The following is a 124,987-nucleotide window of genomic DNA, read 5'->3' on the forward strand; positions in this document are numbered from 1 at the left end:
AGGGAGGCAACAGCCTGTGAAAAATGCCTGTGAAATCCAGTCACCTGATAACCATCAGGTGAAGCAAAACGTAGCTTGGCTTACCTGCCTTTGGGTTGAGTACCAGGGCTGCTTTCCACCGCTGACCCTCACCCAGCAGTCACTCAGCTCCCCTGCAGCGAACTGATGCTGCTGCGCAGTGCTCAGCTCCCAGTGGTGCTGCGGCTCTCCTGCCTTCACCACCTCCTCATGAGCCAAGCTGGCGTCTCCTCATCCGTGGAAAAAAGGTCTCTTCTCCCAGCTGAGGTGGCTGAGATACCCATCGAGGCCCCATCTGGAGTACTCTGTCCAGTTCTGGGCTCCCCAGTTCAGGAAGATGAGAAGCTGCTGGAGAGAGTCCAGCGGAGGGCTACGAGGATGGTGAGGGGACTGGAACATCTCTCCTACGAGGAGAGGCTGAGGGAGCTGGGCTTCTTCAGCCTGAAGAAGAGAAGGCGGAGAGGGGACCTAACAAATGCTTATAAATATCTCAAGGGTGGGTGTCAGGAGGATGGGGCCAGACTCTTTACAGTGGTGCCCAGAGACAGGACAAGGGGCAATGGGCACAAACTGAAGCAGAGGAAGTTCCAGCTGAACATGAGGAAGAACTTCTTCCCTCTGAGGGCGATGGAACACTGGAACAGGCTGCCCAGGGAGGTTGTGGAGTCTCCTTCTCTGGAGATATTCAAGACCTGCCTGGACAAGGTCCTGTGCAGCCTGCTGTAGGTGACCCTGCTTCGGCAGGGGGGTTGGACTAGATGACCCACAGAGGTCCCTTCCGACCCCTACCATTCTGTGAATCTGTGATAATGGGGCAGTGGGGAGAGAGCACCCCAATCTTGCTTTGTGCTTAGATGTGAGGTCTCTCAGCAGTGCTGTAGTGTTATCTTTAGTAGCATGCAAGGATGGGGGAAGCCAAAAAACTTTAAAAATATCTGTCTACACGCCATGCGATGTCAGCTTGCTGCTCTTCGGGAACAGCTGCTGCGGAAAGCCATCCATCCCAGGCAGCCGCTCTCACAGCTCAGGCATGAGCCTGGAGGATGCGAAATCACTGGAGGGAATAGTACGTAATGAACCAGCACCCTTCCCATTCAACTTTCTCAGCAGTCAGTGGTTTTACGGGAATTTCTTCTTCTTCTTCCTCCGTGTTCCTGTTGACTTGCCTCTTGATGATGGTACGGCTTCAGTCGGTGTGACCTGCAGACAGATGAAAAGCCATGAACAAGCCCTTGCCTTGCCACGGGGAGGTGGGGTACGAGGGGCTCTGGTGTGGTTACTGATGTGGGATGGTTCAAGTCTTGTGGGTGCTCACGCTTCGCCTGAAGGGCTGAATCCTCTGTGAGGCTGATCACAGCTTTCCCAAGTCACATCTTGCTGAGAGTTCAAATGATCCCCCCGAAACTGTAAACGTCCCCAAATCTCCATCCCCACCCACCCACGAGAGCCAAAGCGAGCGCTGGTGGCAGGAGCTGCTGGTGTGCTGGCCCTGTCACTGGTGGCATGAGGATGCTCTCTCCAGGCACGAGTGGAAAAGCAATCACAAATTTCCAATGTGCTGGGAGGCTATTGTGCCGCTCCAGACCATGCATCTTCATTACTGTGTAATGGCACAGTCTGCTTAATTAGCCTACCTGCTCAGCAGCAGGAAGGGGATGGCATTCCCAAGCCTTGTACGTCGCCCTTCCCGATCTGAGAGGGGCAGGGGCTCTGCAAAGCCTGCAGACACGGAAGCTGACAGGGAGCACACCAGGCAGTATCCCACTCTGTCCCATGGCAGGATGATATTTCTGCTTTCCCTTCACCTGCAGGCAACAGCAAGCCTTGCCTCCCCCCTCTGCCAGCCCCCCTCGCTTGCCCTCTTCCTCCTCTTTCATGGGGAGCCTTGTCCCGTTAGAAAACCCCTATGCACCCATTCCCAGCATGACAGGGCATTTGAGCTCCTCCTCAGAGCCAGAGGACATCAACTCCTCAGCAGGGCCACCACAGAGGGGAGGAGGCTGCTCTGGATACGGACCCACAGCACCCACGGATGACCCCCACCAGCCCACAGACCTGGCTGGTGCAGGCAGGGGGCTTGGGGCAAGCACCGCGTGCAGGCAGGGCAAGGAGGGCAGCGCAGCAGCCCTGCTCCCAGCCCAGCACGCAGATCTCTCTGCACAGTGCTGGTCTTGATTTGCCATCGCATCTACCTGATTCTACTGGTCAGATAACGTAGACTCACCTTGCCTCTGCCTGGGATTTGTTCCAGGTGCAGCAGAGATGGGCAGAGGAGGAACCCCATCCCATCCCATCCCATCCCATCCCATCCCATCCCATCCCATCCCATCCCATCCCATCGAAGCCAGGGTTCTCCCCTGCTGCTTTCTATCGCAGGTGATCCCCTTCTAGCACAGAGAACCCAGCACCTGAATTGGCAATTGCAAATTACTGCTGACCTCCATCAGCTGGGACTTCATCCCCAGCAGCTGCCAGCTGTGGGGCTTAGGTTACATAGGGACCTGAAGGCCCTGTCTCAGATAAAGGGGACAGTTTGGGGGTTGTTTTAGTGCTGGGGGCAAGTTGCCAGCCTGCCTAGCATGCTGTTGTCCTGGGGACCTCAGAAGAGACATCCCAGCACCCAAAAGCAGATAAGTTGTGCTGTAGTAAGTGCGGGTGGGGGAGAAAAGTTGTAGACAAAAAATACTGCTTCTCATGTTTATTCCTGTTTATTTGTGTTTATTATAGACTAAACCCTAAAGTTTTAGATGCTTATGTTCCTGCTTTAAATGTTTCTTTGTGGAAGATCTGGGATCAAAGCTGTTGTGTGAAAGCTCCTCCTGCAGCATGTTCTACCTCCCAAACATGCCTGGGGGTTGTTGATTCTGCAGCGGAAACCGAAGCGCAAGCAGATTATGGGGCTTGGCAGTAAAATGAAGAAGCAAGGCCTAAGGTTTTAAACCTGCTCCTGCCATGGGGCAGCTGGCATGCAGCTCCATGCCTGGCATGTGGGGAGCAGAAGGGTTTGTCTGGGCAGCCGTCGGGAGGGAGGGAGGGAGAAGGGCGTGATGGGATGCTTTGTGGCTCGCCAGGAAACCATTTCAGGCAGATCTAAAGAGTAATAATTTTCTGCCTGCGAGAGGGGCTAAAAATAATTGCTCAGAAAACAGCCTTTAGGGCTGGATGGGAGGTTTCTTCACGTGCCAAACCACCCACAGGAATACAGTGCGACTGGAGAAGCGTTTGAAGAGGGTTTGGCAGCGCTCCCGAGTGAGGGGCGTGTGAGAAGCTGCATACCTGGATCCACATTTCTGGGTGGCTGAACTTGGGAAGCCATCGGTTCATCTGCACTGATGACCTGGCCCAGCTTGTTCACAGAATCACAGAATGGTCGGGGTTGGAAGGGACCTCTGTGGGTCATCTAGTCCAACCCTCCTGCCGAAGCAGGGTCACCTACAGCAGGTTGCACAGGACCTTGTCCAGGCAGGTCTTGAATATCTCCAGAGAAGGAGACTTCACAACCTCCCTGGGCAGCCTGTTCCAGAGCTCCATCGCCCTCAGAGTGAGGAAGTTCTTCCTCATGTTCAGCTGGAACTTCCTCTGCTTCAGTTTGTGCCCATTGCCCCTTGTCCTGTCTCTGGGCACCAACGAAAAGAGTCTGGCCCCATCCTCCTGACACCTACCCTTGAGATATTTATAAGCATTTATAAGGTGCCCTCTCATGTGGCTGTGCAAACTCCCCATGGCGTTCTGTTCTCTGGAGGCTTCTTTCTTTCTTCCCCTCTGCCCCCCTGTAAACTGGTGAAAGACCAGCTTCCATCATAGTGGTCTGAATGGCAAAGGGTAGGTGAGGGGTCCCAGATGGGATTTTGGTGTGAAAAATCATCTGCACCAGTGCTTTCGCCTGTCCTCTTTGTCTCCCATCTCTGGACAGATTGTGTGGGGAAAGTATGGCTGTGCCTTCCTGTCGTGAATTACACAGCACTTGTGTAGATCAGAGGCTATTCCTGCGGCGTTCACCTCAAAAGATCCTCTTACCAGTTTGAGCCTTTGGAGACAAGGAGTCATGTTTTGTCATGTGATGATGGCCGTGTCCCCTCCACTGGTGAAGTTTTCATTCACTAGGCTTGCACGCAGCTCCTAGGCACTGTTTGTGGGTGATGGTTTTCAGCCACTTTTGGAATACCAACAACTGTCAGATGCTTCTGGCATTGTGCAGAATGAAACCCCCCCCTTCTTGCCCAGCCCTCAAGGAGAGAAAAGGGAGCAGCAGTTTGTCTTTTATTCAAATATCACAATGGCAACGCTCACTGGTGCAGTGGGCGATACTTGTGAGCCTCCCTTCCTCACGGGGGGACAAGGGCAAACAAGAGTTGTTTTGGTGGGAGATGCTGGCTGGGTTACTTATTCCCTTTCCTTGAGGCTGTTTGGGACCGTGGTGTGGGAAGTTGCTATGGATTTGAGGATAATGGACTTCGAAAGCCCCGGTGCTGAGGTAAGTCACCTCCTGACCGGGCGGGTGATGAAACGAGCTACCCCAGAGCCTGCTCGGGGAGGCTGTGATCAAACATTGACTCACCCGCTGTGCCCAGGGTGCCTCTGCTGTGCCCTCCACTACAGACAAGTGCAGGGCTCCGGGCGACCCCGCATCTTTTCTTAGCAGCAGTAATAGCAAAACAAGCTTTCCCCCCACAAGTCTTGTCTGGGCAAGAACCAGAGCCTTTCCTCATCTGCCTTGCTCGCCGGCTTCTGGCATCTTCCCACCTTTCTCACAAGTGAGCCGTGCGGGCTTGTTTTTCAGAAAACACTGGCGTTTTGTAATTTTTTTGGCAAGGGAGACAAATTCTTTACATCAGTCTGAACTTTGCAATTGTTTAAGCAATTTACAGCCATGTCCCTTGGCGGGGTCATTTGTCCAAACCTGAATAGCTGCTGGGTTGGGGAATAGCCGTCGCTGCTCTCGCCTCCACCCAGGTGCTGGCTGCCTGCAGGTGAAGCGAGTTGAGCCTGGCTTCACCCCGTTAGCTTAACGAGTCAATGAACCCCGTATCTCTCCTGGCTTCTGGGGTGACCTTTAAAACAAAGTCCCGTCTCCCTGGCCTGCCAGTCCCCCAGGAGCAGACAGCAGCAGGAGCCGTGCATCCGTCCCTCACCTGCAGCAGCGGGGCAAACGGAGACCCCGGCCCTGCCATCCCAGGGAGTGACAAGATTGCACGGTGGCCTGTCCCCAGAGGCCCTGGAACAGTCGCTGTTGTGCTCTAGAAAGCTGCTTTGGAGATGGCAACAGACTTCTTGCAGGGTGCTTGCAGGAGGGACAGGCTTCTGCCAGAGCTGGGACCCAAGCATCTCTCTCTCTGGTCCCAGGCCAAGCCCAATTTCCTCAAAGTCTTGTGACCCTCCTGGTCTCACCCAGCAGCCTGTAAAAACTGGAGGACATGTCTTTTATCCCATCCTCCAGGCCAGAAACAACAACTCTGCCAAGTGCATGCAGATACTTGGGATGGGGCTTTTTGAGAGGTAGGGTGAGGGACCAGGTGAAACATCTGCGAGATGAAAATAGCGTTAGCTAGCAGAGAGGAGTTCCCTAGCTATAGATACAGAAATAATTGCTAATGTCATTGAGCACTGTGATTCCTTCCTAGAGGTCAGGCAGCTTTAGGAACGATGAAGTGTCCTGCTGTTTCACCCCAGACAGAGCTGCCTCAGCTCAACGGCATCTTTCAGAGCACACAGGCAAGACTCCTGTTTGTTGGTGGTTTATAGCTAGTGGAGCCCTGATGGGAATGACTCCTGGACTTAAGAGGGAACTGCGTGAAGCTAGAGGCCTGTGCCGGGTGGTGAGCCCCGCAGCTTTCATGGTGCAATACCTCACTGGCTGGCGAGAGACGTGTTTGCTGGGTTGGCAGCCCCTGCGCATCCCAGCCCCACTGCAGAGCCTGGTTTGAGGGTTATGCTCGGTGAAAGAGTGGAAAGTGAAAGAGTGGCTGATTTGCATGCCAAGGGGATGTTAGGTTTCGTTTCCCTGCACCAGCTGCCAAGAGATGCACCGAAGGTATTTTTAGGAAGCCCTTCTCAGACGCCTCTGCTTTCACGTGTACAAATACACACAGATGTGCATCTCCTGCCCGCCACAACAGCGAGCACCCCAGCAGCCTGGGCTGTGTGAAACGTGGAGTCAGGCCTCTTGCTTTCTGTCAGGGAAAGCCCAGATTTCTGCTTTGCACCATGTCAGGAAGCACTGCTCCTCTGTCCCAACACGGGCAGGGCAGGGGGGAAACAAACCCAAAGTCCGCAAAACCCTCCCCGCTGGCCAACCCTGCTCACTATTCGTCTCCTTTTGGGTTCGTGAAGCAGCATGGTGGCGGCAGCATCTCTGCAGATGCCTCTTTGGGACTGTGTGCCATCTGCAGTCTTACACGTTTTTAGGTTTCCCGCTTGGAGCGGCACAAAAGCAGAGGTACCCCTTCGTTACAGAGGTGCTAAAACACGGTGGAAACTGCATGAGCCCTTTTATTCCCTGGAAGAGCCCGCGAGACACCTGTGATGGGCATGGATGAGTGTGGGAGGTGTTGCTGGCTCTCGTGGGACAGCAGTGGCAGTGCTAGGGAGCGCGCAGAGCTACCCACGCTGCCGGCAGAGGTATCGGAGCCTCCGGTGTGACTCGGGGCTGTGGAAACAGCCCAAACTGCTGGCTGGGTGTGAGCTCAGGCTGCGCTGTGTCTTGCTGGGGCAAGAAGGAAACAACATGAACATTCACCTCACTGAAACCCCCAGGAAAAGTCCCGGATTTTTTTTTCTAGCAAAACCGAAACCCCAATACGCAGAGCGCAACTCCAGCCTGGCGCGTTGCCCAGTGATGTGTTTGTGAGCCTTGAGCTAGCAGGAGAGCCCCACTGCCCCAGAGCATCCCCCCATGCGGGCGAGCTGTCCTGCCAGACAGCCTTCCTGCAGCCTCTGGACCACGGACACGTACCTGCAGCACCTGACTCCAGACCTCCAGCCTCCCATGTGCCAGGACCAAAACAAAGGATGCTCTGCTCTTGCATGTAGCAAGTTGGGGTTTCTGTTCCAGGCCTGATGGGGCTGGTGACTCGTGGTCCTGCTTTGATCACTGGGGCTGGATTAGCAGCACCAGGCTAGTCATTCTCACTTGTCCTTTGTGCCTCATTTACTATTTTATTGTCTGAACTTAGGCTTTCTCTATATTTCCTCCTCTTTTCTCCATCTGGAGTCCCACAAAGCCCTTTGCCCCGTCTTCCTGCCTTGGCTTTGCCTTGACAAACCTTGTTTACTCCTTTCCATCCAGTTTGACTCTTTCACATCATGCCCTGGATCATTCTAGTCAAAATCCAGTTTGTGGGCTTCTAGAAACCCTTCTAGGAAAAGAACAAGGGAGCTGGGCATGCATCTGTCCACCTCCAGCCCCACACAGGGACATGCAGGCACCACCCCACAGACAGTCCTGTCAGGGAGCGTGGGGTGGTGTATGGGGTGAGGTGTTGGCAGGGCTTTTGGGGAGGCTGAGGCTGGTTTGCTCACATGGGGTTTACTCGCAAGCATCACCAGGCTTCCTCTGCTGAGGGCAAATTGCTACTTTTGCTCCCATCTCTCCCCCCGCCACCTCCTCTATGGCAGCAGTGGTAAAATGAGCTGCTGTCTTGTCCTTCAAATTTTCCTGTGCCTAATTGTATGGCAAAAACAAGGTGTGATGTGATTTGGAAGAGGAATCAGACTGCTGCTTCAGTTCCTCTGGCCTCCCGGAGAAGGAAAACTCACATGGTTTGAAGAGGAGGCAAAAAAAAGAAAAACACAAAGGTAAATGCAGTGATGGACCTGGGTGCCTGGTGCCCACAGAGACAGCAGCAAGAGCCAGGCCATGCTGTCCCCTCTCTACAGGACCAAAGCTTCCAGATGTTGGGCCATGAGCCCTATCAGTGGTTGAGGCAAGGAGCATGGAGGTGGCAGCTCAGGCCATCATTGAGACCCCGGGGCTTGCAGGGAATGTGCTTTCTACCTCAAATGTACCCATGTTTGAGGTCCTCTATAGTGACCAGAACTGATACTCTTGCAGTAACCCAGGAAGGCTGTTGCCCTTGATCTGCAGCAGTCAATGGTCAGCTGCAGATGATGAATGAGCTGTTCAAGAGATCAACTGTGCCATTTGGTGACAGGCCAGAGCATTATTTAGTGTTTATGCATGGAAAGTTCAGTCCTGCAGAAGGTGGCACATGACTGGCATAACCGAAAGTGCAGGGACAGCCAGACCCGAGCAGCCGGGCTGTTGGCTCTGTCTGCAGGAAGACTTTCTCCGAGGGCAGCTGGCAGAGCTCGGACAGCTTGTGCTTCCCGAAGGGCTGGATCAGAAGCGGCAAGATACTGGATCTGCAAACATGATACGGGGGAGCAAAGGCCCTTCTGAGCTGAATAAAGCTGTGAGAGAAGCCAGATACTCATGTTACCGCAAGGTTTAGCAAGCTCATGTTTCTGGAGCCCTTATTTCATAAACCACGTGCTGCCCTGCCTGAGCAGTAAATTCAGAACGTACCAGCCACTTGAAAGCAAGACCCACCTATGTTATTGCTGCTACTATGATTATGCTCCATAGTTACTAGCCACATGTAGCTCTGCAGCAGCGGAACTTGGAGATACTGCAAAAGAGGAGAGGCACGTTTTGCAGCTGGGGAAGCCGAAGCAGGCAGGAAGGCTGGTGCTCAAGGGTCACAACACTCTCCTCTCCCACTTCTCTGTCCTCTGCTCTGATGGCCCTCGCTGCTGGCTGCCACTCTGAAGCAGGAGCAGCTGTCGCCCCTCATGGGAGCAGGAGAGTGGGGCAGTGTGTCGATGCTGCTTAATTAACAGAACTGTCTGAGTTTCTTTGCTGGTATTGAAATATATTCTTCACATGGGTGTGCTCTCTGTGGTGCGAAATGGTCAATGCAGCTATTTTTTACATATGTTTTCCTGACTGGTTTTCTGTTTTCTGTGCATCTGCTCCTCGCCTGATCTTGCTGGGTAGCCCGGAGTGAGGATGAAGTAAGAAAAGGGAAAATGCTGCAGTTTTCCATCTGGGCAGCTGACTGGAGGCTTTTTCAAAACATTAAGTGCCACCTGAAACATTGATCTTTTTGTAGTGTTTACGCTGAGCTCCCCCCATCCCCCCTCCAAAGCATCATCTTAAATCACTGCTCTTTTGAAAGTGAAGGCCAAGCTGCGGTGGCTGGCAGCAGGCACAGTAACTGGTGCGAACCTCCCTCCAGAGCCCCTGCAGTCCCTCTGCTTGGCCAGCTTTCTCCTTGCTCTTCTCCATCAGCTACTGCCCAGGGAGGTTGTGGAGTCTCCTTCTCTGGAGATCTTCAAGACCCGCCTAGACAAGGTCCTGTGCAGCCTGCTCTGGGTGACCCTGCTTCAGCAGGAGGTTGGACTGAGTGACCCACAGAGGTCCCTTCCAACCCCAACCATTCTGTGACTCTGTGCTGCACAGAGGGGTGGAGGTGGGGGGGAGCTGGATGTAGCCCGCTTGTTGTTACCCCCTTGCTCAGAGCCACTCTTCAGTGTGACGACTTGCTCTCGGCCAAAGGAAGAGCTGTGCCTTTACGCCCATGGGTGATGTGTGCTGGCGTGGTGGGAACTGGGCTTGTGTCGGGGCAGAGGTGCCACCTTTCAAAGCCCTTGAGCTGCTGCTGGTGGGAAAAAGGCACCCTGGGAGGGAGGCCATGCTACCGCTGTCAGAGCAGAACGGCAAAACCCAGATGGCCCTTATCCCTCCTTCTCTCTTTCTATCTCCTTCTGAGGGTCTTTGATTTCTTGGGAGCAAGCAGTACATGACATTTCTTCCACGCGACGGCCCTGATGCATTTTGTGGCTGGCAGACCTGGACACCTTATACATGTGAGCAAACCTACCTGTCTGCTCACCCTGGGCAAACGTTTTCCTCGCAGGCTGCCTTCAGGCATGGGGCATCCCCGGGTTCCCTCCGTAGCTGATGGAGAGACATTCCTCCTGAACATGATTCCTGCTCAAATTCATGCTTTAGCTGATTTTTTTTTTCTCTCTTCACAATTACAATCTTTAATAATAATGACTAAAAATAATCTCCAGCGAGAATGATTAAATAATTGCCTTGGTCTCAGAGGCTAAATTCAGCCTCCATGTATTCAGGAGGTGCCCTTCAGTAATTTGGTCCCAGTGAAGTGCTGGTGGGAAGACCTTGCAGCAGAGGCTGTGGCACAGAGCAGAGCCATTTGGCTCTTGCTGGTACGAGGTGGCAGAGATGCTGACGTGCAGATAAACCCATGTGGCAAGGAAGGACCAAGAAGCTGGAGGTGGAGATTGGTTGTGTGGCAGTACATAACTCAGAAAATTGTTTGTGGAGTGCAGGGATGATTTGTTTTTTAGGCAGCAGTGATGATACCTGGAGGGAAAGTGCTGGGCTCTTCCCTGCAGATGTGTCACTATCTGACATCCAATGGAGAAGCTATTTCTTTGCCCAGTCTGTATTGCCCTCCTGGCTCAGACTTCAGACTTAATTCAGAGATAGTGGGAAACCTAGACAAAAGCTGAGAGGCTCCTTAGCATAACCTCCATCTTGGGTGAGCTCAGAGATGGACTTTTTCCCCTTCCCCTGCCTTTTAGGGCTTTTTTGCACTCTCTGTGGGCAGCACAGCAGCGTGCTTGAGTTGCATTCTTAGCTGTGCACAGAGTCTGGTTGTTCCCTTAAGACAAAAGGACAAAGAAACTGGAGTTCCTCAGCCACAGACCATATACAGTGTGTGTCAGACTCAGCTTTTCCCTTGCTGGTATTTCGAGTACTGGGTGTGGGCTCGTTCACAAGCCAAAGCTTCAGTCTAGGCTTTGGTCCTGGAGGTCTTCAGCAGTTTAACTTCTTGCTGCCTTGGAGGACGGAATAAAATCCTATCCTCCGAGGGCCATGCTGTGCAGAGGTCCTCATATTTGGTGTGTAAAGACAGCATGGTAGCACATTTCTAAACTCGAGGAAAGAGTCTGGAAAGCACAAAGGCTTGGCTCGACTCTGATCCCACCAGAGTCAGGAGCAAAACTCCAGCTGACCTTCCTGGAAATGGTGTTAGGCCAATGCCCAGCAGTTTTGAAAAAATCCCACCCTTTTAAAGCAATCTTCACCGCGGGCATTTCTGGTCATCATAGAAAGTCCATTGATCCTTTTCAGCCTTAGAATGGTAAGCAACATGTGGTCCCTATGGTCATGGGATCGCTTGAGGCTGGTGGGCTTACATGCTCATCTCCACGCAGCATGGCAAGAGCTCGCTCTGGATGCCGCATGGCTGGTGGGGCTGAACGGGTTCTGCACAGAGCCGCTGCTGAGGCCCTGCATGACTGAAAGAGCATGGAGAGCTTGTTGTACGGCCAATATCTTCCCAATAAGCACCAGGCTCTCATGGCAGTGGGTTGCCCTGTGCTGCTGTTCAGCATGCCTGCTTTCATGTGGGATGGGGATGCTCTGAAGGTGGCCTTCCACGTGGCATTTCTGTTGGTAGCAAACCAACCCAACAACACAATGTCTAGAGCAGGAAGGAGGAATGGGGAAACGCTGCCTCTTTGAAAGGATGGTAAAGCTTTATTTAATCCGAAATTATTAATATTCCCCTGCTGCTGTAGCTCCTCCGGGGCTATTTCTCCCTGCTTTGATTTTCATTCAGCGTGTTTTTAATGAACTTTTTGTATATCTGCTGACCATATGAGAAAGGCACCTCTGCAATATATAATAAGCAGGCAAGTGAGAGAGGGGAGAGGAGGAGGATGGAGAGATAGGAGCACAGATGCCTTTTCAGCATACACCGGGTGGCTGGCTCCGCTGGAGAGGACCGGCTGGCCGGTAGTGCCGGGGAGCTGGCGAAAGGCTTGCCGCACGGCGCACTGCAACAGGCAGGCAGTTGGGAGGATGGCAGGCATTTCGGCGTGTCCCAGCTGACATCTGGTGCAGGGAAAGAGTGGGAGGGGAGGAGGGAAAAAGGCAGCCTGATTTCTCAGAGTTAGCTGCCAGCTTCTTCTTCTTCGCCTTCGCTGCCTTGCCAGCTCCTAGCATTCAAAGTCGTGAGGCAGCCCGTCCTTTGCCTGAAACTACGAGATGTTTTTATGCTATAAAAACATCCTAATCTCCTCAGCAAAAAAAGCAACAGTGAATTCCTGGCTCTTTCTGGGGCGGGGGTAGGGGCATGTTTTCACACGCTGCTCTGCAAGCAAGAGGGCCAGAAACATAGGGGTGATGAGCAAGAGGTGACACTCTGCCAGAGCAGTCGTAGGGACAGAGCTCCTGCTGCCGGGATGCTGCCTGCCAGCTGGGGACGCAGCACAGATTTCAGGCAGTACGTGTTGCATCGCTGTCCAGATCCTCCACGTTTCTTTTGGGTTTCTTGGGTTTGGACGGCCCCAACCAAAAAGTTGACATAGTAAAACTCCTAGGTCACGTATAGGTGTGCTCCAGGCTGGGCTGGGCGGGAGAAACGTGGCCTTGCTTCCGTGCTAGTAACACCAACACCAGTTCTGACTGGGTTGTGGGGTGGTTTTGTATTAAAATTTCTCCTTGCTCTCAATGAAAGACAAAGAGAAGAGAATTGGGGTTTTCATGTGTTGGGCCTACCTACACCATTGCATTTTGTTTCTTAGCAGTAAATACTGTGCTTGGTCAACTATTCCTGCCCGCCACCGCCTCCTCCTCATCTTCTGTTTCTAGCACCTGCCAGCTCAGCCAAAATCTGTCAGCAGAAGCCCAAGTGCAGTTCCTGACCCACCAGCCCACCCGAAACATCCTAGCCATCCCAGCTGGCTTTCCTCGACCTTCACCCACGGCGTACCAGAGCAGATAAAACTCTTTCCGTTGATGACAGGGCAGCTATGTCTATATGTGGCATCTGTGCGCTCCTTAAAATTCTTAAGGAAAAAAAAATACGTGCAGGCTACTGAGAGAAGAGGGGTTTCTTGGCAAATCCAGGAACGGTCCAACATTGCAACACTTCCAATGTGGAAAAGGCATCAATGCTCAAATTTGTGCCCCCACCACAGGGTCGTTAACAGTGTCTGCCATTACATTTTCCCACTCCCTGCCAGCAGAGACAAAGCAAGAGGGCTCTCAGCTCTCACGGGCAGTCTGGGTCCCACCTGCACCTCATAATTTGTTGATGTTACAGCTGTTTATCCGTGGGTTTTGTTCCTCTTCACCTTCTTCAACGTGTGCTGTATTTTAGCAGATGTATGTGCTTGTTACAGACCGCGTTTGCAGACCGAACTGAGCTGCAGACGATGTAACAGATATTTTACGCAGGTGCTCATACCGCTGGAGTATAAGGCAGCTTTTGAGAGGAGGGACACCAAGAATATCTTGGTGAAAAACCTGTTTTGTAAAAGATTTGCAGCCACCTGTAAGAAAATTAGCGGTAGCCTTACTCTTCTCATTGATTTCTGGGCTGAAATACAGACAGTAAAGATATGGTTCAAGGGACCTTGATGTTTGTAGTTATTGGCTACATACTGAAAAACAAGCCTATCTGGTCATTCATTAACCTGAAGGAAGCAAACCAAATAGAAGATTGTTCATTTAAGAGGCAGTTTATGCTCACCGAGTTGAAACAAATGCCTTCATTTCATTTTGTGAAGTAATTTTCTAAGCAATCTAGTTTCATCCTTAGCCCTGGTAGTCATGATATGCTGACAAATATTTTGCCACAGCCCAGGTAATGGCAATAGCTTTTCCATAAAACCCCAGCTGGTCTTCTGGGAATCTTGTTTTGTGAAGAGATGACAGTCGAGGGAAATGTGCTTCCCTAAACCCTTTTCCCAGTTTTAGCTTGGTTGGAAACCATCACTGGAGAAAAGAAATTTGTTCATCAGTTTTTAAGAATCCCTGCAGACACATGAGCTTGTGGGATAATTCAGTTTAATGTGGCTGCACCCACCAGAGCTACCTATTGCTATTCTCGTCAGACCTTTGGGATGTCGGTAAAGATTTGGCATTTGTTAAATCCGTGTGTAACTCCTGCGCTGAAGAAGGTCTTGGAGTGCTGAAGCACTTGAGCACGTTCGTTGACCCAAGTCTTAGTAGTCAAAATACATGAGGCTGTGTTTAACATCAGGGTGGGCTCCAGGTAAAATTTATTTCTAAAATCTGATTAGAGACTTTCAGAAACCCACAGTCCCTGTCTGTGGGGAGGCCGCTGCAGTTCTCTTGTTTTCGGTGTGATCACAGGCATCCTTAAAGGTAACTAGTGCTCAAGTGCTGTGTTGGATCAGGGCTCAGGAAAATGCAGAAGCAAGAACATTTTTACTACTGAAGACCTGTTGCAAGAGTGTTACAGGGAAGATGCTTACACTGCACAATAGGTGTTGTACAAAGCTCATGGGTACGGTAAGGAAAGTGTTAGTTCTTGCAGTCCAGACACCAGCATCACCTAAGGGGTAGTGGCCTTGTCACAGGCAGTCTGTTGAATAGGGATTGTATAATAGCAGAGCTTTCTCATAGATTGCACTTCTCTGTCTTTTAAGAGATTGAATGTGGGCAACTTTTGACAGAGGAAAGCAGAAGAGAAAGGGTTGGATCTGGTATCAGCAGCATTTCACTGTGTAAATTTTAATTTACTTGATTCTGAGAAACTACCAGTGTTTTAACTGTTGCCTAGAGGCTGGCAAAGATGGTGCTTGTGCCGGAGGGGATTGTGGGATCCCTGTCTTACTTTTTTTAATGAAGAAAAATTAAAAAATAAGAAAGTCCCTAGGTATTTCTTAAGTTTGTACTGATATGAACAGCAGCCGAAGACAAACGTCTTGGCCCCTTCCTGACATCTGTGGTGATGAGTCACCTACAGAACGGACCAGCCCCATGTGAGCTAACTCCGCACAGGCAGCCAGGTTACTGGTAACCACTGGGAGCCAGCCAGGATGGGTTCCATGGAATGGCATGGGGAAGGGAGGTAACACAGGCAGCGAGGCTTGGGGTCCTCGCTGAGGACCCCCTCCTGCATGGCTCAGCTCAGGCTGTGCATCCCCCAGGCTCTTCCCCCAGCCTTCCCCTTCGGTCCCGTTAGCTGCAACCATCGAGTCTCCTGCCCCTGCATTTCCCGACACCCAGCAAACGGAGAGCAGAGGACGATGACTCCATCAGGGTAGCAGAGATCTATTCTGGGGAAGCGGGTCAGATTTATGAGCACGAGTGTGTTGATTCCCTGCGTGTGTCTGCCATGGCAAAACCCACGGATGGGCTGACATTTCAGTGCATCCTGTTTACACTGCAGCCCAGACAGTGGGAGAAGTATTTTTAAACAAAAATGCAGATCGCATTGTAATCCTCTGTTAAGGAAACAGACATTTCTGCCACAATGCAAAAACAACCATTTGCTCAAGATTTAGGATTCCTTTTCCTTAAGCTATCTGTAAAACTTCAGCTCTGACTTTTTCCCTCCTCTTTCACAGATTTCCTCACTGTGGTCCACTGATACATCCGGTGGAGAAATGTTTGCCAGAGGTAACAGTTTCACATTTTTGAATTTTATAGCATGCCAGGAATTATCTTTCTGAGCATTTCTTGTTTTGAAATTTCAGGTGTGTCTATCTGAATTAACTGCTGCTTGCTTGCACAGCGAGCAAAGCTTGTATTTTGACAACATCTTTACACTGAAAGAGGGGAAAAAAAAAAAACACCACAGGCTAAGAATGACCCTGGTTGCTAAAAATACTGCAGACAGAAATAGAGAATTCACCGCAGTGTTTTGCAGGCTCACGTGTGCTTTGGGTTTATTATAGGATTAGAGCTGCCAAACTACGCCGAAGGCTGAGGTTGAGTTTCCATTATAAGTCTGGTTTTTGGCTTCTCCCCAAAACTGCGAAAGACTTCATAGATGCTGCAAAATCCATAGGTAGGCAGCCTTTAGGATGAAGGGGTGGGTGTATGAGAATTGCTCTGCTTTCTGTAGCTCAATGGTGAAGCAGGTGCCTGGAGCAGCCTGGCTATGGGGAGCATCGCGTCCGGGTGTGTGCCTTCCCGGTGGCCACTGGACCGGGCACCAACTGCTGCCAGCCACCTCGGCTGGGAAGAGCTTGCTGTCACAGGAGCAAGGGATGGGTTTTGCCCACCCCATGCTACACCCCTTGCTGTGCAGAACCATGATGGGAGAACAACTCATCTGAAAACTGAGCTTGGTCCTACCAAAGCTTTTTGTACTACCTCTGTCCTCTTAATGCTGGTGAAGAGGACCAAGTGGCAGGTAGGCCAAAAGATCCTGTTGTAGAAGACACTTAATTGGAAACAGAAGTCAATGACAGCATTAGCATTTAATCAAAAGCATATAGCGAAAAAATCCCCAACCTGTTCCTGCCTCTTCATGTGACAGAAAGTTGAATTAGTAAAAGTTTCAAGACTGCTTCCAAGCAGGCATCCCCTCGGGGTACTGTGTTGGGCTGACGCTGCCTCATCATCCTTCCCGTTTTCCCTTTTTTTCTTTAATGTGGTTTGATTCTTCAACACGCAGAATACATTGTTTTGCAAGAGTTTAATCTATAAAAAGCAACAAGTATGCTGAAGCCTTGCCTCAGCTGGGAACAGCTCTGCCACTTCGAGTTATCAAACTCTGTTTGCAGAGCGTGTGCCAGGAAGGGAAGCAGCGATACCTGAGGGGACTAACCCAGATAATTTGAACAGCGCCGTCTCTTTTGCGACTAGCAATGAAAAATAGCTGCTGCGGGTCATTACTGTAAAGACCTGAGCGGGCAGACGGGGGCCATCAGCTTTCCCAGTGCTAAAACTGGACAGAGAGGCCAGCTCCTCATCCTCGCTTGCACCATCATGTCTCTTGGTCAGACTACATCTGCAATGCACGAGGGATTCGAAACACCTTGCAGCTGGCGGTAACGATAATAAGGCTAATAAAAAGACTGGTTGCTTGTGAAATGATCATCTGTTCCAAAATAGTCCTTATTAATAGCACAGGGATGGTGGTGGCCATCTGGGGCCTCAGCTATGCAAACTGATGCAAGAGTTTGTTTTGCTTTGCTCTGCGGCTGACGGGGAGCCACGGCTGCTGCTGGTTTTGTCCTAGGTCAAGTGGGTGCTAAAATTGGGAAATGTTTCCTTGGTGTAATTTATTTCCAGTCAAAACATCTATTTGTTGCTCTACATATTTCACAACATGGCCACAAAAACCATGAAGGAGAATGTTGATCCCTTGAGTAACATGGGTGACGCCAGTAGATTTACCCCCATGACAAACCTGGCCTGCTTGATTTCTTAATGGCATTTCAGAGCTAATTAAAACTCTCCCATGCAGATAAGCAAGAAGAAAAAAAAAAAGGAAAGAAAAATCCCCCAAGCCTCCCCCAAAGGTCAAGTGACGCCACAAGCTGTGATGGATGTGTCCACTTGTCACCTTGGGCACAAGGCTATCCAGAGGCGTGACATTTCCCCGGTAAAGTCAGCAGCAGCTCCCCGGTCTGTAACGCAGCGTGCAATTTGCCTGCCTCTGCTTTGTCCTTCTCTCATTTCCAGTTTAAGGATGTGATGGTCTGTAGCGATCCCCATCCCTGTACCAACGAACCTCGTGGGGTGCGGAGAGCCGCAGGACCACCCCTGTGAGACCTGTTCATTCCCTGCGTGTGTCTGCCATGGCAAAACCATGGGAGGTTTTGTAACTAAAACCTCTGGGAGGTGGGGGGGCCAAGGGACCAGCTGCTGGGAGAGGGCAGATCTGTGCCTGCAGTTTAACTGTGCACTCAGGCACCGTTACCTGCCAGCAGTGCGTGTTAGCGACAGGACGGAGCCAGGGCCGCTGCCTTTGCGCTCGACTCTCGTTTTCCTCCAGCACAGAGATGCAAGCCCGAGAGCTTGGGGCTGTGCCTCCTCGCCTCCGGCTTGCCCTGTGGTTCGGAGCAGTCGTGTGTCGGGATGTGGGATGTGCTGGCATGGTGCCTTGCTGTAAGCAACCCAGGTACCTGGAGAGGAAACCAAACTGGAAGCCGCCTCCACGTGCACATCAAAACTGGTCTGGCCCCATCTGGGGTGGCCCAGACCAATTGGTCCTAGCGTCAGGGACACAGTCTGGGGGACCAGACCTGACCTCATCTGAAATAAAACCTCTGAACCGCTTATAGCGCGAGGGCACCAGCTGCTTTGGTCCATTGATCCGTTCCTGTCGTGCTGAATTACTTGCTAATTATAGCTGGGAGGCAGACCTTTCCCCCGCTGCCCTGCTGAGCTATGCCAGTCCTCCCAGTGAGCCACCGGTAAGGGTTACCAGTATCTGTTACCATCAAGTGCCCGGACTTCATCCTAGTGCACAGCTGGCTCCGGCTGCATGATGCCGGCAAGGGTCAGTTATGTTTAAAGCTTGCCAAGTTTCAGTTTTAGAAGCGAGGACTGAAGCTCTGTAGCCCTCCTACGCTCACTGCTGCCCCCGAGATGCGGCTGTGGGGGTGCCCAAAGAGATTCACGGGAAGCGATGGCAGCAGGGGAGACCACTGGTGCAGGAGGGGTGGAGGGGGGGAATTCAACGGCCGGCGAGTCAGGTGTGAGCAAACCCAGAGCTGTTTCACTGCCGCCCTGCTCTGCACTCTCGGTGACTGTTTGGGAGATGTTAGGAAGAGGCGCAAGTTATAGCTGAAGTCAAAGCTGCCTGCCGGTTATAGACATGTGCTTTCTCTTTAGTTCTCCCACACAGGTTGATCTGTCTTTTTTATTAAAAAACAGGGAAGACATTTTTAAAGTTATAATAATTGGAAAAATAAAATAGAACTATTCCTTTTGTTGTTGGGTTTGGGGGTATATTTGGCTCACCCGTATTTTTGGCTTGGCTTAGAAAGTCTGTGCTTGTCTGGTCTGCTTCGTTGGCCTTTCTGAGACTATCTGCTTGGTACACAGGGGGAAGAATGAATAGCAAGGTGTAGCTTTGCCTAGGGTTTCTGAACCAGCTGCAAGAGCCTGTGCTTTGACCAGACCAGTGAGAGGCAGGTTAGCTGCTGTGGCAAGCTGGCAGGAGGCAATATCTTTATTCTCCCTTTCTTCTGCGGCTGCTGCCTCTGCCACAGGTGTAGGGAGCTGCTTTTGGGCACACAACATCCCTGAGGGGTTGCATGGGAAGAGCTACAAGAGGTGATACTGGAGCCTAGACAGGGATGAAGGGGATGAGAGAAATTGGGGAATGAAGTAGGTGCAGTGAAAAGCAAGGAGATGTGTGTGTACAGAAATGGGGACCTTGGAGCTGCATACCATGCTATTAAGAAGAGGCTAATGGGGGTGCTAAGCAGACAGATATATGCAGAGAACTATATATACACACACCTACAGATGCACAGAGATAAATATGCCTCTGAAGACTTTATAAACAATACAAGCAAAAATGTATCTATATACACGCACATCATCTAGCAACAAATGACTTTGAAATAGGTACTTGTCAGTGCTCATATCACTACTGATCTATAAATCCAGGAAAACAGATCCGTTATTATCTAAACAGCCTATTCTTTTGACCCTGTATAATGTTTTCAAAAATTGGGAGACAAAATGTAATGTAGGTAAGTGAAGCAAATGGCACAGGAACAGGGATGAATAGCACCCTACGGGGCGCGTGCTGGAGGAAACTCTGCTCTTGCAACTCTATCTCTGGACGCTCTGACGATGAGATCTGTAATTGAATTGAACACTTTGTGAGAGAAGGACCTATTTGGGACATTAGCTGGGCACTTTAGTCTTCCTCGCCGCAGTCTGCTCTCTGGCAGCACACCTTGTTCGCCTGAGCTTCCCCAGGGATTACAGAAATTTAATAAAACAACAACAAAAGCAAAAAGCTCTGAAGTGCTAGCGCACTTTTTGGATACTCTCTGGTGCTTGCTGACAAGGAATTATATTAGAAAAAAAGGTGAAACAGGGGGCCCCAGTACTGGTGTGGGGCACGTATTCTGCAGAGATCCATGCAGCAGCGGCGAAGGCATCTCTCACAGGGGGACAAGTTGCACTGGAGCAAGCATCCATTTGTAATCCAAGAACAGCAAACTGAGTGTGATTTGAGTCCTTTTCACAGGATCCGAGAGAACTCCCAAGCCAGTACTAAATTACCACTTAAAAATTCAAAGGTTTATTATTTATTGTGTGTGTCACAGTAGGATGTCGGAACTGTGCCAAGGCCCTCAGCTAGCAGAAGAAAAAGATGGCTTATAATATCCAAGATCGTATGTAGGGGTAAAAACTTATCAGTATATATGCAATGTCACCTGAATAGAGCCACGAACCCCCAGAGAAGTTTAATCCCAGTGTGGGCAGAGTAAGACGCTATAGGTAACGGGAATTTTTTCTGTAAGTTTTCCACACATCCAGCGTTCTGGGCTATGGAAATAATGTGCCCCGGGGGACTGGGGCTTTTGGCTTTGACCAAATGGTTTCGCAGCGGTGCCTGAAGCAGGGGCTGGGGCTCGGGGCGTGCACTAGGCTTCCCCACAGAGGGAGAACCTTGTGCCGGGGCACAGGTATCATCTGCAGTGGAGTGTGCACTACAATTTGAATTGGGTTTGCTTTTTCATTTCTTTACAAAGAAATACTCTGAGGGCTTTTTCTTTTTTTTGTTTTTGTTACAAACCTGGGTTCTGATCCTATACCCACTTCCACGGAGAAGGATTCCCGTGCTTGGCTGATGCCTTTATCTCTTTACCAGCTGCAGGCAGCAGCACAACATTGAAATTAGACTGGAAATCACAGGGTAGTCTTGACCCAGCATCTGCCTATTTGTCACTGAGATAATATGGAAGCATTTCAATTAAATATGAAATCCTCCTGGTCTCTTTAATCTAGTAGCTTAAGACTCTTTTAATATATATATTATTATTTTTACTTTTTTAATGCCTGTCCAAAACAATTAGTCTCCCCTGTTTTTGCTTTTTGGCCATGGGTCAGCATTTCCCTTCTGGCTCGAGAAAGGCTGATGAGACATCAAAAGCTGGGCTGCAGCCAGGTAGTCGGGTCACCGAGGCAAAATTCAATCAAATAACTTTTTGGTCAGTGTCACTCTGGCCCAAACAGCCCCCAGAGCCACAGCTGCCTGGCAGCTCTTGTCCCCCTGATACGCTCATGTCTCATCTGCACACAGTTTTAGCATCCATTTAACCATTTACATCTTGCTTGCGTGGGTTTCGGTGATGGTCTTGCCTTGCTCTGGATGCGTGGGTGGCTGGCAGCAGGCATGGTCCCCATTCGGGGCTGCGCTGCCCCATCTCTGCTGTAGATCATGGCTCTCAGCTGATCCGTCTCGTGGGCTACCTACCCATCCCTTGAGCCCTTCTGGACTGACGGGGTCTGTACCAAGACCCCAAGAAGTGACGTCACTTGACGAGGCTTTGCGTGAAGGACTGCTGCTTTTTCTTTGTTTTAAACCTGCCACCCTCACCTAACATCCTGGAAAAAGCAGCACGAGGGCTGCATGGCTCACATGCCTCCACAGATTTCAAAGTGATGCTTTCTTCTGCTTTTGCTCTCCAGGCTGGCCCTGTCAGGAAAATTAGCTTCTCCTGCTAGCACCCAATCTGGAGCCAAAGCTGAAAGATGAGACAGGTCAATTTTCCGCTGAGTGCATCTTAATATTTCATTGCCAGCATTGCACAAACCGTGGTTCCCCTGCATTATAAGAGGGTGCAAGAAGGATGCAGACAGCAGAAACAAGCATTGTTAATTTACGTCTCAGGAGTATTGTTTGTCAAATACAACTGTAGTAATTGCTCTCTTTCCATTTCTAAAATGTGTCAGCAATAAACTGAAAATATAATAGGATACGCATATTTGGTAAGCTCTTTCCAAGGTTTTGTATCAGTCCTGCTGCTGGATTCAATTACAGACGATTTGAATTTTTCATGCACCATCTTACTTCTTAAAAACGTCTCCTTTCAAAATAAAAAATCCCAAAATAATTTGTGAAAGCACTCAAGGTGTTTTAAGTTTTCTTCTAAAATTTTTATGTAGTGTGAAATTCAAATTTTTTGGTAAGTGGAAAATATTCTTCTTGTTGGATTAAAACATCTCCAGTATTTCTGGTTAAATGGGTATGTACTGAGACAGAGCAAAATGGAATTAATTTCTTAACATCCATCTCCTCTGGTGCATTGGAATAACATAGCCGGTCGGTATCCAGCTGCTCTGCCCATCGCAGCTTGAGCACTATCCAGGCAGGTACTTTCCCAAATTAATTCTCAAAGGTCCCAGTGGTGAAGAGAGAAAACCAGAAGCCCATGCTTAAAGGACAGCTTTTCTAAGGCCTGAGGATCTTTCACTTGCAAAAAGGTGGCTGCTGGGATTCCCCAAAGCATTACAACTTCTACTGAAATAGTCAGTGCCACTGGGAATTGCGCGCTGGGCCCTGTGGCTGTTTCTCTCAATCCCCTGAGTGTGGCTTGGAGGACACCAGAAACATTACGGTCTACCTAACCTTCTGATTTTCCTCCTTAGTCAGGCTTGGAGTGAAGTTTCTTTCCTACAAGCTGTTGTTTTAAACAAAGGAAGCAGTGATTGCTCATCCTTGATTGTAGTGAAAATGAACAGTGCTAATTATCTCTCTCGCACCTCCTTCCTATTTTTGTCTGCTGCTGCTGAACGCAGCGGAGAAGTCGCGCATCAGATGGAATTCTGCTCTGTGGTGGATTTCTCTGCTAAAACCTCTCCTGCGCAGTGAGGGGATTAATAGCAAGTGAAGTTATTAGCTGTAAATCCAAGTCTCCAGGCTGCCTCCGTTTCGGTACGTGATTCAATGTTCTTTCTCCCTGCTCGGTAATTTCTGACTAGTGCCACCCCACCCATCGCTGATCCTCTTTTCTAACGGGCTGTCGGTCAAGCCAGATCAGACCAGCGACCTACATGACGGGGAAGGCAGCGAGGGTGTTTGTACGCTGCACTCACCGGGTCTGTGTCAGGGCATCCCTCCAGCTGTGGGCACGCAGCGTAGCTGGCTTTATCGCTTGCCTTAGCAGCCCTTCCATGCCTGGTCACCACCGCATGTGCCCCATGGAGGTTGTGCTGCTGTGAGAACATGTGCTTCGAGTCAAACATCTTTCTGCTTTACCTGTTTCCTATCACTAGAAGGTTATATTTTTAAAGGTCACGCAGGCACAGAGTGAAACACGAGCATCCTGCCTGCTGCGGCTCTGGGCTGCTGCTGGAGAGCTGTAATTTCTCTCTGGGAAAGGCAGGGAGAGAGGTGGGCTGGGGAAGGGCTGCAAACTTCCCTGCCAGAAGCACAACTGCTTGGGAGAGAAAATGCAAGAAGAAGAGCAGACAAATAACAGAGCAGCATTGAAAAATATAACCGTCCTGCAGAGACGGTCGCTTCTTGTCCAGCCTTCATTTGCAGATTAATATTACTAGTGCCTCCCTGATGTGATATTTACGTTTCCTACAGCACTCCCTGTTCATATGCCACGCATTTCTTTACCGTTTATCTTTGCAGATGTGGACACAGAGGCATTAAAAGGTGAAATGCCTATGCTAAGGTCATGGAGCAGATGTAGGAATTGGGAACAGAAAGCGGTTCCTCTGATGCTTTCTCCTTTGAAGCAGGACAAGGCAATGAATTTTGACCAAGGCCCTCCAGATGGTCTTAGCGGGGCCAGCACGGCAGCTCCAGCTCTGTTAGATGCTTCACGCTTCCATTGTGCAGCTTTCTGAGATGCTGAGAGAAGGGAAGAGTAAGGACGGTCCTGTGGTTACAAAAAGGATCATCACATGCATCTGGAAAATACAACTTTGGGACAAACGTTGCAGGGCTTACCGGCCCCTCTCGAGTCTCATGCTGGGCAGGACCTGGGGCCCCATGCAGTATGTGGGGGTTCTGGGTGTGGGATGCATCCAGCACGCACCAAATACTCCAGTGGGCAGATTCGGAGTGATTTTTGTTGAGATTTCAGCCTGGTAACAGCAGCAGTGTGCCACGTCTCAGGCTTGGTCCTTGAACTTACTCTCCAGTAATTTAGAAAGGTCCCTGCTTCAAGGAGCTAAAGGTTTCTGGTGAGATCTTTTTGCTGCCGAAGTCCAGGGAGGAGCACCCCATCAGCCCAAATGGGGTAATCTCTGACAGCCGTTGTGGGCTAAGGATGAGGAGCAGGATTCGGGTTTTCTAGGGTGGAAAGAGAGCTGTTACGGGGTGAGCAGGCTTAATTAAAAACAAAAAAATAAAATAAGCGTTTTTATGTCTATTTTACAAGATCTTTGAAGAATTGAAGATTCCAAACAAAAAACAAAACAACAAGGAAAATCAAAACTAATATTCAAGGAGTTAGTAAACCTTGGATAAAAATGAGAAAGGTCTTTGGTTTTCCTTCAAAAAAAACACAGATGAGCGTAGGGTGGGAAAAATGACCATGCCCTAAGGGGAAGGAACCCTAATGCCTGTCCCCCTGCAGCCCTGGGCAGCGCCGGACCCATGACCAGAGGAATCACAGAATAGCAGGGGTTGGAAGGGACCTCTGTGGGTCATCTAGTCCAACCCTCCTGCCGAAGCAGGGTCACCTACAGCAGGCTGCACAGGACCTTGTCCAGGCGGGTCTTGAATATCTCCAGAGAAGGAGACTCCACAACCTCCCTGGGCAGCCTGTTCCAGGGCTCCGTCACCCTCAGAGGGAAGAAGTTCCTCCTCATGTTCAGACGGAACTTCCTGTGCTTCAGTTTGTGCCCACTGCCCCTTGTCCTGTCACTGGGCACCACTGAAAAGAGCTTGGCCCCATCCTCCTGACACCCACCCTTCAGATATTTGTAAGCATTTATTAGGTCCCCTCGCAGCCTTCTCTTCTTCAGGCTGAACAAGCCCAGTTCCCTCAACCTCTCCTCGTAGGGGAGATGCTCCAGTCCCCTCACCATCCTTGTAGCCCTGCGCTGGACTCTGTCCAGTAGCTCTTCATCTTTCTTGAACTGGGGAGCCCAGAACTGGACACAGTACTCCAGATGAGGCCTCACTAGGGCAGTGTAGAGGGGAAGGAGAACCTCCCTCGTCCTGCTGGCCACACTCTTCTTGATGCACCCCAGGATCCCATTGGCTTTCTTGGCAGCCAGGGCACACTGCTGGCTCATGGTTAACCTGTCGTCCACCAGTACGCCCAGGTCCCTCTCCGCAGAGCTGCTCTCCAGCAGGTCCACCCCAAGCCTGTCCTGGTGCATGAGGTTGTTCCTCCCCAGGTGCAGGACCCTGCACTTGCCTTTGTTGAACCTCATCAGGTTCCTCTCTGCCCAGCTTTCCAGCCTATCCAGGTCACGCTGAATGGCAGCACAGCCTTCTGGTGAAGAAGGCTGAGCCTTCTTCCTCCCGTTTCATCCCAAGAGGAAGGGAAAGGCACCCCAGCACTGGGGTGGTCTGGGATGCCTTTATGGCCAGCTGAACGATGAAATACACCTTGGTTTTTGCAACTAGAAAATTACTGTTAGACTTCACGCGGCTGACCCCCTGGATAAAATCTCTTGTGTATGCAGCTGCTGCTACTTCAGCTCCAGGGGAGTTTTGTCGCTTTACACGAGCAATCAGTTAGTCTTGAAGCGTGTATTTATTGTGCTCTTTTGTCCCACACCTCTATGATCCAAATCTTTTCAGCCACTCATATTCCATAAGCCTTGCACTTTCTTCTTTGACCTTATTTAGTATGTTTCTCACGCTTCGTCTTCAGAGGGAAGTGATGTGCGTACTTCTGTAGGTATCTTCGTAGGCTTACTTTGGTATGTAATTGAGACTGTTTTTTTCCAGTCTGTGTTGTTTTGGAAGGGAGTTAAGGTAAACCATAACTGGGATGCTTGAAAACACATAGTTTAAGTATTCTTCCACTGTTACACCAGTATAACTTCTATCCCTAAAATGAAATATATAAGTGGCAAAACTTTCCTGGGGAGCCGAGCCTCTGGTGTGTTCCTCCCTGAGGCTGCTCTTCAGTTTGTTGGGTTTTTTAATTCAAAGCTGACACATGAACGTTTCGGGCCACCAGTGAAACTACGGTGAAAAGAAGAAGAACATGGAGAAACGCTGTTATCAGACTGATCTTTCCTGGCAGAGACTCTGGGTGACAGAGGCTGGAAGGACTGACCCCGTGGCTTTCACCAGCTAACCTCAATGGCTTGAAACTAGATTTTTTGGCGCAGGTTATGGGCATAAACTTGCGCACAGGGAAGCCAGCTGATACTTTTCGGCCCTTTGACAGGAAAGCAGCATCCAGGCATCTCATTAAGCACAGGGATATTTTTGTGTGGTTTCTGTCAGTTGTAAGGGAATTTGTAAAATCTAGTTCATGGATGCATGAGGCGGTACTCAGGAGATTAAAAGCCCCCAAAACCAGAGTGGCTTTCTTGCCCACTTGTGACCACAAACATGTGCAAAGGGGAGCAGGGAGCGAGATGAAAAACACACCCCTGCAGCTAGGGGATGGTCCTGCAGCAACTGCCTCATAATGTTGATATCAATGACGTAATTACTTTCCCCCCTTCTTATCTGGCTGCTGTAGTTGTACGACAGGACCAGCGTCTGCCTTGAGGGGTCACTTGATGGGGCTTCATAGAAAATGGACCACAAAGACATCAGTGGAGTAGGGCTTTCCACCTTTTGGCATGTCTCTGAGTCTGGTTCTTGGACATGCAGCAGGGTGAGATGCATGGCTGGAAATCTTAACCTGCCTGTATCTCTGGGCTGTCTTTGATCCCTTCATCCCGCACCGTGAGGTGAAGGTCTGCAGGCTGAACAGCCTGAGTCTTAAAATCAGCTGCACTTCCATGGTTTGTACATTCGGTTCCCTTTAAAACAGTGTAAACCCTAGAGAGTTCTCAAAAAAGGAGAATCTGCCAGACTGGGCAAAGCCAGAAAAGATTTATAATGCAGGGATTTTTTAAATTTCCCTTTGTTCCAATGTCAAACATCTTCCCTTCCAGACACTTTCACAGGACTACCAGTGCCAAACGACAGGAATAAGAGCACCAGGGGAATAACCGGCAGTGGTCTGAGTCCTCCTTCACCTTACAAATGCTGAGCTTAAGAAGTGGTGTCTTTCCATCACAGGCCTCCTGGGTCTTCCAGTCAGGCTTAGAAACTCGTGTAAAGCTCCAATAAGAATGCAGGTCTGGAAGTTATAAAGCAAGCTGTGGAAAAACGAGACTGAGGTGGAAGCTACCCAGCTTTCTATATTCGGAAATCAGGGTATGTGCACTTCCACAGCTGTAAGTAATTATATTCTAAGGGAAAAAGAGACCTAATCGGTTCCAGCCTGCCTGTGGCTGCACTGTGCCTTCGAATGGCCAGGGTACATATCACAGAGGCTCCAACATTTCATTTAAAACCCGGAGGCCAGCTGGAAATTGCCAGGAGTTACCAATAATGTACAGCTGCTTGCTGCCAGATGTGTCCACTGTCCCCCCAGTGAGTCACTGTTGGGAAATCTCCATTTGCCTCTGGAGCAGGGACAGCGCTCACCGCTGCCGTGGTTCTGTGCTGAGCCCATCCTCACATCTCCAGTTCATGAACTTTCGAACAACTTCAGTGTTTGGTCTCCCTCTCAGCAGACAAGTTTTCAGTTCCCGCTTTGACCTGCCGTACCCTAAAAGTTCAGGAGGCAAAATGCTAACCAGAAAAGGAGAAATGTGTATTTTTGAGGGATGTCAATCTGGCAGGTTGAGGTCCTGTTAGCGGGCTCAGGTCTGTGGTGACCTCGTAACACCTACCATGCCTCAGATGACCATGAGCACTGGGATGCCAAACAGCGTTAGGAGCCCAAGACCTCTGAGGAGCCAAACCCTAGCTACAAAGGAGTAGCTCTTGGGTAGAGGGGGAAATAAATTTTAAAATCCCATCTAGCAGACCACCAGCTGCAAAAAAGTCAGCACTGACTTTTATAACTCCCCATTTAAAAAAAAAAAAAATCTTTTAAAATGTGACAAATTGTATTGTAGGATCCACGTGATGAAAACAACCTGTCCGGTGCACTCAAAAGCTGGAAGCACACCCACGCACAGCAACACCCTCCTCTCCCGCTTTCGTGCTCTCCTGCCTCCCCGCTCCCACAGTGAGTGATGGACAGTGTCGGTCCACGGGTAACGCAGGGCTTTATTCACTGTGAAGCAAGCATTTCTAGCATTGAGGACATTAAAGTGAGCTCAAAATGAGCTCACCCCGGGTCTCGTGCGGGGGGATGCTGCACCCTCAGCCTCCTTTGCTAATGCTGTTTGCACTTTACGGACTGTGTTATCCGTACAGAGCCACAGCTGACTCAAAGGCTGACAGCCACAGGTCATCCTTTTGCTCAGAGCTTATTAACATAAAAATCTGGGGCCAGTCGTGATCAGTGCTGGAGAGAGATGTGATAATGGATCATCCTGGCCCTGTCCCATTCTTCAGATCCCTGACGAGCTCCCAAAGTGACCACTCAGAACCTGTAGCTGTGGGCAGGTTTGCTTTTTGGACTTCCCGTAGGAGCTGCTGGGCATTGTGCCCATGTAGAAGGAAGGCAGCTGTGGTCCTGCTCCATCCCCAGGGATGGAGCAGCGTTGGGAGCCCCTGGGCCAAGCACCAGGCTATGGGCAGCTGCAGGAGGACACATTTAGCCATCAGAGCACCATGGGTCATTAGAAAAGCATTAGAAAAGCTAATAGGACTTCAATAATAATGAAGAGAAAATGTATGGCTTTAAAATTAAAAGGTATGCTTTTATGCAAGGAAAGGACTTTTTACAAGGGCATGTAGTGATAGGACAAGGAGTAATGGCTTTGAACTAAAAGAAGGTAGATTTAGATGAGATGATAGAAGACAGGTTATTTTCTATGAGCGTGGTAAGGCACAGGAACAGGTTGCCCGGAGGAGCTGTAACTGCCCCCTCCCTGGAGGTGTTCAAGACCAGGCTGGATGAGGCTTTGAGCAACCTGGTCTGATGGAAGATGTCTCTGCTCTCATGACAGAGGAGTTGGAACTAGACGATTTTAAGGTCCCTTCCAATCCAAACCATTCTGTGATTCTATGAAAAGGGTAAGCCCTGTGGAAATCAGCTCCGTGAAAAGGGAGATATTTAGGACAGTCAGTGTTGGGAGGGCACCTGGAGAGGAGAATTTCCTGCCTGCCTAATGAAACTTTATATATTGCCATCCACCCAGGTAGACCCATATTTCAGGGTTGCATCAGAGACTGTACAGATCTCCCTTTTAACTTCACTCCAATTTCTTTCATCGGACATATAAGGCTCTAATGAAATATATTTTGGAGAAAAAGATCTCTGGCATGGCATAACTGAAGCAAAATGACTTCAATTTTTTATGTCCTATGTTTCTAAAAATATAAATGACTAATAGGAGTCATAAAATATTCACAAAATCAGTAAGCCACGTTTACAGATAATGCTGAACTACCTCCAAAGAAATTCTTAAATGGGAATTTAATGGACATCTTTGAACAGAACAAGCAGGTTTCTTCTCATCTTCAGTCCTCCAAGGAGAAGCTTTAGGGAAGTGCTAAAGCCCATCATCATAGCCTCACCAAAAGCCACCACACAGTCCTGAGTGGTGTGTGACGCCATGGCCATGGAGCATCTCTGGTGACAGGGCTGTCTGCCTGCTTAGCGGGTGATGTACCACACTGCTGGTTTTGGTAGATTGCAAATTTCCCCCTATCCAGGAATGTAAAATATAATTTTTCTTTTCCGCACTAGTGGATGAGAGGGTCTTTGTGCCAGGGTACCACCAGAGGCTAGATCGTGGCTTTGGGAGAGAGAAGCAGCTCCGAGGTCCCTCTCCATCCCTGAGCAGGTTGTCCAGCCCTGGGGTTGGTGTGAGATGGGAAGGGCTGCGTTTCTGCGGGGTCCCCGCCAAAGGGTGCCAAGCAGAGGGATGCGTGCGGCTGGCTCCCATGAAGCAAGTTCCATTTCAGAGCAGAAAGCATTCACCTGGACTGGAAAAACCCTGGATCTGGCATCCAGTTCTGTCCCTGACCAGCTGTGTAGCTTTAAGCAAGTGGTTTCACTTCCCCATAACTCAGTTTTCCCACCTGCAAAACCCATCTGAGTTTTGCAGCCCCCGGTGGGGGGTGCAGAACTGCCCAGAAGTCACCTGTGAATTGGGAGCAGGTAAGCACCCAGCACTGCCCTGACTCAGGACACAGTGGGGAAGCAGGCTGGCCCGGGAATGCAAATGTTGCTGGGGAATAGTCTCAGGAAGACTGATTAAAAAACAACAGAAAAGAAAGGAGCAAGACACAAACAGTGACAGTATGGTTTCACCACCTAAATCCTGATGCTGAAAGCAGATATTTAGGAACATGGGGCTTTACAAACTGCTCAAAATGCTTTTTGAAGAGGATTGCAAATCTATCTAGCTTTCAAAATATTGTCTTACGGTTTCTGTGGTGGCCCGTTCATCTAGAAAGAAAGCGTGCTCTAGCCAGAGAACAGATGATGTTCCAGGGATGAAATAACCTTCCTTTTTCACTTCTGAGAGCCAATACCTGTTCTCCACAAGGCACAGGTTATTAGGATTTTATTAGACTGTTTCTCTTTCCCTACTTGGCTTCTAATTTCATAATCATTTTTATATTGTTTGCTTCATAGGCTGAGTAACATTTTCCCCTGAATTCTTTTCTCCATGTTTACTTTTTTACTCTGCACCTAGAAGTGCGTGAATCTGAGCCAAACTTTCCAGTCCTTCATACCTGGGGGGATCTGAAGTGAAGTCAGACAAGTTCACTCATTCCTACAGGATAATCCTGCTGCTCTACAACATTGCTGGACATACTGCAGATGCTACAGGCTGCTATGGAGAGGATGCACATTTGCAGGACTGAAAAGAGCAGCGGAGAATTATTAAATAGAGGTTGTCCAAGCAGGGGATAATTAGCAGTAATCCTGCTGCTGGGGGATGTGTGCTTTAGCCATCCCCTCTCTGGGAAGGATGCCATGTTGAACTTCTCTGATTTCCTTGCAGTAAATCTGGAAACTTGCTGTAGCAAACCAGTCAGCCGGGCCTCAGTGGTTGTCACACCGCTGCATGCCAAGGTCATTCGGAAAGTCACCGGTGGCAGATGGCGAAAAGCAGCTCTCCCTGCTGCTGCCACTGAAGCTCGATTCTCTTCTTCATGCTGGGCCTCAGTGCTGGCCACCAAGCATGAAGGAAAATCTGCAATCTAAGTTGATGTTTGTGGTTTCAGAACATGAAGAATAATTTTCTTTCCTGTTGCCAAGGCAAAACTGAAGGCGAGGAACTGAACGGCACTGACTCCCTCCAGCCAAGGACAGTAGCAGGCACTTGCCCTTGATGTTCCTTCGCAAGGTAAGCCGTCCCCATTCCTGACGCTGGGTGTTAACTCCTGAAAACGTGGTGTCAAAGGACAGTCTCAATATGCTAACAAGGTCCAGTCCTTCCCTTAGAAAGTACATAGCACTGAGGAAAGCTTCATATTGCACCCGAAGCAATGCAGCAATAAGACACGTGCACTGGCTGGAGCAGACGTAGATGCTGGATGCAAATGCACAGAGTGAGGGCTGAGGCTGTCTCAGAGGGTCCTGGCAGTTTCTGAATACTCGCTTACAGAGGCGTTGCCATCTCCTTTCAGACATCCCTCCTGGTGGCCCAGCCTGCTTAAGCTAGGCTCAGCAGAATCCACCATCTCCCCTTCCTCTTCTTGGTTACGCTTCCTCCACTCCTTCTCAGTAGGGCTGGTAACACTGCTTGTGAGGACACGGGTTGCTTGTTCATAAAATGTTCTTATTCACTCTTGGGAGCTGGAGAGGTCTCCTGATCATTTTTTTTTTCCAACAATTTTTCCTTATCTTTTCCTCTTCTTCTTCTTCCTCCACCCCTTTGGATCTGGAGTGTTTATGAGAGGTAAGGCAGTCGCCATTTAGTAAATCAGAAAGCCTTGATGGGCCAACAAAATGCACTTTGTTCCTATCTGGGAGACATCAGTGAGATCAGATAGGAAGTTTCCCCTTCTTGCACAGTTCCTAAAACATCCCGGCTTCTCTGAGAAGGGCCGTGCTGATGAACAAGATAAACACATGGACGTTTTGAGAAACCCAAGCAAAATTCACAGGTCCTTACAGGCAGCTAGTCTGGGTGAAGCCAGAGCTATTTTATCTGTTTTGGAGCTGATCCACAGACCCTGCTGCTCTATCTGCTCTGGTGCCTTGCCCTTCACAGGTTAAATCTTGGCACCTGGCAGTTGTGGTGGGCTCAGGCACGCACGGAGGTCGCTGGAGCTCGCCAAAGGGTAACTTAAGAGACGCAGACTTGAACATTGACCAGAGGAAGGATGGTGGCTGCCGTTTGGTTGAAAAAGCAAGATGCTGGCACTGCAGCTCCACACTGTTGCTCTGACGAGGTGTAAGTGGGAGTGTCAGGAGGAGGAATGTAGAACTCTTCTCCATGTAAGGAAAGCTCCTCAAGCTCTGAAATGCTGTTCTGTGTCAAGCAGTGGAAGGATTAATCATTTTAGCTTTACAATTGAGCTAAGGTACAATTCTAAACCACTTTGGCCCAACATATCCTGGCTGAGGAAATTGGATCAATGAAGTTTAGTCTGAGACTTACTTTTCAAAACAGGAGGAGCTGTATTTAAACACACCCCTACCCCTTCCAAGTACCAGGATAAAGTCGCCTTTCTTCAGCCCGAATCTGTTCTTGGATCCGTCAGTGAAAGGAGACCCCTTAGCAAATGAACTGGATGACACTCAGCCTTTGGAGATGATCCAGCTTGCCAGTGAAGGAGAACAAATGACACCATCTCGAGCCAGGGAACGCTGAGGGTGACAGAAAAACATCCTGTTGTGGATGACAACTCTGTTTTCATAGCCAAGCCAAAGCCTTGGTGTTACAGGAGAGGACAGTCGAGACATCATGATGAACCCAAAGCGAAGAAGAGCTCTGGGCCTTCTCACTCAGGGGCACTACTGTGGTTGTACCTCTGATCGCATCGAATCCATGCAGACGGCAGGCTATGTTCAACCTCAAACGCAGAGCAGTCCACGTTGTCTGTTCATCTCACCCAGTAAATGCAAGCCCCAAGCAGAAGAAATCTGGTTCCACCCAGAAACTCCAGACTTAGGTGAATATTTTGAGCCATTCATACCTCTGAAGGGAAGACATGTACACGTGGCATCTACATTTCTGCTTGCAACTTCCATTGCTACAGTAAAGAGCATCAAAAGCTGGTGTGTAGTTCAAAGCATTTGCTTTGACGCCATTTTGAGTCTTCACAGATTTGGGCTTTAAAGTATCTTAGTTTTCAGTAATCAGTCACACCATGTTTGCAGATTTTATTAACTTGAATAAAAGAAGATAAATCTTATTTAGCTTTCATACTGTACCCTCCGTGCAAATGCCAGTCGATCTGTGTTTGAAAACAATCAAAACATACAAAAAAGAAAGGAATATACGTATTTTTAGCTCTGATTCAATGCACAGCAGCAAGCCCTCCATATATCTGAGCTAGGAGGGAAGGGTGATGCAGCATCAGGGAGGAACAAGCCTTGGAGAAAAGAGAAAAAAAAAAAAGAAAAGAAGAGAAGAGAAGAGGAACTTCTTAAGCTATTATTGCCGCTGCAGTCATCTTATCTTCAACAGAATACAAGAAACAACTGAATTACAGTGAAATAATTACCAGGCTAATGAGGGCAGACAGGCAATTGCAATATTCCCAGAGTTTTCTTCCTTCCCTTTCCTGAAAATACTTAAAACAATTGGTAAACATAGTGAGTTATTTATAAATGCAGACAGACTATACAACCCAAAACAGAGCAGCTAAGCAGGGAGAACAGAAACAATTATTTGCCTGGGATTTAGAGTCATTTAAAGCAAAAGCTTCCCTTAAGGAAATGTCACTGTATACCCCCAGACCTAACTTCACAGCTTGCTGTTAAACACCCAAGCTGCTTTAAAAATCTACTTGGAGATGCTGAATCTATAGTTTTAACTCCTAATGAGGTGTTAAGTGGCTCGGTAATTTATTTTCTTCCCAGGGGCTAACCATCACGTCAGAAGGGAAAGGGCAGCTACCAGCCCTGACATTTCAGTGATCCCCGTCAGGACTGGAAGAATTATTATTGTCTTGTTCACCACAGGGCAATGAGGTCTTCTGGTGTCAACAGCACAGTGGGATTTTTTTTTTTCACTTCTTCATATTATAGCAGTCTCTTGTTACTCCTAATCAGGGCTAAACACTGCAGGAAGGATGACAAAGAAGTAGTCTGTTCTCGGGGAAGCCTGTCCGGCAATCTCAGCAAGGTAAGGAGCTCCTACTGAAAGGTAACACTGTGCCAGCTTGTTAGGTGCTATGGGGAAAACATTTCCTAGTGACATGGGATGCTAGCTACTTGCTGCCTTTTTTAAGTACCAGGTTTTCTAACTTAGCACAGGCCATCCCTAATCAACATGGGTTTTAAGCCTCAGCTGTCAGCTGCTTTTGGGCAGAGCCTCTGAGAGCAAAGCTGGGAATGGTTTACAAGGGCTCTTTTACCACAGACCAGGCTGAAGTCAGGAGGAGGTAAATATTTCATTTTGTTTTGGTTGTCTTCTGCCTAGGTAGGTGCTGCTTTGCTGAGACATACTCCAGTGTGCCAAACAGCACAGTTTGTAGCATTGTGTGGCTGCAGACCTCTAGCTTAATTTCTTTGCCAGAGCTGCCCATTGTTTGAGATGAGGCTGGGTGTTAATTGTTTCCTTGAGGCGGGCAATACAAGAAGTCAGTCTATCTGGAAGGCGCGAAGCACTATGAAAAAGTTACTGCTAAAGCATACTAATGATGATCAAGCACAGGCTAGTTCTTGTTCTTTTGGTGTTTTTCTTGGCTCAATGAAGATGAGCTGTGGGGGCTGTCATGTATGTTCTTCTTTGGTGATAAAGGAGTCACCACACCCCATCATGCTGACGCCTAATGCCCCACGTGCTCTGAGGAGTGTGGTTGTGTTTGGTCATGTTTGCAGGTGGGATTGTACAGGGGAATGTGGCAGGAGCTTGCTGAAAGGTGAATATTTAGGTCAGAAATATGTTCTGGCTTTTTTCTGCCTCCCCTTTCTTTTTTTTTTCTTCTCTTGCTTCCTCCCTGTTACTCATGTCTGCTATGTATAACTGATTTCTAGGAAACTGCCAGCATGACACCCCACTACAGTTCTTGAGTCTTACAATGAGGTAGCTTTGGTGGGACTGGTCTTAGCTTCAGAGAAAGCAGAATGCAGCCTCCTGGTTTCCCCGGCTTAGGTAGGCTTTCTCCATGCTGTGCTGTTTGGCAGAGCCCTGTTTTTCATCCTCCCATACAACAAAGTCCCTGACTCGGTGAAGATAACATCACAGTAAAGGCTTGTCATACCTGTTGTTCAATTATGTCAGTCTGTAAAAACAGCTCCAAGTGAACAAAAATAGCTTTGACAGCATGAATTATAGTGCTCTGTTTTATGACTAATTTCAGTGCCTTGATGTGATAACTTAGATGCTGTCACAGTTAAGACTATACAATGCCTTGGTAACAGATATGAAACTCGGAGTTAGGCCTGTCTTGGCCCTCTGTCTCTGTGTGTTTCTGAAATGGACTTTGCCAAATGTCTTTTCCGCCCTGCAGTCTAAGCTTGGAGGAGATCTAACATTTTCCCTTCTCTATCATCGTGACCATTTAAAAACTACTATGTATTGATTTCAATCAATCTGTCCCCCAGTTGTCACTACCTTTTGTGGCTGCAGGGCAGACCATCTCTCCCAGAGGACAGTGCCAACCACTGTTGCCTGTGTTGCTTGGTTTACAGGAGCTGGGACTTTCACCAGCATACTTTAACTCCATAGGTCACATTGCTGAGCTCATGCAGCCTCTTAAAAGGCAGGCAGAGAGAGACATCTGAAGAGGGCTTTTTCCAGCAAAAGAAACACAAGCATGCATGCAGGACCACTAAGCAAGAAAAGCAAATGGGGCTATGCACATGCTGCAAGACGAGAAGCTGCTTGAAAGCTTTATTGCATAGAGAGTGATGTCTTATCTCAGACAGGTCTTCCAACTTTTTCAGCTGTGCTGCATGATCTTGAGTGACTTCATGGACAGTGGTACAGGGAGGGGAGGCTGGTGTATGGAGGGCCTCCTCTTTGTGTTGTGCAAAAAAAAATGACTACTGCCACAGAACTAGACCGAAGTTCTTGTTTGGACCATTGCACCTTGCGCTCTGCAGTATGGTTAGATGTGAGCAGCACACTGCATGAACATAGCTGAGGACGTTGGCATTCACTTGGTTGCTCGCCTACTTAGTCATGGGGTTATAGGGTGCCAGCTTCCAGGGGCATGTTCCTTTTTTTAATTGCCTCTGCGTTACTCACTTGTACTCTGACATTTATCGCACTGCAGGAGACCATTTTCCAGTGATTGTGCTCCATTCTGCTGCACGTCACCTCATCTAAAATTAAGCTCCAAAATAAAATAAATATTCTCCTATCTGTTGAGCATTAAGCATTGAATAGGGGTTTTAGGTGAAGAGTTAGATGCTACAATTCACTCTGACATAGCGAAGGATAAAAAGGACAATAGGAAGCCTCTGTATAGCTAAGCTTTTTATCTAAGAAGCCTTACAGTATATAGTTTTATCTTGTTAATATGTTAATCTAAGAGTCAGGTGGCCAAGATTTCACAGTTCAGAAATACAAACATCATGAGCAATGATTCAAATGCAATGTGTGTCCATGCCAAAAGCTATTTCAGTACAATAATGTTTCATTTTCATGTCAATACAGAAATTCCAGTCTATGGATATTGCCTTGGAAAACTGGGAGGCTGGCAGGAAAGAGTGCTGATGGGCAAAAACATTTGCTTTGACTCGTGCAGGATAAATGCAGTGTCTGGATGATGTTTCTTAAAACAAACGGCTCTCCCCTTTTTCTCTCCTGCCTGGCTTGACTTTACAGGATTGTCCGTATACAGGATGTGTGATGGCGTAGTTCCAGGGACAAGGGGAAAGCCTGGGGCAGATTAGGCTCTGTGATTTCAGGCATTGCACTTTATTCTCTAGCTTTTCAGTTGTAAAAAGACATTAGTGGCACTTCCTGGTGTAACAAAGATGGAAGGATTTCTGTGATGTTCCTGAGGTGCTTTGATTAGAGAAACTGGAGAGAGGACCCCAGCAGGTGACTTCCAACCCCACAATGGTGGCTGTTCATTTCTTAGACCCGCTCCTTTTAGTGTGTCGGAGAAGGTACCTCTGAGTATTTTGTTCTGTGACCGAGGACCATTGGGCATTTCCAGGGAAATACCTCCACTTGTATTCTCCCAAAGGATTTCCTCCCTGCATGTCCTGTCCTGGAAGTACAGGAGACACATGGAGTAGGTCTGAGCCTTGCTGTTAGGAGAAAGGAGAGGAGATTAAATGTTTTGTGTGAAGCTGTATTAACTCCTCTGGCCATTTTCAGAGATCCATCATCCCTCACTTCTTCCACCTTAGCCCCCTGGCCACTGTCTTGCTCACCCCGATCTACAAGAAATCCTTCCTGGGGCTTTCTGTACGGTCAAAAGACTCATCAAAGCCATACAGCCCTTTGTTCCACTCAGAAAAACATTTATTCCCAAATCTTCCAGGCAGTTTAGTTTTATTGTTATCCATTACTGTCAAATAATTTCTTAAATGAAGAGATAGAAAACCTGCAATCTCTCTAGCAGAGAGACACTGAGACATCTCTGTTCTTCCAAGGCTTGGGGGCTCATTACAGAAGGCAGTAGGCTGGGCACAGAAGTGAAAAGACAAAGGTCTGAGTGTTTAATGTCTTCATTAAAAATGAATGTATTTTATGAATGTTCTCTTCTATGTGTAATTTCACTTTGCTATGAAATCCCAAGTTCTTAGCAACGTGATCCTGTTGGAGTAGCATTCCCCCAGCAACACAAAGGCTTTCACTGGACCTTCTAGGACTACACTGATTTCTGGTGTCTTGCAGACTGAACTCAGTACAGCTTATACTTTGCAGGAATCCCCACCTGGATTTCAGGGGATAATAAGAATAAAAAAAAAGTCCTCAAAAGAGCCTAGCAAAAGACTCCATCTGGCCTTTATGTAGGAGATAACCAGGACCACAGTCTTCTGTACAGCTGCTGGTTGGACAAATCACATGATTAGAAGAACTACAGCATAGGACTCCTTCCATTAGCAGGGACTGTATATGTATGCAGCTTCTGTATTCTCTCAGCTGGAAGCAGTGACTATGTGTGCAGTCTGTTCTCAGTCTGACACATCACCGGTCTCCTGAAGGTCCAAGTTTCTGAGCTACGTGGCTCAAGAAACAAGAAGCTGAACGTGAGCAGCAGCTCTCTGGACTTGCTCCTCATCGGGCAGACACAGCATGAGAGGCTACACCAGCCCCGAGTTCATCTACCCCCTGTAAAAGACTGCTGCTCAGGCGAGTACTGAGGTTAAGTGGGGCATGGCTCATTGTCCTGAGACCTCAGAAAAGCATGTTCTGTTTTATCCTAATCATGATTTTCATTATCAAGCAACATTCCAGGGAATGAGGTTAATTGGAAGCAGTAGTTAAATTTGATTAGCTTCAACTAGTTTAGAAAGCTGGAGGCGAGGACACTTTAAGATTAAACACACTGAATTTTGATTTACAGTATGGCATAAGCAAGAAAAACGGAGATGGTTATTCACTGGGTATCCAAATCAGGCATTTAAACTTGTGTGTGGTTCATCTGTCTCTATTTTGAGCTCAGATTTATTTTTTTTTTTCCCCTCAGTCCCTTCCTGACATTTTTAAGCATTAAATGTTAATGTAATTAAATGCTAATTTGACTGCAGCCTCTAACAAACACAGCATGCATTTCTTTCACACTCGGAAAGCTTCACGGGAGTGTGGGAGTTTACTTCTTCAGTTTCTTAAAGTTTTGGAACCGCTCTTTCCAGAAGTGATGCCAGGAACCAGTACATGTGTTCCCAGCCTGTGATGTGACCATGAAAGTGCAGAAGAGTGTAGCTATGGAATAAACTGTGGATATTTTAAATCTAAAAACCTGGCCAGAGTGATAGATCGTATCATGTGCGTTGATCCCTGATCCCTGGGCTATTCTATTAATGCAATTAATCATAATCTCATTATTTATTATAGATGTTACCAAATATAATAACCGCCGCCTAGCACAAACTTTTTCATCCAGTATTGAGCAGAATCTTAATGCGACTTTCGTATTTGATGTCTGTCTTCTGAGGGATGGCAGATCCTATCTACTGTGGGAGATGGAGGTCCATTTGTGTCACTTCTCTTCTGGTAGAGGTAATTGTCCCTTTCTGTGCCAATGTAGTATATCACACAATGACTATACACACATCTGTGTTCGGTCCTTAAGAGAAGTAAGTTAAGGGACAATATTCCTGTTGTCAATTATGGTAATTTTTACAAAGTGGTTGGCTGAAGTTAAACTCTACTATAATTGCTAGGCCTCCTAAGCACACACATCCCCTTTGCATGCTAATCATAGCAATAAAAAACCCTCAAATTTTTTAGTAAGGAAATGCGCTATTGTTTCGATTTGCTGCAATTAAAGCTTGCTCTTTGCATTAGAAAATCAAATTCCATTTACAAGATGAATAATTCCCTTGAGTTCTCTTCGCTTCCATTGTTCTGATTAAACTTCCTATTTGGCAAAAAAAGTCCACCAGTTTTTTGTCTCTTAAAATTAACCCCGTGTAACATGCAGAGTGACAGCGAATGAAACCTCTGTGATGTTGCTGGTTGAAGGCTGCCTTGTTTCTCCTTCCTCAGAGAAGGCACCTCTGCTTGACTAGGAAGTCTCTCGGCTGGACCTTTTCAACAGAGCTTTGGCTCAGGACTTGTGGCTTTACTTGTACAGTATTAACAAACCACTATCTCCTTTCCTGTACCATCAGAAAACAAGTCTTAATTATTTGAGATCAGATGGCTGAGGATTTTTTGCCTGTTTTTTTGATCCACTTTAGATCACATATATTCTTTAACTGTCAGAAATAACATACCGCTGTAAGTTACTTCATCAGCTTAAAATGGGATAATTATCCCTGCAGATCTGCCAAGAATGGAGAAAAAACCTACCAGTCCCATACTATCCATCCACTGTTCCCTTCCTCTCCCTCTCACAGCCGTGCTGTCTGCAGCTCACCAAATTCTCCCCCAGCTCCTATTTACCAAGGCAACGGGTACAGTTGAGTTTTAAATCTCTTCCAAGGATGACAATTCCTCAGCTTCCCTGGACCCCTGTCCCAGGGCTTGCACCACTCTCATGGAGATACTTGGGATGGGGAAGATTGCTCAGAATTTTCAGCTGAAATTGAACACATTTAAGGATTTTATTAATATTACATTGGTTTTAATAATAGACTTAATGATAATAACTACACCATGATTAGGAGTGACAGATTTTCTCCTTTTGCATCCAGAAATGAGAGCCCCTCTCTAATCTCAGCAAACCTAGAACTGACTTTGAATCTTAACACAGCCTTAACGTTTCAGAGGCATGGGGAAGGGTCTCTTGGCTGCCAGTGAGAACAAAAAACCCACAGCAGTGGGCTGGCAGAGCCTTCTGAGCAGGGCTGTGAAGAGGTGATAAAACTAAGGCAACTGGCTGCCGAGAGAAACTTCCTCGCCCAGCTCAGCCTTTGCTGCTTCTCCTCTGCCTCTGCCAGCTCCAAGTCATAAACAGCTCTAAAGAGCAGGAGTGGATGCCAAGAGGAAGCAAAATAGGTGGCACAGAAGGTGAGAAGTGAAGAAAATAGCATCTCCTGGATAATTTGCTCCTAGATCTTAAATGCCTCTCGGTGGCCCTGACTATGAGCCTCTTGTGATGCCCTCCTATGAGTCAGAGAGCTGTCAAGTGAAGCCACAGGCAACAGAGGCATGGAGAGTGTTGGGTATCTCATCTGTGGACAGCCACTGTGCTTCATCCAAAGACGGACATAAGTGAGTATTAAATATCTCACCCTACAAAGTGACACAGTGTACTGAGGTGAACCTCTTCTCAGCTGGTTCCTGTAACAGTGTAGATCAGTCATATTACAGATTTTTAAAGCCTTTTTGAAATAAATCCTTAAAAGCTTGGGGTTTGTTTTGGTTTGTTTTTAACAGTGAGCTTGGAACAACTGTTTGGCATCACAAATGTCTGAAACTTTTAACAAGGGGGCTTTTTCTAATGAAGGAAATTTTGTTGGGATATTCCATTTTTCTAAGATTTTTTTTTTTTTTTTTTTTTTTTTTAAAGCTGAGTTCAACATTTAAAATCAAGAATATAGTTGACTTTTTATTGAATGTTCCAGTTCTGGAAAACAAAACTACTTGGTGTAATATTTTTGAACATTTTGGTTTAAAAGCATGAGTTAGAAAATGTGCTGAGAACTTCCCAGAGCATGGGAAAGAGACCTATTTTGACCTTTCTATAATGGGGTGTTTTTTTTTGTTGTTTGGTTGGGTTTTTTTTCCTTTTTTGGTTGGGTGTTTTCCCCCACTTGATTTAAGGCAACACCAATTCTTGTCTTGCCTTTTTCTTTTCATGCACCATTCCTGGCCTGATCTTCTGGGAGTCTCTAACCCTTCCTGCAATCCAAGGGGAAAAATGCCTCCGGCACGGCTGAGGGACTTGCAAACACCTCAGACAACTTGTCGCTGAGTATTTACTTTGGCTTCTGATCCTGGAGTAAGTTGGTGGAATGTTTCTGCTGGCCAGTGCACCCCACTTTACACCTGCCAGAGCCTCTGCCCGGCGAAACCAAATGAAATGCAGAGCTTAACGAAGGAGCAAATGCAGTGGCTTCCCTGATTCGACCGATTTCTTCTCTAACAATGTTTCTTTCATGATTTGTTCTTGCGATACAGAGTCACCATTGTGCCTTCAACAATTACCAGATTAAATTCAAAGGGAATCTGCAAATTTGTGTCACCCTATCTAAAAGCAGTGAGGACAAAAGAATAGAGATGGAGCAAAACTCCTTCCCCGTTTCTTTTCAAACCACCGCAGAGACAGTGAGAACCCTCGAGTATTTGTCTTTGGCAGAATTAGCCCTTTCAGAACCAGATGGTATCAAGATCAATTGATATGAATGCAATTTAGGGTCCCTGCCAACTGTTAGTGTGCATGGCTGCCTATCTCAGATGCACCCTGTGAAGGCCACATGCTGATACCAGTCCTCATGTTGGGCAATCCCCTACTGTCCCACTAGTTGTAATCACACTGGAGAAAGTTGGGTTTGACGAGAGCAGTGCAGATGGCAGATCCTCACGCACAGCATGCAACAGCAGGCTCGGGTCCCACCTACTGATGTGATAGCAAATCTCTATATTGAAGTTCTCTGAAATAATTGGATACCATACCAAGTTCTCCTTTAACCTGCCTTCTGAAACCCTACTGTCCTATGCTATTAGGAGTAATGCCTGAAAGCAGTGAAATGAAATGGAAAAAGCTGCAGGGGAAAAACAAAATATAGTGTGAGTGATGTCTTGGTTTGCTGAAAATCAGTCTCCCCATCCCTGTGCAGCATGAAGGTGATAGTGCACCTAATAGCAACTACTTGCTTAGTTTGGGTAACTCATACCTGGCAAATCTAATGGTCTGAGAGGTCAGCTGTGGGCAGCTTCACAACATTGCCCAGGACTGTTGGATGTCAGGCAGGCCAAGGGAATCAGCACATCGAATGGAGGTACCTGACACCCTGAAGCCCAAGGCAGGAAGGTCACCATGCAGGCGGCCCTATATTAAGTGTGGAGCAATTTCACGTCCAGTTTGGGATGGCAGTATGGTACACATATACAGAAGGAGCAGTGTTTGTCTTCCCGGAGGTGTGTGACTGCCACAGCTCACATGTGTGTGCACATAAGAAACAGTCAGATTCAGTAACTGGCACCACTGAGATGGGGCCTTAGTCAGCTTAGGCGAGCCATTCATCCAACCATTTGTCTGAGCTTGTTGTCCCCGCTGAATGTCCCATCTTCCTTCTGTCCTGTCTTAGGAGTCATGCTGGTGAGATACCATCATCCCAGCGTCACTTTGTAGGTGGCAGGACAGGGACTCCCGGCACCTTGCAGGTCAGGACACAAGAACGTCTCCTGAGTCATAGGAGGAGCACCCTGTGTCCCGTAATTGCCTGCCACTGTGTGGGTTAAAGGCAGACATGCTCCATGACTAACATGGGAAGAATGTGACTCGTGTACTGGCTGGCAAGGGGGTGTGTGTGTGACATGGCTATCTGCAGCGTGAAATCAGAATTAATCAACTGCGTGCTTCTGGACACTTGGGAGAAGGATTAAAAACTGATTTCAGGATACTTGGTGAGACTGGTTTTGCAGCAGAAGGTGCTGAGAGCCGTTCCTGAACCACAGTAAAGTCTGAGAATCCATAACAGGAAAACCAGGAGTCACACAATGTTCAGAACAGTGTTTGCATAGAAATTACAGCCAACCAGTATCTGCTGTGCTGTTTTCATGTCGAGTCATGCTAACAAATATACAGGTGAATAGGAATGAACGTCCTGAGGTGCGTGGGGAGCTCGTGTTGTTGACATAACACAGAAGCTCATGTAAGGTGGTGACAGCGATTTTTCCTCATGGCTCTTCAAACTTTGGGAATGCCTCTCCAAAGCATATGACGCTGGGCTAGAATGAGGTTTGGAGCTGTGGACGTGGCCTCGGCCATAACGTCACATATAGAACCACTCTGACATCTTATGTAATTGAAGCCCTTATTTAGGAAGCAAACTCCTCACCCCAGGCTACGCAAGCTTTATGCCTGTCCAGCAGTACTTCATAGTCCCCGTGATTCCAATTAGGCCATTTATCACAGTATGTATTACTTGGCATAAGCAAGGACTAGGATCTAGGCTTAAAACAGGAAGCACTTCAGGGCTGTGGGTTTTGTTTTGGGGCAACTGTTTGGATTTTGCAACTTGTATAGCATCTGGCAGTAATTCATCAATACTTTGGTATGGTGGTTCTAAGCATCATGTTCTTGACAGTAATTGTGTCATTGCATAGCTATTTTCCTAATCATGTTGTTAGGATTCATGAGATCAGCTAGAAACAGCCTTTGGTCTCTACCTAATGGGCCACCCTGCTGACTCCTGTTATGTTGTTGAGATTTTCCTGCCCCCTCTGTGGCTAGGTTATTGCTCACTTTGAATGGATGCTGTGGATTTCTCCTCCCTAGGTCTCCACCAGAACTCATCTTCTCAGTTTTGGAACACCCCTCTGATCTGTGAAGGCTGTTTTGAATTTTGATCTAACCCACCAAAGTCCTTGCAGGCCTTCTGACTCGGTGCCACCCACAAGCTTTGCAAGCATACTCTCTTCCACCCTCTCTGTCATTAATTTTTTCTGTTCTATCCCTCAAGCCAGTTGCCCTGTCGAAGAAAAAAGCGAGTTTGGTAAAGCCACTCTGGTGGGTTTTTTGAACACCTAATTGTCTTCCAAGCACTTAAAATCCATGTTTGTGCCAGGGTCTTTCCAGGGATCAAAGCTAGATTTAACGGGTCCTTCATTTTCTGTTTTAAAGATCTGGGTGGTGTTCATCTCCAGGTGCTCAGGGACTTGCTTGTCCTCCAGTGGTCCAGTATCACTCAGATGCTCTGCTGCCAGTTCCCGCAGATGCTGCTGACCTGAGTTCACCTGTCTCCTCAAGCAGCCATCCTACAGGACCTGGTTCTAGATGAAGACCTCTATATGGTCCTGCTTCCCTACCTTCTTTATGCTCCCATTTGAACAAACCTGACTCTCAAATGGAGAACCACATGAGTCAACTCCATCAACAGCGCAGGTCTACCTGCTCGTGTAAACCAGCAGAGCACCCTTTTTGAATCATTCAGGGCATCCTTCCTCTGTCTTTAGGGGAAATGGATCAAACCTTCACAGAAGATGTGATGATCAGGCAGCTAGGTGTCACTTGTCAGGGAGGTTCCTCAGAGAAGTTCAAAGTCTGCTGGGAGTGGCTGAGGTCATGAAATAATTTTAATTGTTGGCACAGGGCTTGAAATGTGAGGGACAGATTTTCTCAAGAGAGTAGTGCAGAGTTGCTCATTTACACAAGATGCTATGTTTTGTGTGAAAAGTCTTAAACAATGCATTTACTGTTTCATAAATCAGTGATTTGATCCTCAGCAGAGCTATGGCTTTATACTGAGGCTCTGTCCTCTGCAGATCTCCTCTGAGAATTTGGGACTAAAGGAAAATTTCACTCTACTGTGTGGTTTATTTTCTTCTTAACAAACAGAAGTTTACAGATGAAGAGGCAGAGACAGGAAACAAATGAATCTTAGCACAAGTAAACAACACAAAGTCTTGACTGACCTCTCCTTATGTTTGAGAAAATCAGGAGAACGAATAGTCCAGGTTTTCTCTCTCTAAATAATTTCAGGGTCTGAAGTACAACAGTTCATGTGAATGAGAAGCAGAGACTAAGCTCTTAAGTTTTTATACCAAAAGAACCCAAAAGCAAGACCCCCCAAACAGCAGAACTTAAAAGTAGTATTTAAGTCCTGGCAGAATTGCATTGGCTGCTACAGTAACTGCAGAATCACTCTGAGTTAAAAAGCTGTCTGTAGGAGTTCACTAATTAAAGTTCATGAAACTCTTTGAAAAGTCAAAAGTAAACATGAAATGGTTTTTTTTTAACATTTCTTTAAAATTTGTTAACAAGAAAATTAATTATGTTTTAACTCTTCATGAAGTAGAAGATAATCTAGTAACTACAATAAGGTATAAATGACAAATAATGTTAAATAATAATTTATTCAGTGAAACAACATAACGATCAGGAGGTATGCCTCAATATTTATCGTTATTTCTGGCACTAAACATTAACAAGTTATGCTGCTTTTGAAATGCAAATGTTTCGAAAGGAGCAGTGAAACAGACTGCCCATGAATTCTGTGGTTCACTACAAATTAGTGAGCTGACCTGCTTGCGTTTTAAATCCCTGTCTGTCACCAAGAGGCACCTCCTAAAGACATTTGAAGGGTAAGAGGTCTATACGAGAGGCGACGTTTGAGAGGCTGGCTGTCCATCTGTTGATAACCGAAGAGCTGTGTGAAGTGCTGAACATCACACTGAACATCCCTTCCCAGCCTGCCGGCTGACCTTCCCTCTCCTCTTGCTTGGTTCTCGAGGTGTCTAAAAATCTCGTTGCCCATACCTTTTTCACAAAAATCCACTTGATGCTTGCTTCTGAGTGGAACCACTGAAAGCTTGTCCTGAGTGAGAGCTTAGACACCCAGCTCGCAAGTCACAACTTCTGACTTTCTCCCCTGCCAAAATCACAAAGTAGCGATTCAGGGGCATTTTTACAAGGGTCTCGCCAGACCGGGCCTCAAAGAAAACCTTAGCTGTGACAGAGGTCTGGTGCATCCCATGCCTCTCATTTGGGAAGTTCAGGAGATGCCAGCATTGGAGGCCCTGAGCTGGCAAGCTTCTTTAAGCACGGCCTTGGTGACTCTGCTTGGGCTGAAGGAAGAACTAGGTTTTTTAATTCCTTTCTGGCCCTGCGACCCAAGGGATATCTGAGTAATTAACAGTATCACCTCAGATGTAGAGGACGGGAATTAAATTCCTCTGCTGTCAAAGGAAACTGGAAACCACATCTAAAGCTCTGCCAGAGAATGTTCTCTCTAGCACGGGGTCCTCTCACTTCCCTCCAGGATGAGCCATCCCACCACACACTGGCGAGAGAAAGCGGTGGGCCAGCTGTTGGGATCTTCTGTGGGAGGGAGAGGTCTGGGTTTCAGACCCAACACCAACCAAAAAAGAAGCCCTAATCAAGGTATAAGGATGAGTCACTGCTGCTCGCCCTTCTGACTGTATTTCTCTGTAGGATTTGACACTCGTAACTTGGCAACCCAGCACCGGTGACATCACTTAATCTTTTTGCAACAAGTTTGGCAGCCATATAAAATGCCTGACAGGAAAAAGAGCTCACACCATAGACACTGGATTCCTAAGAAAAAACTCATGTGAAGGTGGTGTTCTCTGCTATTCTGCTTGTCATCCCCTCCCCAGGGATTTTACTAGCATGCAGGCTAATTTCAAGTAAATTTGATAGAGACGATAAATGTCTCAAAAAATACAGAGTTCCTATCGGTGCCACAAAAATTGATGGCAACGTAGAACAGAGACATCCAAATTAGTGACCCCACTGAGAGACTAACGGATACTTGGCTTTATTATTATATATCAGAAAATCAACAGAGGAAAGAGCCATCAGAAATTAGACTTTGTAAGTCCGACCGCTCATGAAATTGCTAGTTCCTACTTGTTATTACTTGATTTCGTAAAAACACTGCCTGTCTTCTGCCTCGGGCACCTGTTACAAGTGTTACTGAAGATGTCCTCTCAGAAGGAAAACAATTATTTTAATAGCTCCTTTAAATAAAAATGCAGCCACTGCAGTTAATCAGCTGCCTTTTCAAGTCCTTGCCTGTTAAGAGCCCAGCGCGGCAGGTCTGAAAACATAGTCCCTAGGAGGGTGGCTGCTCCTCAGCACCAAGCCCCCAGCTCCCAAAGGCTGCGTTAAAAAAAAAATAAGGAAAAGGTGCTGCTATCACATGGTGAGCTGGTAGGAATTGTGACTTCAAAGGCACACTGAAGGCAAACTCTGTGGTATTCTGTGAGCAACACCTCCTGGCTCCTTCTCGCCCTCATCGTGGAACAGAGTTTATTTGTTTAGAGCCTCTGAAACGTAGATGATGCATTTTGGGAAACGTGAAAAATATGAAGACCATCTCAAAATGCTGAGAAGTTATGCCTTTAAAATGTAGTGGCCTCTAGGCTGATTCTTTGTCTGACTTAAGTCATAAGACATTGCTCAGCAATATCTGCATCCATCCCGTTGTCATGGGCTCAAGCAGTTCCATATCTTCCTTAAACGTTGCATTTAAAAGCTTTAAGTGTTGGAGAACCTCCTTCCTATGGAAAAAGTTTAGCTTTCTGCTTTGAACTAGTCCTGGAGGGAAGAAGAGTTTGAGACCTCCAGAGCAAGTCCAACTCAACAAGTGGCTGCTGGGCGGTGATAAAACCGTTGTTCCCTAGCTGCTTGCTTCAGAATGCTATCCAGCGAGACACGAAAACACTCTGCGTGACAGGCGACGGCTGCTCCTGAGGGCCTTTGGCAGGTGCCCTCCCCTCTCCTCTCGCTGCCGAAGCCTGCCCGGCCCTGCAACGTCCTTCCACTGGCTCACACCCCCAAAGCAGCAAAACTCTGTTTTGCTGAAAGGTTTTTAAGCCAGGCCTGGCAGGCAGCCAGCCGCTCGGTAGGCAGCGAGCTGCGGATCCTGAGGAATAAGCCACCCACGGCGTCTCGGAGCCCTCGAACCTGTCGGGGCTGACGGAGGTTGAGGAATCCTGGATTTGTGGCCGCTTGCCAACCCAGGTGCCGAGCAGCCCGGGCAGGCTACCCGCCGGGGAGCGCCCACCAGCAGACCGCGATCCGTCACTGCTTGAATAAACTTAAACGCACTGAGTTTGGGATTGGATCGAAGATAAAATCTAGTCTCTGCCTCGGTTTCACAAGATTTATTTTCTGTTGCTTACACTGGCTGTCAATAATTTCGCCATTGTTTTTTCAATCATTTACTGACTGCACCCCGTTTTTAGCTCTCTCATGTTAACAGATTGCCTAACACTGATGTCAAGCTAGTCAGCTCTTTTTTTTTTTCTAACCTTTTACAATATAAACCAAACCTGTACCTTTTCACATCTTTTGGCACTTGCCAAAAAATACCAAGACATGCCAAAAGTTGACTCAGAGGTCAGCAAGCTCCCTGTAACTGTCATTTCTGTAGCGTTGACAAAAAAATAAGGGTAAGGGGCTAATGGCGTGACAACCCCACTTCTCTCCCCTGTACCACTCATTAGCACGGGTCATATTCTGGATTATTAGGTGATGGGACACTCACTGTGTCCCTCTGAGTTCCGCTCCCTCAGCTGCATCCAGCCTGGCAAATTATCTTGGTGCTGCAGATTCAAAAAATGTTGAGTAGCTGCTGACAACAGAAAGTGCTGGACGAGAGGGACATCTGCTATTTTCTTTCCGGAGACACTCCTGCCTTCTCTCTGAAACACGGAAAACCTAGCGCTGCCTGCAACATAGATGATGCTTCAGATGGATTTCGGTGCTTTTCAGCTTCAAAACTCATTTAATGAGCCTGGATCGATTCAAAACAACCTGCTGCAGAAAGCAGAAGAGCATGTTCTCCACTGAGATAACAGCTTGTGGAGCCGTCGCTGTGATAATATTGCCTCGCAAAGGATACTCGTTTCGATGGTTAATTGTTTCCAGCTCTGCGCTGGTGTCGTCCCAGCAGGATTAAGCCCGGCGCGACTCCTGCTGCATCGGCCGCTGTTACCGCAGCGCACAGAGCGCTTTCCGGCAGACGTGGAAGCATTTAATCACCTAAGTGAGCGCTTTCTCCGCTCCGACAGCCAGCAGAGAGCCAATACCCTGATGCAGCCAGTGCCCATTCCCGTAATGACAGTTTGCTCAGGCAAACGGAAGAGAAATGTGTGGTCCGCAGCAGAATACCTAGCGCAAATGTTAACGCAGCAGTGGCCCTGCGCGGTCTGCAAGCCCGGCGCAGCCCTCACTCCCTTACGCGCGCTGCATTCCCCTTCCTTCTCCAAGCAGCCGAACGAATTCAACCTTTTTATTCTTGCACCCAAATAATTTCCATTAACTTGCCCTGAAAAATACATGTACGAGCCTCTATTACAAGCTGTTTAATTTTCATTAGAGGGCTGACCAAGAGTCTTGGTGTTGAAAATATAGGTGGGTTCTGTCTGGCCAAAGGAAATACAAGCATATGGTCAGAACGACGATTTTGGTGCAGAACGGTGGCACTCGGTCTTGGGGAAAGGCTCGGGCAAGTGGTAGACCGGGGCCGTGGGTTGAGGGCAGAGCTGGTGCCCAGATCCAACAAAGCATTGTTCTGCGGGGAGTTTGTCGGTCAAGCGCTCTTGTGATTGCTTAAGATGTGAAGAAAAAGAAAAAAAAAAAAAAGAAAAGCAGACTTCACCCAGCTGTATGAAGCATGAAAACAATGTGAGGTGGATTGAGAATTGGCTGAATGGCAGAACTCAGAGGGTTGTCACCAGCAGCGCTGAGTCTAGTTGGAGGCTGGTAACTAGTGGTGTCCCCCAGGGGTCAGTACTGGGCCCAGTCTTGTTCAACTTCTACGTGAATGGCATGGACGAAGAGTTAGAGTGTACCCTCAGCAAGTTTGCTGATGACACCAAACTGGGAGGTGTGGTGGATACACCGGCAGGCTGTGCTGCCATTCAGCGTGACCTGGACAGGCTGGAGAGTTGGCCGCAGAGGAACCTGATGAAGTTCAGCAAGGGCAAGCGCAGGGTCCTGCACCTGGGGAGGAACAACCCCATGCACCAGTGCAGGCTTGGGGTGGACCTGCTGAAGAGCAGCTCTGCGGAGAGGGACCTGGGTGTGCTGGTGGATGACAAGCTGACCATGAGCCAGCAGTGTGCCCTGGCTGCCAAGAAAGCCAATGGGACCCTGGGGTGGATTAAGAGGAGTGTGGCCAGCAGGTCGAGGGAGGTTCTCCTTCCCCTCTACACTGCCCTAGTGAGGCCTCATCTGGAGTACTGCGTCCAGTTCTGGGCTCCCCAGTTCAAGAAAGATGAAGAGCTACTGGAGAGAGTCCAGCGCAGGGCTACGAGGATGATGAGGGGACTGGAGCATCTCTCCTATGAGGAAAGGCTGAGGGAACTGGGCTTGTTCAGCCTGAAGAAGAGAAGCCTGAGAGGGGACCTTATAAATGCCTACAAATATCTTAAGGGTGGGTGTCAGGAGGACAGGGCCAAGCTCTTTTCAGTGGTGCCCAGCGACAGGACAAGGGGCATTGGGCACAAACTGAAGCAGAGGAAGTTCCGTCTGAACATGAGGAAGAATTTCTTCCCTCTGAGGGTGACGGAGCCCTGGCACAGGCTGCCCAGGGAGGCTGTGGAGTCTCCTTCTCTGGAGATATTCAAGACCCGCCTGGACAAGGCCCTGTGCAGCTTGCTGTAGGTGACCCTGCTTCGGCAGGGGGGTTGGACTGGGTGACCCACAGAGGTCCCTTCCAACCCCAACATTCTGTGATTCTGTGATTCTACGATCCTGCCTTGAGCCGACCCAGAGCCACGGATCCCCCCCTGCCCGGTCCCGGTGGGCGGGCGCGGCGCGGGTGACGCCCCGGGGGCGGGCGGCCCCGCCCCTCCCGGCCGAGGGGGCGGGAGCTCCCGCCGCGCTGCTACTACCGGCGGCGGGGCAGGGGCAGCGGCAGCGGAGCCGGCGGCGGGAGCGGAGCGGAGAGGGGTGGCGGCGGCGCCTCACCGGAGGAGCAGGAGCAGGACGAGGAGGGGGGACGGGGGGTCGAGCCGAGGGCAGTCACCGGCCGGGTTCCCCCCCCCGCGGGGGTCGATGAGTGTCGGGCGGGCAGCGCCCCCCGCCCGCTCCCCCGGCCCGGCCCGGCGGCGGTGAGATGGGGGGGAGCCTGGGCTGCCACCGCTCCATCCCCCGCGACCCGGCGGACCTGGGCCAGCGCGGCCGCAAGTTCAGCGCGGCGTGCAACTTCGGCAGCATCCTGGTCAACCAGGAGAGGCTCAACATCAACGCGGCCACCGAGGAGGAGCTGATGACCCTGCCCGGCGTCACCCGGCCAGTGGCCCGGAGCATCGTGGAGTACCGGGAGTACATCGGCGGCTTCAAGAAGGTGGAGGACCTGGCGCTGGTGAGCGGGGTGGGGGCGGCCAAGCTGGAGCAGGTGAAGTTCGAGATCTGCGTGAGCGGCAAGGGCGGCTCAGCGCAGCACTCGCCCAGCTCCCTGCGCAAGGACCCGGCCTCCGAGCACCACCTCTCCGCCACCAAGATCAACATCAACACCGCCACCCCGGCCCAGCTCATGAGCATCCGCGGCATCACCGAGAAGATCGCCAATGGCATCGTCGACTACCGTAAAGAGCACGGGCCCTTCAAAAGCATCGAGGACCTGGTGAGGATGGACTGCATCAATTCCTCCTTTCTGGACAAAATCAGGCACCAGATTTTCGCGGAGCGGTCCCGACCCCCTTCAACGAACACCAACGGTGGCCTCAACTTTACGGCCAAGCCTCACCCCAGCCCCACGTCCCTCAGCCTCCAGAGCGAGGACTTAGACTTTCCTCCTGGGGGTCCGACCCAGATGATATCCACTCGCCCCTCTGTGGAGATGTTCGGGGGGCTGAGAGACGGCAGGCCCGCACTGAGGGTGGCTACCTGGAACCTGCAAGGCTGCTCCGTGGAGAAGGCCAACAACCCGGGCGTGCGGGAGGTGGTGTGCATGACGCTGCTGGAGAACAGGTAAGAGCCAGGCGCCTGGCCTGCGGGCCCAGCTCCAGGCGGGGTCACAGAATCACAGCATGGTCGGGGTTGGAAGGGACCTCTGTGGGTCATCTAGTCCAACCCACCTGCCGAAGCAGGGACACCTACAGCAGGCTGCACCGGACCTTGTCCAGGTGGGTCTTGAATATCTCCAGAGAAGGAGACTCCACAACCTCCCTGGGCAGCCTGTGCCAGGGCTCCGTCACCCTCAAAGGGAAGAAGTTCTTCCTCATGTTCAGACAGAACTTCCTCTGCTTCAGTTTGTGCCCGTTGCCCCTTAAAGGTTAATGCCTTCGGTGTTTGGGCACTCTGCAGTCCCGTTGTGATCCTCGTGGGACTGGCTCCTTCCTGGGGTTGTTAAGTGTTTCTTGCCTCTTGTGTGGAACCCTGGTTGAGTCTGAATGCTGGGACTGTGGTGGTTGTCCCCTGATGAAGCCTCTGTAGTCCTTGAAAGGTGGTGGACCTCCTGGGGAGGTATGTGTGCATTTACACACATCTGTGCAGGGAAGGCTGAGCCTTCATGGCTGGTCATGTTAGGCCTGTTAATGGTTGGCCAAAGGATGTTTCTCTGTCGAGAGGCTTTTGAGCAAGTCACAGAGGTCTATCTGTCCTGCCAGAAGCTGCGGGGGGAATAGCAGGGGAAGGGCTGCTCTGTATATACCCTGTTTCTTGCCGTGTTTCCCAGAGCATCTTGCTACCACTTTAGGAAGCAGGATGCAGCGCTGCACTCTCCTCTGTCTGAGCTGCCGGTCCGAGACCTTCCAGTGCCTCCTCTCCAGAAAGTCTGGTTTGGGTGGTGACCTCCTCAACCTCAGCGTTAGGGCTGCGAGGCTGCTCGCCCTCGGATCTGCTCCTCGAATCGAAATGTTCGAGAGCACAGTCAGGACGGCTTGGGCTGTGTAACCGGCGTGGAATGCGGTGGCTCGTCCTGCGAGGGTGACACAGCTCCTTAACGAGCGGTCACGGGGCAGCCGCTGAGCTGGAGGGACCGCTCATCCTTGGGGCTGCGAGGCGTGGGGTGGCTGTGCCACCCCTGCGCCTGATTTCACGGAGCTGCTGGGCACGCAGCAAGGTGCCGTTGTGGTACAGCCAGGTGGGGTGGTGCTTCTGGTGTTAGTGGCTGAGAGATGGGGGGGTTTTGGGGGTGGTTTTTTTTTGTTTGTTTTTTTTTTTTTGAGTAAGGTAATTGAGCAGCAGTGCTGGGGGTGTCTCTCTTGCTAAACTTTCTGCTTGATACACAATTGTCAGAGTGCAATAAGGATTTTGAAATAGGTGTCACCCTTTCCTCTCCGCATGTGAAATCTGTTCCAGCTGGTCTGGCATTTAGTTTACGGCATTGGGAAACTAACTTTTTTCCTCTGGCTTTGATTCAAACTCCCAGCTGGAAATGAATAGGGTCAGGGGACTCTTGGGCTTCTGCAAAAGCGATGTTGTGTGGAGGGGAAGTGCTGATGAACCATTATCTCCGGTAGCGCCGAGAGCTCTGTCCTTTTCCAGTAATATGCTGAATAATGGCTCTTGTCTGTGCGGTTGCGGAGGTCAGGCACGCGAGAAAGACGGTGCCAGTGATGCGGTGTCCTGTGCTGCCGTACGGTATCTGTGGTCGGGGAGATCTCTGCTGTGCACTGCTTGGTAGCCTGATGCTCCCGCATGGGAAACATCTGTCATCTCGCAGCCATCGCTGTTCGATAGCTGAAATGGAGATGATAGCCCAGTGGGGGTGTCCAGGTGTTGCGCCGATGTCTTCAGCCTAACACCTTTCAGTATTCCTCCTCTGCTCTGCTAGGGCAGGTATCCCATCCTTTCCCCTTGGCCACCGCTTTTGTTCCTTTGCCAGCAGTTGTGCTGGCTGGAGCAGACCTTAGGATGAGGTCTGGTGGGGCTGGGCGTTGGGGTGAGGGGCAGAGGTGGACAGACCTGCTGAGGAAAGAAACATCTCTAAGAATCACAGTCTCGGGATTATTCTAATAATCCAGTTTTGGAAGAAAAGGGACTTTGGTGATGTATTGTAATTTATTTACCTCTCTCTATATGTGTACACACACAAACATAAATATATATATATATATTTATTTTTTTTTAAGGACCTCATCCAGTACAGTGTCAACTGTCTGTCACTTCTGCATCTTCAGCATTTTTTGGAGGGAGGGGAGGAGCCCCAAACAGTCCACCTGTTAAAAAAGTTACACGGAGAAGGTGACTTATAAAATAAGCCTGCGTTAAACCCAGCTCACCACTGTGTATGCAGAGCGTGGCCCTAGCAGTTTGTTTTGGTTTTTGCTCTTAACCTCCATGGTGCTTTGTTTCTGTCCGGCTTAGCCAACAGGTACTCGGTTGTACTGGGTGGTGTGAAAGGTCTCTCTGACACCTTGAAGTTTAAAACGAGCCCGATATAAGTACTTGTTTTTGTTCTGTTTTATTGCACGTAGATGTGCCATCAATCGATCACATAGGGAGAGGGCGATGCAATTGTTTTCTGTACTTGATCCCATTTGTGATAACTGGGAAGAAATGAGAGTAATGTGCGTCCACAGACAAGCCTGCGAAAATTGCCTGGGAAAATAAATGTGGGAACATTAAAAATCAACACAGTGCAGGAAAATGGTATATGTTGGGAAAAGCCGTACTCAGCACCTCTGCGAGAAATTTCCCCTTGCTTGGCTGGCGTTGCTGAGGTCAGTGGATCTCTGCAGCTGTAAAACAGCCTCGGGAGAGGCCAGAAACTGCCTGCTTTCTGTGTGTCAACTCTGTGGTCTCCCTCCCGGCTCTGGTTGTGTAACCTGGGGACTGATAAAAAGCCTTGCAAACTAATCTTTGCCCGGATAAATCAACTTTAGTTGATAACCAGCTGGAGAAATTAAATCTTTCGCTTCTGCAACCAAGAACACACCGCTGTACAGGGCTCACCAGCGCTCCAGCCTCCCGAAACCGGTGAGGTGTGTTTTCAAGGTGCTCTGCGTGCTCAGCGGATGTCCCACACGTGTTGCTGAAGTCTCCAGCTATGACCCAAGCTGTTGCCCGGTGGATCTGAAGACCGTTTAGTCCAACAGCATGGCTTGCAAGAGCATCTGCTTGCTCATGTCCTTTGTGCATAGCTGCCTTCACGTAGGCAAGCGTGCTCCTGCACAGTGGTCCCTCGTAGTCCAGAGTGATCTCAGGAGCTGGAGTACTGCTTTCTAAGTCCAGGAATAAAGCACAGTAAGTCGGGAATGTATGAAAACTGGGTAAAGCGCAGTAAAGAATCTTAATCTGATATCTTGGGGACTTTCATGCCAAATGAAATGCTGGTTTGGGTTTTATTTGGGTTTTGTTTTGTGTGTTTTTTTCATGACCAGTTCACAGCAAGTAGCTTTGAGACCCCTTGGGCATTAACAATGGGGAAGATTATTGCTTGTTTCCAGGTGAGGCTAGAGGATGAAGGTCCTCCTGCCTTCCAGCCTTGCATAGCTTTTGCACCGAGGGAACAGTTGTGCTGGGAGGAAAAAGGGCAGTGCCTTCTTTCAAAACAAACAAAAAGTAAGAAAACTTTGTCATATGGAGTAATGTGCTGAAGGGGGTAGGGGAAAAAAAATGTCAAAACCTCCACATTCATGCCCAGAATTGCTAGATTTCTTAAGAGCAGCAAAAGGAATGTATACCAAATTGATAAGCATGACTACTACTGCTAAGCTATTTTGAAATCCATCGCTGCAGTACAAAAATAATGAAATACAGCAAGGTCCTCACCCTCTTGCTCATATTACAAGGCTCTATGTTTATCATGGTGTTTGGAGTGGAGGAACGAGGTCTTTTCATTCAGAGGGCTAGGAGGTAATTTTAGAAGAGATTAACATGATGAACGTGGAGGCGAGCGTGACACGTAATTGGATTAAAGTATCAAATGTAGGGTGAATTTGCCCAAACCTGCAATGTTTCTTGCAGATGTGGTTCAGCGGATCTGGGATTTGTTGACAGGGGGTCAGAGCTGGCCTGTCTCTGGGTATGCAGGTCGTCCCCTGCAGCTGTCCTCCATGTCTTCCCCATTCTTGGGGGGATGAAGAAACCAGCAGCTTCTTCTCGACCAAAAAAAAAAATAAAATGTCGGCTTAGGGTAGCATGATCGAAAGGGCGAGCAAGTTCAGGTCAAAGGCAGCAAGTATTTTCATGAGGAGGACAAGTAGCCCCAGCAGAGAGGCTTCCTCTGGCCGAGGTTGATGGAGGTACCCCAGAGCTGTCCCAGGTGCATAGGGAAGGGCACTCTTTCGACCCCTCATCCAAACCGGTCTCAGGCCTGTCCCTCCTGACCGTAAACCGAGCTCATGACTCCCACGACACCCCAGCACCGCTCTCTCTGGCTGTTATGTGCTGGGGTGCCCACATCAAGAAGCATGGTGCAGGTGTGTGCGACACCAACCGATAACACTGAATGTGCTAAGGGTGTGTCCTCCAGTTTAACTGCTTGCTTGTAAGGTTGCTGGTCTCCAAGGGCAATGATCGGTTCTGCACCTTTCCCAGCATGGAGGTTTTCATTATGCTTTACAATAGTGAGCGATAACTTTGTGAAGAACTCTCCCCCTGGAAGCACGCTTTGCAGCTGAGTAAATGAAATTTGATAGAGGGTCCAAAAGCCAGAACTTGCGTGCTCTCAAACAAATAAAAAAAAAAAAGGGGGTGGGGGTGGGGAAGAAGGGGTGTGTGGCAGGATGATGGTGGGGTACCAAGGCTGAGGCTGAGGGCTATGGAGCCCAGATCTGTTTTCTTCTAGATCGCAAGCAGTTCAGGATGCTCTTTGCTGTTTGCTTTGGTCAACTTCTTGGTGTGGTTACACCTGCTAGATGCAAAAGGCATAAGCAATAAAGCCTTAACAGCTGTTGCAAAACTCACAGAACCATAGAAGAGCCCAGGTTGTAACGGACCTCAAAAGATCCAACCTTTGGTGGGAAAGGGAGCCTAGGTGAGATTGTCTAGTGACCTGTCCAGTTGCACCTTGAAAACCTCCAGCAATTGGGGCTCTTCTGCATCCCTGGGGAGGCTGTTCCAGTGATTGACTGTTGTGATTGTAAAAAGACTTTCTTACGTGTCTGTAGAGTAACAAATACAAGTACCAATACAAGATTTGTACTTAGCACTGATAATTTCTTTTTTTTTTTCCCCCCTTCTTGGCTTGGTTTCTTGGACAGCAAGGCTTACCCTTTAGGAACATGTCAGCCCCTCTTCCTCCCCCAGCTTTGTAACCGGTTAGCTGTTTTCACTTTGGTTTGACAGAAGCGTAGAGGTCTCTCAAAGGTAAGAAGTTAACCTCAATTTCCATGGCTCGGAGACCCAAATCGGTGTTCCTGCTGGGGGAAGGGTGCATAAACCTCAGCCCAAAGTTGCCTCCTGGGAGGCAGCAGGTGGACAGGCAGTCCCTGGGTAACCTTCACTGTGCCACCGTACTCGGAAGCTCACCTTCCTATTCCTACCTACCCCGGGTAAGTGTCCCAGGGGAGCGGTCACCCTAAGCGCATCCTCTTGTCATCTAAAAAAAAGGCAAGCTGCTGAGCCACCCTCCGGAGGAGCCTGTTTTTATTAAAAGATGAGGAAAAAGCCACCTCGTTCAGGTCCCTGCACTAGGCGCTGGAGCCTGGAGAACTGCTTTCCCATCGCTCCCCTACATTAAATAAGAGGGTGGGGCGGTTCGTTTTCCTCTCTGATCTCCTAGTCTGGACTGAGAGGTGGGGTCATTACAAGGGGCAGTGATTTACTCCTGGGGCTTGATGCTTTGTTTGGGAAGGGGTGCGGTGTGGTACCTTGCCTGCTGCCTTGTAGCCGCGGTTCCCAGCAGGATAACGGAAAAGGATTGCAGCCCCCCAAACGGACATTGCAGTAGTGTATCATAGTAGTAGTCATGGTTGTACTTACATGCTTCAGAGGCTCAGCATCAGCTTGTATTTGTTATTTCTACTCTGTCGCTTCAGCTCTCGGTGGCTGGGCAAAGCCCCGAGGTGTGTCTGTTTTATGTCTCTTTTTTTATACAGCCACTTGGTTTTTCTCCATCGGGTTAATACTAGGCTGGAGCCTTGCCAAGAATAATTCCCCTGCAAGAAAAGATCAGGAAAGAGGGCCTGGCTCCAGTAACCTGACCGTGCTAATAAGTCTTAAACGGCAAAAGAACAAATACACCCTCTTCTCCTTATGTAATAGGGAGGAAATCCTGCCTTCTGCAACTTCAGGAAAAACTTGAGAAAAAATGAATTGTTAGATGCTATCTTCTATGTGCACTCTACAAAGGGATTTTTATGAGCCATAGAAATGCAGTAAAACCACCGTTAATTTGCACTTTCTAATACCTCTGAGGATGAAAAAATTATGGAAGAGCTGTTGTGTTTGTGGGTTTTTTTTTGGTTTGGCTTTTTTGTTGTTTTTTTGGGGTTTTTTCTGACCTCCACCTACATGAGATCAACGATATTTTACTTGCTGGAGACTAGTGGGAAACGGAGACTGCCTTCTGGATACCATCTGCCAGGGGAGAGCAGTAAGATCTTCTCAGGTCAGACCCTGAGTAACAGCGTTTTGGAGTGAAATGAAACTCCACCGGTGTGCTCCTGTTCAGGATTTTGCCGTTCGTTTGCCTGGGTCAAATCACATGAAGGCTGCGGAGCTCAGTGCTGAAAAGCACAACCATCTCCCTGCAGGTTAGGGCTTCTCTGCAGCGCTGCTCCCATCTCAGGTAGGGATCCCAGCCCCTTTTCAGGGCTGCTGCTGGGGGAACAGGTGATGTCAATTAATCAAATTAATTAAATTCCGTTTCCAAACCTCTGCTTCATTTGAATGCAGTACTGAGACCCTCTACATGAGCATCGCCTGCTCTTCCCATCGGAGGTGGGTTGCTTGCTCAAGATACTTTGCAGCTCTGGAGTCTTTGCGGGACAGAGCAAAAGCAGTGGGTGGACTTACAGCAAGATTATGAAGGGTGTGCATCATCCCTGTGTCCAGACCCTGGGAGAAGGCATCCGGAGCCACGCGCTCCACAGAAGATCTCGGAAGTGGATGCACTGAGCTGTCTGACTCTGCTTGTTCTCTGTCAACAGCTTTCCTCCTTGGGACGTAACACAGGAATGAAGGACAGCCCCTTGAAATCACCCCTGAGTAGCCTTCGCAAGGATTTTTCTCTTTTAAAGGGAGATCTGGGTATCTTGTTGACTTTGAACAGCTGCTGCTATGTTCCTTGAACATCCGAGAGGCTGCATCTAACCAGCCGTTTTCATCTGCTTTGAAGTTAAGAATGTGACTGGAAAAAATGGTATAGTTAAAGGCTAGTTTATCCACACAAAATAAACCTTATTTTTCTCCTTTTTAAAACTATAATCATACCCTGCAACTGTGACTTGTGCCATACAGCCTGACTAAAATGGAACAGATCAGTGGGGAAAGCGTTTGTTCATATATTATTTTTTTTCTCCCAACATGTGTACTTGATACATCTGGCAGCACTAAATGGCTGCGTAGTTTCAATCCATGCCTGCTGGGCTAGCCTGCACATTCGTGTCGTGTCACTGGGTTCGTGTTGCAGATCGCAGGTATTTCGGTGAACGGGAGCTGCCAGCTGACTCCTGCGGGTCCTGCGGGGTTTGCTGTGTTCCACGTGGCAAAGATGAGGTGGGCTGGCTGATTGATGGCAATAAATTAGCAAATTAGTAAGCAATGCTTTATTGCCCGCTCCAGAATCACAAGCAGAGGCCACAAGGCTGTAACCTCATCCTGCTAGACTTCTCGGAAAGCTTGTGCCATGCGACTGTGGCAGACAGACGAGGTACCTATGTGTGGGGCTCCATCCTGGAAACAGAAAGCTTTAATGCTCTGTGACTATTCTGTGGTTTGAGAGCTCACAGCACAGCTGCAGGGAGGGTGGTTTTCTAGCCTTGGCTTGAAAAAGAGTGACAGGACCGTTACTGAAGGCAAAAGATGTTGCTGATGCTGCTGTTCTTACCAGGAAAGAAAGACCAAGAGGCTACAAACATGGGAATTAAATTCTCCGAGTTCCTGAGGTGCGAGCAGAAACTCCGTCGGTGCCCCTTCACCAGAGGAAAACGCTGTCTCTGCACCCGAGTGCTGGGCTGGCTGACTATGAGCATGGGTCTTCAGCTGTGTTACACAGGGATGTTTGAAAGAGAATCTGGTTTTACATATTTAGCTGCCGCTGTCTTAATGGAGTTGGGCTTCAGCGTGTTCCCTACAGCTGTGTTGCTGGGAGGACCCTGCTTCTTCAGTCTCTAATTAGCCTTTCTCCGGGAGTCTTGCCCAAACAATGATTTCAAGGCTTGGCCAGATGAGCAGAGAGAAGTTGACAGGACACAGATTACAGTGTGCGTGTAACTTATTTTGAAGTTGCATTGTTCTTCAGTGCAATGCAGGTGTACGCTGACAGATGGAGGCACAGTGTCCTCACTGAAATAATTGCAGTACGCCGCAGTAATTTCTCAGCACTATTATACGGTGCGGTGATGGAGGCAAGAACCGTGGCACGTTATTAATAACAGTGCTTAAAATTAGGAACTCGGTAGCTTCTTCATTTCCATTTTTTTTTTTAATTTATTATTTTACATGAGGGACTTTGCTTTGTTTGAATAATAGCTGGCAATCCCCACCGATTTATCGGAGAATAAAAGCGCCTGGTGTCTTTGCTGTGGGGAGGGTGAGACCTACCCAAGACGAAGTCTCCAGCGTTGGAGGTGGGGATGTGCTTTCCACCAGGCTTTGGTCTGCTCCCCTCCCTCGTCTCAGGCCTGGGTGATTCACGGCAGGTTCTGAAATGCTCTATAAGGTGCCGAGAGCAAGGTGGGCATCGTCAACAGCAAATGAGCAGTGAAGGGAATCCGTAGCATTGGTAAAAATGACGTTTTCTGTCAAGAAACCATTTCACGTCACGCTCGGCATAGGCAGCATACCCACGACCCGGTCAAGCCGTGTGGCATTTTCAAATGGTAGGAGTGTTTTAAATTGCTCGGTCGCCGTCGGGGAGGCTCAGCGCCGCTGACCTCCTTTCCATCCCCGCTTCGGGGGGGGTTTGTGCAGGCGGGAGTCCGGTGTTGGCGCTGGGCTGTTATTCTCAGTGCCTGTGGTGAAATTGTTTGAGGCTGGTGAGTCAGAAAAATACATTTACCCTGCTTGCGCCCCGCCTGTGTGCCTGTTCCAGAAGTTGAACCGTGTATAAAAAATACAATTTAAAAAAAAAAAAATCCTTGTGGAAGAAGACGTTTGGGATCATATTGTCGTCTACGCTAAGGGTGGGCAGGAATAGCAGGGTTAGGAAGCGCGCTGTGTTTGCAGTGGGATAAATGCAGCCAGCCTGGGCAGAGGGGGCTGGAGTCCCTCCGTGCAGGCTGTCTGTCTGTCCGTCTGTCCCATCTCCCAGTCTGTCACGGGGCGGGGGGGGGGGGGAAGCACGGTAATGCCCTGCTGCTCTTTGTGGGGAACATCCCACGGGGCAAGGCTATTCCTGGGTGCAGCTGGTGCCCTGTGTCTACAGATACGGATGAGGAGGAGGAATTGGAAAATTTCCTTTTCCTTCTGCGTGGCTATTTTTTACTGTGTTTTTATAGGCGTTTCAGGTAACGTGCTTGAGCTCCCGCGCAAATTTAGCCACCACAGCTGTCCAAGCCCTTCGCAGCTGAGCGGGTTTTTCATGGGTTACTGAACAGCAGATTGATCAGCGAGGCTTTTGCAGCCTTCCTGCCCCAAATCCCTCGTGCTCGTGACGCGCTGCCAGTCCTGTGAAACCGCCGTGCCCTCTGCTTAACAAGGGGGGGGGGAAAAGCGTAAACCTCTGGCGGCTGCGGCATGAAGCGGCTGTTGCTTTTGCTTCGCAGACTTATCCTTCGACTCCGTTGTATTTATAGCTGCGTTTTCCCCCCTCTGCTTCCTTGTCGCTCCGTCCGTCGCTGGCTGCCGAGGGCTTGCTCCAGCCTTGCTCGGGGTAATTGCCGGTCAGTGTCCTCCCTCCCTCCCTCGCCTGGCGCGGAGGTGATCCAGCTCTCTGCCGAGCTGGAGGCAGCGTGCTGCTGGGTGTGCGCTAGGCGCTAACTCAGACTTTCTCTTGGATTTCTGTATTTATTCCGTTTGAGCAAGTAATACCAAGTGTGGTTCTAGCTCGATGCCGCTGAATTGCAGGGTGTCGTGGCAGAAGTGGCTCTGATTTGGCACTGAAAAATGAACTGTAAAATAGGCAAGTTTGTTGCTTTTATGCCTGTAAAGTCAGTTCTGTAGGTTTGCTGTTGTAGAATAGAAGAAGATTCCCTTACTCCTCTTTTTTTCTCCTTTGAAGCAGACAAGAATATGGCAAAGTGTGAACCCCTCTCCAGGAGGATGGAGCTTGGAAGGGCCCATATTATTTGACTTAAAACAGTATGCATTTTCAACAAGGCAGCAATTTTCCAGCAGCAATACCATCTCAAGCTAACGTAAGCAGAGATGGCTCTTCCGCTGGAGGCAATGGTGAGGTCCACCTGCACGAGGACCACCTTAGGGAAGTTTTTGAGTTGTTCTTCTCTCGTGGCGTCTGGGGCCAGCGGTGGTGAGCCACAAGCCAGCACCACAACACGCGGAAGAGGAAGCACACTGTGTCTGCAAGACATCACCACCATGTATAAAACAGCAGAGCCGCTGCTGTATTAAGTGTTAAAATAAATGTCGTTGGCAGGAAAATGCCACAGTGGTACCCGACTACCCTTTGCAACCTTTACACTGACCAGCCCAAGTTTACCTATGATTTTGGCAGCAATGGTAGGTGCAATTTTTGGCTATCTAGCTGTATCTTCCTGCTAGTCCTTTGTGCAGCTCCTTCCCTTATCTCTAGCTGTGTTTACCTTCCCCTTTCATAACCGATGGCGACTGCGCTACCAGGGCTGCCTGCTGTCGGCTGCACTGGCCGCCCTCCCGAAAACACGGCGTTGAGCAGCGAGCATCACATGGCCTGGCTGAGGGTGAAGGGGTTGGTACCGCTGGCAGACAGCTCAGCCTTACTTCCAACACATCGCAGGGGGATGTCTTGGTAAAGACTATCCTTTGGTTGCCAAAAACCTCCCAAAGTTTCTGTTTTTAGTTGCTTCTGAGTTCTCTGGTGCAAAGTAGCACTGCAGAAAAGGAAACCATGGCTGAAAGGACAAGATAAAGGTTCAGGGATTGAACAGTCCTCAGTCAGCAGCTCGTGGATTTAATAGATATTTGGACAATCTCCATGCAGAGCTGTTGGCAGTAAAAATTCTGGAAACTTTGCCTGTAGGTGAAGGTTGTGCTGCACAAGCAAAAGCCACCTCTAAGCATGTGGTGTTTCCCATTTCCTTTTTGAACTGAGACTGCTTGGACCTGGCTGTGGTTTGACTTGCTTCTCCTCCTGTTTTTGACTTCTTTTGTGCATGTGTGTAGAGTTTTTTTGAGGAGCTGTGTGCAAGGATGATGGCGGCCCTCTATATTGCACATCTGCGCGCCCAAACTTGGCAAAAAGAAAGTGAAAGTAAGAAGATGGGCTGATTCCTGCATATTGATTGTCTGTAAATGCAGAGGAAATTGCCTTCTAAAAGCTGCCTCTGTCTTTGACCTGACCTTCAAAGCTTGCTCTTGGAACCCGACCGTGACCCCCTTCCTTGTCCCCTCTCCAGTCCTACTGAACCTAAAGCTTTCTGCTGACTTTGCTTGGCTTTTAAAATGTCTTGACACACCTCGGGCGCTTCCAGCTGTTGCAAGTGCGTTTTGATCTAGCCTTTGCTATCGCATCATGAGGGCTGAATGGTGTCATCTCCCACCTACAAGGCTAAGGACTTCAGTTTCCTTGGATCATCTGTGATATTTCCCCCAAAGTCATTCTAACACTGTCTTCTCGCTCCAAAATGTGCTGAAGCCTCTTGCCAGGCAGTTTGAAAATCAGTGCCTTTTAAGATATGTCAAGTTTCAGGCAAAGCCTGCTTGAAAACTGCAGCCTTGCCTTTTATTTCAAGGGGTGTTATGAGTTCTTGCAAATAGAGGAGGCTCCTGTACCATTGCTTAAAACGAAAAAAGGGTTTATGTTTTTGATTTCTATTCCTCGGAGGTACTTAAAGCTCTGCGGGAAAATACCTTGCTAACGTCCTGATGTGTTGGATGTGGAATTATTTTTAACTCGCAAGAGCAGTTGTTTAAAAGGAGTTTGTGTGTGCGTTAGGAGCGTAGCAGCACAAGTGCTCAGCGTTTTTTTTCCTATCTTCAGCTGAGCCTATCTGATTATGCTGTACGGGCGCATGCTGCACTGACAGTTTACAATTCCTCTTCCATATGCATCTTATCTTCCTAAAGATAGTGTCTGGAGACGTCGGCTCTGTGGGGAGAGATTGATGAATTTATATCAGAATAATCTTTCTGTCTAGCAGCTCTTCAACACCGCACGCTGTTCAGAATATCTCTTAAAAATAGAAAGCACTGGAGGAATATCCGCTTTGGCACAGCGGTGGTGTTTGTTTTCAGTGCCTAGGTCCGGCTTGGTTTGGCTGTACCCTGCTATTTGTAGGAGAAAGTCCAAGCTGTCCATGCAAGACTCCCTGTGCCCCATTTTTTAAAGTACTTATTGGTATATTCTGGGGGGTGGTTTGGAGTCTACAGCCAGATCAGCACCAAATGTGGGTACTCTCTTAGTACACAAGTGTGTTTTTCGCTAGGAATGTTAAGTATGATGTCTGAAAACTTCAGTTCTTTGGGAACAGAGATTTGCCAGATGACTCTACTGTCATTCTGGGGTTTGGGGGAAGAAATTTTTATATTCCTGCTTATGAGATCTTCCCAGGGTCATTATAACCTAAAGACATGATCAAACGTTGTCAGTAAACTTTGCACATGTATTTATCTGCTGCAGGGCAATTTCATGTTATCGGGGAGCAAGGGTCGTACAACAGCTTGAATCCACCGTCCAAGGAAAGCACAGAGATTGTTGCTTCCATTTTAGAGATTGTTGCTCCCATTTTTATTATTCCCAGCACCTGGCTCAAGTTTCACCTCCCAGGTCTGCTCCTCAGAACTGGGGTACTCCTGGAAACGCTGCCAAATCCCGAAGTTTGTTCCCATTGAGTTGGCATGCAGCATTCTGCCTCCTGCTCCCTGGGGGTGCCCGCGTTGCCACCTTCACCATTTCTCTGCCGATTTTGGGGGGGTTATCTCCTGTTCAAGCCGGAGAAGATCTGTGGCAGAGAGGAGGAAAGCATGGCATCACAGTGGCTGGCAGGGCATCAGGGCGAACCGATGGGGAACATCTTCGTGAGCATCCACGCGATCCTGTTTCGTGCCCTGCAGGTGGTTTCTTAAGAGCTGCTTTATCGGCCTTGGAGCTTGTTAGGAAACATGCGAGTCGGGTATAAAGCTGCACCAGGCATAATTTTGCGCCGCTGTGTGCAGCCCATCAAACACGATCTCCTCCTGTCACCCCTTTCTAACGTAGGATTGCACTTCAGCTCCAGTATTTGGAGGGCTCTGGGTCTGGACAAGCAGACTTTCTCGTTCCCACAGATGATCTGCATCTCTAAGGCTGTTTTGTGTTGAAGCCTCTGACCTAAATAAGGTTAAGGATCTGGACTACACAATTAGCACCCAGTGCCAGAAAAAAGGAAGCTGAGCTCGGGCCACCGTTCCCGGCTTTGCCAGGGCCAGTCTGCGCGCGGGGCTCTGCAGTCCTCTTGCATCCTTATGCTTTAAAGGCCATTCTTATGTCCAGACGTCTCCGAGCCTGGCACGCAGGGCTCCTCTGTGACTGGGAAGCTTTCAAATCTCCTTCCTGCGTGTCATTGTGCAGCTGGAAGCTGGGATTGCTTCCAGCTCGCTGAAGACACTCCGACATTGTTCCCTCCTAATCCCCTCCTCCTCGCAGAGTGTGGTTTTTCGGGAGCCTAGCATGTTCCCTTGCTGGCTTTCCATGCGGGAAGGCGAGCGGCGGTTCATGGGAATAACGTAACCCCGAATGAGCGATGAGCCAAGGCGGAGGGCGGCGATGTGGCGTGACCGTGGTACGAGCGCTCGGCTCCGCCGTCGCTAGCGAGGATGCTTGGCTGGCCGGGCTGGCTCATGGCCGCGCTCCCTTTATCTGCTTGCTGGCCCGCCGTCCAGAAGCACAAATGTCCGGCGCGGTGGGGCTCCGGGGCTTCGGCAGGAGGAAGCGATGCCTCCCTCTCGACCCCGCTTGCAGTCGCTTGCGGGGCGATTTGCTGCTGGTTTGCTGTTTCCTTCTATGTGCGAGTAGCCAGGGGAAATAAAAGCAGGTTAATGGGACAGGGAGGAAGGTGCCTTCTACTAAACCAGCCTTTTTTCTTCCCAAACCCAGGTACAAGGAGAGAGAGAAGAAGGTAGTGAATATATAGATACATTCAACTGTCTCTACAAGGACATCTTTCAGTGCAGGGATTTGGCCTTGGGGGTCTGGATTGCATCTTTTTTCAGATGGCAGCCTTCAAGGTGCTGCTCCAGGTGACTTTGCGCGGCTCTGGAGGCATTCACAGGCCTAAGGAGGCAAAGCAAATAAAGGACGAAAAGAAAATCTATTCCAGCTAAGTTATTTCACCTTTTCCTGCCTTCTAGCAGGTCAGGAGCTCAGGTGAAGTGAGGACTTCTCCTGGTACGCCTGGCTGTGCTGCTTTTTGCTTCGCTGCCCCTTCTAGTGTTGTTAGCCGTGGATGTTTGGAGTGCGAAAGGAGTTGATTTGAGGAGCAGGAAGCTGGGGTAGGATTAAAGCTGTGGTCTGAGGCGCGCAGAGGTGTGCCAGAGGAGCTCATATGCACGGTTTGAAAGCTCGGTTTTTCTTCAGGGTGTCTCCTCCTAATTACAGGAACCTGTACACAGCTTTACCCACGAGCACCAGCCAGCTTGACTGCAATCTCTAAATCGATGGTGTATAGACGTAGGAGTCCCTAACCTTTGAGTATCGCCTGCTCTGAACGTTCAAAAATCATGAAGATAGTCTTTAAAAAAATAACAGGATTAACTCAGAGCTACACTTAGAAATTTTGCAGACTGTTGCAGTCCATAATCTCAAATCTTTTGCATTCATCCCACACAGCTGTGGAAGAGGCTGCGTTCTGCCCAGGAGAAGCTAAATAGGGAGGTGGGTAGGATGCTTCAGAGCCAGGTCCCACGTCCACCGGCCCTTGATACGCAAGATCGGCCGCTGTCTGCCGTGAGCTTTGGGGCACGTCCTGGTACGGTTCGAAGGGCCCGACATTCAGAGACGTGTTGCCGCACCTCCTCCGGCTAACCCACATCCCTTTCGGCTCTCGCATCCTGTAGACATGATGGGTGTTTCCCTTCTTGAACGAGCTTTTTGGAGCGTTATTGTGTTTCGAGATGGGGGTGGGGGAGAGAGGAAAGCAAAAGCCCGACACCCTGGCTCTGCTGGCTTAGGAAATGAGATGGTTTCTGTGTCACGTGAGAGATCTCTTCAGCACGGAGCTGGCAGTGAGGTGGTTCGTGGCAGTGTTGACTAATTTGTGATAGCAGTGTTTTACTGCCGGGGGGTTTCGATCCCAACAAAGTGTTGGCTCACCCTGTGGTGTTACCAAACTCCCTTTGCACGCCATCTTTGCATCTGCGCAGGCACGCGTCAGCCCTGCTTACTCATCAGCAGAGGTTGTCCCCCCGGCGCTGGCTTTCCTGCTGTGTATTAGGGCAACGTGCGTTTATTTGGGTGTTTTACGATTGAGCAGAAATCCCACTGTCGTTACTGTGTGCGTGCATGGATAGCGGTTTCTTACAAGGCTATGAAAAAGCTGAGCTGTCTTTGTCTTTCACAAATTAGCAGCTGGTACCCAGTGACTTGGGTTTCTTTGCCTAGGCAGAAGTTGTGCTCTTTGCTGCTAACGGCCTGCGTGTGCCTGCTCCTCCTGCGTGGTCTGCCTGGCTTCGGCTGGTGGGAGGGCCGGAGGTTGTGTAGGGATCCTGGAGGTTTCGTAGGGATCCTCACTCTGCTCTTTGGGGCTATGGGAAGAGAGGACCCTGCCACCCAGCCCAGGGCCCTCCTTTTGCAGCGAAGGGACAAGCATCTCTGCTGAGGATCTGCTCCAGTGATTGTTCAGCCTCTTCTTCTGTCCATCCCGACTATTAAATTCTGCTTCAGCCCTAACAATAAAGTTTTTGCCTGAACTATTCATGCTTTTCTCTGAAGAGGAGAAGGAAAATTTGAAATTCTCCTTTCTGCTCCTTTCTTCTACCCTGCTTTTCTAGGAAAGCTGTCCTTAGCATTTTTCTGTGTGGTTGTGTCATGAGGTGTTACGTATGTTGCCATCTCCTCCCCGAGCTCTCCTGAAAGAGGAAGGCATGACTGCTGCCTCTTCTTGTTCGTAGCCTTTCCTCCCCGAGTGTACCGCCTTCCTCATCCTCCCGTGTCACTACGTGGTCATTTGCACGTGTGGCACTGTCCCAGGCTTGCCTGCATTGCCTCGCTGAGCATCCTATGGACTTGATAATAAGTTGGCGTTGCCCTACGGTGTCAAGCAGAGACCCATTGTAGCCCTTCGCCCCGTTAGGACTCACTTTTCCTTTCCTCGAGCTCCTTCCCCCAAGGATGGTGCTGCTTCGTGGTGACCTCCCTGAGAGTGAGATACCAAACTGCAGTTCTAAGCTGAGCTTTCTTCTTCAGGGAAGTGCTGGTGAATGCTGCCATACCTGCTTTCTCTTCATCATCTCTGACATGGCTGGTCTTTTCCTGAGTATTGAGGTTTGAGCCGTTGAGGAGGGGATGGTTTGCTTTGTCATCTTATGCATATATGCCATAGTAGAGTTACCATTTGAATAACATTGGATTGCTTAAACTAGTGAAAGATTGGTGAGCATCCAAGGGGCAGTAGGTTGGTCTGTTGTAGGACAAGGCTGCTGCCATGTTCTGGAAGGCCGAGGTGCCTGCTTGGCACCACACTGGGAGAGCAGCCAGCCCGGCCGGGGGGCATAGGCACCTTCTGAGAGGCTGCTCCACACACTCCCCTTCATCAGGGGAAGATGTGGAGGCTTTCCTTCTCGCTGGATGTCCTGGCCACTTGGACTGCGAACCGAAATCCGTCCCATCGGAGGAATTAATGTGCTGCAGTGCCTAGGAGCTTCGGTGCCCTTACGTGTGCTGCACAGCTGCACAGAATTCCCCCTGCCATCCACCTTGGCTCCGCGGAGGTGGATGGTGGGGAGGAATTGGTCGTTAGCTCAGAAAGGAGAATGGGTTTGGAGGCAGAGGCTGTGAGTTTAGTCACGGAGGAATAAACAAGAAAACAAATGAAATCACCTTTTTGATGCTTGCAAGCTGTGAAGATATGCAAGAGTTATGCCCAATTAGAAGTCCAATAAACTCTATTAACCTTTCTTACACTGCTAGGACTTGCGTAATGTCGGGAGCTTTTTCCCCCCCTCTTACGCTAGTACAGAGGCCGTGTGGTGGATGCTATTTTTCTCTTTTCTCTATAAAGCAGAAAAAGACATGTGTTTTTTTTTTGCCTAACCAAGGGAGATAAGAGAACTTCCTCTTATTAAATCCTGTGGCAATGCAATCCCAACCACATAATATCTGACTGAATTTAAGCTTGCAGAGACATCTGCCTTTGGCAATTTTTATTTTTATTAGCGAGAGAGAGAAAGACAGCGTTTCTCCTCTTTCAGCGTGAATCCTAGTAACCCCGAAGACGTCTGGCTGGATCCCTGCCCGCACAGGGTTACTCCAGTTCGGGGAGTTCACGCTGCCTGCAGCTCGCAGCAGGCTGCATCCACTCGCAGGCAAAGCACCTTAAATCTTTGCCCTACTCACGCTGCGCAGCACAAATAAGAAGATGATGAGAATCATGTGTTTAACAAAATCTCCTTTTCATGGCTCTAAAAAGATTTAATTTTTTTTTTGTTTTAAGTCCCCAACAAGCTCACAGCCTTTTCAAATTAGAAGGATTTGGGGCTTTGCTTTTAAGTTTACCTGTGTCCGCTCTAAAGAAAAACCTTTGGTGACAAAGCTGACACAGCACAGTCATGTTTATTGTCCCCTGTTATGCATCTGGTGAAGCAGATACGACAAGTCCTCCTTGCTTTAGACCTTAAACTTTGCTTTAGAGCTTAGTGGATACCAGCAGGCTGGTTAAAGAAAATTCCTCCATAGACGCAGCCCTCTGCAATTTATGTAATGGTCATTTCTATAACTTTCTGTAGGAACTGGTTACGTAGCTGTGTGCTGGCTGTGTGCCGTGACAGTTGTGGCAGTTTTCAGGTATCGTGTTTAATGGGAGCTGTCTAAAGAAATTAATGTCCGTTTCCATCCCCCCAGCCTGTGTGATTCCTTAGGTGCTCTGCTTTTGGTTTGCATTTTTATTTATGTTTTTTTTTTTTAAATAGCATATGGCCTTTTAAGACTAAAGCTGTAGCCGTTTAGTGTTTGGGGATTTATTTGACGGGCTTTGAGACAGAGGCAGCCTAAAACTGCTGCTCTTTGACCAAGTCTTGCTGAGACGAAGACCATGGCGCTTCCCATTGCTGTCCTATGCTTCTAAACTAGCACTGGTCATCCATCAGGTTTTTCTCCTGCCTCCACCATCATAGCATTATCCTCCACAAACCAGTGTTAGCGAATTGTTATCAAAGTTATAGCTAGGGACTATTTGGCCAAGTAAATAAAAAGGAGAGCGGGCTACTATAAAAATCCAAATTGCAAAGGATAAATGCAGAAGTACTGAATAATGCATTAGTGCTTCTCTTAAATCTGAAGCAGGAGCCATGTACACTGTATAATTAGCACTTACATAGTGCATATGCTTTCATGCACTGTAAAATGTCTAAATGAGGCATTAAAAAGTGAGGTGGTCTAAGAGAACAAAGTTATGGCCGCTGCGGCTCTGTCCCATCTCCCCTTTCTTAGGTCATGTTGGATGAGTGTCTTCACTTCTCTGTAGCTTCAGGCGTTTTCTCATTGCCACTTAAGAAGCACGTGTTCCTGAGATCCTCCCACTAGCTGCTTGTTACTTTTTCTCGGCACCCGGAGCTGATGCAGGTTAATCTGGGAGCTTCTTGTCTGCCAAGTAAATTGGCATTGCTTAAACGGCTGCTGAATGTGGTTTGCTGAATGGGAGTGACTGCTCAAACCACTTCATCTGCAGTTGCAAGAGAAAGCCAGACTCTGCCCTGGCTGTAGGTCTTGGGGGCAGTGCCTCTTGCCACCTTTGGAAAGCATCTGGAGGTCTTCAGGGGACAGCCTGCGAAGTCCCCAGCTTTAAAATACACAGGCAGGAGAGCTGCTGCATGGTGGGGACGTGGCGTGGGGAGAGGTCCACCGAGTGGTCGCTGGTGGTGTCTGCTCAGCGCAGCTGCCCGCCGGGGCAGACAGAGCTCTGCCACGCAGCCGTCCCAGCAGGGTGAACATGGCCGACATGGTGGCCGTGGTGCGGGCGCTGGGAGCGGGGTGCCTGGGCAGCGCTGCCATGTTTCAGCGTGGTGCTGCTCCGCCTGACGAGGTCCAGCCACGCCACGTGATTCCTTATCAGTTCTGCACACTGGGCAGATTTCTTTTTTTAATTATGCTGACAAATGCAGTGGTTGTATTTGTCATAAATAAGTGGAAAAATCACAAATTGCTCCTCTGTATAGTGCTCAGCTGCAGGGAAACATTTACTATGTCTCCTGTTGTACACAGGCTTTTTTTTCAGTCATTAACTGGAAGATGGTTAATCCACCTTTGTAACAGCACCAATTATTGCTCGTGACGTAAGCTTCTGTGTATGTACCCATACAACACTCTTGATTTGAAACTGGTCATTCCAAAATTCAAAACTTTTAGTGGTATCTTCTGTGAGATAAACTTCATATTTCTCCTCTTCTGCAGAAGAAATAGGTCATTTTAATGAGATTCCGTAACTGATGAGGTTCATTCTGATCTCAAAGTCATGAAATACTAGAACAAAAAAGTTACTGTGATAAGTGAACATAAAATAACTCAACTGTGCTATTTTCTAAGTACATATTAGAAGGGAAAATTCTATCAGAAGGGGAAAGCCTTCTGCTGTGCTTGCTTTGAGGGAGTTGTTAATAAGCCCACGCCAGAAAATGCCATGCTGGTTAGGAGCTCAGCAGAAGCTCAAATAAAGGATTAGTTGCCCCCCGCCTCCCCCATTCCTGAGGTGTGACTGACGTGACTGTGGTTTCATGGTGGCTGAGACACCCCTTCTGTAGTGTCATTTGGTCACAAGTTGAACAACGGCATGTAATCTGCCATGAAGAGCAGCTTCAATCTTGACAGCAGCTTACAGCTCAGAAAGCTTGGGAACCACCAAGTGAGACAATTATATGGACAGTGGTGGCATCCTGTTATGCAAGATGAGAGTGGAGGGAGAAAGCAGAGAAGCTGTTTGGCTTCTTTACTGTGTGACTTGCTCCATCCTCTGAAAAACCTGGCACAAGCCAGTGCTGACAGGAAAAAGAATCACAGAATAGCAGGGGTTGGAAGGGACCCCTGTGGGTCATCTAGTCCAACCCTCCTGCTGAAGCAGAGTCACCTACAGCAGGCTGCACAGGACCTTGTCCAGGCGGGTCTTGAATATCTCCAGAGAACGAGACTCCACAGCCTCCCTGGGCAGCCTGTTCCAGTGCTCCGTCACCCTCAGAGTGAAGAAATTCTTCCTCATGTTCAGACAGAACTCCCTCTGCTTCAGTTTGTGCCCATTGCCCCTTGTCCTGTCGCTGGGCACCACTGAAAAGTCTGGCCCCATCCTCCTGACACCCACCCTTGAGATATTTGTAAGTATATGTTAGGTCCCCTCTCAGGCTTCTCTTCTTCAGGCTGAACAAGCCCAGCTCCCTCAGCCTCTCCTCATAGGAGAGATGCTCCAGTCCCCTCACCATCCTCGTAGCCCTCCGCTGGACTCTCTCCAGTAGCTCTTCATCTTTCTTGAACTGGGGAGCCCAGAACTGGACGCAGTACTCCAGATGAGGCCTCACTAGGGCAGTGTAGAGGGGGAGGAGAACCTCCCTCGACCTGCTGGCCACACTGCTCCTGATGCACCCCAGAATGCCATTGGCCTTCTTGGCAGCCAGGGCACACTGCTGGCTCATGGTTAACCTGTCGTCCACCAGGACACCCAGGTCCCTCTCCGCAGAGCTGCTCTCCAGCAGGTCCACCCCAAGCCTGTCCTGGTGCATGGGGTTGTTCCTTCCCAGGTGCAGGACCCTGCACTTGCCTTTGTTGAACCTCATCAGGTTCCTCTCTGCCCAACTTTCCAGCCTCTCCAGGAAAACCTTACTTGACCCATCTGTCTGGTCAGATAAACGTATTGCTATGTCAACAAAGGCCAATGTGCTAGCACGTATTTGCTACACAGGGTACTTACTTATCCTTTGTGATGGGTAAAAAGTTACTATGCACTGTAACAGTACATAATTTGGGGGAGTGGCTGCCGTGGCAGATGGTAGCCCTCCAGAAGATCCTGGAGAAACTCAGCTGGGTCAACAGAAGCCTTATGAAGTTCATAGAATGGTAAGTCTTGGAAGGGACCTTAAAGACCATCTGGTTCCAACCCCCCCTGCCATCAGCAGGGACATCTTCCACTAGACCAGGTGGCTGAGAGCTCCATAATCCCAGCACTGCAGGTAAAATAATCCCTTGCTTTAGTACAAGTGGGCAATTGGCTGCTTTGGGATCTTCAGAGTGGGCACTAGAAGAAGCTTCCTTGCTCAGCAGCAGCGGAAGAAGTTATCTCAAGGCCATGGAGTCTTAGTGTTTTGGAGGTTTACAAGACTCAGCTGGGTGAAACCACAGCTGACCTCAGGATAGTCCTGTGTTGAGAGGGCTGTTGCATCAGATAGAAACATTGGTCAAAAGAGACTGTATTGGTGGCTCTGTGGAGCTCCTGGAGACACATACCCAGGATCTGGGTGACGAAGGATTCTGCTCTTTACCACACACAGTCTCTAGGAATTTTCTGGGATGCAGCAGAAAAAGTGAATCGTAGCAGGCTGTAGTCTGTTCTGCTGTACGTCCATGATGCATACTTTCTTTCTGAGTGGTCTGTCCCTTCTGCTTAGTATAGGTCTGCTGGAAAACTCTGCCAGCAAACAGAGCCGAGGCTGGTTTGAGACAGCAGCTGGCTGGGAGCGTGCCGACTCAGCCAGTTTTTCTGGCGTTGAGAATTGAGGAAGGATTATGTTCTCTCCCGGCTTAGAGCTGCAGCTATGTGATGCATCCCCTGGAGATCTAAGCCAAAACCTTTCCGTGTTACCCTGATGCTCAGAGCAAAAGCTGTATGAGGTTGTGGTTCTTGGCTAACCGGAGGCTTAAGCTTTGTGTAGCCTCTATCACACTTCAAAGTCATTATTAAAGTGAAAAACTAACTGGACCGATAGAAAGACTGTCTGGTCTGCTGTTTGGGTTAAAGTTACATAAATGGCATGCCAATGCCCTATACGCTAAATTCCGTATTCTGATACGGTATCATGTGATGTTGTAGATGAAACTGGGAGGATACGTTTGCAATTAGCTCTTGGGAAGGAGGCTTTTAACTTCTTACAAGACCAGTGGTTTTCTTTCTAATTTGTTCTTTCGGTGGGCTCTTGCAGATGCAGCCTCAGTATTGTCTGATTGTTGTTTTCTGACCACAATATTCTTTGCATTTCTGGGGACCTGAGAGTGTAGTATCAGCATAAACAAAACTCTTTGTGGCTTAACATCAGTTCCACTTGTGAGTAGCCTTACTCTGTTGTCTTCAGTGGCTTTGCTGACAGTTAAAGGCTCAGGTGCATGCAAGATGGAGGAGTGCCATCTTCGCTGGTATGAGAACCTCAGGGTTTCTGCCTCTGCTCCCTCTGGCCTGCTTCTTTTCACAGCTTTCCATTTTTTAACTTCACATTTTGGAATGTGCAATTGACCTCAGTTTTAGGAGAATGAATGTATGTTCATATTCCTTCAAAGCCTGGGTACCAAATTGTTCTGTTTTCTGTCGTCTTGAAGTGGGCTAGCCAAGTGACAGTTTCTAGAAAGTCTCATCTACTGTGTCTTTTTCTTCACCATATGGTATAGATGCTAGAAAGAGAATGACCTCCTTGTTGGCAGTGGATCCTGCCGCCATGCCTGTTTGTGGTGCGGTAGATGGCTGTGCTGAGTGACACGCGGAGCTCTATTGACGTGCAGGCTTGGTGGTGTTAGGCTAGGCCTGCTCTGGAGACATTTGCCAGACTAGTAATGCAGGAATGTTATCTTGTCAAATCCCCCTTTCTTTCCCCGCTCTCCTCCTGGTGACAAGGCCACAGTCACCTTGGCAAAGTCTTTTCTTTGTCCTTAGATGCCTGCCCCTTCTCTTGCAGGGCATTGCAGCATCAAGGTCTTGTCACCACCTTCCACTCTGGGAACGCAGCTGGGCTGGTTTTAACCATGCAGTGAGAAGTCCTTAAAACATACAGGCTGTCTGCTGGTACAGTTTCTGCTTTATTCTCTACCTGTTGTAATGATGTGCTTCGTTCTATCCTTTCTGTCAAAATGTCTCTGGATTTGTAAAACAATATAAGCTGCTCGTGAAAGAGCCATAGAGAGAAGTACACTTGACCAAAGCACCGCTCGTGATTTCTGTAGTGCTCCTTTTCCCTCATTGCACTGCCTCTCCTCAGAGATTTCATAGCGTCTCTGCAAGCACCTCTTGTGTACGTTCTCCTATTTTAATCCCTGGTGTTTGGCCACCTCCACCGTTCAAACAATTCCACTCTGGTGTAAAGTCTTCTGCAGAAGATGCTCATATGAAATGCACAATTGCTGTGGCGCTCTGCCAACCTCTTAGAAGTAGGAGCCAACTGCTGAGGGTCAATCTCTTTGTTAAGAGTGTACTATAAAAGACTTTGAAGTTCTGTATCCAGATTCAGCCAGGAAGCTGAATGGCATAATGGCAGGCTAAATTTTACCAGTGCTCAGATGCCACCAGCCGATTCTCCTGCCACCAAATTGCAGCTGTGCTCTTGGGGCTGTCTTTAAGGACACGAACTGGATTCCGCTGTATTGCTTTGTAGGGTTTTCAACTGGGCAAACCCATTTCTTTGAGAGGAGGATGTGCGTATATGACAAGGTAATATTGCATTAAGTTTCTGAGAATGAATTAAGGGACATGAGGAGCTTTCACATAAGAGCTTGGTAGCATATGGTTCACATACCTGATGGAGAAAGGGGGTGCAAACTATTTCAAATCGCATGTTACTGCTTCCCAAGTTCAAGTCTGTTTTGCAGGGACGCAGAGGTAAATTCTTCCAGCAGAGTCCCAGTTAATCACTTTGCATCCCAAGCCCCCATAATTTTGTTGGTAGCTTTGTTCTTTACGCGTGAACGATAGTGCGGCGATGCACCCTTTCCCAAACATGCTCATTTGGTTGAATTAAGGACTACTCAGTTTTTCCATTGCTGCAGTAGGGCAGGGTTGGATTGGAGAAGGTGCCGTTTCTGGAACTAAGAAGCTTTACCCCAGCAGGGAATGATTCAGAAAATCCGGAAAAAGAGCCAAATGCTAGAGACCACTATAACATAATGCCTATATTTGGAAGCTCTAAGTCACCTTTGATTTTTATGAGCTGCTAAATTTTTGTTTTCAGTCTTGGTCTCCTCCCTTGTTGGACAGATTTGAATAATTCATTGCAAGTTAAATAACTTGCCCATGTCCAGTTTTAATGACTCAGAAGAAATCAGTGTTGCTGCAAACACAACACTCTTTGTCAGCCTCTCTCTTCCTGCAGAATTATAAGGAAACAGGCATCCTTTGAAAAATTAAAAAAACAAAAATCCTAAGACTGTGAACATTACACAGAGCATTTTCCCTAATTTCAAAGCCACTGGACATAAGGTGAATCAGTTTGAAGGGTCACATTCCTGCTGGCTAAATATAGTAAGAAAAGCTGTATGGAAGAAGGAAAATACATTTTATCATGATATAAATTAAACTAAAAGCCAGGTCCCCCCTTTCTTTACTAAGGGCAACTGGTTTTGGTTTGCTGTCTGTCAGAAGTGAGTTGAAACAACTTGCATGTTTTTTCTGAGTAATTATAACCATCATCAGATTATTTCCCCGCCGCCCTTTGCAATAGTATTCTCTTCTGCTGCCTGAATTATGTAGTGAAGTGTTTGGCACAGGAGTAATCAGCGAAGGAGTAGGTGGAAGTGGTGACAGAGAAGCCTCCTGGGTTGGCACCCCAGGTTTTGAATGATGTTGGAAGTTAAGCTGCATTGCCTCTGACTGGACCTGGTCCCCCTTAGTAGATACACACAGACAAGATTGCTGTATTTAATATAATTTAGTATAGGTATTTGATTTTCTTTGGTTTTATTCATTAGGCTACTACTCTGTAATCGTTATGTTACTGGCAGTCTCAGGCCTTCAGTGGTTTTATCTCACGCTTTTGGGAATTTGGGGGTTATTTTCAGCTGCCTAGTCTATTTTAATCTCTCTTTTAAAATTAAAAAAAAATCAACAAATAATGAGTTAGAACAGATTGATCCTTTTGAGCCATTTGTCTAATTAACCTTTGCCTCTCAAGAATCAGCTTTAGTTCTGTTCAATCAAGTGCAATGTATCTCAGCCCTTAATAACCAGCATTTCTTCTGAGGACCTTGGAAGTCTTCCATGATACTTACTTTCCTAACTGCTGCCACTGTCTTGGCATTGCACCGGTTTTCAGAGAGAGAGGTGGAGAAGGATAGGAAAGAAGAACAAGAAGATGGCAAAAGAAAAGGCCGTGGGATGGCCAATAACTTAGCGAACAAAGCGTTCCTAGAAAGTGTGGTTAGCTCTGGGCTCTTGTCTTCAGGACTCTGCACCCCAGATTGAGATGGGATAGCAAATCTGTGTGGATATAATAATGAGTGAAAGGAGAGTATTAATATGCACATGCATGCTGCCTGCACCCAAAAGGATGCACTTCCTCTGGTTTAAAAGTTTGAGGGAATCTTCAGAAAGGGAGACCTTATGCAAGTGGAAAGGAGTAGACAATGTCCAGTCTCCTTCCCCCTTATCTGAAAAAGGAAAGAATTAGGCCAGAGACATGATTCTTTAAGTGGAGGAGGAGGTAAATAGGATGCTTCCCTGCTGCTCTTAATCTTCTGTTATGACGGAACCCCCCAGAATTCGCAGAAGGGTCCTGTCGAGGATCGGCGCCTCGCAACTCAAGAGACACCTTTTCTGGGGAGAAAAGAATGATCTTTTTTTAAGGTCGCAGAGAGTCTGGGAGTTTTGAGCAGCTACTCTTTTAACTTCACTGTGCATGGCCTGCCCTGCTTACTGACGTAGGAAATATCCATATGCACAGCAGCATGGATTTCATCCCTTTGGAAAGAGCTTGGAGTGGGTGTTCCCAAGGAGAGGAGGTCAAGAAGGCTTCCAGGTCTCATTATATGTGGGCTTTCACATGCTTTCTGCTGCTGGTTGTGGTTTGGGTCATTTTGTTAGCATGTCTTCCTCCCTCCCAGAGTGCTAGGAAGAAGTTTGCTGTTCTTGAAACCTCCATTTTTGGTTTTGCACTTGTGCATTGGGAGTACGCAATGTCCAGGGCTTATGAATCATCGTTCCGTTCCTGCAGTGATATAGCCGTGCTGAAACCACAGCATCAGTTGAACATAAATCAGGCTCTCGATGCAAAGTTCGTGGGTCCTGCAAGATGATGGCTTTGCCGCAGATATAGGAAAGAGAATAGCAAGGAGAGAACTGTGTGCGAGAGAAGATTGAGAGCGCATCCCTGGGCCCAGGGAACCGCTGAAATGGAAAAAGGAAGGAGTGAGCTATTTCAGTTGCCTACTGCCTGTTAGCTTGGGTAATGCTGCTTTTTCTCCCCTTCAGCTCTCGGTAGTAGTAAACCATCCATAATTCATGTTTTCCCCCTTTTAGTTCCATTACGGTTTCCTTTCTCCCCATGACAAATACTCCAATCACTCGTGTAATGTAATAGGAGCCGTGAATGTAAACGTCGGGGGAACAGCGTTTGTCTGGTCTGTGCTGCACCGCCAGTTTGCTTGATGGATTTCAGCTTCTCTGCTCCTTCCATTTACTCCTGGGTCCCTTCCCAGCTGCGGAGCCTTCGCCTGCCTTTTGGTTTCAAACCATTCTGCAGGCAAATCGATGATGGCTAAACATCGAAGAACAGCTGCTTTCCTCTGAACTAGGAAACAGCAAAAAAATACCCCTAAGTAAATTTAAATATATATTGTTCTATTGAGATATTAAAAAGTTTATATATAAAATTCATAATAGTTATTTAATATATAAGTATATTTTATGTATTGATAGAAATACATCCTGTACTATACTATAGATATATATAAATATAAAAATACATATATATTTTAAAGGGAATGCAGCTTCCTGGTTTTATCCTAATTTCTACTTACTGTAGATATATTTTTCCTGAGAATTTTCAAAATCATTTTGTTGTGTCATTAGCTGGCAGCTAGTCCCAAAGCAATATGGTATGGTGTTCCCATCCAAGCCTGTCAGCTTACTTCGTAAGCTCTGCGGTGACTTCCAGCAGCCGTTAAGATGTGGCAGCGGACCCGATTTTTCCTTCCATTTAAGGAGTGATTGAGAAGACGCAGATGCTTCTAGTGGAAAAGGAGCAACCGATTTTATTTCCTTGTCAGCCTTTGTAGGGGTAGATGGAGGAAGTTTATGAGGCTGAAAGTCATTAAAGCGTGCTTTTTTTTCTTTCTTCCATCTGCTTTTGTTTTTACTGGGGTTGGAGTGAACGGGGTCTTGGGGGGAAAGACAACTTTGTAAGTGGGGTATGCCAGCAAAAATGAAATGGTTTTTCATGGCATGCACAAAAAGCCCCACCCCAAATATGCACCCCCTCACTGGTTTAAGCAGCAGGATGTATATTTTTCTATGTTGGTCAATTTTTTGCTGTTATCTTTCCCTGTGCTCCATGTACTTCCCAAAGCAGCACATGGTTGCTGCCTAAGCTTCTGCCCGCACTTAAAACAATTAGAAAACAGTTAAATCACAGCCCTCAACATCAGATGTCGAGAGCTGGCTGCAGCGGGGACACGCCACAGCCCTCGCAGTGAACACGTACCCGTGACGGCCGCTTCCCCAGCCTGTAAGCGGCGATCACCCTTGTTGTTTCTCACCCTGTTGTCTGGCAAATGCCAAAGGGAAAACTGGGGCTGCGGTGTGAAGAGTGGTGAAACGGAGCGTGCCCTTTCAGCGGGAGAGCTGGGGACTGAGGTCAGGCACGGGGACGGCAGCCGGGAGCGGGCGGCTGATGGGGAGCACTCCCTTCCAGGTACCAAGGGCTGTTAGCACAGCTCAGCTGCATTTTTTGGGCTTTTTTTTCTTTCAGCTCTCATTTTTCATGCCCATCTCATAGAGCAGAACTGATTTATGAGTGAGGTCAGTTTGTGTAGATATGCAAATACAATTTTAGCATACAAATTTTAAGGGTCTTGTCCTCTTTTGTGTTAATTAACCCCAGCGTGAGTTGAAGGCACTTCTGCTATGTGCACGCATGCTCTACTCTTGGATGTGTAAGTCATCTGTAAAACTTCACCGTGGGCCGTGACATGGTTGTGGGATCTTATCTCAAGAGCAAAGGGGAAAAGTTTATGGACTGAAAGGGAGGGAGGAGGGAATGATTTAATGATGCTCAAAATAACGGTTTGGGATTGAGTGGGTTTTGCAGAGGCTATATGTAATAATGTCTGTGAGTCTAGCTGAAGCATGATTTGGTACAGCTGTATGCCGAAGGAGTGAGAAAACCAAGAAGGCAAATGGCATTTCTTCATGTCGTTAACTTTAGTCAGGCTTATGGACTGACTAATTGAAAGCATAAGGTTTTTGGAAAAAACTCAGGCCCCCAAGCGAAGATGTATAAGCTTGCGCAGCAAACTGAGACCCATACTGAGTTCCCGTTGCTGCGGAGCGACAGACCCGGGTGGGTGAAGGCTGGCTGCGAGCCACGTGCCGCACCGACCCGCGGACAGGAGCCAGGCAGCGCTGGCCGTCCGGGGAGCTCTGCTCTTCCAGGCTGGGGAGGGAGGCTGGCTGCTGGGAGGGAAAGGCACAGCGGCAGTAAATCCAGCTGTGCTGGCACGCCTGGAGGCTCACGGTGCACCAGCTGCTTGCAGGCTAACGAGGAGCCGAGAGCTGAGGCACGGACACCAGGAGTGCCGGCTTCCAGCCGGGGTCTCACTGCTCTACCTCCGCAGCTGCCCTGCATCCCAGCACCGGGGCCCTGCTGCAGGACACCGTCGTGAAGCCAAAGGTTTGCTTACATGCTTTGCTCCCTCTCTGGTCACCAAACTTCGCGCTGCATGTTTTCCTCTGCCGTCCCTTTTTCCCAGAATTACCAGGTTCTGCACTGAGTGGGAACCTCGGCTGCGTGGAGATGCAGGTCGCTGTGCTTGTCGATGCAGGGCTGTGCTCTGGGGACCTTCTCCCTTGATAGTGACAGCCAAGTGACGTGTGTCTATAGTGGCTGCAAGTCCAGTGCTGTGCAAGGGTGGTCCAGAAACTGGCTGTAATCCTAAATCCTCTCTACCCCTATCCTGGAGCACTCTTCAAGCTCGTTTTAGGGGAAGCAGCTTCTCTTCCTCAGATGAAGACTTAAGGTGCATTCTGCATGGATGGATCCTGGATCTATCTTGCGTGGCAACTTCTGTCCATCCCATCTGCCTGGCTGCGGAGCCGTAGGTTCGCTGGTTTGCAGGCAGGTGACCCTGCAGTAGTTCTTAGGAAGGCCCTGATGTCCCCTATTGCAAGAGCAGATGGGATTTTGTGGGTGATGCAAACTCAAGCCGGGGAATAAAGCTCAATGCAGATAAAACGCGATGATGGCTCATGGTGAATAGGAGTGCACCAACCAGCAAGGGACCTACCAGCAAGTTTGCAGTGTTGCAAAAGGTTGCTGACAAGGCTCAAATTATTCTTGGGTATGTAGGATTAGAGAGAGGAACTCAATGTGATGTGTTTTTAAGTAAGAAGACTTAGAGGAAAGGATTGCAGTGCTACCCCGAGGAGCAGAAATGTGCTGTAGCTATAGGTGTTCGCTCAGCACCATGACTCATCTTCTGGAAACCAAAAGGAATTCCCTTAGAGGAGAATGCCGTGCGTCACCCATAGCCAAAAAGAGAGGGACTTGTGTTTCCTTGACAGCACATCATGTTTGCATATTTTTACAGCTGGAAGGGAGTCCTTCATCCTGATCACTGCGCGTTTTCGAGCATTTTGAGTGTGCCTGGGGTGCCAGGATATTAATTTCAATAGCTTTTTTTAAATAAGTCATGTAAGCAACTGAGTCAGTATTTTTATTATGGTTTCCGATACAACCAGGGCCTTTTTCATCAAGTCGATATAGCTACTTGTGGTACAGATTTATTACCAGTATATTTTAAAGCTGGTAGATTAGAGCAGGTGCTCCAATAACCAGAAAGTTTCTTCAGAAAATATGTTTTTCTACAACTTTATTGACGAGTTAGTGTTCACATACCACAGGTGAGGATGAAAGAAATGACACCATGGTATATAAACAGAGTACAGAAGCGTTATATTGTGGACCGCAAGACCTTGGGCTTCAGCATTGGCTTTTTGGTAACTCCCTTTGCATATCTGCTTTAGTAGAGATTTTTTCTTCTGTCTCAGTTACTGAGTAGCTGTATTCCCACCTACTCTGAAGTCCTTGGTGAACACATAAACTACAAACAGCATGCGTAGTTATCAGCTGCTTTCAGTGTTTGCAGGATTGCCGATGTAGTGCCCAAACAAACAGCCTGATTTCTTTTCAAAGCGTCAAACCCCCAAAGCAGCAGCCTTGAAAGAAGCTGCATTTCCAAGACGACATTGCATGAAGTCACACATACAAATGTTGCTTGGAATTGCTGGAAGAAATAGGAGTAAATAACTGGCTATCAAGAGCAATTTTCCAGGACTGTAGTCCAATGGGCAGAGACAGCACCCGTGATGATGCTTCAAGCAAAGAAGCGTCTTGCAGCTGGCTCTATGAAGACTGATATTTGCATTTGCTGATTCCTTCCAGAAAAAATAACCTGGTGTCACCTGAGCAGAAAAAAGTAAAATACTGGGCACACGTTGATCTCTGAATTTATAGCAATAGAGGGAAGTCTTTTTCTCACTGAGAGTCAGACCAATGTTGTTGCATATCATGCAAAAACATTGAATTCGGATTTGCTTCTGGCCCTGCACATGCAGTATCTCTGCAGGACGCAAACATTTTGTATGAGTTCTTCACCTCTGAACAAGAGTGCAGCATCCCTGTAAATATAATGAGATAAAGTAAAAAGATTCCTACTCCCTGTTTTATTACTTGCTTCTGTATAAATCGGTATACTTTGTTTTAAATAAAAGTATACCAGCTGAAGGAGATCTTGTGCAGCTTTACTAGTGTAAATGGGAAGGAGGGTGGGTTTGTACAATAAGATGATGATCTCTAATGAAAACAGTACTTGCATTTGGGGCAGTCATCTTTCTTCTGCAGCTATTGAGTGTCAGATAATCCACAATTAGCGTTCTAGAAATGAATCAGTCAATTGGTAGAAGCATCAGCAGCCTTGATTGATAAATTCTACCTTTTGATGATTAAGTGATTGAAAAGTCTCTGGCTTCGAAAGGAAAAAGACAACAGTAATTTGCGTAACAAAACCCACATTGTTGTACAGCTTGCAGAAGGGAATGGCAAAATGTTAGATTTTACTACATATACACCAACTTGAAGCAGTCTTTGCAGCAGCCCAGCTGGCTGTGAGCGTCCTGGATGCCTCCACATGTGTGGTAGACTACCTCCTTCTGACCCGTCCTGTGTTTTTCTGAAGTGCCCTGCAACAGAGAAGGGTCATCCAAAACTAAGAGGTGAGCCCTGAATTCAGAGTCAAGTCTTGATTCGTGGCTGCATTGCTAATGCCCATGTTATTGGACTTTGTTCTCCAAGGTGTATCAGCCTAGGCTCCTTCTGAAGTTGGTAAACTTACGACCTGGATGAAGAGTTAGAATGTACCCTCAGCAAGTTTGCTGATGACACCAAACTGGGAGGTGTGGCAGATACACCAGAAGGCTGTGCTGCCATTCAGCGTGACCTGGATAGGCTGGAAAGCTGGGCAGAGAGGAACCTGATGAGGTTCAACAAGGGCAAGTGCAGGGTCCTGCACCTGGGGAGGAACAACCTCATGCACCAGTACAGGCTTGGGGTGGACCTGCTGGAGAGCAGCTCTGCGGAGAGGGACCTGGGTGTCCTAGTGGACGACAGGTTAACCATGAGCCAGCAGTGTGCCCTGGCTGCCAAGAAAGCCAATGGGATCCTGGGGTGCATCAAGAAGAGTGTGGCCAGCAGGACGAGGGAGGTTCTCCTTCCCCTCTACACTGCCCTGATGAGGCCTCATCTAGAGTACTGTGTCCATTTCTGGGCTCCCCAGTTCAAGAAAGATGAAGAGCTACTGGAGAGAGTCCAGCGGAGGGCTACGAGGATGGTGAGGGGACTGGAGCATCTCCCCTATGAGGAGAGGTTGAGGGAACTGGGCTTGTTCAGCCTGAAGAAGAGAAGGCTGCGAGGGGACCTTATAAATGCCTACAAATATCTGAAGGGTGGGTGTCAGGAGGATGGGGCCAAGCTCTTTTCAGTGGTGCCCAGTGACAGGACAAGGGGCAATGGGCACAAACTGAGGCACAGGAAGTTCCGTCTGAACATGAGGAAGAACTTCTTCCCTCTGAGGGTGACGGAGCACTGGAACAGGCTGCCCAGGGAGGTTGTGGAGTCTCCTTCTCTGGAGATATTCAAGACCCGCCTGGACAAGGTCCTGTGCAGCCTACTGTAGGTGACCCTGCTTCGGCAGGGGGGTTGGACTAGATGACCCACAGAGGTCCCTTCCAACCCCTACTATTCTGTGATTCTGTGATTCTGTGAAGTTCAGGGTTGGACACAACATTGCCATGTTTTTGAAAGGGAGGTGCCTTCGTTGCGTGGTGCCCATCCCACCTTTATTTTGCTTGCTGGCTGAATTGCAAGGAAAATGATGTTAAAAAGTACTTTGTGTTGGCTTTGTGCTTTCCCTCACTACCTTCCAGTTGAGCTGAATGCTTGTGTGCAGCCTAGCATGTTCATCAAACAGTAACAGAAGACCATGTGCCCCCTGCTGCTGCAGTGGTTGGGCTTTAATGGGACACCTTTTTCTTCTTGCCGATTATCCCATTGTTTGCTGAGCCATCTCCACCCTCTCTGTCTCAGTAATAATAGCCTCTACGGACTGGAAATGTATGGTCTGGGGCTATTTTGTAATTTGTTGGATATAGGCTTTTTACGATGCTTTGAAGACATCTGTAAACTAGAATCACATTAAAATGAAAGCACATTCATATTTAGGGTTTAGGCTGTGAATACTTGTGGTGGAAAGCATTGTAACGCAGTGGAAGGACAGGACTAAAGCTGTGTTTTGCCAGCTGCTGTTACAGGATGGACGTACATAATTAATGTAGAAGATGTCCGTGGACATTCGAGAATTATCCAGCATTGCTCTGAGGTTTTGAAAGGCAAATAAAACTCCTTGTAGTACATGGCAAATTATATCCTTTGGCAGACTTCTGTGTCAACTATTTGCACAGTCTTGAATATGAGCTTTTAACTCTGCCTGTCTACAGAGCCATGAGAGGCATTTAAACAATATTTATATGCATCATTTGATTCTTCCACTGCCACACGAATGTTTCTGTATCCCTGGGTAAAGGAAATTATCCTCTGGAGTCCAAGGATAATATATTAAGCGACAGGTTTTAAGACTGGCGAAGGAAGGTGAGCAGTCAGAGTTGCAGGACTAGTCTTCTCCACGGGTAGAAAGGCTGCCAGCTTTTTGGAAGCCTGACTTGGGGCAGCGTAGTGTGACAGCAGCTTCTGCCCTTGTGGGAGGACGTAAGGGACGATGCCAGGACAGGTGGGTTGAACTGCCCTGGGCAAACAAGGTCCCTCTCTGCTTGCATTGACCATATAGCGAATCTAAACACCAGATTTGATTAAGCAAATTTCTTGAGCTGAATTGTCTTAGTTATTGTATCTCATATATAATATTTTATATCCCTGGGAGTGACTGTTGTAGGACTCATAGAAACCTGTTGATACTGAAGAACAGAGCTGACTGAAAATGACAGGGAGGTTTAGAGTTGTTCTCTGTGTTTGTTGTTCAGAAGATCCTTCAATGTTAATTTAGGGTATTAAAAATGTAATGATTAATGCCGTTTCTCTGTGAGGTGAATTCGGATACGCTTGTAAGTCAGCAACCATAATATCTGTTTGGGACAACTAAATCAAAGAAAACAAAGCAACACTGGTTCTCTCTTGCTTTGGCTTATTTTATCCTGAGGGCTTTTTGTATCTATACCTCTATAGGCTCTTTCTGTAAAGGGGGAAGATAAAAAGAGAGCTTCGGTTCTGCTCTTACTTGTGTTTCTGTAATGTTTGCAGTGGAGTGATTCATTCTTTATTTTCTATCTGTTTTCTCTTACAGCATCAAGCTTTTGGCTGTGCAGGAGCTGGTCGATAGAGAAGCGCTGGAAAAGGTATTTAAAAATACATCTAATACAACTGTCATAATACATTTAAGCTCTTAAAGCCCTCTGTGTTAGTCAGGTTTCCTAACTTTCTGGAAAATCATGCAGCATAAACCAGGAAATCTTTCTAGCTACACAGTACATGAAGTCAGAGGGGTGATGTTTTGTCCAAGCTGACCACATGCTTTTGGTGTTTTCTGATTTTACAAGGGGCTTGAGGTAAGCAATGCCTCTGGTCTGCCCATATTAGCTTTCCTGAAGTTAGTTCCTTGCTAACAACTAGGATAAGCAGATGATTTGAACCGACAGTGATGAACGTCTGAAGCAGAAAGAGTGTCCGAGGGGCCCCTTTTGAGCATCCAGCTTGGGAGAATGGCAGGAGGTGCCTTGGAAGAAACGCAATTTCATTTAGCGGTGAAGGGATCGAAGCAGCTCGCTACTCAACATCAGCCCAAACACCACCAGCCGCATCTGTGGTGCATGTCAGCCCGAGCTCTTCTCCTGCGTGCCTTTAAGCCTGACCTTCCAGGGAGCTGAGGGATGCGCCATCCATCAGCCGTCCCAGGGATGTCAGGGTTGGCAAACAGCCTGCGCTTGGCTGCGTCGGGGGCACGTCCCCCTGGTCCAGCACCTGGGACCCCATCAGTTTAGCCACGGCGCCGGTGCCTCAGCAGCCTGAGATCCCACCTGCGGAGCCGCAGCAAAACCAGTAGCCACAGCAACACCAGTAGCCACAAAAGGCTGGAGGGTTTGTAGATAATAAAACACGGTGTTGCTCTTCAGCCAAGGGTATTGCAAACACAGCAGTACCCTATAGGTCGTTTCCTTCTGTGTGAAGAATCAAATGTCATATTTATTTTTTTATGATTTTGCTGGCCTGGAGTGTAGGACTGGACTCCCAGTGCCCATGCTGGGACCAGTGAGTTCACTTCACTGTCTGCACCAGCTCCTTCATCTAGAAGGCCAAGGAGCCAGCCAGGAGGCAGCATGGAAATATGAAAGACTTGGGAGGATTCAAAGAAAACATCTAGATTCAGAGCCCTGCGGGGAAGCCTGCTGCCTTATGGCAGGCGTTGGGCTGCAGCTGAGCCAAGCAGCCCCTCTGTGCCTGTGAGAGACCTGGCAAGGCTCAGGGAGGAAGGAGGAAACCTTCTCCTGCCTTGAGCACATCCCATCTGTGTGAAGGAGAAGGTGTTAAAGCCAGCCGTGGCTGCATCTGCTGGCTACTCCAGACATACTGGGTAAAATGAAATCCAGCACCAGTGGGTGCTTCAGCCTGGTGCTTTGCCACTGACTGGAGATGTGTTTCACTGAGGGCCTGTGTACAGCCCAGTGAATTCAAAGAGGGGCGTCCCTTCATTGGCTTTGGTGAACTCTGATTTTGACCCGAAGAGGTGGATTTTCTTAAAAGGCAGTGACAGAGGGCTAAGCAGGTGACGCTGTGGGTTTTCGCATGCAAAGAAGAAACGGTTCTCAACCACTCATTGTGCAAAACAGGTTAATATTTACCAATCGTTATCGTTTGCAGCAGTCAGCTTCCCTGGCACCTCACACCCTGCACACTTCTCACCCTTCTGTTGGCCCTACACCTTCCTTTGGCTGCTCGGTTTGGCAAGGGCGAGTGACCTCAGCCTGGTGGGAATGGCTGTTGGAGGCATTGTCTGGAGCTCTGCAGGAAGCTCTTTGGAAAGGCTCAGCTGCAGAAGAAAGATCTTTCTAATTTGAGCTCTCTGAATATTTGATATCTGCTTTCATACAATGCCAAGCTTAAAGAATTTAAAAGGCCAGTTTAGCCTTCTGGAAAACAACAGGGTGGGATTATGTAAGTTCAAAGAAATTTGCTGTCTTTATTTTTTAAATACAGGAGGAAAAAAAAAAAGTAGACTAGAACAAAATCCCTTGTCCTGCCTGATACAGAGTCAGGTTTTGCGAACACGTGCTGAGTTTTGTATTCGTAAATCATTATTTGTCTGCATTATATTGCAGGAATACAGAATATTACTAAATTATAATATTTTAATATTCATTGTGAGATTGATTTTTCTGGGTTTTGAAGGGAAGTTTTCTTTAAGGTATCTATGGACACGATAGCCTAAAAGTGTATTTCCTGTAGGACATTTTCTAGTCTGTCGCAAATGGTTTTGAACTTTTGCAACCTTATTATTCCTAAAATTCAGTGCTCAGCTCTGAAAGAGCTGTTGTATATTTTCAATACTTGCATGGAAACCCAGAGTGAGTAGAAGCACGCTGGTGACCAGCAGTGCGCCCTGAAAAGGCTTACAGGCACACACCAGTGTTCGTGCTGCAGGCTAGCTCCGTTAAATCAAATCATGTTGAAGTTAAGCCCATGCGTGGCGAGTCTCTTGAGAATCAGAGCCTTGAGACACTACCAGAAAATTATCTGGCACTGCAAACCACCGTTTGCCATCAACTTTCTGAAAGGGGATGATGGTCTGGGAGGCGAGGCACATCAAGCAGCAGGCTGTTGGAGCAGGCTGGGAGAATCTGCTTGAACCGTTGAGGTCTTGAGAAGATGGCAACCGCTTGCAGAAAGCTTTGCCCTGTGTAGCGGAGCACTGCTGTCCTTCAAAAGCTGTCCATCAGTTATTTACTGGTTGCTTACAGCAGAAGGGTTTAATGCTATTCTGACTGTCTTAGATACTTTATTATCTTTAAATGTTTTTCCAACCTCGGCCATTGAAAATAAATTGATTGGACCGTGCGAAGCTTTGTGTCACGCAAAGACTATCCGTTTAATTTCCTAAACCATAATGTTTTGGCACATTTGGCCAAAATGACCCTTGAAGCCAAAGATCTACCACACTTGGCTGTATTTGTGCCTGGGGTTGCTGAGACAGAAGGGATGATTGACTGGGTTTAATTACAGCTCGTCCTGGCTCGTGACAAGCTTGCCTGACCCTTAGATGCTGCTCATCAGCTGGTTGGTTTCTCAGGGGTGCCATGCAGTAAGCACTGCAGAAGCGAGGTGCTGCTTGTGGACCCCAGCACCATCCTTGCTGTCATTAAGAGGAACGGGAAAATAATAATTCATTTCAGTGAAACGGGACCGGGTCATGTAAGAGGAACAAGAGTCTTTACCTGGAGAAAATTCTGGGTCAGAGACAGGCTTGTTTGTGTTTGTGTTGGCCGTAGCCCATCAGACCCGTTCCGGCACGTATGCAACGTGAGCGGTCTCACCAGCAGCTTAAAACTGAGTGCGTACTTACCTGCATTTTGTCTTACCTTGAACCTTCAAATTGATCTGTTTGCTTCCCCCTGCCTCCCCGCTGAGCTTGCCCCAGCTGCCGCGGGATTGCATTGCTGGCGTGCCTTTGCTTCACAGAATGTTCGGGGTTGGAAGGGACCTCTGTGAGTCATCTAGTCCAACCCCCCTGCCGAAGCTGCTGCCGTTTGCCGGAGTCAGTAACGGACACAGACGGCGAGATGCCAAGGGAGGGCTTGCGGTCGAGACAGCCTCATCCCTGTAAGGGTTCAAGGCCGCTCAGGCTTTAGAAAGAAGTATCTCAGGCACGCAGGTTTGCTGGCGCTGTGTCCTGTGTGAAGCATCTCTTCCTCTTCCAGAAGCGCCGCTCTGGGAGAGACCCCCAGGGACGCTCTCGCCCCAACGTGGTTTTGAGTACTTGGTCTAATTTTGGGAAGTCTTTAATTGCAGATGAAGAATTCTACTTGGCAAGTGTTAATTGTATTTATTTGTGGAAGGGGAAAAAATAATTCTCCTGAGGAACATGGTGTTTTTACAGTTTAAAAATAAATCTGCTTAAGTAATTAGTGGATTGAACTGCCTAGCCAGGTGACATTTCACATTGGTTGCTGTTTTAGCATTTACATCCGTAGTCCTTTTTCATAGGCAACAAGTGTGCCAAAATTATTGTTCTCATTGGTGCTTGATGCCAGTAGGATGTGCAGGAAGAGTCATCCATATTGTAAGAAAAATAAAAATATTCTTTGCATTCTGTCAAATGTTCCCCCCCCTCCAATGCCTTTCAGATGTTATCGTGGGCTCTTGAGCTAATTTGTCCTGCAGAGGTAGGTTATTGAGGAAAGTTAAACAATCTGTACAACAAAGCAATATTTAGTAACCCCCTGACAGCTTTTTGTAAGGTAAGCCTGCTTTGGGAGCAAGCAACAGTAACCCATTGTTTTCCTATTTGTGTATTAATAAGCAAGTGTATCTGCTGTTACTCAGGACGAGAAAGGGCCGTCCTCTTGATACCACAGATGGAGCAGTTTGTTGGCTTCTCATCTAGGAAATGCAAATCGTGTAGCTGATCTGCAGCTTCTGAAAGTGTGAAATTCATCTGCAAAATGATGATTATTCTGCTTGAAGTTGGAAGTGATCTATCTAGACTGGCAGGAGAGATGCGCTGGGTGGGCTGAAGCATGGTGCCAGTTGGGGTGAGAATTGTGATTTTGTTCGGGGATGATGTTCTTGAAGTTGATTATAACTTGCAGCTTGAAAATCAGAATAAGTAACATAGATTTCGCTATCAAGGTCTTTCTGTGCCAGTGATGGCAAATTTGTGCACCGTGAGCTACGTCCAAGAGGTCAGTGAAAAGAAAGTGAGAAGAATAAAGCAATTATCAGTAGGCTGACATTGTCTGTATGGGGATTTTTAGCTTCACTGGAGAAGTTTTGGAGGTCACAAATCAAAAGGGATTGAAAGTCTTTCACCTGGTGTTCGGAAGTAGAGGTCCTGTAGCTGTGAAGCACGGGATGCGTTTGCTGGGCACCAGGAGAGGCAGCGGGATAGCCTCTAGCCACCTCGGTACAGGAAGGGATCGCTCCCATCTGCTGGCCAAACGTTATGTGGTCATCCACTGGGCATTTCTGCTGGTGTGGACACAAAGTGTTGGGATGATAGAATGAGAAAACTCTGATCAGCCTTCTCCTCCAGATAGAAATTTATTGGTTTTTTCTCTCTCATATGGAGAATTTTTTCACTTTCCTCAAAGAGAACATCTTTATCCTGTTGAATAAAATTGGAAGCACTGTAAGCAAGCAATCCCTAGGTTCTGTGCTCATTCTTTGACTTTTTCCACCTCCCTCAGCAGTACTAACAGCTAGAGTTGTCTCCAGTGATGTGCAATCTGTTTCCTGGGTTTCTTCACCCATAGAAAAGACCAGATGTCTATATTTGGGAGATGCTCACTAGATGCAACCCCTTCCCACCATCCAGAATTCTCATACTGTGCCTGAGGAACCAATGCGCCACAACTGGGGTGACACTGAGGAGGTGGCATGATTTTAGCAAAAGACAAGTAACCTGCCTGTCATCAATCAGCAGCAGGTTTTGTCTGAGGGAAAAAGCGATGAGTACTGCTGCCCGCTTCCACAGGGTGAGACCCAGGAGACCAGGGCGAAATGGGATGCTTGTTTCTTTCTAGCGGCATGGCTCTAATAGTGCAATTTCAGCTACAGTCAAAAACGGGTTTGCAAAATGCTGAGCTGTGCTGTGCATTCCCTGCTGTAGCCTTCTCCTTTCTACACGGCACACACAGAATTTTAACTAGAAATTTGCTTTTGTTTTCTTGATCCAGTGTACTGTTTCCTCCAGATATTATCTGAACATAAAAAGTATGACGTCAATCGAGGTTCCAGAATTTCCAGTATGAAATGCATCTGCTGGAGGTTTTTATTTATCTTTTGTCTGCTTTGGAGTAGATTGAGCCAGATCAGTGTTTAATCGTGATTAAGCCCATTGTAATCTCTGCTCTTTATAAAATCCCTCTCGGAGCAGAGCAGGTTGTTTATTTGTGAAAGGTTATCCCTAGAGCTTGTCGGTGTTTGAAAGAGAGGTGCTGTTTTCCATTTGCAGGGGTAAGCATAGGCACATTGCTTCTTGCTTGCGTGGATATAAATATGTTGGTGTGTGCATTTGCTGGGGCAGTTGCAAGTGAGCTGTAGTGTCCCTTGCCATGGAGCCGCTGGTCACCCGAGGCCGTTTGTCTGGCCCGTCCCCATTCCCTCCGTATAAGCACCAAGAGGCTGGTCAGTGCTGGTAAACGTTATTCCCTCTGTATAAGCCGGCACCGGCATGGGAGCTGGCATCGACGTCTCCTGAAGGAAGAGCAGGGAAGGGCTGTTGACACCCATTCCTGCGGGGCGAGGGTCTTCCGTTGTTGTCTGAGCTCTGCAGCTACGGAGGTTGGATCACCTGGAAAGTATCCGTTGCCCACGCAGCCAAAATATCCTGCACTAATGCTGCTGTTCAGTTTTTTTGGAGAGTGTAATCACGTGGCGGTCCCAGAGAAGGAGGGAAGAATTGTGGTTATCCTTGATCTGTGGAGGCATGGTGGAGTTGCAAGGAAATCACACGATATTGGCAGAGTCACCTAAGATGACTGACTCCAAGCAGAGTGGGGAAGCGAACCGCAGCCCCCTGAGTCCCAGACACTCTTCTAACGTCAAGACAGTCCTTCCTCTTTGATGGTATTGTTTTTTTTGTTTTAGTGCAGCAGAGATGTACCCCAGAAATGCAGTTAGTTCAGGACTGAGTCTTTGCATGCATACTTTTAAATGCTGTAATCCTACTGTACAGCGTGAGCCCCGGCTTGCTATCTTGCTTTGCTGTGGAACTATTGATTAAAAAAGATTCTAAGGCAATTGGCAATGAAAGAATTAGTTGCTGTAAATGAGTGATATTTACTGCCTGTTCTTAGAACCATCCTTTCCAGAAAGAGCTTGACCTCTTTGAAACTTCAGTACTTTTAGATGTCTTCTAGAGTCAGATCAGGAAACAGCAGTCTCGCTTTCAGAGAACAGGAAAAGGAGATGTAGACCTGGACACTGACTCACTCGAGACCTTTGATTAGTCTCTTCCAGTCCTGTTGCTGCCTCATTCTTCTGTTCCCCATCCCCAGAGAGGAGAGGCGGAATCAAGCCTCTCGCTGTACCCTTTGCCTAATTCAGCCGTGGGACGGACATCTGCATAATTCATCAGCTGAAGTAGGTCGTCCTGCCCTGTCCCTGCAAAGCCACCATGGAGTCAATGACTGACCACTCAGAGTGAAAGGAGATTATTCCAAATCATCCAACTGAGTTTATTTTAATTCTTTTTCCCCCCTTATTCCCTATTACTCACCCTTTTGGTCTCCCACACCCTTCCTGCATTTACCCCTATCTCTTTCCCTTGTCTTGCTTGCTTATCTGAGTGCAGCTAATAACTCAGGGGTGCAAAGTCTTTTTTTCAGACTTCCCCCCCTGGGGTCAAGAAATTTCAGAATGAAGGGAAATATGGCCGTTACTGTGAAGGAACCGGTTTTGGCTGAGTGGAGCTGGAAATGATGTTGAGACCCCTTCTGACAACATGGGATGCTTCTTTGGGATTATCCCATCCGCTAAATGGACTTAGGAACCCTGCAGCTGTGCAGTGTTTGCCTCTGGCCTTTCACTTCTTTTCCTCCTTTCTGTCCTCTAGGAGGCATCTAGATGGCTCGAAGTTTAAGGAGATGTATTGGTGGACCTAATGGCTCGGGCCAGCTCCGTGATGATTTCAGTAGCTCTCTGCAGGGCACCTATGACTACTTTGTCTTTCCAGGCCCCTCTGCTGCAAACTATTGTCAGGTGGTCAGCAGTATTGTAAACACAGGCTCTGATCTACTAGTATCTCTGGTGTCTTTGATCTTGGCTGGATTTTTTTTTTTCCTCTTTAGTGTCATTGCCCGTCTATTTTCTGATGACCAGTGGACTTCAATAAACAAAACACTAGAAGCCATGCTATACACACGATAGGGAGCCACGGAGAACACAGGTTGCTCCTAAAATTCTGTCCTTTGGGAGGTGCCCTCTTCTCCCCTACAGCGTGGCTGTGCCTCTCCGAGAAGCGGTGGTGTGGAGGTTGCTTCTTATACTAGCTTAGCATTCTCTTGTGAGGCATCTAGTCTTATCCCTGAACGGGAGCCAAACTTAGACATTAGTAGAATCATTCTCTACACTTCCAGAACAAGGAGAAACGGAAAAATAATGTGTTTACAAATGCTGGCATGCGTTTGTGGGTGGTAGAAGTAATACGTGTCTTTAGTCAGTCCTTGGCTTTCTTCTAGAAGATGACAGAAGGCAAAGTAAGTTCATAGAACAGCACCAGTTCTGAATAGTCGGCAATTTTGGGGAGGGGTTTGTTTAATTTCCTTTTTAATAGATTGACATAGCAGCAAGAGTGTTTTAATGTGAGCCCAAATAATTTTTTGGTAGTTTATATGGATGAAGTAATCCACATGCTCTCTATGGGGAGTCCGAGTCCATTGCATCTGTTGGAGCAGAACTTCGGTCAGGGTTGGAGCACAGTCCCGTAAACTCTGTGGAGGGTGTGCTAGTGGGTGAAGACAGAAACCCATCCATTACTCATGCAAACTTATAAATAAAGAATGTGCTATTTCAGAGAGGAATCAGTGTCAAATTGGGGCCTTTAAATTATGAGCTAGAGGTGTGAAAAAGAATGTAAGCAGAGTATGAGATTTTTTTTTAAAAAAAAGGTGAGATGACATGTCCTAATTCTAGCAGCCTGGAAGAGATTCTCCTAATAATAAGCATCCAAAAAAAAAAAAAGTGATGGAATAGGATGCAAGACAGATTAAAATAACTTTACAGGAGGTGGCACAGTGTTCTGTATGGTGGCATAATCAATGCCTGAAGGAAGAATAAATATTTGAGGTTGGCAATGGTTGTGAGTCATATTATATATTTTTCTCTTCCTTGTTTTTGTGTTCTTACCATGGGAAAGAACGCTTGCTCTAAGCAGAGATGTAAATCAGTCGGGGAAAACAGTAATACTAACATTAGAAAAGAAATGGATGGAAGTAAAATGCCCAGTGAAGAACTATTTTTGATGCAAGGCTCTGTAGAGGTGGCCAAACTGTGACCTTGTAATAATGAATGCTGTGCCTTTTTCCTTGTGTCACAGCAGTTTTCTTCATACCCTGATTTTATTCTTTCTCATACTGCACATCAGCACAGTCCTGTCTGTCTTTACCACCATGTATATGCCAGAAGGGCACAATTTTTTAAATAAATAAAAAAAACCACAAAAAAACCCAACTCACTTGCTAACACCTCTGAAAATGAGTAAATTTTTACCATGGGAATGGAGAGAGACCTAGTTACCTTATGTGCTTAAGCAGCTTTCCTTGATTAATAACATTCAAAACTGTGATTTCCCTGTTCCCTTTCGGTTGTGTTTGTTCTGCTTTTGTATGAGCACATTTTTCTCCTCTCCTCTTTTCCTCTGGCTGAAAGCAGGTAAGACTGCAGGTAAGGAGATTCAGATCATGGCAAATCGAAACAGCTCACTGGTTGGTTTGTTTGGTTTGGTTTGTGTTTAATGGGTGAACAAGAAACTATTTCTTATCACTTTCAGGTCTCATGTTTCATAGGATGGTTTTCTATTTGCTTTCCTTACTAAGGGCTAGGCTCTGATAAACTGATTTTCACCTCGTGTGGTCCCAGTAGTTACCGGGTGAGTAAGGTTGTACTCACGGTGGTATGATTTTACACCACACTGCAGAATTAGATTCCTGAGTTTCATGTTTCATGGGAAAAGATTTGGCCCAGGGTTTAAAGAAAAAAAATAAAAATAAGAGGGGATCTCAGGAAGCCACTCACTCCTGGTTGCCCGGTGCCTTGCATCTTGTCCCAGTGAGCACGCAGCTTAGGTCTCCAGACATCTGCTGCCCAGTCCAGGGCTGTGCAGAGCGGTGGCTGTAACGGGTTGAAGTGAAGTACCTGTGCTCTGAGTAAACATGCAGTAGCATACCTGGGGCTTTGATCTCGGTCTCGATTGCTGCTTGAAGCAGTAGTTGTAGTAATACACTTGTAGTAGTATTTCTAAATACTGTGTTCCCAGAGAGGTGTACTTCTGGCAGCAGAAGAGGCAGCAAAATGGAACTTGTCTTCTTCCTTTGGAAATAATGAGTTGGGGGGAAAAAAAATACTTGGAAAAGCACCTGAGTATTTACAGCAGACAACATAGTAATAGGTAATTAATTCGGTTGTGGGGTGTCTATGATTCTAGCACAGCCAACCAATTGAGCAGACTGTTTTACAACAGTGTAGGAAAACTGTGAACTCAACAGCTCATCGCTTGTAAAAGCATCTTCATGAAAAAGATAGCCTCATAGTCATGAGAGCTTCTTTTTGTTCTTGTTTCTATCACATCAGTTCCCTTAGCATGCCATTATTGCTGTTAATGATTGTACTGCCTACTTATGCAGAATAAAACGCTTGCTTGAAACGGCCTCAAGAATAATTTGCAAGGCTTTGTGACCATCCTTGACAACCTCTTCAGCCTTAATTCCTGTATTATTTTTAAATACAAAAAAAGTCCTTAAGAGTAAGAAAAGAAGTAGTCAGGAAATGCCTTCTGCAAAATGAGTCTGTCCCATGAAGTACAAGGAAAAAGCTCAGCTTGTGAAGAAAAACATGAGAAATTAAGAACCCACAAAACTTCTCCTACGTGGACGTTGGCAAATACGGATGCTGTACTCCCCAGGGAAGAGGCAGCATGAATTTCTACCAAGCGTATGTGGAGACACCTTCCCCTGAGATGGCAAACTGGCTGAAAGATGTTACATATCCCATTTTGACAATTCTTTAGTAGTAGCCCCAGCACTTAAAATGTGTTAGGGGAGTTATTGCATTGCCTCTTTCAGTTATTGTTGTTTCACTGCTCTGCACCAAAGGTTTCCGTGTCTTCCTTTTGAAGATCTATAAAAAGACACTGTTTATATAAATAACCACTTTTGCTTAGGATGAAGGTAGGGGAACATGCCAGTGGATGATCTGCATTGTTGTCCTGGGAACACTGTGCTTAAAGGCGAGCAAAGAACTGGCTTTATGGGCTACAATCTGTTTTTTTAATCATATATTCAAAGATAAAGAATGTAATTTCCTCTCGGATATTACAAAGAATTAAGCAGTTGGGTGACTGTGGCAAGCTATAATTCATCTGGGAGGGCAGTGTAGAAACTCACTGCTATATTTTTCCAAAATAAGTACTTGAAAAGGAAAGCGCATAGCTTGGGAGTGCAAGCTGAGGCTGCTACCACTCCCCAGCCGAGCCTGTAAAGCCTGACTTTAAAAAAATCTGATTTGATTCAAACAGGTTTGCATATGGAAACAAATCGTTACATACTTTTGGTAATTGAGATAATCTGAAGCTTATCAGCATAATTATTTCCCGCACATTCATGAAGTACAATGGGTGAGTAACACAGCAGCTGCAGGAGAGGGGCTCGTGTCCAGCTGGATTCACATCCACGGGCCGGTTCAAACCAGGGCCAAGCTCGTGAAGGGGCTCAGATACCTGGCGCGGGTACGATGTGGAAACGATGTGTTCACTTTAAAAAAATTTCCAGTTCTACCAGGCATCCTTTGGCTGCTGCCTAACCCCAGGGGTGCCTAAATGGCGGAGTCCTCTGATGCTTTGCTTTCACGTCCCTCAGGCACCCAGGGCAGTGCCTCTCTGCAGACCCAGAACCACCCCCCTCTGAAGCAGCCAAGAGCCAATTTGGACAACTTAGTTTCTAGCCTACGCGTAGTTGGGCTTGAAAAATGAGCCTTCCTCATCCTATCTCCTCTAAGGAGCTCAGTCCCAGAGGTTTGCTTTTTTAAATACTAAGCTTAGAAGTGGTCTTTGCAGCAAAGCTGGGAATTCAGGTTGCCACATGGCTCCCGTGCGGTGAGGCTGCAGTACGATAAATGTTTGCTCTCTGGTCCATAACGTCGTGCCTGGAGCACTCGTTTAGGAGCTGAGAATCTGGTCCCCAGGGGAAGGATATCCTTCCTCCGTGGGCGTCTGTCTGAATTACTGGGATGCTGTTTAAGAAGCAGAAGCAGCACATTTTCCAGGAAAAAATGAGTCCTGCTGGAGGTGATGAAAAAGCCGTGGGTGCCTGCCTTCAGATGGACCAGGACTTGGGACACCAATATGCACGCGCATTGCCACAGCAAATGAGCGCTGCATGCCCGTAGCGTGCAAAGGCATGTAGAAGTGATGGCTGTGCCTGGGGGTGCTGTATTGTTTCTGAAGAAAGGCACTGGTTGAGGATTTGGCTGTGCTGAAGGGCTCTCTCTTGATTTCACTGCTCGCAAGGAGTTTACAGAGCTCTTTGAAGGATGTGTTAGATAATGCTTGTGAAGAACGTGGAAGATGGCAAGGATTTACTCGGTCATCAATCTGGATGTTTTGGCTTAGCTCTAGGAACAGCAAACCAGTACTTAAAAGGATGGGAAGGTATTACCCCAGGTCTCAATGACCCGGTGCAAACAGGACACGCCAGCATGGCAGAAGGGGCAGGTGAGCTTTCCAGGAGCAATTCCATGGCTGCTACGCTTTCGGTAGATTGGTTCCTTATCTTTTTTTGCTTCATCCTGTATTTTTTCTCCTGAACATTCCAAATTTTTAGTTATTTCTTCAGCTCTAACTTCACTGTAGACTTATGTACAGTTGTGTACAAGAGGGAGAAGTAGAAAACTTTGTCCAACACAAATGTATCGATATGGCTGGGACTGAAAGTGATTCCCTGGGGTGGGTCATTCTCCTGTGAAAACACAATTATCTGTCTTTCAAACTCCCATCTTCCTGCCAAATGTTATTTGCCTGTATGTAATACCATTACTTGAACAACACAACCGATAAATATTATGGAATCTTTCATGAAGTCTTCCTAGAAGGGACCAGTTGAATGGGCATATGAAAAACATTATATCTCAACATGGAGCCACCCTGACTTGCACTTGTGTTCCTCTGAATCGAGTTTGTGAGGGCATCTTCCATGCCAGTGGATGCATCTGGTTTTTGCGTGTGTATTTTTTGGCTCCTTTTGCAATCGGTAAGGGGATATATACTCAAGGGAGAGGCAACCAAGCAATGAAGGCCTCAGACAACACTGTTGTCAGTGGGAAATGGGATCCAACGTTGAGTCTCTGTTTCAAGCTTTAGCCATAATAACGCTTCCTTCCCTGCTGTTATGTTTGGTTGTAGGAGAATCCAGATGTAACTGAAAGGCCTGATGCTCCTCTGTGTCCCCTTCCTCGGCTGCTCCTGCCAGTGGGAAGCCGGTGCGGTGCCACTGGGCTGCAGAAGCGCGCTGAGCATCCTGGCCCCACTGCGTCTGGCATCCCCCCTTGACTCACCTTGCACTCCCATGCATGGCTGCACCAGGACAACAGTCCTGAAGCCTTTGGCCTTGCCTTACCCCTGCCTCAATAGCCAGCTCAGTAAAATACAACGCCCACAAATCTCTCCAGCCCTGAACTCTGCCTCTTCCTACTCACAAACGTGATTTAAAAGAACACTCTTCTTTTTCTGGAGCATCGGTGTCAAATCAGGAAGCTTTACGTGAAAACCAAAGGTGTTGATTTCAAGTTCTCAGAAACATTTGCAACTTTTCTGCTACTGGCTTTCTAGGTCAGGCTTCATTAGGGTGCACCAACTGTAGTTGTGTCCTGTACATGGTAGATTGGATTGGGATGACAGGTATTCGAGTCTGCTTTTTCAATTAGAAATGAAAGTACAGTCCGCTCGGATGAATAAAGAGAAGAAAGGATAATGTGCATTTAATTCTAGGAACGTGATTTTTACCTTGTACAATACCCAGTGATGGAGCAGGGAAGGCATATATATATTAAAGGATGTATTAAAAAAGAGCGGTGCCAGATGGTCTCATGAAGCTACTGTCAATTGAGTTGCATTTTCTATCAGAAATAGATCATGTTTCAGGATGGGAGTTTTATCAGAGAGGGTTGGCAGGTTTCTCCTCCAGTGCCACTGCACAATTTACAATGTGTATCTTAGAGCTCTTCTGTTTACCCTTTGCTGAAGCACCACGTCCATCACTGGGAGATGCTCTGTAGCACAGAACAGCCCTTACCTTGGTGTTTTCCAGCCCATGACGTGTAGATTCCTGCAGTCCGTGAACTACTGCTACTAAGAAGTCCCTCAAAAGTAACAGGAAAGTGAGCCTCCTACCAGAAGACTTAAATTTTTCATGCACAGGTAGAGATGCCTACTTCGAGATTTATCCAGGATCCAGGACCAGTTTGAAAAAAGGTGGTGAATTTTGACCTAATATTATAGTTTAACATCTTTTTTTCCTGGTCAGGGTCTCCTTTTCAAGTATTGCCAGATCCCCCACTCTAATTCCAAGTCTCTTTCACCACAACGATGTCAAATCTTTACTAATATGACACCTCAATATAGCTGAAATGAGAAGGAATTGACAGAAGTTTCGCATGCATCTCTGGTAGTCATTAAAGCTGCTCCCTCTAGTGCCTGTTAAAAATGAAGGAACTGTATATGTGACGTTTAGAAATGGAATATTTATTCCCTAAGTCTTGTCTGTCAGTTAAGAGGAATCAAAATCACCTTTGCTTTGATGAAGTAAATTGTTGTTTACCTTAACTGCAGTGCCCTTTTGGCCTGAAAGCTTCTGTGGTAATTAACCAAAATGGGCAGTTAGTTGCCTGGAGTGCCTTTCAAAAGTTCAGGCAATGATTACTGCACCCAGATGAACCCTGCCATAACAACAGGCTCACCCTGGAAGCTCCCCCTCACTGTTGCTTCTCTCCTCACTCTCCTTGCAGCCTCTACTCTGACTCCAGGTCTGAAATGAAAATGTCTTCCCAAGAGGAATCACTGTCTGATAAGAAATGTGTAGTTTATGAAGCCCTAAGGCATTGTTTTCCTGGGTCACGTTTAGTTCCCTCAGGGTTTAGGAGCAGCGCACCCACATTTCGAGCAAAAGATGCTCACCCCAAGGGAGGTCGCTGGCTCGGTGTGGTCCCCGGTGCTGGTGCTACTGGAGGAACACTGGACAGGCAAAGATGTTCAGCACGGAGTGGTGTCATCATCTGGACAGGATGACCCTGCTGTGCCTGGTTTGGGACTGGCTGCACAAATAGCACCCCAAAAGAAAACAAAGATGAACCAGGGCATCCTGAAGAAGAGGCGGTGAGATCTGCTCGTGGGCTACCGCAGGGCGCTCACTGGCAGCTCTCCTAGCGTGCAGGGTTACTGCACTGGAAGAGATTTAACTTCATGCACACATTAGGTGCTCTTGCTGGCACTGCTCGGAGCGTCTTCGGGAGGCAGGTAGGTTTGTTAGGGAGTCTGCAACTCCTTTATGATCTCCAGCGCGTGCCAGCCCAGCATATGTTCTTCACCCTGCTCCCAAATTAGTCCAAGACCCCTTGCCTTCCCCTTTCCAGTCCCTCCTCAAATGTGCATTTCCCCAGCTTTTTCCCACTGCTCTCCATTCTTTTCTAGTGTCAGTCATAAGCTTTCTTTTGTACCTGTCTCTGCTTTCGGAGGGGCTGGGAACAGCAGACGCAGGCTCCTTATCAGGGTGGACGAAGAGCAATTACATCTTTGGATCCTCCCTTCTTGGGAAGATGACGTGTTGCTGAGGAGCAACAGGGCTTGTCCCAGTTCCTGGGGTGGTGGCCCTCACTGGCGCCTTGCACGCCAGATGGGGACAGTGGGCCGGTACCTGGCACAAGGTGGGTTGACCTCTCCAGAGCACAGGTTGCTCTTTGCCTAGAGCATGCCTGGAGCCTGGTGCTGCCACGTTCCTGCTCCCTGGAAGCACCGCCTGTCCCACAAAAACCGGCACCCAGCGGCAAGAGAGACTGCGGCAGCCCCGGCGTAATACGGAGCATCCTTGCATATGAGCCCTGATGCTGTTGGTATCAGGGTACGTGCCTGAGTTTTCACTCGGTGTGTGTAGGGTTTAATGAAGCAGCTGATTGCATTTCAGGAAACTTGCAGTCAAAAAGGCTCTGGAGAAAAAGAAAAATAGAACTTTTCTCCTTAGGAGGATTTGGGGGGGAAAAAAATGTGTTGTTCTGGTTGACTGAGATTTTAGTTTTTATTTTTCTTTACCACTTGAAGATCTGCTCCTCAAAGGGACTGGCATAGCTCTAACTTAGTTTTGCAAAGAAGGAAAGGCATTTTTTTCATTCCCAATGTGGGCTAGGAGCTTGCCTGTATATTTTTACTGTATGAGGGAAAGCATCATGTTGTTTCACGCTGGGTTTTGTGGGCAGAACAACGTGATTTGAGAAATGCCCTTCTCACTTCAGCAAAAAAACATGACCCAAGCAAGCATGTTCTCACAACTTCAACATCTGTGTGCCTGTAAGCCCTGGAAAATGGGCACAGATTAAGTCGGCTGCTGTAGGCCAAGTTCTCTGCTGCTGCAGCCGTACCCAGAGCGGGCTGGTGGCTTTTTTTCTGAACTACCCGTGTAATCTTATTTGTCATTTCTTTGTTTGAGCAAAGTTAAATCAAGGCCTTAAGAAAAATAAAAAAAAAATGGAGGAAACAAAATATTCAAAGTAGTCAACTGCAGATGCTCTTTTTAATAAAGTAATGGTTTCTGCCAGATTTATTCAGCCCTGTTGTATACTTTGTGCTGGCTGGATCTTCCAGGCAGCTGCAACCCACAGATAAGTTGAGTCTTTTGTTGGGTTTTTGCTGATTTAAGTTATTTAAATGTTAGAAAACCCATCCGCCAAATTCACTCTGTTTAAAGTCATCGGAATGACATCAAGAATAACTGTTGCTGCCGTGATTTACTGTGTTTATTAGGGTAGCACCTGGCAATCGGTTCAGAGCCGAGCTCTGTCCCCAGGCCCTGCAGACACCCTGCCTGCCTCCTCGTTTAACGAACCAGCCCAGCCCCAGCGCTGCCGGAAGGTGTATAACGGACAGTAACGCGGCGTGTTGCTGCGGCGTGGTGAGCAAACAGCCCCAGCCAACCTCTGCATTTCAGAAAACTGCTTCAAAAGGTGCGCCAAGCATTTTCGCTTTGCGTGCGCAACCGCAATGACTGTCAGCCTGCCGAGGCGAGGAAGGGTTGCTGGGTTGCGGATATCGTAGGGTCATAGAATCGTAGGTTGGGAAAGACCTCTGACATCAGCAAGTGCAACCGTCGAAGACAGCACTATCTGCGAAGTCAGCGCTTGCAGCTTCCACCTCCAGGATGCTGAACTTACAGACAAGGCAGTTAGTAAAAGAGCAGGGTGCGATTTTTATTTTTGAAACAAAAGGTAAAATAAGCACGAGAGTAGCTGTCCCATCGTTTTGCTGGTCCCCACAGAGGAAACACTTGTATGCCTGCGGTTTGTCACTGTAGCTTTTCGAACTGTGTTTGGCGCGTCCCACTGCAAAGAGTCTCTGTGGACAGGAGGTTATCGTTTGCCTTCAAAATCCTTCTTCGTTAAATTGCTGCTCGATTTGGAGGGACATTCTGGATACAAGATACTGCCTGGGGATACTCTTTCACTGGAAAAACCTCTGCGCTTCAACGCCGTTTCTGCGGTGTCAGCTACAACAAAAAGGATGCGCAGTGGAAGTGCCCGTTGCTCTTCCTCAGTGATTACTGACAGGGTGTCCGTGACCCCAGCATCCCTCATCTGCTGGGCGCTGGGGCGCAGCCTCCGTAGCTCTGACCGTCTGCTTGAGCACGTAAGGGTGCCCAAGTCGGAGGAGCCCTAACTCCAAGGCGCCAGCCGCTGAGGCAGCCTGCACCCTTCCTCGGTGTCGGAGTGGAGCCATCACCCCCCGGGAGGATTCGGCAGCTGCTCGAGGAGCCCCTCACAGGGTGGGATACGGTGCGGTCAGCATCACTGGAGGAGGCACGGAGGAAACCCCTTTCCAGTCAAACAACTAGCTTTGGAGGAGAGAAAAAAAGAGAGAAACGCTCTACTCGCGGCGTTTGCGCTGAGCCATTTTAATTTTTGTTTCTCTCCAAAAAATGTCCAGTCGGGGGTGAGTCAGCGTGGGATGTGGCCCGGACCACCTCCTTTGCGAGCCTTCAGGGAGGGCAGAGAGCACAGCCTGTGCTCCACGATGTCTCTTACCAATGCCTGGCTGCATGCTTTATTTTGCACTTTTTTAAAACCCTACAAAGCTGACCTTATTTTTTTTTTTTTCCCTCTCTTTCCTCTCTAGTTTTGTATGGAGCTGAACCAGCCGACGCTGCCAAACATCCGCAAGTGGAAGGGCCCCAGAGGATGTTGGAAGGGTGTTGTTTCCGAAAAACCCTCGGGCCAGCTACACAAGGTACATTAATCCCGAAGTCTGAACTTTGCCTTTGCTTTTTTTGCGTCCCCTCTAAAAAAGGACATGTTTTGAATCCGTTTAAGGCAAAACATTTTGCAGATCTTTTCTGGCAAGGTTTACATCGCTTTGTTTTTGAAGCCGGCTCTTCCTATAGCTTTCAATTCGACGGCGCAATTGATTTTTTGGAAGAATTGTTTTCCTCGGCCTGTGGCACGCTGCTAAGGAGGAAGGTGTGTGTGCCTTCAGGGGGAGGTGCGGCACATAAAAACAGCAGAGAGAAATATAGAAGAAAGGCTGCACATTAGGACGAGGAAAGAGTCCTTGGTTTTGCCCCCGGCAGGCTGCAATACTTCTGAATGTTTTTTGTGCCAGCCAGCTGAGCTTGTTCCCGAGCACGGCACCGGCAGGCATTCGGGAGAGCTCCCCACATCCCAGTTTGCAAGTGCAGACCCCGCGGAGGGGCCGAGCAGCCCGCCATCCTCACCGGGAAGCGGAGCTTGCCTGGCACGTTCCCCCAGGTGCTCAGCGCGGGTGTGTAAGACACGCCGCGGGCTCCGTTTGCAGTCAGCACTGTGCTGTGCCCTGCTTTCCCCCGCAGCATCTTTTGCCGTGGGACTGCGTGTGTACGTACTGCAGCGAGGTGCTCATTTAGAAGGTGATGACAGCTGCTACCCTTGACAATTTTTAAGGTATAGCTACATTGTACTGGATACCACTAACGGCGCCCAAAAGCAGTCTCACCCAAGGGAAATCTCTCTTTTTCTCCTTTAAGGGTGCTAGTGAGATTTCAGAGCAAGGTCCCCCTCGGGCTCGAGCCTGTTTTGCTGCACGAGGTCGCTCGTGTGATGCCGTTATTGCAGCATGGGTGTCGTCATGGGGTGGAAGCAGGAACCGAGACCTGTCACGTAACGAATGGCGCCTAGCAGTAGGTCGGGCTGTCTGCGTGTCTTCTGAGCACCGTCGTTATTAAAGACGTGGCTGCAGTTGTATCCCGTGATCATGCTGCTTCGAATCCACATTTCCTGAATCTGGCTTTTCCAAATCTGGCTGTAGCACTGCTCACACCTGAGGCGGCTGCCGGCCTCTGATGGTTTGGGAGGTGCAGCAACTTTTGCTGCTTTTCTGAGTAAAACCCAAGAATGGCAACTGACACGAGAGAAAAAAAAATCAAAACCAACCCAAAACCCACCACCTGAGCAGCACAAGGACTGGACTCCAGCTACCACTAGGAAGACACAGAAGGTCTGAATGTGCCCAAGGTTTAACACAATTCCCATTTAATTTTGATGCAGAGTGCAAATTCCCTTCAGGAAATTTTTATTCCTGGCTGGAGTTTTTCCTTTGGGATCTCTTGTTAGGCCAGATCATTAAAACACTGAATTTAAAAAGTTGTGCAAAGTCATTGAAGTTATTCCTTCTGCTTTTTCTTTTTTTTCTAAGAATTATTAATAATTGTCTCCATTTCTGTGTTAAATGCAGTCTTTAGTCTATTTTTTCCTGAGCTGTATTTCCAATGATAACAATGAAAGTTTTGACTATGGGCTGAGTAATTAAAAATCATCATCTGCCTCGTTTTACTGGTAAGGATGTAAGGATGAATGGTTCTCAAAATTATGGGAAAAGTCTGTGGCCAACCTAAGAATAGAAACGATATCTAATGACTCTTCCTTTTAGCTGCTGTGACAGAGATCTGGCTGTGCTGGAGAACCCTCCACTAAGCCAAAAAGTCTGCTCTAGCCCTCAGGTTAGTTAATGGGTCCATCAGGTTTGAACACCGCCCACACCAGTGCAATGCAGTGCAGAAAGGCAGCGTAACCCTGAGCATGTAGCATCTTCGGCACAAGCTGATCTCGGGACTCCCTGCGGGGTGAAAGAATGCAAAATGGCAGGTGGTGCGTCAGGCTCGTGCTTCCACACATCCCGGGCGTTTGGCCTTCAACCAAGCCATGACTTTTGACGACCATCAACTGTGAGATCTGGAGCCAGGGAACAGCAAGTGGCTGTTAACAGCAGTTTTATTTTTCCACGCTTTTTCCTATAGCAGTTCTCATAGAATCATAGAATGGTTTGGGTTGGAAGGGACGTTAAAGATCGTCTGGTTCCAACCCCCCTGCCATGAGCAGGGACATCTTCCACCAGCCCAGGTTGCTCAGACCTTAGACTTCCGACTGGCAGAATAATTTTGTCACTATTTTAAAGGTGAGTTATCTAAAGGAGCTACCAAAGGATTTTAGCCAACCTTAATACTTTCTTTCAAGGCTCACAGGAAGTCAGCAGAGCAGATAATGCTTGTTTATTGCAGCTGAAATGGCAAAAAAACTCTTCCTTGCGGTGGATTTAACTATGATTTGCCAAGAGAAGAGGCTTTGAATGATACCGAGGAAAACGGTGTCTGGGTGATGGGAGGAGAGGCTGGCAGGCTTGGAGTTAGATACCACTGCTGATGCGACTCAAAATGCCAATTCCACGTCCCGAAGTAATCAAAAAAACCGACGTTGGATAATAGAAATGGGGCTGAAAGGAGCGGAGAGCTGAGCGTGAAGCGTTCGAGCTGAAAAAGCGACAGAGAATATTGACAGGGCTGAGAGGTCTAGACCAGATTCATGCCAAGAGACTGAAGGAGCCTGGATATTTCTAGCTGGCGGGTGACAGAAATCTGTGAGATGGTGTACAGCGATGGGGGAAGGAACAACTGTGTGCAGCACCGTCTGCCGCGAGCCCTAGCAGTCGCCTGGTGAGACCACGAGGCACTGGGCTCAGGGTTAGACCAACAATCCTTATTTTCCTATGGGTAATAAACTGCCTCGTTATTGACCACGCTGAGAAGAGTCCGATGCCTTGCCTGGAGTAGGAGGAGACGAGGACTGTGCCAGCCCAGACGTTTGCGTGAGAGGCGGCATCTTTGTCTTCCACTCCTGCGGCGGCCCAGGTGTAGAAGATACAACAGCTTGTTAAATCGTGGGCTGGACCAAGCAGTGCCGAAGTGACCCGGGTGTCTGATAGCCAGCGTACGGACGCGAGGGGCTGTGGGGAGCAGAGCAATGTGCGTTTCGGCTCGGCGTGCTCAGTTGCCAGTAAAGTCCATGGGGCTGCCCGGGGCACGTTCCCTCCCACATCTGGTGGGGCTTTTGGCCGGGGTGAGGTAAAGAAGCGTGTCCACCGCTTCTCTTTATCTCCTACTGATAGCCTAGGATGCTCTTTCGGCTTTATGCTTGTGCACAGCGAGTTGGGCTCCCTGCCCTCAGCAGGCCCCAAGCCCGGGTATAAACCTACATCGTCTTTTACCGCCTCTGCATATGTTGGGAGTGATGGACACCCCTGCCAGTACCAACAGTGGTACTAAACTTGTGGGCGAAAGTTTCGCCTAGAGGGCTGCATTTGGTTCGAGTGGTTTGTTTTTACCTTCTTACTACTATTCTCTTTTTTTTTTGAATTCCAGGGAGTCGAATATTCTGGCTTCCTCTGGGATACGACAGCTGGCATTGAACTGAAAGGTGCCTCATCTCAGGAGAGCACGCAGACTAATGGCAATGGGAAGCACTCGTATCCTCACCCGTATCTTGCACATTTCAAGGTAACTGCCGTTGCGCCAACGGACTCTTGCTTTTATTAAAAAAATTTGGGTAAGATGGAAAGAGACACAGTCCTGTAAAAGAATAAAATTTGCCTGAGGCTCCAACCGATCTCATTCACTGTCTCGTGGTTTGATGATAGATCAAAGCCATGCGACATACCCACGCAGGGCCTTTATGGGCATGGCAGACCACCAGAGTCAGCCCTTTCCCGTGCTCCTGTGGGAGCAGACCCTGCTGCAAGGGAGCATTTGGGCACGTGAGGGTCGGTGGATCTTCGGTGGCATCCACATGCACGGAGGGTGTGAGGGAAGTCAGCAGTCACCTTGTTCTACTTTTACCAAATTAACACGGCAAGAACAAGGTGTGTATCCAGCAGCAGCCAGCCGCAGGGCTGTGATTCTCGTCAGTGCCACAGGTTGTGAGTGGAGAGGGGTAAGTGTAGGCAGAATGGAGATGGATGGATGGATGGATGGATGGATAGATAGATAGATAGATAGATAGATGGCATAGTGCTCCTGAGGGACTTGGGTTGATCTATATTATGTTGCTGGCATACTGCAGAGTTTCCATTTTAAAGCTTTTTCACTGGGCTGAACCCATCTAAAAGAACGTGGTGCATTTTGGAAGCTGTTCTCGTGCATACGCTTGAGTGAACCTACAAGTAGAAAGAGCCCATCTCTACACAGGATGCGATGGAAGAGTCCCGTTTGGGGATCCTGATATCTCTGGTAATGCTTAGAGAGAAGTGTTAATAAAATAATTATGAATAAATAAATAATAATTAATGTTAATTAAATAATAACGTAAAGAGGTGAGTATTAGGAGCAAGTATTACTTGTGCTAAGTGAGTCTCAGGAGGCAAGCAGAAGATTGCAGGGAGCTCCTTTCAAGGTACATTAAGTTTCTTGGTTAGCCTCTGTGACAGGCCAGGGCTAATCACATGAGAGTAGTAATTAGCCCATGTAATGACCACGACGTTATTTGTAGCTTATTAACAACTGGTTTTGCATAAACTGATTTCCATAAGCAGCCGGCTTGTTTCTGCAACCGTGGCGGAAAGCAGCTGTTTGCGTATGCAAACCAGTTTCCCCAGAACTGAAAGGGCAGCAGGTTGTTGCAGAGGGAGCTGCAAAACACGTTCCCTGCCTTCCCCCAAAAACAAGACCAACCAAGACACGCCACATAGATAACGAAGTGAGTCCTAGGCGCCTGGATTTACTACCGAAAGTACTGGGAAGAGGCTCGTGGTTTTGCTCTGACCTTCTGTGCCCTGCCTGCATGGCATTGACTTCTCCTCCTTCCGCCCCCCAGGTTGGGATGAATGATCTAATGCTGGTTAACCTTCATCTGGCCTTGCCACCCTCGGCAGGAGAGAATACCGGGAAGAACCACGACAGCCACAAACTGGCAGCCTTTGCACAGACTTTGCAGGAGACTCTGAAAGGTAGGGCAGCTTTTTTCCTGCCAGCTATCGCATGCGTGCTGGCCAGTCTGTCTCATCGAAAGGAATGTTTTAAAAAATAAAATCTGTCTTGGTGCAAGTTTCACAAATATCCTCATCAGCCTCGCAATTGTCTTTACCAGTATTTGTATCTGAATGATGCATAGTGTGGCAAATGTGCTTTTCCCTTGCTCATTGTCTTATAGTCTTTCCTAATTAACACAAACCGCACAGGGGATCCGACTGGCTTTGTCACCGTTTTTTCAAATTAAGTTCCTTCTGATTTTATGCTAGCGTAGGAGTAAGTTCAGCCGAAAAAACAGACACCAGGGTAAGACCCTATTAGAAGTGCTTTGTGGAAATGACACCTACCTGATATCAGAACAAAGCTTAATGGCTTTTTTCCCCAAATAAATAGATCTGTATATTTACTTTGGGGTAATTGGAAGCACTTTGGAAAACCCAGTGCAAATCAGGAGATGGCTGTTAATGAGAGAAGAGACCAGCAACCAAATCCTGCTTTGGTACCTGGATTTAATATGCAGGACAATTGTGCTGTTTTCAGATGAGTTGCTCTGGTTTGACACCAGCATGAGGGACACCAGAATTTAGAGCTGAACTTCAGCAGTGTAATAGCCAGCTGAATTTCTTTACCTGGTTTCTGAGAATTTGCTTCTTTCTTTGAAGCTTGCAAATTAAATTCCATTTCCTACAAAGCAGAACAGCATGTTTCAGATTCTGAATGTTGCTGGTCTTGTTATGGGAACAGAAAACTCTAGCCCCCTGTTTACTGCTTAACAAAGATGCAAAAGGGTTACAAGGTTATGTGTGTGATGATTTTCAGCTTGGCCCAGTTTAGCAAGGTTGGTCACTCGGAAGCATTGAGATCCCTCTTGTATAACACGAGAGGTATTTGCAGTTTTTACGTGTGTTCTGTTGTTTTTCCTTTTGAGCTGCAAGAAGGCAGTCAGAGCTATTTTTAACTGCTACTGATTGAAGTATTTGTCCACGTACCTTGAAATTGGAAAGGATGGAAGTAAACAAAAGGATCGTTTGTTTAATCCCCGAAGGCTGAACTGAGGCACAGATAAATGTGCAGCTCTTCTGAAGTCAATGGGGTTGCATTTCCGCCGCGTCTAAATTTAGACTGTTGGTATTAGGGCTCCTCTTTATTTAATGTTTTTATTTTCATATGGTAGGCATGCTGCTGGAGCGTGCTTGTTCTTGGCTTAGGCTTTCACAAAAGAAGAGATTCAGGCTCCTCTGAACTTGTGGGATGCAGGTCTTGTTTTGTAAACAAACGGTAGCGCACACGTGTCACTTTGTAGTACTGAGTTACCCCGCCAAAATCAATGTCATGCTTAAAATTACCGCTATCCTTCAATTTCTTCCAGATCAGTCCATAAAATATGAGCAACAAGAACTGATTAGTCTGTGAGTACTGCAGTGAATTTGAGTTTCTGCTCCCATTTTGCTAACAGGCGCCTGCTCTGTTACCTTTCATTCTTACGAAGAGGCATGTCAGCATCTGAGGAAATCTGGTCACTACCCACAGTCTCCCATAATGCAGAGCCGTAGTGTCCCCATATTTCTCCCACCAAACGAGTGGGTGCCGGTTCCTTTTTTGCCTCTGTCTTTCATTTCAGCAGTACTGGAGAGACACGGTGGCTTACTGCTGCTCGTAGCTAGCTCTCTGCAGCAGCCCTTCCGCCTGCTCTCAAGCACTCCTCATAGAATCACAGAATCGCAGAACGTTAGCGGTTGGAAGGGACCTCTGTGGGTCATCTAGTCCAACCCCCCTGCCGAAGCAGAGTCTCCTAGAGCAGGCTGCACAGGACCTTGTCCAGGCAGGTCTTGAATATCTCCAGAGAAGAAGACTCCGCAACCTCCTTGGGCAGCCTGTTCCAGTGCTCCGTCACCCTCAGAGGGAAGAAGTTCTTCCTCATGTTCAGACGGAACTTCGTCTGCTTCAGTTTGTGCCCATTTCCCCTTGTCCTGGTGCTGGGCACCACTGTAAAGAGTCTGGCCCCATCCTCCTGACACCCACCCTTCAGATATTTATAAGCATTTATTAGGTCCCCTCTCAGCCTTCTCTTCTTCAGGCTGGACAAGCCCAGCTCCCTCAGCCTCTCCTCGTAGGAGAGATGCTCCAGCGCCCTCATCATCCTCATAGCCCCGCGCTGGACTCTCTCCAGTAGCTCCTCATCCTTCTTGAAGTGGGGAGCCCAGAACTGGACACAGTACTTAGCAAGACATCTCAGTACTGGGAGCACATCATCCCCTCCCGCACAGCTCCGGGGTCCCTCAGCTGCTGCTCTCGCTCCTGTTCGTCTTCAGTGTGGTGACCATGGGTGGCACACAGACGCTATTCTGAATGTGCTGGTAGTGCATGGATGGTGGGAGCAGGGCGGTGGCTTAGTCGTCTTCTCCTGTCCAGGTTGGACATATTCCACGGTTTACCTGCGCATCAGGCAATAAGCTTAGGAGACCTTTGAGAGGTGGTAGGGACCCTCTTAGCAGATGATGTACTGTCACAACCTTCTCATCATCTGCTTCTCGCTCTCTCCAGGAAGGATGTGGGGGTTTAAGGGTCAGTTTAATTCACGAGGGCACTCGTTCGGGGCATGGGAAAGTCAGGGAGAGTGTCCTACAGGTGCCTCTTCGGACTGCCACGGAGCAAAGGAGAGTTTCCCGGTTCCTGCAGGAAAGCAGATGTCAACACTGCAGACTTTCTGCAGGCACGGGAGGTCCCTCGGGTGATTGTGCTGGCACGCTGGTGCTCAGCCGCGGTGGCACAGGGCTGCGTTGAGGCAGCGCTTTGGTTTGCTGGCCCAGAGCCACCCGCAGATGCTGCTTAAAAGCCGCGGGTGCTTCAGTGGGTTTGCAGATGCACTGGCAAACAGAGCGGACTTTCTGCTCACCTAAAGAGCTGTCTGTCGAGAAGGGCAGGGCTGCTTTGAGCCTGGTGGGACTGACTGTGCGTGGGAGCACCCTGAGAGGTAATGGGACACGTGCCCGTCTGCCACCGTGTCCCAGCAGACAAGGTTCTGGGTCCCCATGGGACAGTGTAATCTGTCAGAGGGACCTGTGCAGCCAGAGCTGGGTTGGAGAGGAAGTGCTTGCTGATGCAGCCTGCGGGAAGAGGAGGAGGACCAGACTGCATCGGCTGAGGAGCCTCTGGCTCAGGCAGCTCTGCTGCCCAGCCCGGAGGAGGAGCGAGCCCTGCCAGCCTCAGACTCTCGTCCCATCCAAAAGAGGAAAATGCTCTGCTCCCTGCCTCGGCCGAGGGGCCCCAGGGCAACCGGTTAGGCATGGCCATGCTCCTGGGAGGATCCAGGCAGGCTTGCTTCCTTCCCTCCCTTCCTCCCACTGCTTGGTGTCTGTCGGGGTCTCAGGAGGCGGACGGGACACGAAACTGCTGTGCTGTCACGCCTGGCGTTGCTGTCGCAGGAGCTGGCTGAGGCAGGAGCAGGGCTGAGAGTGAGCCAGGACAAGGGAGGATGGAGTTGGTGGTTATCTAGAGAGCTGCTGTTGCCTGCTTTTCCTGCTTAGTGCAGGGCTGCCTGGCCTTTTCCCCAGCGCTGCTCAGTCATGGGGAGCCCCAGAAGCTCCTGCGAGAGGGGACCAGAAGCAATCCTTTCCCTCCCATGGAAAATAGGGTTTCAGCTTCTTTAACGTTCCCCAGCCTATTCCCTCTCTCAACTTTATGCTGCATTATGATTTTATGCTTAGTTATTCTGCATGCAGAAGTTTAAACAGGTGAAGGATACGGTGATTCCCTTCCTGGGCATGCCGCAGGCTGACTTCTTACCTCCTTCCGAGCACACATCCAGGCGCTGGGTCTTTTACCCTCTGCTATTTCAAAACTGTCCAGAACGGAGCAGTCAGTTAAAATTTTCACTTGTAAGTATGTTTTTTTCATAGGTTTTTCTTGTAAGGGAAATTGAGGATTTGCTGAAAGAAGTGCGAATATTTTAAGAATGGAATGGAATGGAATGGAATGTATTTTGCGCGGGATGGAGATACTGCTGTTAAGATCCCTGCCTTTCTGGCGCTTTTAAACACCACCCCCAAAGGATGCGCTCCAGAGGTTTCTGTGATGGCCTTTCCCCACTTATCTCGCTGAGCTGAAAGCACAGAAGGAGCCGAGTGCTGCCTGGGCCATTAAGCAAGCATTAGTCCTGAAGGACCGAGATGGCGCGGTCGCATTTCAGGCTTCCTGGTCCTGCCAAGCGAGGGATCTTGGGTTTTTGCGATGAGATGTCTGCAAATCTGCCAGCTCCCAGCAAGCACTAGCATCCTATTAGACAAGCGCTGATTTTTCTTTTGGGTTCTGATGGAGCTTAAAATAGCTCAGGTTCAGATTTGGGTTTTTTGTTTCTGTTAAAGGTGGGAAGGCCTCTGTCATGAAGACTTTATAGAATAATATTGAAACCTCATGCCATTTCCAATATGATTTGTGACCTGCAAAGGGCAGAGAAACCACAAATAGTTGCACTAGCTTTTCATCGCCTCTCTGCATCCTAGCAAGTAGCATGTTTTGAAGTATTTGCTTTTGTAAGTCATACACTGTGTCTCGCTGCTCTTGTGCCCTTTCCCAATTAATCTTTCATGCAGTGCAAGACCGGAGTGGAATAGATTTTGTCACTGAACTTGCGCTCCCTCTCCTGGCTAGCTACTTCTACAGCAACAGCACAAAACCAGGAGGTTTATCCGTGATCACTAGGTATGACAGAGCAATCCATCCGTCCAGGAAGGAAGAAGCTTACAGGCTCTGGTAGTTCTCTTCTCTGAAGTCAGCTTTGAGATAACTTTTGGTGCTTTTGTGCCTTCTTTTAGCATCTTCCTCCTTCTGCAGTACCAAGTGGTAACTCAGCAACATCTCTGATCTGCTATCAGCATTCTTCAGTTCGTCCTGTCAGACATTTCTGGCAGTGGTTTGAGATGAGCACTGGGGTGTGTGCCTTGTCCTCTCACCCCAGCGCACAGCTGGGATGTCTCCGTCCTGCACCTGGGAAGGAACAACCCCATGCACCAGTACAGGCTTGGGGCAGACCTGCTGGAGAGCAGCTCTGCGGAGAGGGACCCGGGGGTGCTGGTGGACAACAGGTTAACCATGAGCCAGCAGTGTGCCCTGGCTGCCAAGAAGGCCAATGGGATCCTGGGGTGCATTAGGAGGAGTGTGGCCAGCAGGTCGAGGGAGGTTCTCCTTCCCCTCTACACTGCCCTGATGAGGCCCCATCTGGAGTACTGTGTCCAGTTCTGGGCTCCTCAGTTCAAGAAAGATGAGGAGCTACTGGAGAGAGTCCAGCGCAGGGCTACGAGGATGGTGAGGGGACTGGAGCATCTCCCCTATGAGGAGAGGTTGAGGGAACTGGGCTTGTTCAGCCTGAAGAAGAGAAGGCTGAGAGGGGACCTTATAAATGCTTATAAATATCTCAAGGGTGGGTGTCAGGAGGATGGGGCCAAGCTCTTTTCAGTGGTGCCCAGCGACAGGACAAGGGGCAATGGGCACAAACTGAGGCACAGGAAGTTCCGTCTGAACATGAGGAAGAACTTCTTCCCTCTGAGGGTGATGGAGCACTGGAACAGGCTGCCCAGGGAGGTTGCGGAGTCTCCTTCTCTGGAGATATTCAAGACCCGCCTGGACAAGGTCCTGTGCAACCTGCTGTAGGTGACCCTGCTTCGGCAGGAGGGTTGGACTAGATGATCCCCAGAAGTCCCTTCCAACCCCGAACATTCTGTGATTCTGTGATATGAAATGAGGGTCCAGAGTTCCTTTTCTCACTTCGTTCAGGTTGGAAATAAAATGTAACTAAGGTCATTTTCTGTTCACATGCAGACAGGATTTTTTATGAGCATTTCAAGTTGTTCCCTTTGTTTGTTTGAAAATCCAGCCCTGGCCAAAATGTAAGGCATCTCAGGTTCGTCAGTCTCCCTTCAGTCAGCCAGGCAAAGGAAAGCTTCTGTAGTCAGGGAGTGTCCATGTGGTTTGTGAACTCATCAGGCTTGCCGTCAGGCTTGCAGGCTCCTCCTCGGGCTTGTTCCTCGGGATTTCATAAATGCAGAGGGTTAGAACGAGCACTGCACTTTTGGGACTCTGGTATATAGCAGCATAAGGCTGTGTCTTCCTGAGAGCCTCACAAAAGTGTGCTTGACTCTTACAGCAAATCTATGCAAAGATAATGTCAGGAGAAGTTAAAGCCAATATGAGTTTCTTGCAGAAAAAGAAAAAACATCAGCTTACAAAGTGACAGATTTCTAAAAATCTCTGAGACCAGAACTGTTTATCTTTCAGTTCGTTCATAATAGTGAATAGCCAGCAAAGGACACCAGTATAAATCAGATGATATGTCAAAACTGGCTGTTTTTTATTGTCAGGAAGAGAATGGTGGTGAGTAAATAGTCAGTGAAAAAGGCTTTAAACAGTATTTCGTTCAGGATTTCCAAGTAAAGGCAGCTTTGCTACTTAGTATTTGTATTTCTCCTCCTCCCATTTATCCTCTCTCCCTCTTGTACTTAAGCAATGGATGCCATTCCTCCCATGCATTTCTATTTTTCCTGTTTTCTAGGAGAAAAAGACGTGATCATCCTCGGGGATTTTAACCAGGCCCCGGACAGCAGTGACCACGACATCCTGAGGAAGGAGAAGTTCCATCACCTGGTCCCTTCCAGCACCTTCACCAACATCAGCACGAAGAACCCACAAGGGTCCAAGTCGCTGGATAACATCTGGATCAGTCGGAGCTTGAAAAAGGTTTTCACAGGTAGAGTAGCTTCTTAGTGAGGTGATGTAACCTTCAGTTGCATTAGCCACATGTGACAAATTCGGGCAGCATTACTTACATTTTTCTCTGTGATTCTTTTTCGTGCAGGCCACTGGGCTGTTGTGCGAGAAGGTCTGACAAACCCCTGGATCCCTGATAACTGGTCCTGGGGTGGGGTGGCTTCGGACCACTGCCCCGTGCTCGCTGAATTTTACCTGGAAAAGGACTGGAGCAGGAAGGAGGTGACGCGGAACGGGAACGGGGTGACGGTTGAACGCAACGACTCCCACGCCAAGCACGAACGATGACGTGAACTTGAGGGTTGCCTCTTCGGCTCCCCAGGGAGGAGCTGAAGGCTCTGCTTGCTCATGGCTCAGCGGTGGAGCAGGACTGCCTCCCCTTCTCCCTCCTTCCCGCTCTCCTCCCCGCACCTCGAGAGCGTCAGCACTTCATTTTGGTGGCCCTGGCTTTGTGCCCCTCCTGGACAGTTGCAGGGTGTCTCACAGCAGCGGAGCAATCTGCAGCTTTTTCTGGGGACATTTCCATGCCTGGAGGTTTGGATGGGAATTGTACAGAAAATAAAGTGTACTTTTAATACTGTACAGGATCTTGGCTAAAATGCAGCTGAGTAGGGCCGTGAGGGCGAGGGGGGAGTGACGGTTATTTTCCTTTGCCTCCTCGTAAATTGAGGGAGTAAGAGAGGCCCCAAAAACAACGACACCGTGGAAATTCTTGGCAAGTTGCAAATGCCATTCAGCACTTGCAAAAGCTGCCAGAGCTGGTCCCTACGTGACCTGAAACAAGGTCGGAGTGGTCCGTCCGGCTCAGCCCGGAGAGGCCCTGTTCCTCCCCAGCCCCACGTGGATGCCTCTTGTCCTTCCCTTCCTCTCTGCTTAGGCTCCTGGCAGGGTGCATTTTGCCCCAGAAGAGCTTCCTGGAGCTTGGCTTCGGCTTTGTATTGGGCGTGCAGCATTTGGTGTTGGTTTTTTCCTGTGCGCCGGCCCTGAGGAGCTGGGAAACCACCAGCTTGTCCCTCTGCAGAGTCTGGTCCACTTCTCCGGTGCCCCTTGCTGTGCTGCGTGTTGGGGATCTCGCAGGAACAGCCGTTGTCCTCTGGCCCTGCAGCTGGCATCAAAGAGGAGATGTAGCCCTGAGTCTTCGGCGAGGAGTCGGTGTTCTGAGCAGGGCTCTGCGTCGGCGAGAAACAGGTCGTACATCGGTGGGAGGTCTGTAGACGAGCCCACATTCGCGTGATCACCGCAAAGCCGGTCGCACGTGTTGCACCGACCTCTGCCCATCGATTTTTTAGGGGGTTTCAGTTTCTCCTTCTGGAACATGAGGCCGTTATGCATCACTTTCCTGAGCTTCATCGCTGCATAAGCCTGGTCCAGGCACCGCAACAGGGAGTCTGAATACAGTGTGTGGTCTTCATCCACGTGGCAGGGATGGGGGCTGCTTCTCAGGAGGTTTGTTTCTGTGCGTGTCCTGGGTGGGGAGGACTTCAGTCAGCAGGCTGCCACGACAACGCCAGGGGTGGGGCATTAGCTTTGCCACCTACATAAAATTTTTCAAGTAGCAATTAATAAATAGTGACCTAGAAGGGAAACATGAAAGGACTGGAAAAAGCAATTCAGCATCTGCAAAAGAAATAGGTGGAGCGTGAAAGGCGCTGAGCTGCCCCGCTAGCCCAGCGCTGTCTGCTCCGGCTGCAGCTGACCACACGCTTTGCTGTGGAGTGGAGAGGAAAGCTCTCTGGCACGACTCGCTGGGCTGTAAAGGGAAAGCTGCTCCTGGCAGCGGAGCCACACCAAAGTAGATGGTGTAACTGAGGGGTTTAGAGCAAAACAGTATCAGATTCTTGTAGCATTTTCATTACTTTAACTTTCTTAAATATCGCCTCGTTTCAGGTAGCAACAACTGAATAAATTCACATGCAGTGAATTAACACACATGGTAGAATATTTCAGACAGCTTTTCTGACTAAACCTGGAGGAAGGTGGAACAGTCTGGGTGTGACTCTCAGGCCGAGGGAGGTTTCACTAACGTTTCAAGAGGTGAAGTGAATGACCAGGAGTTCAGAGCATCAGACCAAAAATTTATCTCTATTTGCTCAGCATTCCCTGTTGAAAATGGGAGCTGCAGGCCTTTGTCCCTGGTCATTAATGAGGCCAGCAGGAGAGCGTGGCTCCAGCTTTCATTCTGGATCCTCGCTGCTGCTGCTTTGTCCTTTTGCACCAGACACAATTTTGCTGCCCCTCCCGCCCCCCTTATTTTGAGCGGCACCAAATCCCCCAAGGAACTCTTACTGGACAACTGCAAACTATAGAGGAGGAAGCAGTAGAGTTGCCTTAGTCAAATGAATGTGACATGAGGCGAGCAGCAGTAAAATTCCCAAGAACACACTCACTCTCTTGTACCAACTAGGGTTTGGTGGTGTTTCCCTGCTATAGATATGTTTGGAGGCTGAAGTGACTGTATAGCTCTAGAAATAGTACTTGAAGGGGCCAGATCCCATTTAATCTGCTGCAGGTGTGAATCACTGCAGAGGCACTAAAGCCCAGAGAAGCACCTGCAGTCTCCTGTGCGGGTGGTGGTCTGCAAGCAGCAGTGCCCACAGTTACAGGAGGGGCCCTTGCTTTGGCTGATGAGTTGCTGATTAGCATGGGCTGCTGGTTGGGGGAAACGAGCTGAACCCTCCTCGTAACCCATGTGTGAGATGTAGGGAAGGTTAATGAGGCTGGTCTGTAGCCCTGAGGTTGCTCAGCCCAGCGTGCTGGGAGGAAGCAGTGAGTTCTGGAAAGGTGATTATTTGGTGAATAGAAAGATGCCTTGGAGTAAGATGGGTCCTACAGGGTCAGAAGCAGGGGGACAGAGGAGTTTCGTACCTACTGGTGGAGCTCTGCCTTGCATGGAGCATAAGGGTGAGGTATGTGCCTGGTTACTTCATGTTTGGGATCAGCAGTGCCTGACTGTCTTGATGGTTTCCTTGGTTTTGAAAAGCTTACTTTGCTTTCTGTGCGTGACGTCCATGGAGGCTGATGAGGTGGTTGTGAGCCTGATGGATTATGGAGTTCCTCAGAGCGTTTGTCACGTTACGGTGGTTCAGATGCTGAAGCAGTGGCCGGCTTCCTCCTGCGACTGAATAGCAATTTTATTTCGAGATGTTTACAGCAGGAGCAAGGCTAGCTCAGCCTTCTGTAGCTGTATTGCCCTGGCAACGGTGGAGGCAGCCCAGAAACAGCAAGTCTTTCTTGCAAAAGGCCTGATACAGGCTCTACACCTTGCACGTCTTGTGCTGCCCTCGGGACCCCAGATATTGTGGGGCTGGGTCCTGCTTCATAAGTGATGTCACCAACGGCTACAGACCGATTTTGCCCAGGTTTATTTTTTCTTAAGTACAGTCACTTCTGAAAGGCAATCCAGCTCTCCTGTGGGCAGCAAAGGGTGGTGGGGCACGTGGAGCCTGGCCGCTTCCTTCCAACTAAGCGCTGCCTCTGACCTCCTCCTGCCCCACGCCAGCCTCCCACCTCCCCTGGCTGGGTGACACGGTGACAGCTGATACGCAGCCCGTGGTCGCCGCAGTGGCTGTGGCTGATGAGACCCTGCAGTGGTGGCTTCTGCAGGGCAGCTCTGTCCTCCTCCTGGCAGCCTCTGAGAGGAGGGGCAGCTCCCCGTGGGGCGAGGTTGAGTTTCCAAGTGAGGTTTCTACCTTTTCGCACCCGCTGGAATAAAAGCTTAAAGCAGTGCCCCGTTCACCAAGGCTGACGAGGTGTTTGGCCTCTCCTCTTTGCTCCCGGGGACGAAGGCTTTTGAAATATTCGCAGCCAAATTATTATCCTTTCCTGTTTGGCCTGACCTGTTTGCTTCAGGGCAAAGCCTCTGCTTTGTCCTGTGGGCTTTTTCAGGAGGGTTTGTTGGGCAAATGTCCATTTGGTCACTTGGCCTTGCGGTTGCACCAAGCAGTGCTGCGATCTGCCTAAAGAAAGGAGTTGCGGTACAGAAGGAGTAACTCAGAGAGCTGCTAAGAACCTCTGAGGAGCAAACACAACTAAATCACCGTCCTGGAAGTGAACTTCAAGAGCCAGGTCATGGCATTCAACCTTGCCGGGGTTGAATGAGTCCTGGTGCAGGAGGGGTGGAAGCTTGATCACACAGGGTAACCAGCCTTGGTCTTGGAGCTCTTGAGCCCTCCCAGGAACTGGTGTTCAGCATTCCTAGAAAAGGGTCAGCCCAGGGGATTTCAAGGCTTTGCTAGACATCTAAATGCCTTCTCTTGAGAATGAGTTCATTTTTATTTTTAAAACTGGTGTCTCGAAGGAGCATGTTGGCCACGGGCATGAGCGGGAGGTGATGGGATGCAGAGCTCCTGGGGCAGCAGCTGCTGTTCCCTGGGAGCACTTCAGGTCATAAATTCAAGCACTCAGAAAAGGGGTGGAAATGTCCCCTATTTAGGCTATGAGCTTTTCCTGACTGCAGGAAGCAAGGCGAAGCCACGCAGGCATTTCCTGGCCTTTGATTTTCTAGACTGATACAGTTTCTAGATGAGAAAAACTTCTTGGGTGGCTTGTGTTCATTTGTTTTGCTGAAGCAAAACGCGATGTTCTCCTCCGTGTGAGGAGTCACGTGGCCTGTGAAGCAGGGCTCTCGTGGGAAACGCAGCCTGCAGCAGCTTTTCTCGCCCTCGGGAGAGACGCAGCGGTGACTCTCTGCGAACCCGCCGCTCTCGGGGCGTGAGGGAAGCGCCTTGGCAGCAGGCTGCACAGCTCTCGCTGTTGCCGCTCAGCATCTCTGGGTTGCGTCCCGCGTCTCGCAGAGCAGGACGTGACCGAGATTGCAGACGGAGCCCTTGGCTGCTTACCCCAGCCTGTGCTGCTGCCCAGCTCCTCTGCTTGTTCACACGGGCTTGGGCTGGGTTTCCTTCCCCCCCTTAAAATGCTTTAGGAGATTGATGCCGTGAAAAGCCGGAGCTGAAGGCTCAATAGTCAGAGGGCGATTAAGCAGGGATTCTTTATTGCGGTGCCGGGCACACGGGGGATCTCTTCTCCAAATGTGCACATCAAACACCCCGTCATTTCAGGTTAAATACAATCACAGCATACATATTCATTATATTTCCGAGAAATGCTTAGCATATTAATGATTTTTCCAATAACTAATTAGCATATGTTAATATCTTTCACGCATGTCTGTTAGTGTCCTCGGGTGGCCTTTGGGGGTCTCAAGATGAAGGCTTATACTCCTCATCACAGTGTCCACCGCTTGACCTTTGTTTCTGCGCAAACTCAGTTCTAAGATCACGTGTACCGTGTCCTTCCAGGTTGTTTTGCTCTGGTCTCGTTGCCCTCTTGGTGCCTCTTTATCTCTGTAGCTTGGCGCATCTGCCCTCCCAAGGCTGAGCTGTCTGGGGTAGAAATATTTAGGAGCCTCTCTATCTTAGAGCTTTCCTGCCTTCTCAAAACAGCAAGGATCTACTTTAGTTTAATTACAATCACTCTGGTAAGTGGAAACTTTATATTTACGGGTATCAAGATAATAAGGTTTAACAGCTTGTAGCTGCAGAGCAACTGAGAACATACCTTGTACGAGGGAATGGCAGGTGCCCTCACGGAGGTGTTGCTACAGACCTTCCACTGTTCCCAGCAACGTGTTGGCTGCTGCCAGTTACTGCTTCGGTTGGAAGTAACGTCAGGAGGCTGCAGCTCTGCGATCGGGTGCCTCTCACGAGAGGCCACACATAGATGGGATAGTATACAATATAAACACTTGTGCATATTCAGCCAGACCCTTGTCTCATCAGGTTGTAATATAAGATGACATTATTTTGTTCGGGTTTTTTTTAGGTTTTTAAGCCTTAAGTAATTTTTACCTCCATATCTGGAAGTTAAAAAGCTCCCGTGTAGAATCAAAGTAACTGAAAGGACTTGCTCCAAAATACCCACAGGTTACATGTACACTGAGGAAATAGGTGGCTGGGTGACTCTTTGATGACCCATCCTTCTGGCCATGTCATAACTCTGCATGATGAGATGTTCCCAGCCTGAGGGACGTCCAAAGGTGTCTCTCTTGGCTGCGTGAAAGCACAGGCCTCGTTTAAAAAAAAGATAAAATGGAATGTGCACAGACCTGAATTGCAATATTGCTCAAACTTTGTGTGAAGAGATGTCACCAGGAGAACCAGCACCCAGCCGTCGGAGGAGTTTCCCACCGGTTTTTAGAGAAAAAAACATACATTCTAGGGGAATGTATGGAGGTGTGTGTGGAGACATTAGGAGGAGTGTGGCCAGCAGGTCGAAGGAGGTTCTCCTTCCCCTCTACACTGCCCTGGTGAGGCCTCATCTGGAGTACCCTGTCCAGTTCTGGGCTCCTCAGTTCAAGAAAGATGAGGAGCTACTGGAGAGAGTCCAGCGCAGGGCTATGAGGATGGTGAGGGAACTGGAGCATCTCTCCATGAGGAGAGGCTGAGGGAGCTGGGCTTGTTCAGCCTGAAGAAGAGAAGGCTGAGAGGGGACCTAATATATGCTTATAAGTATCTGCAGGGTGGGTGTCAGGAGGACGGGGCTAGACTCTTTTCAGCGGTGCCCAGCGACAGGACAAGGGGCAATGGGCACAAACTGAAGCAGAGGAAGTTCCATCTGAACATGAGGAAGAACTTCTTCCCTCTGAGGGTGACGGAGCCCTGGCCCAGGCTGCCCAGGGAGGTTGTGGAGTCTCCTTCTCTGGAGATATTCAAGACCCGCCTGGACAAGGCCCTGTGCAGCCTGCTGTAGGTGTCCCTGCTTCAGCAGGGGGATTGGAGTAGATGATCCCCAGAGGTCCCTTCCAACCCCTAACATTCTGTGATTCTGTGACGCGAAGGGTGGCAGTACTGGTCAGCTTACACACACTGTGCTTTTCCCTGTCTGTCACCTCTGGGATGGAGAGAGTAGCAAGTCTGCTTGTAGCACCATGCTTTGTGCTTAGAAATGATCCTGTCCCACCAGGCTGGGGACCTGCTGTTGCTCCTTTCTACTGGCAGCAGAACGGTAGCGATGCAACAGGCAGGGCTCCGGGTCGGGAAGGTGTGACCAGAGCTATGCCTAACCACGCTTGTCGCTTCAAAATAGAAGGAAAAAGATTTCCTTTGCTCTTGGGACAGTCGAGGACCTGTGAAGGAGCCTCAAAGAGTCAGGGTGGGTGGAGGGGACGTGTGAGAGATTGCAAACGCATGGGGAGCGGGGGGATAGCGGGAGCATGCCAGCAGACAGGCAGGAACAGCACGGGGGCTCCCCGAAGTGATACATGTCTAGGACATGGCTGCAACATGGATGTTCCGAAGGAGGAGGGTGGAGAAATGTCTGAGCAAGGATGGAATCATAGAATCTGTGAAAAGGGTGCTGGGAGCTGGAGGAGCATGGGGCAGAGAGGGGCTGGGAAAGGCGAAAGGATGGAGATGGGAGAGCAGATGGAGAAGTGAATCAGAGCGGGAGGCTTCTCCACATGGTCCTCTGTGTGTGGTGACATATCTTGCCCAAACCTGGGAAAGCTTCTTTTCTGAAAGCTACAAAGGAAGATCAAAACACAGGAATTTTTTTCTGTTCAAAACCATGTCTATCCAACTCGGTCCAGCTCCCTTGCGCGAGCACTGGCTGTGTGGTCTCCATCCATGTTCTTTCCTGCCTTGTACGGTGGCCAGTATGGTTGTACCTTCAGCCTGGGTTTCTTCATTATCCAAAGCGCTGAAGTAACGCCGTACTTTGCCCTGCGTGTCCTTAGACTCTTCAGGAAAAGGAGCTTAAAGTGTCTCAGAGGCACTACGCGGTCGGGGAAGACACAAAACATTTCCGCAGCACCCTAAGAAATTTAGACAACTTTAATGGGAAGGGCATGGCTGTGCTTTGAAAGGTAGTGCTGATGGCATCTTATTTTTTTATTGAATCAATGCAAATGAATGGGTTTAAAATTCAGTCTCCAGATTTTCCAGATTTAATCTATTAAAGACTTTCAGTTGTGAAAAGTCCGTAATTACATTAAATTGTTCAGTGAAGCCAAAACAGATTTCTCCCCTCTGTAAATTAAAGATACACAACCTCATTTTAAATTGCATATTGAAAAGAACTCATATAACTCCTTAATTTGGTGCTAATATACCATGAAAATCATGAAGACATTTTAAATGAACACCTCCTTTAAAAAAAATTGCTTTGGCTGTTTCCTTTTGCCCTTTTTTTGGCTTAGACAGTGTCTCTCTGAACTTCCACCCCGACTCCATGCGTGGTCAGATTTCCATCCTGGTTTCTAGCATAAACGCTTTCCAGCTCTCCCTCCTCACCAGGCAGGCAGGAGCGTCATGGGGACCCTCGGTGCTCGAGTTGCTGCTCCTG

At 48.3% G+C, this 124,987-nt stretch overlaps 1 protein-coding gene across 1 annotated transcript; it reads left to right on the forward strand.

Annotated features, from left to right (window-relative positions):
* The first annotated feature begins 51,226 nt into the window (after positions 1–51,226).
* EEPD1 (endonuclease/exonuclease/phosphatase family domain containing 1) lies at positions 51,227–117,229 on the forward strand. Its single transcript, XM_009933682.2, has 7 exons — positions 51,227–52,271; positions 86,722–86,773; positions 104,734–104,844; positions 108,284–108,418; positions 109,731–109,863; positions 116,433–116,627; positions 116,736–117,229. Exons 1-7 carry the CDS (start codon positions 51,415–51,417, stop codon positions 116,933–116,935), a joined length of 1,683 nt encoding a protein of 560 aa, XP_009931984.2. The 5' UTR covers positions 51,227–51,414; the 3' UTR covers positions 116,936–117,229.
* The last annotated feature ends 7,758 nt before the right edge of the window (positions 117,230–124,987 follow it).

This window comes from Opisthocomus hoazin, chromosome 4 (genome assembly GCF_030867145.1).
Source record: "Opisthocomus hoazin isolate bOpiHoa1 chromosome 4, bOpiHoa1.hap1, whole genome shotgun sequence".
Classification (NCBI taxonomy): Eukaryota; Metazoa; Chordata; class Aves; order Opisthocomiformes; family Opisthocomidae; genus Opisthocomus; species Opisthocomus hoazin.

Bases quoted from the DNA above. Each gene is read 5' to 3' on its own strand.
- EEPD1 (XM_009933682.2), top strand. From the start codon at position 51,415: ATGGGGGGGAGCCTGGGCTGCCACCGCTCCATCCCCCGCGACCCGGCG. The intron at 108,419-109,730 runs GTAACTGCCGTT...TCCGCCCCCCAG, and splicing joins CGTATCTTGCACATTTCAAG to GTTGGGATGAATGATCTAAT. The intron at 109,864-116,432 runs GTAGGGCAGCTT...CCTGTTTTCTAG, and splicing joins TTTGCAGGAGACTCTGAAAG to GAGAAAAAGACGTGATCATC.